The sequence below is a fragment of the Eumetopias jubatus genome, unplaced genomic scaffold (assembly GCF_037043125.1).
Source record: "Eumetopias jubatus isolate StellerSeaLion01/CBP00866 unplaced genomic scaffold, mEumJub1_p1.0 scaffold_8, whole genome shotgun sequence".
Lineage (NCBI taxonomy): Eukaryota > Metazoa > Chordata > Mammalia > Carnivora > Otariidae > Eumetopias > Eumetopias jubatus.
In genome coordinates, this window is record NW_028274814.1 from 135,917,553 (window position 1) to 136,057,461 (window position 139,909).

General features: G+C 52.3%; 4 protein-coding genes, 2 long non-coding RNA genes and 1 other non-coding gene across 11 annotated transcripts; 4 read left to right on the plus strand and 3 right to left on the minus strand.

The window, feature by feature from the left end:
* The first annotated feature begins 21,226 nt into the window (after positions 1-21,226).
* Positions 21,227-39,944, plus strand: SERHL2 (serine hydrolase like 2). The gene is made up of 11 exons (XM_028115336.2): positions 21,227-22,243; positions 22,351-22,464; positions 22,811-22,852; positions 23,276-23,295; positions 23,764-23,838; positions 24,772-24,881; positions 25,612-25,691; positions 32,343-32,377; positions 37,615-37,697; positions 38,694-38,790; positions 39,570-39,944. The coding sequence occupies exons 1-11, from the start codon at positions 22,075-22,077 to the stop codon at positions 39,687-39,689; spliced, it is 945 nt and encodes a 314-aa protein (XP_027971137.1). The 5' UTR covers positions 21,227-22,074; the 3' UTR covers positions 39,690-39,944.
* Positions 38,665-54,293, minus strand: RRP7A (ribosomal RNA processing 7 homolog A). Of its 4 annotated transcripts, none has more exons than XM_028115331.2 (9): positions 53,822-54,293; positions 47,313-47,518; positions 45,747-45,889; positions 43,504-43,587; positions 42,769-42,886; positions 42,271-42,368; positions 41,709-41,907; positions 41,335-41,472; positions 38,665-40,385 (listed from the first exon to the last, which is right to left on the minus strand). In XM_028115331.2, exons 2-9 carry the CDS (start codon positions 47,452-47,454, stop codon positions 40,300-40,302), a joined length of 1,008 nt encoding a protein of 335 aa, XP_027971132.1. In that variant the 5' UTR covers positions 47,455-47,518; positions 53,822-54,293; the 3' UTR covers positions 38,665-40,299. The 4 variants fall into 4 exon arrangements, with proteins under 4 accessions (XP_027971132.1, XP_027971131.1, XP_027971135.1 ...); XM_028115330.2 differs by having other exon boundaries at positions 43,504-43,629; XM_028115334.2 differs by lacking the exon at positions 41,335-41,472 and having other exon boundaries at positions 43,504-43,629.
* A 3-nt stretch (positions 54,294-54,296) lies between these two features.
* On the minus strand, positions 54,297-75,397 carry POLDIP3 (DNA polymerase delta interacting protein 3). The gene is made up of 9 exons (XM_028115329.2): positions 75,247-75,397; positions 66,720-67,110; positions 65,920-66,006; positions 64,489-64,584; positions 62,488-62,667; positions 61,849-61,926; positions 59,672-59,801; positions 57,308-57,374; positions 54,297-56,314 (listed from the first exon to the last, which is right to left on the minus strand). Exons 1-9 carry the CDS (start codon positions 75,303-75,305, stop codon positions 56,137-56,139), a joined length of 1,266 nt encoding a protein of 421 aa, XP_027971130.2. The 5' UTR covers positions 75,306-75,397; the 3' UTR covers positions 54,297-56,136.
* A 298-nt stretch (positions 75,398-75,695) lies between these two features.
* Positions 75,696-75,845, plus strand: LOC114218571 (U12 minor spliceosomal RNA). Its single transcript, XR_003611221.1, has one exon. It is a non-coding gene; the product is annotated as a U12 minor spliceosomal RNA (small nuclear RNA).
* A 258-nt stretch (positions 75,846-76,103) lies between these two features.
* LOC114218328 (uncharacterized) lies at positions 76,104-79,169 on the plus strand. The gene is made up of 4 exons (XR_003611176.2): positions 76,104-76,438; positions 76,758-77,294; positions 77,882-78,035; positions 78,735-79,169. It is a non-coding gene; the product is annotated as an uncharacterized LOC114218328 (long non-coding RNA).
* A 269-nt stretch (positions 79,170-79,438) lies between these two features.
* Positions 79,439-108,666, minus strand: CYB5R3 (cytochrome b5 reductase 3). Of its 2 annotated transcripts, none has more exons than XM_028115338.2 (9): positions 108,558-108,666; positions 99,130-99,261; positions 96,194-96,266; positions 95,729-95,835; positions 93,046-93,175; positions 92,499-92,582; positions 92,177-92,262; positions 86,369-86,468; positions 79,439-80,659 (listed from the first exon to the last, which is right to left on the minus strand). In XM_028115338.2, exons 1-9 carry the CDS (start codon positions 108,576-108,578, stop codon positions 80,487-80,489), a joined length of 906 nt encoding a protein of 301 aa, XP_027971139.1. In that variant the 5' UTR covers positions 108,579-108,666; the 3' UTR covers positions 79,439-80,486. The 2 variants fall into 2 exon arrangements, with proteins under 2 accessions (XP_027971139.1, XP_027971140.1); XM_028115339.2 differs by lacking the exon at positions 108,558-108,666 and adding an exon at positions 106,196-106,285.
* LOC114218327 (uncharacterized) lies at positions 106,585-110,872 on the plus strand. The gene is made up of 2 exons (XR_003611175.2): positions 106,585-107,086; positions 110,078-110,872. It is a non-coding gene; the product is annotated as an uncharacterized LOC114218327 (long non-coding RNA).
* The last annotated feature ends 29,037 nt before the right edge of the window (positions 110,873-139,909 follow it).

Here is a 139,909-nt window from a genome sequence, read left to right on the forward strand (position 1 = left end):
ACAACCCACCGGAGATCCTGACCTGAGCCGAAACCGATAGATGGACCCTTCACCGACTAAGGCGCCCAGGTGCTCCCGGGTTGTGTCGTTTTTGGCTGATGCCCAGAAGAGGAGAACCCAGTTTCAGGTAACAAGGGTAAGAGTAACTTGTCACAACCACACAGGTTATCAGTGGCAGGACCTGGATTTAAGCCCAAGCAGCAGAGCACAGAAGCTGAGGTAAAAACTGACTCACCACACATACAAGGTTAGTCCTAGGGCAGGCATAACAGTTCAGGAGCCTTAGAAAGAACTCAAACTCAAATTGATTATTCTACCGTTTCTTTACATGCTGCATTAATCGTTTTTTGAAAAATCAATTTCCATTTAATATTTGTTTTCTTGAAAACAGCTTGGGTTTATAAAAGCTTCAACACACCATCCCCAAACGTCCATCAACAGGGGGCCACCGGCCATGAAAAGGACCGAGACGGCCCTGCTGTTTGCCAGAGAATGTGACAAAGAATCTGTCCTTGACCAAACCCTGATGCTGGACCGTGGCCTGCAATACTGCAATTTTCAGTGTAGTCCCTTTCACCCAACCTACAAGAGACTTGAACAAACACAGGCATGGTTTCCAGCTGCCCACAGCTGTCCCTAGGAATGAGGACCTCAGCCCCCTTAAAATGCCTTGCCTGACAAAGCTCAGGCCACCCATTCCAGCCAACACCTAAAGGTAGGCCTCTGAACCAGAGCAGTTACTTGAGAAAGTTTACGATTTATTTTTTTAACTTTTTTTTTTAAAGATTGATTGATTGATTGATTGATTTGACAGAAAGAGACACAGCGAGAGAGGGAACACAAGCAGGGGGAGTGGGAGAGGGAGAAGCGGGCCTCCCGCGGAGCAGGGAACCCGATGTGGGGCTCGATCCCAGGACCCTGGGATCCTCACCTGAGCCGAAGGCAGACGCCCAAAGACTGAGCCACCCAGGCGCCCCGAAAGTTTACGATTTAAGTCCTTCCTCTGTCCCTCTCAGCCGGACATGTATCCCCCACACCCAGGAGCGTCATTCTCAAAGGCCATCCCTTTGAAGTGTAATCATCCAGGAGGGACAGGCCCCCAGTCTCCCCATCTCTGTGGGAGGACAGGAGCCTAACCTGGATAATCACTAGTCAGCTGGCCCGATGGCATCGACACTGACCAGCCCTCGTACTCACCGTGTAGTTTTTCATGGTGTCTCTCCCTCTCCCTACTCCCTCATTCTCCATTTTTTTTTTATTTTTATTTCTTTATTTTGATAGAGAGAGCACAACGAGGCAGTGAGGCAGGCAGAGGGAGAGGAGAGGCCGGCTCCCTGCTGAACACAGAGACAGATGCGGGGCTCGATCCCAGGACCCCGGGATCATGACCTGAGCCAAAGGCAGACGCCCAACCGGCTGAGCCACCCATGTGCCCCAAGAGTCCTGAAATGTGTTAATTAACAGAAGTAAAGCAGCCATAAACCCAACTCACTCCAGCCTCCAAAATAACCTAACCTTTATTTCATAGAACCTGGGCCATACCAAGACTAAACACCAAACTCTTCCCAGCGGGGGGCCTGCATCAGGGATATGTAGCAAATCTCTTCCCAGCTGCACAGGTGTACCATACCACCTTTATAAAGCGGTTACACGCACTTCTTTCAGAACAGTCTTAACCTGAATGCCAAGCAAGCTAGTGTCTCCTAGTTCATGTTTCATCATTTATTTACCAGCCCTCCATAATTCAAGGATAGCTCTTTTTTTTAATTAAATCTTTTTTAAAGATTTTATTATTTACTTATTTGACAGAGAGAGTCACAGCGAGAGAGGGAACACAAGCAGGGGGAGTGGGAGAGGGAGAAGCAGGCTTCCCGCAGAGCAGGGAGCCCGATGCGGGGCTCGATCCCAGGACCCCGGGATCATGACCTGAGCCAAAGGCAGACGCTTAACGACTGAGCCACCCAGGCGCCCCTCAAAAATATTTCTTAATAAGTTATCTCTCTCATGGGTATTTTTATTTCAACTGTTTATTTCAGAGGTCAAGCTAATAACACTGATAATAACAGTAACAGCTGCCACGTAGTGAGCACATCCGATAGCAAAACTGTGCTAAATATTGCATATATATTAGAAAATTATTGCATATTAAAATAAATCAATACAAATTAAATAAGTATTTTATTTAATCCCACAATAGGTTTTAGGTAGTTTATTATTTTTTTTTAAAGATTTATTTATTTTGAGAGTGAGAATGAGAGAGAGAGAGAGTACATGAGAGGGGGGAGGGTCAGAGGGAGAAGCAGGCTCCCCGCCGAGCAGGGAGCCCGATGCGGGACTCGATCCCGGGACTCCAGGATCATGACCTGAGCTGAAGGCAGTCACCCAACCAACTGAGCCACCCAGGCGCCCCTAGGTAGTTTATTATTATTATCTTTTTAAAGTTGGCTCCACGGGCGCCTGGGTGGCTCAGTTGGTTAAGCAACGGCCTTCGGCTCAGGTCATGATCCTGGAGTCCCGGGATCGAGTCCCGCATCGGGCTCCCTGCTCCGCGGGAAGCCTGCTTCTCCCTCTCCCACTCCCCCTGCTTGTGTTCCCTCGCTCACTGTGTCTCTCTCTGTCAAATAAATAAATAAAATCTTAAAAAAAAATAAAAATAAAATACATCACACCAAGAAGCTCAAAAAGCAGTTAAAAATGCGTTTTGAACATTGTCAGTTTTCATCTACATAGTGAAACAGACGTGTTTTGACTATGTATATATAAGTCGTGCTGCCAATAGGCTTAAGTGGCATTAAGAAGTTTTCCATCTGTAATCTTTCTCGTTGAATAATTTTTTTAAAGATTTTACTTAATTTATTTAAAGAAGGTAGATGCTTACCTGACTGAGCCACCCAAGCGCCTCATTGGATAATTAAAAACCTATTTGTATCTATCATTTATTCAGTGCTGGACACTGAGCCAGCCACCCTAATGGCATCATCGCATTGATTTTAACAATTCAATGCGTACAAAGTTCTAAGAACCGTGCTGGACATAGCAAGTGCTCAGTAAATGTTGGCTATTACGATCTCAACCCTCCCATACCTACTAATTCCTAATGAGGGAAGGATTATTATGCCCCACCACAAAGGAGGGCATAGTGCTCTATCCACAGTGACCCAGCTGGTCAATGGCAGAGCCCAGCAGAGGTCAGGTTTATCTCTTCTTACACTTGGTGGCTCATCAAAAAATATATGCATTAAATTTAAGTCCACTTCAGGGGCGCCTGGGTGGCTCAGTTGGTTAAGCATCTGCCTTCCACTCAGGTCATGATCCCAGTGTCCTGGGATTGAGTCCCACATCAAGGCTCCTTGCTCAGCAGGAAGCCGGCTTCTCCCTCTCCCTGCCGCTCCCCTTGCTTGTGTGTGCTCTCTCTCTCTCTGGCAAATAAATATATAATAAAAAAAAATCTTTAAAAAATTAAATAACTTTAAGTCCAGTTCAGACACATGACATAATGTAGATTCCATGTGGTCTGGAGAACTCATTCCCTCTGGGAATTGGAGGTGATGGGGGGAGAGGGGACACCGGGGGCAGACTGCCAGAAAACCCACGAAAACTGGCCCTACCTTGCACACAGCCGCCAAGAGGGCTCATGCCGCCAGGTTTGCTCAGAGCCAGGCTGCACCAGGCACAGTACTGAGGCTGGAGAATCAGTCAGCCCTTGTTGACTGCCCTGGAGAGCTAACATAACAGACATGTGACAACACGGACAAAGACAAAGTAACTGCAAACCGGGATTAGTGAAGCAAACTGACAGGGTGCTGAGCCAGGGACTAGGGTTACAACTTCAGAAGTGCAGGAAGCAGTTTCTTCCAGTTTTCCTATTTTCCTAGTAAATGTTATATAATCAAATCCTATAGACAAGAGACGCTATATACTCTCCTTCTATCTGGCACTTTCCATAATGATAAACCGGATGGATGAGGCCAAGGAAATAGGAATCTATTTCTATCTAGCCCTTATAGATCAACCAGTAAGTATGCTCTAAATGATACAGGTTAAGGTGGGTCTTACCACTAAATGGGTCCCCTTCTGCCTTCCATTACTTTGATGAAGTTTATCAACTATTTATCCCACTTGGACATAGTTCTAGAATAACTAGATCCCAAGACCCGCAGGGGCTGCAGTAAGGTGGGGGGCTGGCAGGAGGTGCTGCAGGTCTGCCTAGGGCGGGGGTCAAGCTCGAGCTCTGCGCGGTGCCGCGCGCTTGGGGGGGTCAAGCCGCGCCCCATCCAGCGGCCCCTTGCACCCGCGTCCTTCCCCCTTTGGTTCGCGTTCACCCTAAACCCCGCAACGCCCGCCTCCGTCCTTATACCTACGAACCGCCTGCCGGGCCCGAGCCGCTTAACTGGGCTGAATTCGGGGTCTGCAGCGGCGGGTCTTCCTCTGCCTACCTCCCAGCCATCAAGGGCAACAAGCCGCCAGCAGATGCCGCCCCTCGGCCCTTATTTCACGAAGTTCTCTTTCGCCAAAAAAAGAGTCGCGCACACACACACAGACAAGTTACACAAGCCTGGACCGGGATGGAAGACTGGGGGAGGGGGCGCGCAGTGAACACACCCACACACACCCACACCCACCCACCCCTACCTCTCCTCCGCGGCCGTCCCCCACCCCCACCGGCTCCTCGGGCCCTCGCCACACCTCTTCCCCCACCGCCCCGCAACGACCCCCGCGGCGAGCGTCTGCCCGCGCGCTCTCGTCCCGCCCCACCGCCCCCACCGCCCCCGCCCCGGGGTGCGTGCCCGCCCGCGCGCGCTCTCCCGCCACACCGCCCCGACCTACCCCCGGGGCGCGTGCCCGCCCGCGCGCTCTCGCCACGCTTCCCCGCGCGCCCATCCGTGGTCAACCTCCTGCACCCCGCCTTCACCGCGCCACCCGCGCACTTGAAAGCAAATCAGCGCCACAAAACCATCCAAAGGGGCCGGACGCGGGTGGTGGTGGTGGGTAGCGGGGAAAATCAAATCGAATTGAATTGAATTGAATCAGACTTCTGCCCGTGGGAAGCGTTTCCCCACCCGGCCACCCCGGGGCTGCGGGATGGGTTAAAATACTCACCTCTGCTTCCTCAGTTGCAACCCGAGGGCCTTGATGGACATTTTTTTCTGGGGCCCATCTGAGGGTTTTTTTCTGAGGGTCTCTGAGCGTCTATGCCGCCTTGAGCCTGGAGACTTCTGCAGACTACGTGGGGACTGAGCGGCCGTTTCAGCAGAGGACATCCGGAGCCGGGGAACAGGAGGGGAAGTGGGAGGGCCGTGGTTAAAACGCAGCCGGTGGTAGTTAATGCTCGCGTGTGGCGCTGACCGGTTGGACAGGTTTCAGGGCGTTGTGGCCGGAGGCCCACGAGAAAACCAAGCCTGCACTCGGGAGTTGAATGAATGGGCTTGTTGAATGAATGAAGCAGGGTGGGGGCACCTCACGTGGCAGGGCCAAACTTTACCTCCCTCACCAGGTTCCCTGCCACCCTCACCTGCTATGGGAGGCGCGTGTGATCACCACCCTGACCTCAGCCAAACTGTTTCACTTAGTAAATGTTAAGCTTAGTGAGGCCCATCGCTAGGGCCGTCCAGGGAGCTGAGATGCGCGCCCTGGGTATAATTGCTGCCATCCTTATAGTGATGTGGGAAACAAAGGCAGAAGAAAAATTAAATTTCTTTACTCCCTACAGCCCACTGACAAATCCTTGAACGGGCAGAGTGACATTTCTCTAGGAACTCAGCTGCCTCGATGTTAGTATTTGGCTAACTAGGGGCTCCTGGGTGGCTCAGTCAGTTGAACATCTGCCTTCAAATCAGATCATGATCCCAGGGTCCTGGGATGGAGCCCCACATCGGGCTATCTCTGCTCAGTGGAGAGCCTGCTTCTCTCTTTCCCTCTGCTGCTGCCCCTGCTTGTGTGCGCGCGCTCTCTCTGTCAAATAAATAAAAAATCTTAAAAAAAAAAATTTTGGCTAACTAGCTATCAGGGAAATACAAATCAAAACCACAATGAGATACCACCCTACACCAGTTGGAATGGCCAAAATAAACAAGGCAGGAAACAGCAAGTGTTGGTGAGGTTGTGGAGAAAGGGGAACCCTCCTACACCGTTGGTGGGAATGCAAGTTGGTGCAGCCACTCTGGAAAAACAGTATGGTGGTTCCTCAAGACATTAAAAATAGAGCTACTCTATGACCCAGTGATTGCACTACTAGGTATTTACCCCCAAAATATAGATGTAGTGAAAAGAAGGGGCACAGGCACCCCAACATTCATAGCAGCAATGTCCACAATAGCCAAACTGTGGAAGTAATCGAGATGCCCTACAACAGACCAATGGATAAAGATGTGGTACATATAATACCATGGAACATTCCTCAGGCATCAGAAAGGATGAATACCCACCATTTGCATCGACATGGATGGAACTGGAGGGGATTATGCTAAGCGAAGTAAGTTAATCAGAGAAAGACAATTATCATACGGTTTCACTCATATGTGGACCATAAGGAACAGCTCGGAGGACCACAGGGGAAGGGAGGGAAAACTGAATGGGAAGAAATCAGAGAGGGAGACAAACCATGAGAGACTCTGGAGTCCGGAAAACAAACTGAGGGTTACAGAAGGGAGGGGGTTGGGGGGATGGGGTAACCGGGTGATGGGTATTAAGGAGGGCACGTGTTGGGATGAGCACTGGCTGTTACACGCAACTAATGAATCACTGAACACTACAACAAAAACTTATGATGTACTATATGCTGGCTAACTGAACATAAAAAACAAAACAAAACAGAAAAAACTTGGCTAAGGGCAAAAGGCAATCTTAACCCAGCCCCCAGGATCCTGTGAGTCTACTTTAACATATAAAAATTCCTTTGGAGGTGCGCCTGGGAGGCTCAGTCGGTTAAGCATCTGCCTTTAGCTCAGATCCTGGGGTTGGAGCCCCCTACATCAGGCACCCTGCTCAGCGGGGAGCCTGCTTCTCCCTCTGCCTCTGCCCTCCCCCTTCTCGTGCTCTCTAGCGCTCTCTCTGTCAAATAAACAAATAAAATATTTAAAAAATAATAAAAATATAATAATTCCTTTGGAAACTTTATCTCTAAACCCCCCAAGATAGGGGTGCCTGGGTGGGGCTCAGTCGTTAAGCATCTGCCTTGGGCTCAGGTTATGACCCCAGGGTCCTGGGATCGAGCCCCGCATCAGGCTCTCTGATCAGCGGGAAGCCTGCTTCTCCCTCTCCCACTGCCCCTGCTTGTGTTCCCTCTCTCGCTGTCTCCCTCTCTCTCTGTCAAATAAATAAATAAAATCTTAAAAAACAAAACAAAACCCAAGATATATGTTGGCAATCATCCCCCAAGCACATGGTCCACTGATAAACATCCGAAGGATCTCCTGACTAAGGCCTTTTTATACAATAATAAATGAACTTTTCCTAACAATAGCTAGCCCCCTCAAGGTCCTGGAAACCTTGCTTCCAAAATTCCTTAGAGACTTAACGCTCTCCCTAACCCCCTCTCAACTTGCAAGTATATAGTGGGCCACCCCTCGCAACCCCGGGGCAGCAGCTCTTTCTGCCCACAGGTCCTGTCCCCGGGCTTTAATAAAACCACCTTTTTGCACCAAAGACCTCTCAAGACTTCTTTCTTGATCATTTGCTCCAAACCCCACCCCTTCAAACCACATCCACAGCGACCATGGGTTGTCATGCCACCAGCCCCTTTCCACTGTATGCCTCTTGTCTTTGGTTGGGCTCCCTGCTAAACGGAATCTGCGGGTCTGAGATGTGCATCCAGCAAGCCCAGGGGGCAGTGATCCCAGGAGGCAGGGCAGGGGCGAGTCAGAGAAGCTGGACTGGGCAGAAGTGGAGCTACTGTGCAGTTGGGGGCCTTAACCCAATTCCGTAGGGAGCTCAGGAGCTGAGATGGTCCTTTAGTGTTGGTCCTGAATGGAGATAAGGGTGCCGGCCCTTTGTAACCCTGCATGGACCAGTCACTGGCCATGAACTGACCTGGGGAGGGCATACTCCAGGGCATGGTGGCTCCCTTCGGTGAAGGGCAAGTCCCAGGGAAGAACTCAGCTAACTGAGCCATCACAGCCAACATGGGACCCTGGCAGCTGGAAGATGGTGCCTCTGCCATAGGGGATTCTGGATGGCACACCATAGCACCCACTACACTCGAGAGCAGCCTGATGCACTCTCTTCTGCTCGCTAAACACCTTTTTTCCCCCTGCTACTTAGGCTTCAGGGGCGGATGATGGTCATACCACAGCTCCTAGTTTTTTTTAAAAAATAATGTTCCATTCTAAAGACGAGCCCAGAGTTAAGGTTGAAATGTCAAATGCAATTCCAAATTTCTGGATAGAGACCTCGGCCCCACTTGGGTCAGGTTGCCCACCCCGGTAATTGATTCTAGCCTAAGGACAGAGTCCAAAATATAAATATGGCTGCCCAGGGCCTACCCCTGTTACTGCATGGTTGGCAGAGGGGACAGATCCCCCCCAAAGGAGAATTACTGTGTTAGGCCCCTATGCCTAAAAGTGGCAGCTCCTGGGGCGCCTGGGTGGCTCAGTTGGTTGGGCGACTGCCTTCGGCTCGGGTCGTGGTCCTGGAGTCCCGGGATCGAGTCCCTCATCGGGCTCCCTGCTCAGCGGGAAGTCTGCTTCTCCCTCTGACCCTCTTCCTTCTCGTGCTCTCTATCTCTCATTCTCTCTCTCTCAAATAAATAAATAAAATCTTTAAAAAAATAAAATAAAAAAATAAAAGTGGCAGCTCCTGCGATGAGTAGGAGCTTCTACGCTGATGTAATAACATAGGCCGGGGCTTGGCAGGGCCAACGTGTGACGTTCTCGGAGAATTTGCACATTTATTTATTCAAGAAATATTTACTGAGCACCTGCTAAATACAACTGTGAAGAAAACACAGCCCCTGCCCTGGTGGGGCTGACATTCTAAGGGAAGAAGACAGATACTGAAGAAGCATGCAGGTTTAGGGCGCCTGGGTGGCTCAGTTGGTTAAGCAACTGCCTTCGGCTCAGGTCATGATCCTGGAGTCCCAGGATCGAGTCCCACATCGGGCTCCCTGCTCGGCGAGGAGCCTGCTTCTCCCTCTGGCCCTCACCCCTCTCACGTACTCTCTCTCTCATTCTCACTCTCTCAAATAAATAAATAAATCTTAAAAAAAAAAAAAAGAAGCATGCAGGTTTATGAGGCAGTAAGTCCCACAGAGACTCGGAAGCCAGGAAGAGATCACTGGTCATGGCAGGTGAGGGCTGGGGGTGCTCTTCAAACAGGGGTCAGGGAAGCTGTCACTTTTGAGCAAAGACCTGAGGCAAGGGAAGAGAATCGGCCTGGTGTGCCTGAGGTAGAGCGAGCAGAGAGGCTCGTCAGACTGGAGGTGGGGCTGGAGGGGAGGAATGATACCACCAAGGGGCAGGGCCAGATCCCACATGACCTTGAGAGCTCTGGGGAGGACTTGGGCTTTCTGTGGGATTAGAGGGTAGGCTGTGAAGTGGGAAACGAAGGCAAAAGAAAAAAATTAAATTTCCTTACTGCCTGCAGCCCCCTGGCAAGTCCTTGAAACAGGCAGAGTGACCTTCCTCTGGGAGCTCAGCTACCTCGATGTTAATACTTTGCTAAGGGCAAAAGGCAACGTGACCTTAACTCCACCTCCCAACCTCTGGGATCCTGTAAGTCTACTTTAACATGTAAAATTTCCTTTGGAAACTTCTTTCATCTCTAGCCCTACCCCCCTCCCAAGATATCTGTTGGCAATCATCCCCCAAGCCTATGACCCACCGATATACAACTGAAGGGTCTCCTGACTAGGGTTTTACTAGACAGTAGTAAATGACCTTTTCCTAACAACAGTTAGCCCGTCAAGGTCCTGGAAACCTTGCTTCCAAATTCCTTAGAGACTTAGGCCACTCCTCACGACCCCCATGCAGCCCTTTCTGCCCACAGGTCCTGTCTGCGCGCTTTAATAAAACCACCTCTTTGCACCGAAGACGGCTCAAGAATTCTTTCTTGGCCGTCGGCTCTAAACCCCAACATCTTTCCTACGTCAGGCCATACCAGGAGTTGTTGCACAAGAGCCTGGAGAAATATGCTGGACCCTGGTGAAGGAGCAGAAGGCAAGCTGAGGACAGAGCAGAAGGTGACACCCACAAACCCTCCGCCCCCACTCCCAGGTGGGATCTGTGTGACATTCCTCAGGCACTCCAGGCTGCCCTAAAACTAAGGGAAGGAAAAAAACCCCAAACACCAAATGGTTCACTAACAGAGATCACAATCCAACAAGACTTGAGTCTCCCTCTGTGTACAAATTTCTTAGTGAATGACAAGAAAAAAAAACGTTCTTATCAATAACCTAACTTCCAGAAGGAAACTCCCAACTACCTTAATGTCCCTTTTCCCATACCTCCCCCAACTCCCAAGTACAAAAGCAGCCACTGCTCAAAACACCAGGGCAGCAGCTCTTTCTGCCCACGGGTCCCACCCCTGAGCTTTAATAAAATCGCCTTTTTAGGGGCGCCTGGGTGGCTAAGTCGTTAAGTGTCTGCCTTCCGCTCAGGTCATGATCCCAGGGTCCTGGGATCGAGCCCCGCATCGGGCTCCCTGCTCCGCGGGGAAGCCTGCTTCTCCCTCTCCCACTCCCCCTGCTTGTGTTCCCTCTCTCGCCGTGTCTCTCTCTGTCAAATAAAAAAAAAAAAAATCTTAAAAAAAAAATCCATACATATATTCACCAAAAGACATGACGAGAATGCTCTTAGCAGTAAAATATGGAAGCTCCAGACTGGAAACCACTTATGTTCATCAACAGTAGAATGAATAAGTACATTCTACAACATTTGTATTGTGACATATCACACAACAATGAGCAAGAGAGATCACCGAACCTCACCAACATAATGAAGAACAAAAGAAGTCAGACACAACAGAGTCCTTGCTCTATGGCTCCATTTATAACCCAATCTCTGCTGTTAGATTCAGGTTAGCGGTAACTCTGAAGGGGAGGGAGATGGCTAAAACCACCAGAGGCTTCATGGGGTGCTGGGACTTTTCCAGTTCCTGATCCATGTATTGTGTAAGGATGTGTTGAGTTTGTGAATATTCATCAAGCTGTACATTGAGGAGTACTTGCACTTTTCTGTATTATGTTCTACTTCAAAAACAATTCACTTAAAAATACCTTTGCAGGGGCTCCTGGGTGGCACAGTTGGCTGAGCACCTGACTCTTGGTTTCAGCTCAGGTCATGATCTCAGGGTTGTGAGATTAAGCCCTGCATCGACTCCATGTTCAGCCCAGAGTTGACTTTGGACTCTCTCTCCCCCTTTCTGTGCCCCCCCTAAAATAAATAAATCAATCTTAAAAAAAAGAAAAAGGCATCTGACTCTTGATCTCAGTTCACATCTTGATCTCAGGGTCATGAGTTCAAACCCCACGTTGGTCTCCACACTGGGCATGGAGCCTACTGAAAACAAAACAAAACAAAACAAACTCTTGCACCTAGACCTACAATTGACAGTTTGTTATTTTTTTTTTAAAGATTTAATTTATTTATTTGACAGAGAGAGCAAGTGAGCACAAGCAGGTGGAGCGGCAGAAGGAGAGGGAGAAGCAAGCTCCCCGCTGAGCAGGAAGCCCAATGTAGGGCTCAATCCCAGGACCCTCTGTCAGTTTGTTATTTTGCAAGTGAGGCTATTGCACTAGAAAGGTAAGGTAGCCTTTCTTGAAATGCAACTGATTTACCTTTTGAAAATCTTTCTGCATCATCTTTATTGACTGTAAACTGGTGAACTGGTGTTGGAGCTTACTGGTGTACGAAATAGGTTGGCATGGGGAGAAATAAGTCCAGACAAGAAGAATGACAGTCTGGGTAATGTGGTGGTGACAGTAGGAGGGCGAGGCAGGGCTAGGGAGATGTCTCAACTTGGAATCAATGAGACTTGTTGGCAATTTAGGGTTGAGGGTGATTGAATTTCTTTTTGCTTAGGAACCTGGATGATGGTGATGCTGTTACTTGAGACAGAAAATAAAGGAGGAACCCATTGAGGGAGGTATTAAATTTCATCATGGGCATGTTACGTTTTAAATACCTGCTAAATGATACAGGGAAATTTATCTGGGAGGCAGTTGGAAACATGGGTTTGGAGTGGTCAAAGACCAAAACTTAAGGGCTAAAACTAAAAAAGTCTTAGAAAAAATATTGGGGAAAAAAATCTTTATGACATTGGATTTGACGATTGCATGGACATGACGCCAAATGCACAGGCAACAAGAGAAAAAATAAAATCGAACTTCCTTACAATTGAGAACTTTTGGGCATCAAACGATATTTATCAAGAAAGAGAGCTGGGCGCCTGGGTGGCTCAGTCATTGGGCGGCTGCCTTCGGCTCAGGTCATGATCCCAGGGTCCTGGGATCGAGTCCCACATCGGGCTCCCTGCTCCGCGGGAAGCCTGCTTCTCCCTCTCCCACTCCCCCTGCTTGTGTTCCCGCTCTCACTGTCTCTGTCTCTGTCAAATAAAAAAAAAAAAAAAATCTTTAAAAAAAATAAAAAATAAAATAAAATAAATAAAAAAAAAAGAAAGAGAGCTTGTTAAAGACAACCTATTGACTATCTACTGCATTAACCTGGGGTTAGCATCCAGAACATATAAAGAACTCCTAAAACTCAACAACAAAACACTAAACAACCCAATTCAAATACGGACAAAGGACTCGGACATTTCTCCAAAGAATATATACAAATGGCCAATAAGTCCATGAAAAGGTGCTCAAAGACATCAGTCATTAGGGAAATACAAATCAAAACCACAGTGAGATTCCATTTCTCATGTACTAGGATAGCTATAACCAAAAATACAGAAAATAACAAGTATTGTCAAGGGTGTAGAGAAATTGGAACTCTTGTGCCTTGCTGGTGAAATGTAAAATGGTGTAGCCTCCGTGGGAAAGAGTTTGGCCCTTTCTCAAAATGTTAAACATGTAACTACCTTGTGACCCAGCAATTCCACTCCTAGGTGTATATCCAAAAGAACTGAAAGTGAGAACTTGGGGCGCCTGGGTGGCTCAGTCGTTAAGCGTCTGCGTCGGCTCAGGTCATGGTCCCAGGGTCCTAGGATCGAGCCCCGCGTCGGGCTCCCTGCTCGGCGGAAAGCCTGCTTCTCCCTCTCCCACTCCCCCTGCTGGTGTTCCCTCTCTCGCTGTGTCTCTCTCTGTCAAATAAATAAAATCTTTTTTTTTTCACATCCATGAAAATACTTTTATTAGTGGGGAGCCCGTTTCCCATATTTGTATAAATATAATGCTGCTTGTATAGTTTCTCATTTCTTTTTTTTTTTTTAGGATCTATTTCAGTTTTTTTCTTTAAATTTTTTTATTGTTAGGTTAGTCACCATACATTACATCATTAGTTTTTTTTTTTTTAAAGTTTTATTTATTTATTTGAGAGAGAGAATGAGAGACAGAGAGTACAAGAGGGAAGAGGGTCAGAGGGAGAAGCAGACTCCCTGCTGAGCAGGGAGCCCGATGTGGGACTCGATCCCAGGACTCCAGGATCATGACCTGAGCCGAAGGCAGTCGCCTAACCTAACTGAGCCACCCAGGCGCCCTACATCATTAGTTTTTGATGTAGTGTTCCATGATTCATTGTTTGTGCATAACACCCAGTGCTCCAAGCAGAACGTGCCCTCCTTAATACCCATCACCAGGCTAACCCATCCCCTCTGGAACCCTCAGTTTGTTTTTCAGAGTCCATCTTCTCTCATGGTTCGTCTAAATAAATAAAATCTTAAAAAAGAGAGAACTTGAACAGATGAACCTGTACACCAATGTTCACAGCAGCATTATTCACAATAGCCACAGGGTGAAAACAACCCAAGTGTCCATCAACAAATGAATGGATCAACAAAATGTGTATACGTATACATATATGCAATGGAATATCATTCAGACATAAAAAGGAAGGACATTTTCATATACGCTACAACATGAATGGACCTTGAAAACATGCTTAGTGAGGGCGCCAGGGCTCAGTTGGTTAAGCGACTGCCTTCGGCTCAGGTCATGATCCTGGAGTCCCGGGATCGAGTCCCACATCGGGCTCCCTGCTCAGCGGGGAGTCTGCTTCTCCCTCTGACCCTCCCCCCTCTCATGTGCTCTCTCTCTCTCTCTCTCAAATAAATAAATAAAATCTTAAAAAAAAAAAGAAAAGAAAACATGCTTAGTGAAGTAAGCCAGCCACAGAAGGTCAACCATTATATGGTTCCACTTATAAGAGGTCCCTAGAATAGACAAATTCATAGAGACAGAAAGTAGATTTGAGGTTACCAGGGTCTGAGGGGGAAAATGATTGGGGAGTTATTCATTAATGGGTAGAGTTTTTGTTGGGGATGACGAAAAAGTTTTGTATGTAGATAGTGATGATGGTCATACAGCATTCTGAATGTGTTTAATGCTACTCAGTTGTACATTTACAAATGGTTAAAATGACAAATGTGCTATGTATATTTTAACACACACACACACACAAAGCAGGCAAAAAAAGAGGCTGGAACTCGGAGAGAGATCAATGCTGGAGATGGTAATGTGAAGTTGAGCACTGCTCCCCTGGAGCTAGAGTCTAAATTCACCCAGGCAGACCACGCAGCAAGAAAGCAAGACCAAAGATGGAAACTCCGGCAAATATTTACTTGTAAGGACTGCAGAGGAGCAGGAAGAAGGAAGAGGAGAGGAGCTAGCAACAGATTTAAAAGGAACAGTTGGGGAGGCAAGGGTAGGAAGAAGGGGACCACTGAGGTGGGTCAAGAGGTGACAATGATGCCCAGTGCCACTATGACTTCAAGTTCGTTAAGGAAGAGGCCATTGAACGAAGCCTTGCATGAGGTCCTTGGTCACTTTAATGTGAGTCATTTTATTTTATTTTTTTAAGATTTTCCTTATTCATTTGAGAGAGAGAGAGGGAGTGGGAGCACAAGGTGGGGAGGGGCAGAGGGAGAAGCAGGCTTCCCGCGGAGCAGGGAGCCCGATGCGGGGCTCGATCCCAGGACCCTGGGGGGATCATGATCCGAGCTGAAGGCAGACGCTTCACCGACTGAGCCACCCAGGTGCCCCCAGCGTGAGTCATTTCAGTGGTAGAGGTGGAAGCAACTCAATGGCCTGAGCAATGAATGGATGATGAGAAAGCGGAAAAATCAATCAAGTTTGCATAACCGTAAAAAATATATGCAGATCAAAGAGAAGAGAAAGAACAAATAATGGCTTGAAAGGAAGGGGGGCCAAAGGAGTTCGGTTTGTTTGTTGACAATCTAGGTACTCTGAAGATGGAAAGAAGGAAGAAATGATGGCCAGGGTTTCAGAAGAGGCAAGAAATCAAGGCATGTCAAGAACTGATGGGGCAGGTCAGCCCCGCAGAGATAAAGAATGCCCCTTTTTGTAAGGGCGGACATGGATGCCGTTACAGGGAAAGGGGTCAGGCTTTCAGAGCCAAAACTAAGATTCGTGGTCTAAAAAATGCAAGTACACTCTCAGGAACAAAGCCAACAATGGTCCCCAGTGCTTCTCAAACTTCAACATGCATGCAAATCACTTCAACATCTTGTTGTTAAAAGGCAGATTCTGATTGAGTGAGTCTGAGATTCTGCATTTCCAGCAAGCTTCCCGGTGAGAGAGATACTGCTGATCTGTGTGCCACGGATTGGAGTCCAGTCTGGTAGCCTCTAGCCACATGTGGCTATCAAGCTTTCAAATGTGGCAAGTCTGAATTGAGTTGTCTTAAGTGCAGTATGTATAAAAAAAACTCACCAGGGAACACCTACGTGGCTCACTTGGTTAACCGTCTCTGCCTTTGGCTCCAGAGTCCTGGGATCAAATCCCAAACTGTGCTCCCTGCTCAGTGGGAAGTCGGCTTCTCCCTCTCCCTCTGTTCCTCCCCCGCCAGCCCGCTCATGCTCTTGCTCACTCACTCTGTCTCTCTCAAGTGAATAAATTAAAAATCTCTTTTACAAGCAGGGGGCGCAGCAGAGGGAGAGGGAGAGGGAGAAGCAGGCTCCCCACTGAGCAGGGAGCCCGATGCGGGGCTCGATCCCAGGACCCTGGGATCATGACCTGAGCCAAAGGCAGATGCTTAACGACTAAGCCACCCAGGCGCCCCTAAATTAAAAATCTTAAAAAAAAAATAGCAAGTCCCCATATACCCATGTTATGGGTTGAAATGTATCCCCCCAAAAAAAGATATGGTGGAGTCCTAGCCCTAAGTACCTGTGGACATGACCTTATTTGGAAAGAGGGTCTTTGTAAAGGTAATGAAATTAAAATGAGGTCATTAATCCAATACGACAGGTGTCCTTATAAAAGGGGGAATTTGGACAGACACACACACCAAGAACAAACAATGTGAACACCCAGGAAACACCATGTGAGGGGCGCCTGGGTGGCTCAGTCGTTAAGCGTCTGCCTTGGGCTCAGGTCATGGTCCCAGGGTCCTGGGATCGAGTCCCACATCGGGCTCTCTGCTCCGCGGGAAGCCTGCTTCTCCCTCTCCCACTCCCCCTGCTTGTGTTCCCTCTCTCGCTGTGTCTGTCTCTGTCAAATAAAGAAATAAAATCTTAAAAAAAATAAAAATAGAAAAGGAAACACCATGTGAAGGTGAAGGCAGAGATTGGAGTGATCCATCTACAACTCAATGAATGCCAAAGATCACCAGCAAGGCATCAGAAGCTGGGCTAGAGGCATGGACAGATTCTCCCCCACAGACTTCAGAAAGAACCAACCCTGCCCACATCCTGATCTTGGACCTCCAGCATCTAGAACTGACCGGCAAGAAATTTCTGTTGTTTTGGTCCCCATTCGTGGTACTTTGTTCCAGACAAACTAATACAACCCATCGCCAAATTTCATCTCCACCCATACCCACTTCTCAGATGATTTTAAAAGCAAAATAAGGAGGAGGAGACATTCCAAATAGGAGGCCACCCAGGCCAGGGCATCTGCTGGGATGAGGGTGAGTGCCACAGTGGGTCCCAGGATCCCCTGGGAGGATCATGCAGAAGAACTGGAAGTGTTCAGTTGTCTTACTGATGGGGAGTCAGGTTTGGACAAGACTTTCCTTCATGGAGTGTGGTCCTCTCCACATCAGGGGCCAGGCTGAGCCTTGTAACTTCCCCTGAGCCTTCACACTCACTCCAGACAGTGGCCAGATCCATGATTAGACACAATTACAGCATGAGCACACAAATTAAACAAAGGTGCCTCCCTCTTACTCCTCCATTCCAATCTTGAAATACGCCCTAATCAGTTTAAATTGGGATCAAATCAACAGAGTTTGAGTTTGAGAGGGATGTGGCCTCACTTCAATTTTCTCCTGACCCTTATCTTTCCTCTCCTACTTTTTAAAAAATATTATTTATTTATTTGACTCAGAGTGAGCTCGCGAGAGAGCACAAGCAGGGCGAGCGGCAGAGGGAGAGAGAAAAACAGGCTCCCCACTGAGCCTAAGAGCACCAAACATTGTCTTTTTATTCTATGTCGTATACAGAAGAGTATAGAAAATATCTAAGATGTTTTATTTTATTTTTTAAAGATTTTTTATTTATTTATTTGAGAGAGAGCACGAGAGCAGGGTGAGTGGCACAGGGAGAAGCACACTCCCCGCGAGCAGGGAGCCCGATGCGGGGCTCCATCCCAGGACCCTGGGATCATGACCTGAGCCGAAGGCAGACGCTTAACTGACCCTAAGCCACCCAGGCGCCCCTAAATAAATAAAATCTTTAAAAAAAAAAAAAGATTCTCTCTTCCTCTCCCTCTGCCCCTCACCCCCCCAACACACACACATCGTGTGCTCTCTCTAAAAAAAAGAAAAGAAAAAGAGATTGTGGCAACTATAGCAGCCGGGAATCAAGGAGAATTCCAAAAGAGAGATCCAGACAGGAGGAGCCCCCAAATCTGTGTAAATATTTTGTCCAAATCTCTGACCACTGAACTACATAGGCATGGGGCAGACGCCAAGCAGCCCAGCGAAGGCTCAAAGAAGCCGAAATGAAATTTGAGCTGCTTTTCACTGCAAAGAAGACAAACTTTGCAAGAGTTCAGCCAAGTTAACTGTCTGCCAAAACAGACAAATCAATACTCTCTGGAACATAAACAGAATCCAAACTCCATATAATGGATCATTTACAATAACCAGAACACAGTCCAAATTACTCCGCATACAAAGGAAACAAGAAAAGAGGACTGAGAGGGAAAAAAAAATCAATGGAAATGGACCCCCCCAAAGAACCCAAATGTTGTAATGAGTGAAGATATCTAAAGTAGCTTTAGTGACCACACCTCCAGCAGCTCCAAGGTCTCCCCGTGTCGCCTGTTTTGGACCTCCGTCCCCATCTCAGCTCAAAACGGACCCCAACTGCTCGTGTTCCAACCCGTGGCTCTTGCATCTGCACCAGCTCCTGCAAAGACCAAGAGATGCAGCCCAGGGCACCTCTGGCCGTCACCCCCCGGGGGGAGCAGGAGGAGGTCTGCTTCTTGCTGGAGAACCGGCAGGCACTCTGCATTTGCTCCTCCCCCGGACTCCCTGCGGACCTTCCTGGCAACCAGGGGCTATGACGCATCGAAGCCCGGCAGGTGGTTGCACATTCTGTTTTTTTGTTTTTGGGTTTTTTTTTTTAAGATTTTATTTATTTATTTGAGAGAGAGAGAGAGAGAGAAGCGAGAGGGAGAGAGAAGGAGAAGCAGACTCCTGCTGAGCAGGGAGCGTGAAGCGGGACTCCATCCCAGGACCCTGGGATCATGACCTGATCCAAAGGCAGACACTTGACTGACGGAGTCACCCAGGGGCCCCGGTGGTTGCACCACTTTGAATATCACTCCAGAAGGGTGCGCTTAGGAGAAGAGTTGGCTCCACTGGGTCAAGATCTGTTGGTTGGGGTGAACTCTATTTTGTGACTTTTAAGGTCTAAGTGAAATTAAATGAAAACCCACTGAAAGGAGAAGCTGTGGATATTCGCAGGAAGGGCTTGGCTATTTGCTTTTTGTTGTTGTTGGTTTGACTTTCGTTTGTTTAAAAGAAATAGTCATCTCCCTCTCCGTTATCAGTCACCTTCAGGCTCTAAGGGAACAGATCAGGCCCTGTCCTGGGGGCACGAAGGAGAGGGGAGGAGGGAACACGGTGACCTGGCAAAGAGCAGTTAGGCCACCGTGGCCCAGCTCACCAGCCCCTCCGTCATCGCAGGCTGGGCCATCCCTGGTCACTGCTTCAGTTAGCTCTGGCTGCACCCTGTCCCCTAACTCACCTGCAGCATTCCCCAGATCTGTGCCCCAACCAAAAGACGGTCTGCTCAGTCTTGAAGTCTCAGGAGTGCACTCCCACTCACTTGCCCACTGTGCAGGGTGTTTGCTCAGAGCCCCGTCCAGTCTGGGGGTGCGAGGGGGACTGTCCTGTGGCAGGGCCAAGGCAGGTCACACTTTGTCAGGGCCTCTGTGACCAGGTGTGCCTGTGTGTGGAGTAGTGACCTCTCTGTGTGATTGCCGCGGGGAAGATCAGAGCTGCAACGGGGCTGTAGGGGGAGTGGGTGGCAGTAGGAGGGGAGGTGGGGCAGGGCAAGGGATTTCTCTTGTCTTCCCGGGGTGAGGAATGTCCAGCCCAGGGGGTCCCTGGAACGGCAGGGAAAGGCCTCAGTGGAATGAGAAAGGAGGTGGGGGTGACCTAGGTGAGCCTGAGGGACGGGGAGGAGGGTGTAGACGCCGGCCGACTGGGCGGAGGGAAGCTGAGGTCTGATACGCTAGAGGCCCCCACCTAGAGGTCTGACTGGAGCTTGGTGCCAGGTCTAAATGCTGCATCGTCCATGAAGAAGAGGTGGACGTGGGTCCCCAAAGCAGAGGAGGAAAGAGCTCCTTGGAAGGGGTCATGTCCCATTGCTTCTGTCACCCCACAGTCTGTCACCCCCTGTCTAACTTGTCAAGGAAGCCAAAGCGTTTCTGGAACTAAAGGACACCACTGTGCATGTACGATCATAGAAATGGTCTCCTCACCCCTAGCTCAAAGCCCCCCCCAGACCCCCACAACTCAGATAAGGCCCCCATTCCTTATTCCCACACTCAGCCCCCCTGCTCCCCCTTCCCCACAGTTTCCAGCCACCAACAATGTTCCCTGCGTTGTGGCACACCCCTGCCTGCCCCCCCTTCAGGGCCTGGGTCTCCTGTCACCCCCGAGGGAGAATTCACGGGGCAGCTCTCTCTCCAGCCCCCCACCTGCTGGATTCTGCTTCACCATTTAGGGGCTTTGCTGGACTGTGACCTCTGAGGGGTCACTCCCATAATTAGCAAATGGTGGTGAATAAACAGGAAGCACTTTGCCTTCTTTGTCCTAGACTTGCCACTTACTCGGAGGATGCAGTTTAGTGCCTTTATTATAGGATTTAGTACCCCAAACATTCCCTTTGTGCCTCGGGGTTCTTGATCCTTTCCAGGCTCAATGTTATTGTCCATAATCCTTCCTCACCTGGGGGTTCCCCATGTCCCCAATTTACACATTCATTCACTTGTGCAACAAGTATTAAGGCTGGTTCGTGGCAGGCACTACTGATGATCCAGGACACAGCCAGAACATGGTGGACACAGCCAGGCCTTCCAGGCAAACATTTAACCACTAAAGAGTCACCCCACCTTTAGTCCAATGGTGCGAGCCAGGGAGGACCCAAGTGGTGGCGCGCTGGCTGTGGGGGCTCCCTGGGCCTTGGCCAGCTCCTGGTCCAACATGGGAACGAGGCCTGCCATGGGGACTGCCCAGGGCCTGGGCCCCGTCCCCCACGTGTCAAGCAGAGACTTCACTCCGCTGGATACCATCCCAGGTGTGGTCCAAAATTTTGGAGGTGGTTTGGCCACGGCCCAGTGCTCCCCAGCCGCCGGGTGGGTGTCTCTGGGAGCTCAGGGCCCCTCCCGGACAGAGCTGAGAGCCAGGCCACACGCCCTTGGTCAGTCAAGAAGTCTCAGGCGGGCCGGAGTGGGGACAGGCGGACGGGCGGGGCCGGGCCGGGCCGGGCCGGGGCGGGGCCTGGGCAGAGGGGCGGGGCCGGGCCGGAGTGGCCGGCCGGCGGGGGCGGGACCTGAGGCTCCGGCGTTTATTTTACGGCCGCGACCTTCCGGCGGTGATGACCGCCGGGCGACGGCAGGACGGCCGCAATGGGTGAAGACGCTGCGCCGCAGAACCCTTAGACCGCAGTGGGATGGGGGACGCCACGCGCGCCCTTCCGGCTGCCCACCCCCCCTCCTTGCCCCAGACCCGGAGCGGAAGTGGGGGCGGGTCACGGCGACCCGCGGAAGGGTGGGGGCCCCAGCAGAGGGCTGCACGTGGCTTCTCAGGGTTCGGGGAGTTCCGAGTTAGAGGAGCAGGCGCGGGGGTCTGGGGGCGCACAGGTCTCCGGCCGGGCCGGGTGGGCCAGAAGGGCGAACAGGTAGTGCTGAACCAGGGAGAAGGCAGCACCGGCCAGAGTAGGCCAGAGGCAGACAGCGTGGTGCGGGGCGGTCAGGACCGGGGTCCTGGGGTTGTGCCGCCTGCGTCAAATCCTCGCCCCACTTCATTCTCCCTGGGGACCTTTGGGCACAGACTGCGCCTCCCCATGCCTCGGTTTACTGGTCTGCGAAGGGAGAGTGATAATGAGAGAGAGCCAGGCCCCAGAGAGGGACCACCCCTTCTGCCCCTCGGGGAGTTTAGAATATGTCGGTTATTGCTATTACTGTTTTCTCCCCATTTACAGAAAAGGAAACTGGGGCTCAGGAGGTTTCAGTAAGTGTACCAAGGTCACACAGTTGGCATGTGGCGGAGGCCAGGTCTAGCCAGTTCCACAAAGTTCTGCCATGAAACCCTCCCAGGTTTTCTTCACTCAGCGGACCCAGTCTATCTTTCCTTCCTCCGGGTAACCCCAAACCCACCTCAGGCTCTCTCCCTGTAATCACCTGGGGGCAGTGCGGGAATCGGAGCCCCCTGGGCTTCGCTATTGCCCTGAACACATTGGGGCACAGATGAGGGGCTCAGAAAGTGCCTGCTTCATGATTGAATGGGTGGCTGTCTTCCAGGTCTGCTCTCAGAGCTGAAGCTGGCTGTGCCCTGGGGCCACATCGCTGCCAAAGCCTGGGGCTCCCAGCAGGCCCACCCGGTTCTTTGCCTGCATGGCTGGCTGGACAATGCCAACTCCTTTGACAGACTCATCCCTCTTCTTCCGAAAGGTGGGGCTGAAGGGAAGCCAAGGGGCAACGTGACATAGACTGCAGGAGAATGAGGGGCGGGGGAGACAGCTGTCCTAGACGCCTTCTCCCCCTGTCTCTTGTCTCAGACTTTCATTATGTTGCCGTGGATTTCGGGGGACATGGGCTCTCGTCCCATTACAGCCCCGGTGTCCCGTATTACCAGGAAAACTTTGTGAGTGACATCCGGAGAGTTGTAGCAGGTAAGAGGCAGCGTGTGTGTGTGTGTGTGTGTGTGTGTGTGTGTGGAGGGGTGCAGTGGGACATCCCCTCTCGTCATTGGAGTGGGGTGTGGTAGCCAGGAAACAATACTGGCCTGGGAATGACCTGGGTCACCCAGGAATTCATGGGCGACTTTGGGAAAGGTGGCAAGAAGAGCTCATCCTTCTGGGGGTTCCACCCCTTGTAAGGAAGCTGGAACCCCTCTAAGCTAGTCTCCTGAGTGGGGGCACCCCCGAGGCTGGGGAAGGATGTCCTGAGCACAGGGACTGCAGGACAGAGGGTGAGGGGGGCCTGGGCCCATCCAGACCTGGCTCCGTGTGTTTTCAGCCTTGAAGTGGAAGCGTTTCTCCATCATGGGCCATAGTTTCGGTGAGTACAGTTTACACTCTGGCAGGCAGGGGGCTGACTGGGCTGAGGGGCTGTGAGGGAGGGAGAGGAAGTGGTACCCAGGTACCCTGCACTTCTGGGCAATGCAAAGAGAGATGAGGGGGTCTGTGGGCACTGGGCCCTTTGGCTTGAGGCACCTCCCCCAAGGGACATGGGGCCCCAGAAGTGGCTGTCTTCCAATCTGACAAGAGAAATGTGACCTTTCGAGTGGCTAGGTCTGATGAAGTGGTCATATGGCCCCCAGGGAGGGAACCCCAAGTTTGACAGGGCATAAGGAGCCCTGCCTCCTGGTGGGAGAGAGCCAGGCAGGCCCCTTAGCCTGGGGTGGGGCAGCCCCTGGGAGGAAGTTTTAGTAGGATTTTGAGAGCTGGGGAATACCAGCCCACGACTCTTTCCGTCCCGCAGGTGGTATGGTGGGCGGAATGGTGAGTGGATGCTTTGCAGTGATCACCTCTGGCTGTGTTGGGCGTTCCTGTAGCTGGGGCAGGAAGTGGTGAGGGGGCAGGGGGAGAAGAAGTTTCCAGGAAAGGGAGTGCCTCCTCATATCACAAATTTGAACCCAGTATTTAATGGCCTAGTTTCAGTCTGCTTTATAGATGGCAGTAATAATCATTACTGCGGGGAGGTTGGTGAAACTGGAGATTCCTGATGGAGTTCAGAGTTCCACATTCCCCATCCCCAGAGAACCCTGGAATCCAGCCAGCCACCAGGGTGTAAACCTTAGTCTGGGTGTGGACCTCCAGGGGCTGTGGCGGGGGAGAGGAGGCTGCCCTGGAGGGAACGAAGATCCTTGTTCTGGCCCCTTGGAAACACCAGTGTCCCCAGGGAAAAGCTTGAGTCCCTTTTTCTTCTTCCTGTCCTACTCATGCTTCCCTTTTTGGGTCACATCGTAGTTTTCCAGTATCTACCCCGAGATGGTGGATAAACTTATCTTGCTGGACACATTGCCATTTGCCCTGGATGCTAAAGTAAGATTGAGGGCTTTCATGCATGCTATCATGGGGGAGACCCAGGCCCTGGGTAGTGTCCTGAGCCCTGCCTCTTTTGGCAGGGAGGTGGGAGGAGGTGGCAGAGGGTAGACAAGGGGGGATCAGGGGACCCCCAGAGAGGACAGGGTTATGCAACCTGTACCCCTAGGAGTGGGCAGAGAAAACAGGTGCAGAAGCCTTTGTCATCCTTGGAAACCCTGTATGTGGTCTGGGATCTACAGAATGCCAAGTCTTTTGCGAAGCGGTAGGGGGTGGGAGAGGGTAGGAACGGCGGATTGAGGAAGCTCTGGGGGCACACAGCGTGATGAGCCCCCCCCCAGTCATGTTCAGTTTTTGCACACGTTGCACAACAGCGCACAGCGGCTCTGAGTGCGGACCAATGGGGACATGCCGATCCCTTCCGCCACCACCACTGGTGACGACAAACAGTGCTATCCCTGCCTCTGAGTCCTGGCTTCTGCCACGGATCTGCGGGGTGACCCTGGGCAAGACACTTGGCCTATCTGGGCCCCACCTGTAAAATGAGGAGGTTGGCCTAGGTGACCTTGGAGTTGCCTGCCCGCTGTCACATTCTGTCACTCTGTCCCCAGGAGCTCAGCCTCTCAGTTGTGACACAGCTGAGTTTCTTATCTGTGAAATGGCCACAAATGCCAAAAGGGCACGAACGATGCTGTCCTTTTCTCACCACATGCCCAATCCAGACCACAGGCGGGGCGGGCTGGGCTCTCACTGAGGCAAACAACGTGTGCTCTGATCACAGAGCTAACCAGCAGGGGCTGATCCTGTGCCACCCTTCACTGGGTCAGAGTGAATCCCAGCTGAGGGGCTGCTGAGGCCCGGGTTGGGGGGAGCTGAGCCCCTCTGTCTGCAGCCCGGAGTCCCGCCCACCCAGCAGAACCCACACATCCCCAGGGAGTGGAGGAAGTGCTGACCTACAAGCGGGGAGCCATAGAGCACATGCTGCAGACAGAGGCCTCCCAGAAACCCCGGCAGGTGGTCAGCCCAGAGGAGATGCTGCAGAGGTGAGTGCAGTCGGGTGAGATGGGGCTGGTGGGGAGGCCCGGAGGAGGGACGGGACATCTCCGGGGCGCAGAGGAAGCGTCGGTCTCCTACGCACAAGTCACACGGAGCCTGTTTCTCTCTGTGCTCACCCTACGTATCAGGCTTCCTGGCTCTGCAGACACCCCAGCTGGGACTTACCTGCCTCGGGTCCTCCCTGCTCTATAGCCATGCCCTTCATTCCCCAAGAGCGCTTTCCACCCGCTCTCTACCCCTCCCTATAATAGTGCACACACGCACATGCGTGCGCACGCACACACAGTCTTTCCTTCCACACCTCTCTGTGGCTCCTTCCACCTAGACCTCTCTGCAGGCACCTTGCCAACTTGCCCACCCCTCCTTCTGGCCTCAGCTGACTCACTCCCCCTGGGAGCCTGCCCTGCCCCCCCTCCGTGAGCAGTTCCTCCTAGCCCTATAGGAAATCGACGGTCTGTGAGTGGTGACCGTAGGCTGGTTGCCATTGTATCTCCAGCACCTGGAAGTGCCCCTGGTGGTCAGGGACCTAGACGTATTTGTTATCTAAGGGAGTGAAAATATGCACACACACACGCGCACACACACGCACACACACACTGCTGATGTGACCATCCCATTAACACATGCTTGTGTCCTTTGTTGGGGGGGGGGCCCTCCGTTTCTTTCCATGTGGCCTCCCCTGCCCCAAGACATCCAGCGTCCCTCTGTCCTCCCCAGGTTCCTGAAGAACAACAGTCATGTGAGTGAGGAGTGCGCGCGACTCCTCCTTCAGAGGGGAACCACCGAGGTGGCCACAGGTAGGGACTCGCCGTCTCAGGCTGTTGCTGATCGGCGCTGTTCTTGTTGAGGAGTGGTAACCGCTAAGTCTCACAGCTGCTTGCTCTGGACCAGGCAGGGCACCGAGTGCTCAGCAAACAGTGTCTCATGTCATCCCGCCCCCCCCCCCCCCCCGGCCCCCGGCTGCCCTATACTGACCCCGTGCAGAGCAGGAGAAACTGAGGCTCCGAGAGGCCAAGTGACGCGTGCCAGGTCAGACAGCTGCTGCGCATCCCAGACAGGCCTGTGGGGAGCAGTCAGGTGTCTTGGGGCTGAATGTTGGGGAAGGTCACAGCCGTGCTCTGCTGACCCTGTGTGGTGGGCGCTGGTGTCCCCAGCTAGGGTTTGAGGACGTGCTGCGGGGCAGGGTGATTTGAAAGGGGTTTTTCAAAATGGAGAAGTAGAGGGGCACCCCAGTGGCTCAGTCGGTTGGGTGGCTGCCTTTGGCTCAGGTCATGATCCCGGGGTCCTGGGATCGAGCCCCGCATCGGGCTTCCCCCACGCAGCAGGGAGTCTGCTCCTCCCTCTCCCTCTGCTGCTCCCCCTCCTTCTGCTCTCTCTCTCTGTCAAATAAATAAAATCTTAAAAAAAAAAAAACCCAAAATGGAGAAGTAGAGTAGGTGGCCCCTTGGTTTCAGGGCAGCCTCGGGCCTGTGTTTTCTGCACTTTGTTTCCCGATATACCCATTCAGGGAAACTTTACCAAGGTCCCGCTCAGTGCCAGCCCCTCTCCTGGCGGGCCCGTACCTCGGGCTGGCACCGCTCCAGATGGTGCCCTTCACAAGTGCCCTCCCTGGAACTGACTGCCCCCCAGTTCAGGCATGTCCATTCTAGGAGGAGAAACAAATGATAGACCTGTGACCAGACAAACAAGAGACATGTTATTCTAAGTGCAATAAAAGAAATGTACAGGGTATTCTGGAAGAAACCCCAGAGAGGGGCTCCTGGAGGCGGCTCCCAGGAGGTGGAGTAGAAGCCCAAGGGAGACAAGCGTGGTAAGATGGACCAGGCACTACATTGGGCCCAAAGCCCTGGGCTCATTCCTGACCGTGCTAGCTCAGGGATCTTAAGTCCTTCCTCCCCATTTAGACACCTCCCCCCTATTTCTCTCAGGTCATAAATAACATCTTAGGATCTCTGTGCTCACGGTCTGAGAGGATCAAGCAAGGAGGTGAATGCGACTTCAGTTTATGAAGTACCAGAGGAGGCAGGGGTCAGAACCCCACGGGCTTGCCAGATTTGAGCAAGTGGTGGAATTAATTGGGCTGCTGGGAGGCAGGCAGCAGGGAGCTGTGGGGCCCGCGGTACCGGGCATAGGACGGCCCAGCCAGTGGTTATCGCTGGGAACTCTGGGCCTCGTATGGCCCGAATTTCCAATTGCTCCCAAGAAGCCAAAGATCTACTGTGTGGTATTGTTTTTTCCAGAAGTTGCCAACACACCCCGAGGTCAGATGGAAATATGCTTAAGGGACGTTTTGGCCTCAGGCCTCAAGTCAGTCTGTGACTTGTTGTGAGGGACTGTCTGTTATCATCTCTGAACCTTGGCAAATCCACCACGGAGAGGGGAGGTCGAGGCAGAGGGCCATGGGCCTGGGCTTCCCAATGTGCCCACACAGATGGCCCGCCCAGAGGGGTCCCGGCGCAGAAGTAGGCTAATCTGGAATAAGACATGTTCCCAGCCAGGCGGGGGAAGCCGATTAGGCCAGGCCTGGGTCACATGAAGGGGTGAGCATAGACACTGAACCAGTTGTCAGGGAGGGGTGAGGAGAGAAGGGAGGGGAGTGGACAGGCAGCTGGGTCACTATGTCAGGCCCTGCCCCCGTGCAGCAGTCGTGGCGCTTTGGGGCTGGAGCTTAACCTAGAACAAGGCCAAGCAGGTTCCCAGCCCCCACCGGGTGGTGTGACACTGGGAGAGTCGGTGTTCCAGGCTGCTCGTGGGTGCTTGTCCCCAGGCCCCAGAGCCCCTGACAGTCCCCATTCCACTCTGGAGCAGCAGAGAGCAGGGACGGCGCCATCAGGCCAACCCGATCCTATAACCGAACCCAAGTTCATCTGCCCGACGCACAGCAGAACCACTCACTCAGACATCGAGTGTGCAACAGGTGGTGAAGGCGAAGGTCGTGAAGGTGGCTGGCCCCCGAGTGAGGCCTGGCAGAGTGCAGTCCTGGAACCATCTGGAAGGGGGACGGGCTGGAGTCAGGAGTTGGGTTTGGAGGTGAGATGGGAACGAAAGCGGGGCCCCTGGGCATGGAAAACACCTTGGTGTCTATAAGGGGGAAGGTGTTGCTCTGCTCTCCGGCCGAGCGTACACTGAGTGGCGGCCGTTTCCCACAGTGGCCGGTCCTCCCCCAGCAGCTGGGCATCCCCCGCAGTTCGCCTGACTCTGTTCTGACACCATCTACCCACAGGCTTAGGGCCCAGTCCCACAAAGCTGTCCCCACTTCAGATGCCCCACCGAAGATGAAATTGTCACCTGTGTTTTCAACCCAGTGGCTATAAATCCGGGGTTCCTTCAGACCACTCCTCAGGCTCAATAACTTGCTAGAATGCCTTCTAGAACTCAGGAAAAGAGTTTCCTTCCTAGATTACCAGTTTGTTAGAAAGGATACAACTGAGGGACAGCCAGATGGAAGAGATGCATAAGGCAACGTATGGGAGGGAGGGGTGCGGAGCTCCCGTGCCCTCCCTGGGTGCCCCACCCTCCCAGCACCGCTCTGTTCATCAGTGGGGAAGCTCCCCAAACCTAGTTCAGGGATTTTTCAGGGTGGCTTCACCATGTGGACACGATCGATCATAACTCAATCTCCAGTCCCTCTCCCCTTCCCAGAGGATGAGGAGATAAAGCTGAAAGTTCCAGGCTTCTAGCCACAGCTCGGTTTTTTGGGGACCCCCCCATCCTGCAGTTGTCTGGTGGCCCACCAAGAGTCACCTCATTGGGACAAAAGATGCTCCTATCACCTAAGAAATTCCAAGGGATTGAGGAGCTCTGTGTCAGGACCTGGGCTCAAAGACCAACTATTGGAACAAAAGATGCTCCCAGCACCTTTATTACTTAGGAGATTACACAGGCTTTAGGAGCTCTGGCCAGTCTGAAATAAAATACGTATTTCTTACATCACAGTATCAGTCTCTAATTGTCAGCTGTGGCAGGAGATGGGGGTTGTCTAGGGTTCTGATACCATCTCCTGCATTCAAAGGTATTTTCTTAAGAATCATAAGTTTCATGCAACTTTTCAGGGATTCTGAAAGTCTTGGAGAAGGTGGCGCTCACAAGTTGCAGGCCAGGCCAGCCCGAGGGGCCCCAGCCGAGCTGGTGCAGATGCCACTCCTGGCAAGCCGAGCCCAGTCTCTCCTCCTTCCAGGGCTGACCCTGGCCTCATCCCTCTCAATTCCTTCCGGGTGAAACAGGTTGTTGATGGAATTGAGAGAAGTCAGTGCACAGCCCCTTGGAGAAACTACTGGCCCTTGGTGTGGGATCTGCATCTAAACCCCTTCCAGAAATGCGAAGGCCACTTGCTCTTGGAATCTGATCACGGGACTCCTCGAAGGGATATCTGTGCTGGCCTGCGGGTCTGAGAAGCACATTTCCGGCCCTCACAAAGCTCACCGTCTCGGGGAGGCTGACAGAAAAGCAGCCAGGCTGTGGGCCTGCCGGGCCGGCCAGGATGTGACCGGTGGAAGCGAGCCTTGGAAGAGAGGAGGATGTGCCCAAAGGGGAGAGAAGCCAGAGCCCAGGGCGGAGAGAATAGCTCAGTAGGGATCCCCAGGTACCTGGGGGTCACCCTACCCCCACGATAACCCCCTTTTAAAGTTTTTCCACATCATCTGAGTAGCTGGAGCCCAGGGCTGGAGGAAGGAGGAGGGCAGAGAACCCAGGGTGGGGGCCTGTGCAGGGAGGTCATGGCCAGAGCGAAGGTGACCCAGAGGCCTCAACCGTAGTTTCCTTAGGCCGAGATGATCTACTAGTGCAGCGACCAGAAAATCTTCCTATTACATGGTGGTCCTAAGAATTTAGAATCACAAATGCCTGACTGAGAACCTCTACCAACAATTAATCATCTATATTTATCATCTAAAAGTTCCATAATCTCTAATTAGAAGGGAAAACAATAATTCTGGCAAACAACTTTTTTTTTTTTTTAAAGATTTTATTTATTTATTTGACAGAGAGAGACAGTGAGGGAGCACAAGCAGGGGAAGGGTCAGAGGGAGAAGCAGGCTTCCCGCCGAGCGGGGAGCTCGATGCGGGGCTCCATCCCAGGACCCTGGGACCGTGACCTGAGCCGAAGGCAGACGCCTAACGACTGAGCCACCCAGGCATCCCTTAATACTACTTTTCTTAACAGGTGCCACCTGACATGGTTTAAGACCCACAGTCCTGTAAAAAGCTGTGTGAGTTCACTGGGTCTTACCTCTTTGCCATCCTGTTGCTCAGCTCATGCCCAGGGTAACCCCCTTCTAAAGCATGGGTTCACATCCTTCCAGTGTTTTCTTAGGTGAATATGAACGCATGGAATGTATGCTCTTCTTTCCCTGTCCTACAAACCCTGGAGCGCCCCTTCCGCAGCCTCCCGGCTCCCCGCTGCTCCCATTTACCGTAGGTCCTGGAAAATTGCGCGGCATCTTTTGTACAGATGCAGAATGTTCCCTGCGTAACCGCGGAAGCTAATCTAACCTGTTCCCTACAGGGAGACACTGGGTGTTTCCAGTCTCTGCTGTTACATGCGAGGCTACACCCACAGCCGTGCATCCCGAGGGGCAGGGAGCCCGATGTGGGGCTCGATCCCAGGACCCTGGGATCATGACCTGAGCCGAAGGTAGCCGCTTAACCGACTGAGCCACCCAGGCGCCCCTCAGTGTGGTTTTCATTTGCATTTTCTTTTTATGGTAATGATGAATATCTCTCATATTTAGTCTTATGGAAACTGTACCTCTGCTTACCCTCCAGTGCATCGTTCTGGTGGTCTTTCATCAATTTCTCGGAGCTCTTCATATGTTGGGGAGATTGAGTTGCAAAGACGTCTTCCCAGATTGTCTTTTTTTACTTTGCTTAGACGGTTTTTTTTTCTTGCAATGCAGACTTTTCTTCATGTAATTAACAGAGGTCTCTTTTCCAGCCTCTGCGTTTTGAGTCGTAGCTAAAAGCTTACGTTTGATTCGAATACTGTTTGGGGTTGAGAATTTTCACTTAAGTATTTGCTACTTCGGATATTTAGCTTGTGTGCAGGTGGAGGTTTGGATCTGATTTGATCTTTTTCCAGACGGCTCCTCCATTGCTTGACACCATTTTGTAAAAGCGTCTTTGCCCTCAGTGACCTAAGAGGCGGCCACACCATGCCCTGACTGCCCGTCAGCATCGGGGTCTGTCTTTGGACCTTCGATCTTTCCGTCGGTCTGGCCGTCTGTCCCTGACCAGCACGACACGGCTCGGCTTACTGTGTTTTCATATCTGTAGGACAGTCTCCTTTTATGGCCCTTTTTCAGAGCTTTCCTGCTATTCTTGCTCAAAATTTTGTTGGCATATCACATATGTACATTTAACTAGTACTAGTAAATACTAGCGATACCAGACCTACTCCTGTACCCCTCCCCACACCAGCTAGGACACTAGAACAGCACCCATTCCTTTGAACCCTGTGTGTCCCCCTTTCTGCCACCCGGAGGCAAACATCTACTTATCCATTCAAGCAATGTTTTGAGCAACTACTGTGCGGCAGCCCCATTTTCGGTCCTGGGGAGCCCAGGTAGGGTTGAGACACCAAGCTGTTGTCCTCCGGGAAACTGCATTCTAGTGGAGGAGAGGTGCATGCGGGTGGAATGCTTTTAGGAAGTGCTGAGTGATAAGGAGAGCCCTCCAGGAGGGGTGGGGTGGGAGAGGTCCCGGTGAGATGGCTGTGACTCTACTTACTTATTTGGTTGTGACTTGAAATGGGAGGCCTGAGAGCCTGGCCGGTAAGGCCATGTGGAGCAGAGACTTGTGGGAAGGAGGAGGCTGCCCTGCTTCTCTTTGGTGTCACATTTGTGGGATTTACCCAGTGGCTTCAATCCACGGTTTCCTAAGTAGAGAGGGTCCCCTAACAACCCCCCCACCCCAGCAGCTCACTTCTCAGGTGGCCTCCCGGATCTGTGTTTCTGTTTCTAAAGGGGACATTGCCCAAGCATGGAATTGCTGGGAATCTGTCCTCGCCAGGTGAGGTCCAGCTTGTCCACCATCAGGACTGTGGCAGAGAACCATGGTTCAGCCCACGGGTGGGACCACGGGCCTCCCGGCCCCACCAGCCGCCTTCTCTCTTCGACACATGATGGCATGGATTCTTCTTAGCTGTTGGGTGCTTCCTGGGGTCTGAGATCACATGACCATCCTAAGGTTCTCAGAGATGATGGCCACTGTGCCAGATAGGGTAACCATCCACCACTGTCCTTCTGCGCTGTTCTGTGGGGTGGCCGAGGAGAGGCGTCCGCGTGGGCCGTGCCGGTCCGTGGCCCAGTGGCAGCGGCCAAGCTCTGAGGACACCAGTCCAGGCTGAAGAAGGGCACCCTGGCCGGAAGGGCCCTGGGTCCCCAGGGAAGCCCTGTGGGGTCCCTCACCCTGACAGGCAGCACTGAGACCCCGTCTTTGTGCTTCCATTCCAGGTCTAATAATGAATAGAGACCGGAGGTTGGCTTTGGTGAGTGTTGCTCTCTTTTTCTTTTGTTATTATGGTACATTATACATAGCAGAATTGCTGGATTGCACAACAGTCCTGTGTTGAACCTTTTGAGAAACTGCCAGGCTGTTGGCACGGCGGCAGCATCGTCACTCCCAGCAACGCACGAGGGTTCCCATTTCTGCACCTCTTCACCCACATTTGTGCTTTTCTATTAAATTTTAGCCATCCTCGGGCGCCTGGGTGGCTCAGATGGTTAAGCATCTGCCTTCGGCTCAGGTCATGATCCCGGGGTCCTGGGGTCAAGTCCCGCATCAGGCTCCCTGCTCCTTGGGAGCCTGCTTCTCCCTCTGCCTCTCTCTCTCTCTGTCTCTCATGAATAAATAAATAAAAAGTTAAAAAAAAAAATTTTAGCCATCCTCGTGGGCGTGGGGTGGTGTACGGCCTCTTTTGAATCATGGGTCTCCTTAGGGCAAGGGCTGAGGGCAAGAGAGAGGACCCCCCCGCCGTGCAGATTCCTGAGGTCCAGATGTCTCCCCAGCAGGCCTGGCGGGAGTGGGGGCTGCGCTGGGGTCTGCCCTGCACCTGGGGCGGAACGCCAGCAGGGGGTGCTCACAGCGCAGCGGCCGCCCCTCCTTCTTCCACGTACCGCACACGTGGGTAATCCTCACTGCAGGCCTGGAGGAGGGAACTGTTGTCACCCACATTTCACAGGCAGGGAAACTAAGTCAGCTGTACGACTTGCCCACAGTCAAGCAGCACCATCGGTGGGGGCTTCCCACCCATGAACAACTGAAAAAACAAACCATTACTGACACACAGGTGCCCACAGAGCAGAAGGGGGACACCAGGGCCCACTGTCGAGGGCAGACTTGCAGCCCCATCTGTGTGTTTTCACAACTATGTAAGAAGACACCGACTCATTTTAGGGCTCTTGGGTTTTGTCGTTTGTTTAGGTTTTCACAGAAATGGCTGCAAATGCTTAACTTAATGGATTAACTGCGTGGGGGTGCTGCGTGGGAGTGCAGGGAAGGCCTGCTGGTGGCGGGGGGGTGGGTGTGGTCAGAGGAGTCGGTTAGTGAACAGCTAGGAGGTACCAGCCCCTATGCCCATCTCTGTGGGGTTGCCATGACGACTAGCAAGGTCCCTCTGTCATGTGCCCTAGCACAGTGCTATCACATTAGGGGCTCTCAGATGGTGCACTTAATGAGATTGTTCAAGAGGGTAAAATGCTTTGCACATGTGAGATGCTGTCATTAGAGGTGGGAAGCTCTGGCCTCAGGGAGACCCTTGAGAGCTGTTGCCCAGCCCCAGGTGGGGACATGAGGCCTGGACCAGGGCATCAGCCAAAGGGACGGGAATGTTTGAGTTTTGATTTTGATCCAGCTGGGATCTGTTCTCAAGTACGGTGTGAGGTAGGGATCCGTTTTTACTTTCTTCCCAGATGAATAGCCAGTTTGGTCCACTGCCAGTTATTGGGGGGAGGGGATCCTCCTAACCACCAAGGCTCACTCACTGGGGTCTTTCTTCTGTGTGCTGGTCCTCATGCTGGTAGCTTACCAGCCAGATCCCAACCAGTGGAGGCCCTTGTTGGAAAGCTTCCCTCCAGAGAGAGTGATCCTGGCTGGACCCCTGGCCTGAGCCAGGTCACCCTCCAGGCAGCAGTGCAGGGCCCCAACCCTCCACTGCCCCCGCGTGCAGGTAGGGTTGGTTACTTTTGGGGGCATTTGGAAACACCCCTTCCCTTTCCGAGGTCCATACCCTGTGCAGCACACAGCTGTTCTGCAGCAGGCTGCCCAGATTTGGAGCTTATGTTTGGGACATAAACTGAATTACAAAAGATACGAATTCTAAAGTGGGTCTGTCTCTGCACTCTCCCTTTGTTGCAGTGATCTTGTCACCATCTGGGCCCTACCACTCTGTTTCAATCCCTACTGCCTTCTGATTAGTTCTGATGGTTAGTAGAATCTGCATTCTCTCCTCGTTCTTCTTTTACACGTGTTCCTTGGCGTTTCTTGCATATTTCCACTTCCAAGTGAGGTTTGGAATGATCAACTTATGTTAAAAATTACAATGGGATGGGGTGCCTGGCTGGCTTAGTTGGTAGAGCATAGAACTCCTGATCTTGGGGTCGTTGAGTTCAAACCCCACATGGGGCATAGAGCTTACTTAAAAAAAGAATTATATTGAGATGACATTGAATTTATAGAATACTTTGGGAATTTAGTGACTGTTAACATTATGAATGGGTACCACCTGATAGAGGCGTGCCAGGCAATGGGTTATCCATATGGAAAAGTATGATCCTAGACCCTTGCCTCACACGATACACAAAAATTAATTCAAGATGGGTCATAGATCAAAATATGAAAGGTAAAACAGGAAAGATTCTAAATAGCTTTATGACCTTGAAGTAGACAACATATTTTAAATAGAACACACATGTGAATCAATGAAATTGATAAATAGGGCTTTATTTAAAATTTAGAATTTCTGTTCATCAAAAGACAAATTAAGAGAGTGAAGAGTGAAGCCACTGACTAAAAGAACATATTTAAATGCATAGGCGTGCTAAAGGACTCATATCCAGGATATATAAAGAGCTCCTACAAATCAATAAGATAAAGTCTAACAACCTCATTTTTAAAAGCAGGCAAAAGATTTTAACAGGCCCTTCATGAAAGAGGCTATCCAAGTGACCAATCAACACATGAAAGGTGCTCATGATCATCAGTAATTAGGGCAGTCAATGAGATATACCTCTACACCTCCACCAGAGGTGGAGAAATTGCTGTCAAAATGGAAAGGCCTGACAACACCAAGTCTTAATGGGGACAAAGACCAGAACTCTTCTACACTGCAGGAGGAAGTATAAATTGATACAACCATTTTGGGAAATTGCTTGGCAGGAACTGCTAAAGCAAAACATAGTCAAATCCTGTGAGCCCGTAATTCCACTCCTAGGTGTATACCTAGCAAAAATGTGTGCCATGTGCACAGAAGATGTGTGCAAGGACGTTCCTAGCAGCTTGGTTCATAATAGTCCCAAACTGGAACTCACTCACATGTTTTTCAACAATAGAATGCACACATTGTTCTATATTCATACACTGGAGCACCACACAGGAATGAAAAAACAAACACAACTTGCAGACCAAAAGAAACCAGAAACAGAGAGCACTCCGTATGATTCCATTTACCTGAAGTTCAAAAAGAGGCAAATTGATCCACGGGGCTAGCGGTCTGAATAGTGGTGTCCTCGGAGAATGCCCCAGGAGGGAGCCTGCAGGTGCTGGTGGTGGTCGAGGCTTCGAGCTGGGTTGCACGGAGCATTTATATGTGAAAGGCCATTGTCAGCTGACACATAGATCTGGGGACTTTGCCGTAAGTCACACTGGAATACAAAAGAAAAATATAGATCAGGGAATGAAAGTGGACTAGGAAAAGAAGGTTAGAGGAGAGGGGGACAGAAGCAAAGGAAAAAGAAGAGGGGCGCCTGGGTGGCTCAGTCGTTAAGCATCTGCCTTCAGCTCAGGTCATGAGCCCGGGGTCCTGGGATCGAGTCTTGCATTGGGCTCCTTGCTCGGGGAGGCTGCTTCTCCCTCTGCCTGCCACTCTCTCTCTTTCTCTGACAAATAAATAAATAAAATCTTAAAAAAGAAGAAGAAGGAGACAGGACACACCCAGCAGCCTTTGCTCTTAAAGGCGGTCTTGGAGAAATGTCCTCGAATTGTGTGGCCTTAGAGGAAACAGCTGCAAAACCCCAGACTTATGTTTTCACATCCAGAGACATGAGCGGAGGTAACATCCTTCAGTCTCTGCCTTGGGGACTGACATATAATTGAGGTGAGGGCCTGACCGGGCCCCCAAGCCGGAGAGCCCCAGTCCTGGCCCGAGCAGCTCAGGCTGGGGGGCGGGGGCAGACGCCTGAGCCGAGTCCTGGTGCCATCTCCTGCTCACCGTTGTGTGACTTGAGCCTCTGTGATCCTCAGTAAAGCCCTGTGCAATGTGCCGATTAACACTGGTCGGGGAACCCCTCCGCGGGCACGAACCACCTCCCTGCTTTTGCTGAAGCCGGGCGTGCTGCCAGCAGGAGCTAACGTGCAGCCTGTGTGGGTCCTCAGTAGATCTTCGTTCATTGGACCTTGTGGATGATCTGGAAACGTCTGTTTCTGGAGAAGCACCCAAGGTCATTTTCGCTCAAGGAGCAGGAGATGGCCCGGAGGAGGTCAGGGCAGACCAAGGGCAAGATGCTCTCGTGGCCGTGACCCTGTGACCGAATGTGTATATGTATGTGTGTGTGTGTGTACACGTGTTTTCGTAAGAACTGTATATTTATCGCAATGGTGGAGGAGTGTTGGGCATGACTTAACAGTCCTCATGGGAGCTTTGTTGGAATTAATCCACTCTGCACACATTTATCGAGCTCCTCCTCTGTCACACCTGGAGTTCTGGGGCTCGAGCAGCACCGTCCGGTAGAAAGCGAGCCTCATGCAATCCCACATCTTGTAGTAGCCATGTTAGGAGTGTAAAAAGAAATGGAGGAAATCACATTTAATATTTTTATCTCAATGTATCCAAGATGTAACCAGTATAAAAATGTGAGGTATCTGGTATTATTTATACTAAGTCTTTGAAATCCACTGTGCAGTTTATGCCTACAGCGCATCTCGGACTGGCCCCGTTTCAAGCACTCAGTAGCCACATGGGCTGATGGCTACGGTGTGGGATGGCGCAGACTTGGACCCCTTACGGGGTCATGAGACAGGGTGGCCCGGGCTCTGATGGAGGCCAGTGGGGCTGTGGGGACATCAAGGCGTCCTCATTCTGCACAGTGGCTTAAGCAGGTTACTTTCTCACGGAAATGGTCTGTTTGGCGGAGTCGGGAACCCAGGCTGGCTGGGCAGCGCTGCAGGGCGCCCTGCGGATGGGGGAAGGGAGTTTGGGACGAGGGGCCACGCCTAGTCCTAGAATCTAGGTCCAGAAGCCGCCCAGGTCACTTCCCTGCATTTAGCCGCACAACCACACCAGTATGTAAAGGGATCTGGGAAATGTCTGGCTGGGCAGCCATGAGCCCAGAAAGAGGGAGAACAGATTTAGGGGGGAAAAAAAAGTCTCTGGCCCGCGGGGGTTGGAGGCCTCTGCGGAGGTGATGTGGTTGGGTCCTGGACTTGGTCCCGGGGTGGATGGCCACGGTGGTCCCAAGAGAGAGGCCTGCTGCCCTGTGGACAGAATGCACTGTGGTCTTGTCTCTGCAGCCGGAGTACAGCATGGATTTCATCAGCAGGGAGCTGTTCGTGCACTCCGCCAAGAAGCTGCAGGCCCACGTCCTGCTCCTCAAGTAAGTGTGCGCCTCGCGCCCCAGAAGAGACTCGACTGCCGGGGACCCCCAGGTCTCCCTCGTGTGAGGAAGGCAGGGCCGACCTTGTAGTTGGTGCGCGCGCGCACACACACACACACACACACACCATGGCTATACTCGAAATGGCAGGTAACAGGCATTGGCGAGGATGTGGAGGAACCAGAACGCTCGCTCGCGCGCACACACACACACACACACGCACACGCACACACACACACACGCTCCCGCCCGCCGTGCGACTCTTTGGAACAGTCTGGCAGTTTCTGAAGCCCTTAACCCACCACAGGACCCAGCAGGCGCACTCCCAGGTATCTAGAGGCCCGACCCAGGTCCACAGCAGCCTGGACAGGCCGGTCCAGAGCAGCGTTAGTCACAAGAGCCCGGAGGCGGAGACCGCCCGGACGTCTGTCAGCAGAGACAGGCGGAACGCAGTGCGTCCCTATGGCGGGCTGTTTCAGCCAGAAAAGGAACGAACTGGTACACGTTACATGGATGAACCTTGAGAAGGTGACGGAGTGAAAGAAGCCGGTCACACAAGTCCACAGGTTCTGTGGTTCGACTCACATGCAAGTGCAGAGAGCAGTCTCTAGAGTTAACCAGCGCCTGCGTAAGCCGGAGAGCTGCAGAACTACAGGTTCGGGTTTGGGGTTTTTTGAGACGATAACATCCTCAAATTGACTGTAGCCACGTGTACAGAACTCTAAGTATGCACGTGAAATGGGTGAAATTATCTCAGGAAAGATGTGGAGAGAGAAAGCATGGAGTCGAGCCTGTCCCTTCCCAGCTGTGCCATGAGAGGCGGTGGTGGCGGGCAGGTCCGACCCCGCCGAGGTAAACCTGCAGCACCTTGGCCACAGTGAACCCCGAACTGTGGGAAAATCGGAGGCAAGCCCAGGCCTGGCTCCTCTCAGCCTGGAAACCGGGGCAGGGGGGAGGCACCGCAAGGTGAACCCTGATTTTTCTTTTATTTTCCAGAGCAATCCAAGGATATTATAACGTGAGAAGAGAGAATGACAGCGACAGGAATGTCATGCTTTTTGCGATAGACATGCTGAAATCAGTCCTAAAGGAGGTAGGTGCACGAGGCTCAGCCAGGGGGAGGTCCAGGAGGGTCCTCACCCACTCCTTGCACTAGGACCTCTGGTCCAGCCCCACGTCTGATGGGGGACTGGCAGGAGCTACAGGCCTCACTCCCCATGGGGGTCAGCCCCTGGAGCTCACATTTAACTCAGCACAGGAAACACATTTTATTGGCAGAGTGCCCCACTGTTACTGTCCACATACATCCCACAGCCCAGGTCCAACTTGGCCAGAGGCCATCCCATCATTTCTAGAGTGAGCAGATGATCATCAGTGGGGCCTGGGCTTTGTCCCTGGGAGCACCTGGCACTTTGACCTTCATCTGCTGTAAACACCTGACCCTGGGCCTCTGCAGACCTCAGCATCACCACCAAAGGCAAGCTGTGTGTGACCAGCCTGCAGTGCCTTCCTGTCTCCCAGGGAGGATCAAGTTTGAAAGGCTGCTCATTCTTTCAAGCTGACCTTACAGAATTATCAGAACCAGCAGCACCCTTGACTACTGGCACCTCCCATGCCTAGCTCTACAACCTCACAACTCAGAATTGCCCAGAAATCCAGGGTTTGGACATTTCTCCCCCTGAATCAGGCCCTTCTCGCGGACTCTGAGCCAGGCTCTGACTTAGTCAGTGTGTGACCGGGGAGCTGTGGGTCAGTCTGCCCAGTGGTTCACTGTGGGGCACCCTTTGGAACCACTGGGAGGCAGCAAGCCCTGGGAGGGCCCCAGCACACCAGAAGGGCTACGCCTCATCAAGCATGCCCTCCCCTCTCCAGCGGTTCCAGTACATTCAAGTCCCGGACAACCATTATGTCCACCTGAACCAACCCCAGAACGTGGCCGGTATCATCAGCACCTTTCTGCTGAGCAAGGAGACAGCACCACACGAGCCGTAGCCTGGGCCTTCGGAGACCTGGTGCCCACCACCCAGCGCCCAGATCCCTAGTGGCAGGCCCCCCAGCCAGACTGGGTGTGGTCTGAAGCCCAGCAGGTGCTGAGGCAGAACATTTCTGACTTCAAGACCCTGTTTGGATTTGGGGGCATTGTCTGTTTCATGGCTGATAATCTGCAGAGAGCGGGTAGCGGAAGAAGGGAGGAGTAGACAGGTGACTGCCCAGTGGATGAAAAATAAAGCGGTTCTTGTATTCTCACTGCTTCTGAGGGGCTCTTCCACTGAGGGGAAGGGAGACACACCCAGCTGGAAAGGGAAGGCCAGGGGCAGGCTGGGAACAGAGAGACCAGGAGAAGGAAACAACCGTGGCCTGGGCTGGTGGCTCCCGGCAGCGCACGCCCTCACGCTGGGCAGGCCTCGCCAGCACGATGCCCAACGTGCGCACCAGAACCACGGGAGGGCCCTGTCTTTCCACCTCCACCCGTGTGGGCTCGGATCTGGCAGCCCCTGGGCCTGGGCAGTCTGGGCGAGTTTTCCAGGTCTTCAGGTCCTCCCTGGCAGTGCACCGCCACCGTTCACTGCCCTTTTCCATGGGGCTCCAGGACCAGCTCAGCTCAGTAGGGTCGGAACTTGCGCTGTGCCCGCATCAGTTCAATCCGCTGCTTGTCTTCCTCAAACTTCTTGCGCAGCTGGGCTAGATCTGGGGGGCGACGAGAAAGAGGAAATGGCCACGTTAGTCAGTGTACCCTGTGGGGACTGTGGCCCCCCCGCCCCGCTGGCCTCCGCTGATATGGTCCGGATGCTGTGCGGAGACAGATGAGCCTGCAGGCCCAGAGGGTGGGCGCTCAAGCCAGGGCGGCACGCCTGAACTTTGAGAGAAAACTCAGAAGAGCGAGCACAGAGAAAGCAAGACACCTGTTCCCTTACCACCCCCACCCCACATACCCAAGGTGAAGGCAGGCGGCTCTGGGGGTATGGGGAGCCCCCCCAGGGGCACCTCTCCCGGCCCCTCCCCACTGCAGCAGCCGGACTGGGGAGAACGTCAGGAAGGAGAGGGACTCCGCCCTCGGTGCCACAGAATTTGAACGGCGGCTCTGGTCACCAGGTGACCAGGTCAGAGGAATACAGAGGGGTGGGAGCCCGGCGGGAGAGCTGATGCAGCCTGCTGCGGTGATTCTAGGGAGAAGAGCAGGAGCGAAGGTGCCCGAGTGGGGAGCAGCAGCGAGACAGGAAGGTGACGTGCATGGGTGGCAGGTCACCACCCACTGCAGAGCCTGTCCCCCTGCCGAGGACAATGCCAGCACTCTCTACCCCCAGGCCCACAGGGAAGCCACTCAACAAACAGGGAATATGGGCTGTGGCACAAGCTCAGCATCATCACAACTAAGAGTGGGCGTGCTCGCCCCGACACTGACCATGTGAGGGCGCCTGCCCCACTTGGAACTCCCTCTCTCTCTCTCTCTCTCTCTCTCTCTCTCTCACACACACACACACACACACACACACACACACGGTGCTCGCCCAACGCTGTCCACGTGAGGGCGCCTGCCCCACTCCCCCCCCCCACACTCCCTCTCCCCACAGTCACTCCCCCCAATACACAAACGCGCACCCAGCAGCGGCCCTCTCGCTGTCCCCACCGTGAGCACCTGAGATCCACCCTCTGCAATCTGGCCCCCGTGGGAGGCTGACAGGTTCCAGCACCAACTGCTCAGGGTCTGGAGGCGGTCCTACATCCCAGTTGTGTCTGAAGCCTCTGCACAACCCAGGGGCCCCCACTGCTGCCACTGGGGAGCAACAGGGGGACCACCACAAGGGATGCTGCAGGCTGGGACCTTAAGTCCAGAGCCTGTTGGGAAGTCTGTGCCCGGGGCCACCCCCTTCCACACCCAGGTCCCAGTGCCGCCCGTGGGAGCCCTCTGCTCTGGCCGGGGCTGGCAGCAGTAGCCACGGGCCTCGTCCCCAGGGCCTGGGCCCCAAGGGAAGTGGGGCTGAAGCACAGGGGTTTGGGGCGCTCCCTTACGCTCCATCTTGGTCTCTCGGTGCTGCCAGGCGTAAAAGTTGAGCAGCTCCTTGCGGGCGCGCTTCCGTCTCTCCCTCTCCAGCACCCGCAGGCTAGCCGCCTCTGTCCGCGGCAGCACGGGCCGCCGGCCCCGGCGGGTCACCTTCACCCAGCCCTCCTCGTCTGGAACCCCGTCCTCCTCCTTGGCCTTAGCCTCCTCCTGCAAGGAAGAGGCGCTGTGACGGGCAGACCCTGGGACCCCCTGCAGCCTCAGGCGCCCCTCCCCTGCCCTCCCTTCGAGGCTCTCCCTGCAGCACCCAGAACCTCCCTGGGCACCCACCGCCACCTGCTGCACCCTCTCCCTCCCAGCAGCTCAGTATGGGCGGCAGGGGGCACAGAGGTGCCAACACTGCCTCCTCAGCCCTCAGACTGTTTCCTACAGACCAGAGACCAGACGTCACCCAGCTAGGTGACACAGGACTCAGCGGGGAAAAAGGGAGCCTGAACTCTCACAGTGACCCGCACAGGGTGCCACCGCCCACCCTCCTCCGGAGCGACACCACCTTCCCTGTGGAAGCCCCACCTCAGCTACCCTCTTGTCATACGCCTCCATGAACGTGTCCACCTCGACCCTCAAGGCCTCAGGGTCTGGCACTGAGTCTGTGTAGTTGCTGATCCACTCTGAGGGAGAAAGGAGGGCGGAAAACGGGGCTTCCTCGGGCCTGATACCCGGGGCCCCACCTGCCCAGCCAATCAGGATCATCTTCTTCTTCTTATTTTTAAGATTATTTATTTGAGAGAGGGAACACCAGCAGGGGGAGTGGGAGAGGGAGAAGCAGGCTCCCCGCGGAGCAGGGAGCCCGATGTGGGACTCGATCCCAGGACGCTGGGATCATGACCTGAGCCGAAGGCAGACGCTTAACTGACAGCCACCCAGGCGCCCCCAGTCAGGATCTTCTCATACAGGCCACGAGGATGGAGACCTGTGGCCCAAGGAACGTTCTAGTGGCAGCAAGCTGGGCCCTCCTCTCCACCCACCCTGGGCCCAGGAAGGAGGGTGTGACACTGCCGTGGTACTGACTGTGAATGCCGCTCTTCACAGGGTGACTCTCTGTTGAAACCAGCAAAGGGCCCTTCAGGACTAAGGCAGCAGACACCCCACCTGGCTTCTGGAACACCACGTAGGCTACCTGGAAGCCCTGGAGGAGGGAAGGAGAGATGTCAGAACGCCAGCCCCCCTCCCATCCTCCCGGCCACCCGGCTCCTGGCACCAGGGCTCCCAGCTGCCCTCAGCCAGACTCGTCGCTGGGCCAGGTGACATGTGCTGGGCTGTTCTGAACCGTGAAGATAACCAGGAAGTTCTCTGTAATCCTGGGGTTACACACAGCCATGCTGCTAGTTTTCCAACTTCTGCCAGAGGCGACCCAGGTGAGGTGAGACACTCGGGACCTCCCTTCCAGGTACAGGAGGGACGCAGTGACAAGCGAGCTCGCCACACACTGGGAGTGGACAGAGCGCACACTAGCTCAGACTGCGCTACGCCAGGAGGAGGTGTGGGCTCGGGATGGGGAGACGAGACCAGGCCACGGGGCCTCAGGAAGAAGGGACTTCGGTTGGGGAGCAGGAGGGGAGCTCAGGGAGGCCCTTCAGGGCGGCGAGCAAGATGGTCTCTGAGCTCTCAGCAGGACGATGGAAGAGCTGGACAAGAAGCTAAAGGATGTGGCAAATCCAGGGAAAGGAGCAGAGGTGCTGGGGATACCGCCCTGGCCACACCCCGCACCCCCAGGTGAGCAGACCACAGCGCTTGGACACTTACCGGAATGGGCGTGGGGTAAAAAAACTCTGATTTTGGCTCCTTTGGGCTGTCAGCAAGTTCTGGCTTCTCCTGTAACTGCACAGACTGGACGGGGCCGCAGGGGGAGAAGAGGCGGGGCAGGCACTCCTGCCGTGGACCCGGCGGGGGAAGCACAGCATGAGGGGCTGCAGGGGCCTCAGGGAGCCTCCCTCCGCCCAGGGTGGCACGGCCAGGGGACCAGGGCCCGCAAAGGTCTCGGAGCCCATGTCCGCCCAACTGGGGGGCACGTACACAGGCCCTGAGCCAGCCACACCCTCCTCCGCACAGTCCTCGTCCTGCCCCCCCACAGCCCGAGCCGACAACCCTGTGAATTTTCATGTTCAAAACTGAGTAAAAAAAAACCACACCGCCACTGGCCATGGGACCCCGGAGGGAGCAGACGCAGCGTGAGACAGAATTCAGGTATAAACTTTTTGGCTTTATGACAGGACCCTGCAGGGACCATGTGCCCGGGATGTTTGGTTTGTCCCTGAAAGGGATTTCTCACTTTGAAAGGCCAGCCGTCTTTCCCTGCCCCTTTCTCTGGGTGAATGATCCCCAAAGGAGGATTAAGTTCTATTTCGAGAACAGGTAGGAACATTTCTGGGGTTATTCGGAGGTATTCTGATTTTATGAGACAACCAACTAAGATTTCCTCCCTGAGCAGCCATTGAAAACTGGAGTTAACTCTGTGTTGTTGGGACTCGGGCTGGCGGTGAGCCTCTTGAGGGGATTTCTTGGGCGCAGGTCATGTTCTGTTTCTGGGTGCTGAGTACGTGGGTGTGTTGTTTGTGAAATGCAGCAAGTTGTAGCCCAGGGCCCGGGCCCTTCTCTGTACACATGCTACACTTCAGGAAACGTAAGACATGACGCAGCCTCTCCTCTGCTTCTTTCTCTGACTGTACAAGAATCTTTTAGAAATTAGTATTTCTCTCGAGGATTCTCTCTCTCCCTCTGCCTCGCCCCCCTCGCTTGCTCTCCCTACAATACATAAATCTTTAGAAGTTAGTATTTCTTTTTTGAAAAACAATCTAAAATGCAGCAACACCCTTAGTTTCTCTTCTGTGATGTTATGTAATGCAAAACTTAACCATTTTTGTGAAAATAAATTAATGTCTGGATAGATTTAGAGAATAATCTTATCTTCTATTTTTTCCTATGGAGATGTATCACTGTTATAATCAGCGAAAAACAACATGTAATCCAAAGAATCCTGGGAAATAATAAAAAAGCTTTGAGCTTCTTAGAACTATACTTTTAATTTTTTTATTTTTTAAAGATTTTATTTATTTATTTGACAGAGAGAGGGCCTGTATGACAAGCAGGCAGAGCAACAGGCAGAGGGAGAGGGAGAAGCAGGCTCCCTACTGAGCAGGGAGCCCGACGCGGGGCCCAATCCCAGGGCCCTGGGATCATGACCTGAGCCGAAGGCAGACACTTAACCGACTGAGGTACCCAGGGGCCCCAGACTTTACTTTTTAAAACACAGCTTTAAAAAGACATTTCCAGGTGCCTGGTGGCTTAATTGGTTAAGTGTCTGATGCTTGGTTTCGGCTCAGGTCGTGATCTCAGAGTCTGGGATCAAACCCTGCACCCAGCTCTACACTGGGCATGGAGGCTGCTTGAGATTCTCCCTCTCCCTCTGCCCCCCACCTTGCACGTGCTCATGCTCTTTCTCTCTAAAATAAATCTTTAAAAAGACATTTCTGGGGACCCTGGCTGGTTCAGTCGATAAAGCATGTGAGTGACTCTTGATCTTGGGGTCCTGAGTTGGAGCCCCATGTTGGGTGTAGAGATTACTTAAAAAAAAAAAAAAAAATTTTTTTTTAAAGCCATTTCCTGGGGCGCTGGGTGGCTCAGTCGTTCAGCGTCTGCCTTCGGCTCGGGTCATGATCCCAGGGTCCTGGGATGGAGCCCCGCATCGGGCTCCCTGCTCCGCGGGAAGCCTGCTTCTCCCTCTCCCACTCCCCCTGCTTGTGTTCCCTCTCTCGCTGTGTCTCTCTCTGTCAAATAAATAAAATCTTTAAAAAAATAAGTAAATAAATAAATAAAAAGCCATTTCCTTTCACAAGAGACGGAAGCAGCAGCCCTCTAGCTGCCCTCCTTTGGGGCTTCAGTTAGATGCTTCCATCTCCCAGTAAGGACCTAGTGGAGGCTAGTGGGAACCCAACCCTGCCTGGAGCTCCTGGCCAGCCCTAGAGGTTCCCTCCCAGACACCAGCTCACCTCTGTGCAGTATGGGGGCACATTGAGGACAAAGAGGGTCCGCTTCTGAGGCCAGGAAGACTTGGTGCCTTCTCGAACTCTGTGCTCTCTCACATAGAGGTAGTGAAAAGCCTGCTGCTTTTCTGAGAACTTGATCGGAATGGCTGGACAGGAAAGGGGGGCAAGGAAGGATGGCAGGAAAATCAAGCTCAGGCTGTTCCTTTCTAGTCCCATCTGTCTGTCCACTCCATCACTGAGCCCTTCCCCGAGGCAAGGCCTGTGCAGGGTACTGCGCAGGCTGTGAGAGTGAATGAACAGAGAACCTGCCCAGGAGGGGCACCCAAGCAGGTGGGGGAGAGAAAGGGCAATTATTACAGGTGGGGAGCAAAATGAGAGGGGAGTCCAAACCCTGATGCTCCTGGGGTCAACACCAAAATCCTGACGTCAGCTGGAGGCCTTGCCAGACCCTGACCACCTTTCACATCTTTTTGCCAAGTCCTCCCCCCACCACTGTGCGGGGCCTGCCACTCTGCCTTCTCTCTATCCCTCCAGTAAGCCCAGGCCTCACCCAAGCTCACACGTTTCTTTACCTGAAACATCAACCTTCTTCCCTCCACCCATTCTTCAGGTTTAACTTCACTTCCTCAGAGAGCCTCACGTGCCAAGTTAGATCCACCTGCTCTGTGCCTTGACAGCGTCTCTCCCGGTCTCTAAGTCTCTATCTGTGTGATCATTTGGATAATGGCTGACATTCCCATAATGCTAGGGGCTGTTTTCTGTTTTTGTCACGGCCTTCTTCAGAGCACACTGGGGATACAGCTGCAGCACCTGTGCTCGGGAAGCTCACAGGAGAGTAGGAGAAGGCAATGAACAAAGAAGCACGTAACATGATCCTATCAAATATGAAAGAAAGGGGAAAACAGTGCAGACTGGTTGCGTGGCAGAGACCTTTAGGTAGGCATCGGAACGGCCTCTTCGAGGAACTAACATTAAAGTCACAAGGCACAGCTGTGTGAAAAGGGCACCTCAAGTGCAAAAACCCTGAGGGTGTAAAGAGATTGTTGCTCCACAGGAACAGAAAGAGCTCTAGGTCGGCTGAGCCAGAACACGTAGGGCCACACAAGCCAGTTAAGTTTGGATTTTGTTTTAGGTGCTAACTTGTAAAACCACTGGAGGGAGTTCAGTGGGTATGGGGTACACAGGCAGGCCTGTGAGGCAAAATCGGATCGAAATCTGGCTTTAGAAAGCACATTCCGGCACCTGGGCGAACAGAAAGAAGGCAAGGGCAAGAGTAAAATCAGGAGAACCAGTTAGGAGGGCACAGCCGGGGCCAGCCTAGGAGTGGCAGAGGTGATAAGAAGCGGGTGGGCTCACTCGTCCGGGGGAGGAGTGTGGACAGAGATGGGTTTACCCAAGGGAAGCGGTGGCCAAAATGGGCTCGTCCCGGGAGAGTGCCGCCAGACGCAAGCAGAGCGCAGCGTCCGGGACCTCGGGGCTACCGGGCCTCACACCCAACCGCGCGGGGGTCCCGGAGCCACCGCCGACGCCCGAGCCACCTCCCGGGGAAGCCTGGCCGCCGCGACTCACCTGAGTAACCCGGGGGGCTCGGAATCCCCTGCTCGGAGTCCCGCTCCCCACGCTTCCTCCCGCGCGCCACCATCTTGCCAACCGGAAACTGCGGAGGCCGCTGGGAGTCGCAGTTCCGCGCCGGGAGCGTGCGCGTTTCCATGACCACGGCGGCGCGTGCGGCGCGCCTTCGGGCCCTGGTACCTTCAAGGCGCAACCTTTGTTTGCTGGGAATAAAGTGAGCACACAAATGTGTGAGTAAATGTTGGTGTGGAGGGAACTCAACCTTCCATTCTTCCATTCCACAAATAGCAGTGAAGACCTCATTGAGGTTGACCGTTTTAACCAGCTTTTTTTTTTTTTTTTTTTAAGATTTTATTTATTTGACAGAGAGAGACACCCCGAGAGAGGGAACACGAGCAGGGGGAGCGGGAGAGGGAGAAGCAGGCTTCCCGCGGAGCAGGGAGCCCGATGCGGGGCTCGATCCCAGGACCTTGGGATCATGACCTGAGCCGAAGGCAGACGCTTAACCGAGTGAGCCACCCAGGCGCCCCCTTAACCACTTTAAAGTGTACAGTTCAGGGGCATTAAGTATATTCTCATTATTGTGCAATCGCCCTCCGGAATGTTTCATCCTCCCAAATTGAAACTCTGTACCTGTTTCCCCCTTCCCCCAGCCCCTGGTAACCACCATTTTACTTTGTTTCTATGAATTTAACTACTCTAGATACCTCATATAAATGGAATCATACAATATGTGTCCTTTTGTGTCTGGCTTATTCCATTTAGCATGTTTTCATGGTTAATCCACGTAGTAGCAGGTCTCAGAATTTCCTTCCTTTTCAAGGCTGAATAATATTTCATTGTAGGTATAGATCACATTTTGCTTATCCATATATGCCTGTGGACATTTGGGTTGTTTCTACTTTTGGCTATTGTGAATAATGTTGCTATGAATATTCCGTGCAACTTTTGTGCAGACATGTTTTAATCTCTCTTGGATACATATCTAGGAGAATTTCTTGATCATTACAGTAACTGTGTTTCCCTTTTTGAGGACCTGCCAGACTGTTTTCCAAAGTGGCTGCATCATTTTAAAGTCCCACCAGCAAAGTATGAGGTTTTCAAATTCTCCACATCCTCACCATTATTTATGTCTGTATTTTGGGTATAGCCATTCTAATGATTATATAGTGGTATCTCATTAGGTTTTGATTTGCATTTCCCTGATCATGAGTGATGTTGAGCATCTTTTCATGTGTTCATTGGCCATTTGTGTGGGTTTTTTGTTGAGACATGTCTACTCGGAGTCTGCTCAATTTTTACTGGGATATTTGTACTTTTTTTTTAAGATTTTATTTATCTGAGACAGAGAGAATGAGAGAGAGAGAGAGAGAGAGCACATGAGAGGGGGGAGGGTCAGAGGGAGAAGCAGACCCCCTGCCGAGCAGGGAGCCCGACGCGGGACTGGATCCAGGGACTCCAGGATCATGACCTGAGCCGAAGGCAGTCGCTTAACCAACTGAGCCACCCAGGCGCCCTGGGTTATTTGTACTTTTATTGTTGCGTTGTAAGAGTTCTTCATCTTTCCTGGGTGCAATTCCCTCGTCAAATACGTGACTTGCAAATATTCTCTCCTGTGGGTTGTCCTTTCACTTTCTTAAAGGTACGAAAGTTTTTAAATTTTTGATGAAGTTAAATTTATTTTTTGAGGGTATCCAGTTGTCTGCACCATTTGTTAAAGACTATTCTTTCCCCCGCTGAATTAATTGTCTTGGCACCTTTGCTGAAAATTAATGGACCAGATACATGAGGCTTTAATTTTGGACTCTCCATTCTATTCCATTGGTCTGTATGTCTATCCTTATGCTAGTACCACACTGTCTTGATTACTGTAGCATTTTACTTAAGTTTTGAAATCTGGAAGTGAGTTCAACTCTCTTCTTTTTCAAGATGTTTTTGGCTACTCAGGATCCCTTTAAATTCTTTCAACAATGTTTTGTAGTTTTCAGGATGTAAGTTTTATACTTAAGTACACCTATTTAAGTATTAAGTTTATCCTATTTTATTGTTTGATTCTATGCTGAGTGGCATTGTTTTCTAATATGATTTTTAGGTTACTCATTGTAAGTATATCGATTGACCTTGCATTCTGCAACCTTGCTGTTTATTAATTCTAGTAGTCTTTCAGTGGATTCCTTAACATTTTCTGTATAAAGACCATGTCATCTACAAATAGAGATAATTTTACTTTTTTCTTTCCAATCTGCATGCTTTTCTCTGCAACTCCCTGACTTCTCCCCTACCCCAATCCCCCTGGCTAGAGCCTCCAATTCAATATTAAACAGAAGTGGTAAAGCCAGACATCCTTGTCTTGTCTCCAATCTTAGAGGGAAAGCTTTCAATATTTAACCCAGGGATTACTGATTTCACTGTGACCAAAGAACACACTGTATGAACTTAATTCTTCTACACTTGTTGAGATTTGTTTTATGGGCCAGGACATGGTCTATCTTGGTATATGTCCCATGGTATTTGAAAAGAATGTCTTCTATTGTTGGGTGGAATATTCTTTGTTGATTGGATCCTGTTGGTTGGTGGTGATAAGTTCTTCTACATCCCTGTCTAGTTCTACCTATTGTTGCAAGGGGTGTTGAAGTCTTTAAGTGTAAGTGTGGATTTGCTATTCCAATTCTATCAGGTTTTGCATCACATGATTTGCAGCTCTGTTACTGGGTAAATACGTATTTAGGATTATACTTCTTGGTAGATCAACCCTTTTTTTCATTATATAATGTTCCTCTATCTCTGGTAACTTTCTTTGCTCTGAAGTCTAATAGATCTGTTACTAACACAGCTACTTTTTGGGGACTGTTGGCATGATATATATTTTTCAATCCTTTTGCTTTCAACCTGATATTGTCATATTCGACGTGTCTCTTGCAGATAGCATATAAATTAGGGCATGTTCTTTCACTCACTTTGGCAATCTCTTTCAATGGAGATATATACCATTTACATTTGATATAGTGATCTTAGTGACATAATCTCACATTTTATTAATTTTCTTTTTTTCTTGCCTTCCCATGGTTAACCTGAACTTTTTTTTAGAAATTCATTTTTATCTATCTGTAGTGTTTCTGGTTGTATTATCTTTTTTAGTGATTGCCCTAAGGATCTCATCATATATACTTAAGTTACTACCACATATTATTGTTGACATTTTACCAGTTTGGGCGAAATGTAGAAAACTTCCCTCTATTTCCCTTTGCCCTCCCCTATTTATAAAGTAATTGCTTTAAATATTTCCTCTGTGTACATCGAGAACCACATCAATGTTATAATTTTGGTTTCAACCATTAACAATTTAGAAAACTCAAGAGAAGGAAAGTATTTTATTTACCTATAGTTTTACTATTTCTGCTGTTCTCCCTTCCTTTCCGATACACGAAGTTTCCTTCTTTTATAAGTTGAGAGCTTTTGTAGCCATTATTTTAGTGTAGGTCTGCAGGCAACAAATTCCTAGTTTTCCTTTATCTTAGAATGTCTGAAATACCCCTGAACCCTGAAAGGTATTTTTTGCTGGTTGTAGAATCCTCAGTTGACTCAACTTTCTTTGTTAAAAGTGTGCCACTTTCTTCTGGCCTCATGGTTTCTGTTGAGGGACCTGTCACATTGTTTTTCCCTTATAGGTGTCATTTTTCTTTTGCTTTTAAAATTTTTGTCTAGTTTTCAGAAGTTTGGCTGTGAAGTGTCTTGGTGTTAATTTCTTTGGATTTGTTTGGGATTCTTAGAGCTTCTTGAATCTACAGGTTTAGATCTTTCACCATTTCTGGTGAGTATATGGCTATTACTTCAACTACTTCAGCCCCAATTTTTCTTCCCTCCTTCTGGTACTCTGATTTTTTTTTTTTTTTAAGATTTTATTTATTTGAGAGAGACACAGCAAGAGAGGGAACACAAGCAGGGGGAGTGGGAGAGGGAGAAGCAGGCTTCCCGCCGAGCAGGGAGCCCGATGCGGGGCTCAGTCCCAGGACCCCGGGATCATGACCTGAGCTGAAGGCAGACGCTTAACGACTGAGCCACTCAGGCGCCCCGTTGATTTTTTTAGATTTTTTGTCGTAGGTCCGTGAAGTCTTTTTTTTTTTTTAAGTATTTCCTTTCTGTTCAGATTTGTTAATTTCTATTGTTTTACCTTCAAGGATTCTTTCTCTACTGCTTTTTTGGTAATTGTATTTTTCAGCTCTAAATGATCCTTTATATTTTATTTGCTGAGACTTTGTATTTTTTTTCACTTGTTTCAAGTGTGTTCATTGTTGACACTTTTATGGTGACTGCTTTTAAATCCTTGCCAGACAATTCTAACATCTCTCATCTCAGTGTTGTCTCCCCACCCCCTTTTCTATTTTCCCGGCCTTTTCAGTCTATTTTTGACTGAAACATGGACATTTTGGGTTGTTATAAAGTCTGCATTTGGGGCGCCTGGGTGGCTCAGTCGTTAGGCGTCTGCCTTCAGCTCAGGTCATGATCCCAGGGCCCTGGGATCGTGCCCCGCGCCGGGCTCCCTGCTCTGCAGGAAACCTGCCTCTCCCTCTACCCCTCCCTCTGCTTGTGTTCCGTCAGGTGAATAAATAAAATCTTTAAAAAAAAAAAAGACTGCATCTTATTTAGATTTTCTGTTACAGCACATCTCCTCTGATGGGGCTGGAAAGGCACCACTTAATTACTGCCAGGTGTGGAGTTCAGGGTCCTTGCTTGATGTCTGCTGACACCCAGGGTGGGAGCGCCTCCTAGTTACTGCCTTGTGGGGGTGAGTTCCATCATCCCATTACACTTCTACTTAGAACACCCTGGTTGGAAGGGGCTAAGGTGCCTCATTTCTCCTCCTATGGCCTCCACTGACACCAATTTAAAGTTCCAGCTCCCTGCTTGGCCTTCTCGGATACCACCCCAACAAGAATTTTGGGGTGCCTCCAATACAGCCTAGTGAGGATGGAAACCTAATCTCCCAACTTGGCTTATGTTGGTGAAGTCAGGGTGGTTTCCTCTGTGGTTTGGCTGTAGTCTTGCTAAGCTCTTCTTTTTCTGGCCCTCATTTGGGGTTTTGTCTGCCTTTTCAGCACCCAGTTTGAGATGTGAAGCAAAAAGAAAACTCAGGGAGCTCAGTGCCAGTAATTCCTTGGGTCCCAGGGTCCCAAGGTCCCCAGCCAGTCTGCCTTCTCTCCACCTTCCAGGCTTATGTTTGTTTTATATAAAATCTCCAGAGTTCTATTTAGTGGAAAGGATAGGGATTAAGTACTTCCATTCTACCTTCCCAGAAGAGCTGTTCCACTATTATACCTTAATAAACCAATATGAAAATATAAAAATGGTACAGCCGCTGTGGAAACTGGAATAGCAATTCCTCAAATTACTAATAGAATTACCATAGGATATAGCAATTCCACTTCTGGGTATGGACCCTCCGAAATTGAAAGCAGGGTCTTTTTTCTTTTTGAGAGAGAGAGGGGTAGAGGTGGGGGCGGGGCGGGGGGAGAATCTTAACCAGGCTCCATCCATGCCCTGCGTGGAGCTTGACTTGGAGCTTGATCTCAAAACCCTGAGAGCATGACCTCAGCTGAAATCAGGAGTCGGACGCTTGGGGCGCCTGGGTGGCTCAGTCATTGGGCGTCTGCCTTCAGCTCAGGTCATGGTCCCAGGGTCCTGGGATTGAGCCCCACATCAGGCTCCCCACTCCGCGGGAGGCCTGCTTCTCCCTCTCCCACTCCCCCTGCTTGTGTTCCCTCTCTCGCTGTGTCTTTCTCTGTCAAATAAATAAATAAAATCTTAAAAAAAAAAAAGAATCGGACGCTTAACCGACTGAGCCACCCCTGAAAGCAGGGTCTTAAAGAGATCTGTACACCTGTGTTATCAGCATTATTCACAATAGCTAAAACATGGAAACAATCCAGTTGTCCACAGATGAATAAGCAAAATGTGGTATACACACACATACAAAGTAGTATTCAACTTTAAAAAGAAAATTCTGATATATGCTACATGGAAGCCTGAGGACACGATGCTGAATGAAATAAGCCAAAGACAGATAAATACTGTACCAATCTACTTATATGAGTAATCAAAGTCTTAGAAAGTGTAAGGATGGTTGCCAGGGTCTGGAGGAGAGGAAGATGGGGAATTACTGTTGAATGGAAATAGCATTTCAGTTCTACAAGATGAAGGGTTATGGGGATGGATGATGGTGAGTTGCACAATATGACTGTATGTACAAAGATGGTAAATTTTGTGTATTTTACCACACAAAAACCATCAACAAATTAGTTTTTTTCTAATGCATAATTGATCTAAGAGAGAAATTTCATAGGTGAAATCTGACGTCTTCAAACCAAGGCAAAATTCGGGTTCTCCTGTTCCCTATGAACAGACCTAATTCTATGCTGGAGCTGACCATGCTAATACCTAGTGAGGCCCTTTAGGCCCAGGACATACTGAGTTACTGTACCAGGTACTTCACAGACATTGATGCTTACATCCTCCGCTATGGAGACGGGGGTTCAGCAAATCCTGTGAAAAAATGCCCCAAGATCACAGCTGGTGAGTGGGAAAGCAACTCCTGTTTTCTAGTGCCAAGTCCCACAAGGTCACTTGGAATCCTTTAAGAAAGAACAGCTCAAAGGTAGGAATAACAAATATTTATTCAGAAATGGGTAACATAGAGTCTCCTCCATCCCTTAATGTCTCTTCCTCTCCTTTTGAACAAGAGATACACATGAGGAATGCGGAGGGGTGGGGGTTGGAGAGGGATGCAAGGATTGGCCCATCACCTTCTCTTCCATTTCCCATGACGACACCCTGTAGAGCAGGGGAGGCAAACAGGCTCCACCCTGCAATGTACCATATGGCCATCCAGAGGACAGGGTCCAGATGGCCAGGAGGCTGCAGCTGGGCTCACTGAACTCTGTGATCGCCAGAGCAGCCTGGCACGGGACTGGGCGGCGGGGGGGGGGGGGGGGGGGGTAAAGCCATGCAGGCAGGGTATTTACCATCCCTACTTGAAGCAGAGTCCAAGCAGTGATCCAATTGTCCCCAGTACCTGAGAAACCAGGTCCTACTGCCTTGTAGGTGCTCTCACGGATCAGGAAGGGCAAAGTGTAGGAGGAATGTCTTCCAGCTGCTGAGAAGAACTAAGTTTGCACCCGTTCAAAGGGGGGAAAAGGAAACAAGGGAACAGAAGCAGCATTCTTTGAAAAACCAAAAGGTGGAGCACCATCAGGTACCCTCCACTGACTTCCAAGGCCTGAGCAGCCTTAGAGCTGGAGGACTGAACGGTGTTCAAAGCCTGGGTCCTTCCTGCTTACAGACCAAACTCTGGAAACACGAGTTTCCAGATTTTTCTTCACTGGGCTGGTCTCAAGCAGGCCACGAAAGGCTCTTAGTGTCTCGGGTCCCCTCTACTTCCTAGACTCGTGCCTTTCACAGTGCTCACTTGCTACTGATTCTGTAGAGCTCCCCGAGCCCTGCTGCCCAACTCACTCCAGGTCTGCCACCTGGATTCCCTCTGTAGTCCCAACAAAGCAGCAGGAGACTGAGGAGCCTAGTGGAGCCATGCTGTCCTGGTATTCAGTCAGGGGCTGCCCCTGGGGGCTACAGTTCTGCCCCAACTCACTTGGAAGGGCTGCTCTGCTCTCTCCACGCCCTGCCTACCACCCAGCATTCCCTGCGCCCTTCACTGCCAAGGCAGGGAAAGACCCCTCTGGTCATGGAAGGATGGGGCAGTCACAACACTGGGAACGGTGCCCCTCGGTGGCAGATCGATCTGTGCCTCTCTCAGCATCCCTATCGTCCTGTAAGCATCTTGAGGCCAGAAAGGAAGAGCCAGGAGCAAGCCAGTATCTTCCATTCAAATAATCCCCAGACCCCCAGTGTCACAGAACAAGAGGGAGGCCTTTAAAAAAAAAAAAAAAAAAAAATCCAACTAGCAGAGAGCTGGCATTTGCACCCAAACCAGGTGTGACGAGTGCCGTGCAGGCGAGACATGGGAGGGCTGACGACGCACACCCCTCCTGGCAACGAGACCCAGAAGGCTGAGAGCTGGCGCGGGGCATACAGCAGGATGCAAGGACAGGGAAACGTGAACTCAAGAACGGACTGTGAGCCGCCAGAAGACAGTGCAGCAAGGACTGGGGATGCTCTTCCCAGCAGAGCGGCAGCCTCACCTGCCCTTGCCATGTGGCCCTCTCCAGACCACACTGCCGAGAGCCGATCATGGCGCGAGGACAAGAGGGCTGTGGCCTGATCCCCGCCCAGGCCACCTGCAATGACCAGGCAGGTGAGTGGCGCAGCTCTCGAGCTGACCTGGCTTCCCCTAGGACGGCAGGGGCTCCCACTGCCCACTTCGTTTGAAAGTTTAAAAAAGAGAAAGGGGAGGCAACTCCTCGCCTCTTGGAGAAAAACGTGTCCTTCTTCACAGAGGCCCCTGCCCTGCATTCCACGGGGCCACAAGAAAGCCATCCAGAGAACTCAGGGTACCATTTTCAGACAAGAAATCAGTTTGGGGCTGAGATGAAGGGGAGAGACACTGAGCAACACCAGCCTACCTTGGTGATGAGGTGGAGGGAGAAGAAACAGACTACAGGAAATGTTAACGTACAGAAGAGCACAGGGTAGAACACAACACAGAAAGATGGGTCCCGTCCAGTGAGGAAGCGCTCTACCCCCGGCGACCTTCCCAGGCTCAGGGGCCTCCAGTCCAACGGCCCATTGGTCACAAGCTTTGCTTTAGGAAACAGAGCCACCCTCCTCTGCCCCTGCTTCTGGCTGCCTCACCGCCCCCCACCCCTCCAGCTCAAAGTTTGATTTTGAATTCTGTGGGCTGTGTAGTCACAGAGGCCCCCGAAGACTTGAAGAGCGCTTTCAGGATGGTGTCAGGGTCCACTTCGGCAGGAGGGTTGGATGAGGCGGTAGAATTCACCCTGCGAGGCAGCTCAGTCTCCTTCTTCACTGAGGGGCTGTCACTCAGCCGTCTGCGGAGAGCAGAGAAGAGTCAAAATCCTTGTCAGTTTTCCCTCAGATGGGAAGGGAACCCACCATTTACTAAGTCTGTTATGAGCGCTAGGTGCTGAACATAATGCTTTTTGTACCTCCTGATCTCACGACATTTTGTCGCAAATCCATCATTTTTTAATTTGCGGATGACAAAACCGAAATGCAGCCTGTTGTGATCTGGGGTTTTAACTTTAGGAAATGCTGCATGCCCTTCAGAGACGATCACATACACATCAGCTTATTATGTATTTAGAGAAGGCTTGAAGTCAAGAAATCGGCTTCACTCTGTTTAGCCCAAACTTATTAGGCCGTAAAACCCACATTTTCCAGAATACAACTTATTCCCGGAGTGCAGCTTAAAACACTCGTCCAAATCACACAACTCATTATCTGAGGTTCAAATTCTGGTCTTTCTAAATTTCAAAGTCGGCCTGCCCCACCCCCTGGCAAATCTAGTATCTTCCCCCGAGGTTTTGTCTCCTCGTCTATAAAAGGACGTCCTGCCAATCTACATTTCATGCATCTCAGGCTCCAAAAAAAGCCTCAGTCTGGGCCAGGCATGTTATGTGCAGGTGCGTGTCATAAAACAAGGGCCAGCAGCGGGGCCTGTCTCCACCAGAGTCTGGGACGAGGAGGTGGCATTTTCCATTCACTCGGATGGGGCCCACAGTGGAACAAAGACACACTGGTCTGCTCTCCACTCTCTTCTCGGGCATTTCTGAATTATAAAGCTGAGAACGAGGTCTAAACACTAGCCCCCTCAATCCCCTGCGGAAATGACAGGTCACTCTACACAATTCAGCACCCCGGTGGCCCACCCGGGACGGCACGCCCGGCGTCAGCACGGAGGAAGTGCCAGAGAGGAAAGTGCTGACGCAGGCACGTTATGCGGCAGAATGAAGAGAATCCCACAGAGAAAACAAGGAGAAAAGCTCCACCCAGCCCCCAGCACCGCAGCCTCTGGAACTTACAGCAGGATGGGCTGGTCTGAGGTGATAACGTTCCCGTTCATGTGAAGGTTGCACTTCATGGGCTGCCCTGAAAAAAGACAAGAAAAAAAAAGGTTCTGCGATGAAACTTTGGCTCAGGACAAAACGACAAGGGCTCCACCTCTATCACGAGGGCTCGAAGCCCCCCACCGCCGGCGGCTCCGGCTCTCGACGGCTGACGGGACTGCCAGGCCCTGGGAATCCCAGGGTAGGAGGTCCACGAAACCTCAGCAAGGATGGCACCAAAGTGGAAACAGACCACACTTCTCACTTCGAGCAGGAGAGGAGAGCGGAAGGAAGGGAGAACCTGAACTCAGTGTGACTCTGTCTAAACTCGTTTGTGAGGTAGCAAAGGAAGATGTTTATGCAACAAAATTAAGTGAAAGAAGAATTCAAAAGTGAACACACAGGCTTCCACTTGGTCTATGAAGGATTAACTGCTCCGGGTATTGACTGCGACGCTACTCTACACACTATGAGAGAAGTATAGCAATCACAGCACGAGAGAGGGGGGAAGAGGGAATAGAGCCATACAGGGGTAACATTTCTAATACCTCACTGGAATTAATTTAATACTCATCTGAAATAGATTCTGGTACTGTAAACCCTTGAGCAGCCATTAAAGTAGCGACTCAAAAAATAGTGAAAAATGGGGCGCCTGGGTGGCTCAGTCGGTTAAGCAACTGCCTTCGGCTCAGGTCATGATCCCAGGGTCCCGGGATCGAGTCCCGCATTGGGCTCCCTGCTCAGCAGGGAGCCTGCTTCTCCCTCTAGTCCTCCTCCCTCTTGTGCTCTCTCTCTCACACATTCTTTCTCTCAAATAAATAAAATCTTTAAAAAAATTTATATATATGGTGAAAAAAATCTTTAAAGGACCTAAAATGTCACATTAGAAAATATTCATGCAAGTGAGTGTGGGGGGGGGAGGGAGAAAGAATCATAAGCAGACTCCACACAGAGCGTGGAACTCAATGAGCTTGATCCCACGACCCGAGATCATGACCTGAGCCGAAACCAAGAGTCGGATGCTAAAGTGACTGAGCCACCCAGGCGCCCCAAGACAAAGGAGGTCATTTTCCAATGATCAAAGGGTCACTTCACCAGGAGAGAGCAATTATAAACATATATACAACTAACATCTACAAACATATATACAGCATCAGACCCTCAAATACACAAAGCGAGACTCACACAATTGAGAGAAGTAAACCATCACAGTTGATGATTTCAATACTTTGCTTTCAGTAACGGACAGAACCAGGCAAAAGATCGACAAGGAAACAGAAGATTCAAATAACATTATGAGCTAACCAGACCTAACAGACATCTACTAGTAACAAAATACATATTCTCCTTAAACACTCATGGAACAGAAGGAAACTTGGCAAAGTCACAAATAAATGGAAATTAAAAACAATCCTAAATAACCAATGGGTCAAAGAAGAAATCACAAGGGAATTCAGAAAATACTTTTAAAATGAATGAAAATAACAACAGAACATACCAAAACTTATGGGATGCAGCTAAAGTACTGCTTCGAGAAAAATACATAGCTATAAATGCACAGCTCAAAAAGAAGAGAAAAAGTTGGCAAATCAGTTATCTGGTAAGAGACGCGTTAACATATAAAGATTTCTTTTAAACTCAATTAAGAAGTGGGCAAACAGCCTGAACAGACATTTCTCCACGATATACCAATGGTTCATGAATACATGTAAGAAAAGATACTCAGCATCATTCACCAACAGGGAAACACAAACCGAAACCCCACTGACCGTTACACCAGTGTCGGCATCTCTATAGGAGGTCCCTGGTCCACAGGGTACTCAGTAAACACGGAAAGAACTAATCAGCGGACAAAGGGGCCTGGCAGACAGTTTCTCTGCACAGGCCATCCTGAGATAAATAATGTGGCCGTGAGCTCAGTAAAATCAGGAGCCTGCGCCCGAGGAGCAGCGCTCACCCAGGTGCGAACCGTTAGACAAGGCTTCAGGCCTTTGAGGAATCTGTGTCCCAGCAGTAATCAGACCAACATCTGGAAGGAGGCGGCAAGTACTTTTGGTTTCCCCGGCGAGAACTCTTAAGAGAACCATCCATGGAGAAACGGTGTTTCTCTGCTCACTGGACCGACGTCCCACGGCTGGGTGAAAACGCAGGGCCCTGCACAACAGGCGGCTCAGGGGACCACGCACGCCCGTCTATTCTTGGCGCACGGGAACCTTCCCCCCAGAGGGGCTGGGTGCGCCAGGAGTCTTCCCACCCGTCTCAGAGGGAGGCTCGCTCTGAAGGCCTGCTGCCCGAGAGCGAGCAGCGGGAGGTGAGGTGGCTGCTTTCTCCCTGACTTACCGTCCAAACACCTGTTGTTATACTTCTTATATGCAGTAATGGCATCGTCCTTCTTCACAAAGACCACCTCTGCTACCCCAGGATGGACCAGCCGAGCCCTTTTAAGGGCTCCACACACACAGAAAAGCTCCTGCAAACAACAGGAGGAGTGAGGGTTGAAGAATTTGGGGCCGTTATCCTGCCTGCCTGCCATTCACACCCCCCAGAGGGCTCCGGGTAGACTGGCAGCTGCACTCCAGTTGAATATGCCCAGCGCCCAGGATTTGGGGAGGCGCCGTTTTAGGTGGTGTCCCTGGGACATCCACAGGCCTCTCGAAGTGGGACCAGATGAGGGGACGAGCCAAGCCGGCAGCAAGCAATGGGTCTGGGCTTATAAGCCCTGGAGTCTGTGCGTCCTTCAGCAAGCCACCCCCAAAGACTTCCTGCTTCTGCACCCACTTTCTCCACAAGGATAACAGTTACAGAATTTCTCTGAGGGCCCGGTCATGAAAGGGAACGTGTAGGCTCATCAAAGGCAGTGGTAAATATGTCACTAGGGAATCTGGCAAGTTATTTAACTTCTCTGACAATGAGTCTTCTCTTCTGAAAAAAAGAAAAGGAATGGTCTCGCCTTCCTCCTAGGGTCGCTGAAAGCTCAACTGAGGGCATTTTTTAGGGCAATGCTCTGTAGGCGTGTGTTACCGCCATTATCATGTCCCCTGGCGCCCCCACCTCCTTTTACAGGGCAGGAGGGGAGGCCAGAGAAGGAAGACAATGTGGAGATGGACCACGGAGGCCAGCCAGCACCCATGCCTTATCTTCACCTGCGACTCCCTTCACAAGGCTCTCATGAGGACAGAAGAGGTTTCTGCAGAGGTCACCGAAATGTTTTTCATTATAAAGTGGAAACCGTTAAATACCAAAACCAAGATATGGAACTGAATAATACTAAGTGTGATCCCAATTGTACTGCTGTCGTTCTCTCGATATAACCCGTGTGGGGAAAGGGAGGGTGGCTACCGCTGGCATTCAAGCGCATGGTGATCACCACGGGTGGGCCATTCCCACTACTCTGTATTTTCAAAGATCCTGCCTACAAAGTACCTGCCACTTACTAAGTGCCCAATACACTGTAGCTATTACTACTTTATAATCAGGAAAAAAAATGTTTTAATTCTCTATTAACTTGTCAAGTATCAGACAAAGTAGGCTACAATGCCCATTGTGACTCAGCTGCAAAGAGAGGCTGGAGTCCAGGTGCATTCCTTCTATGATCTGACAGTTCAGAGTTTAAAGGGCACCTGGGTTTTCAAATTAATGGTGGTTTTTTCGGTGCCTAAATGAAAATAAGGTGGAAGAGAAGTCCTGGCTGCATCTGGCTCTGCCCTTACCAGGTTTAGGTTTTGCCCATGACTAAGGGCGGGCCAGGCCAGGGCAATCCAGGGGGGCCAACCACCAGATAACACTGATCTGTCTCACTCCGTTTACTCTGGAATCATCATGAAAACCCCTAGGGGAGGCAGAAGTTCCAAAGACTCACAGGAAAATGGGAACCACTGGGCTGGGAACCAAGGGACTGGAGGATCCCATTCAAGACCCACCCAGCACCACGCCCTGGCCCTGGGTGAGTCGCTGTGAAGAAGAGTTAGCACAGCCAGCCCGACTGCTCTCTGTCGAAAAGACCTGCTTCCAAGGCCGGATCTTGGCTGGTGTCGGGCAGCTCGGAAATTGGGGAGGGCTCCCACCGCCCTAGGACGTAAGAGGGGCTCACTGAGCCTCATCTATGCAAATAACGTGGTTTATGCTGAACACCTGCTTTCCCCCTAGGAGTCTGGGACGCTCGTATGCAGGGGCAGGGGGAGCCTACACGACTAGTTCCTAGTAAAGACCCTGGGCACTGAGTCTGTACCGAGTTCCCTGCTTTCACGTGTCATAGCTCGTTGCTGGGGGAATAAAGTGCATTCTGTGTGACTCCACTCGGGGAGGAATCCAGAAATCTGCACCTGTATTCCCCCGGCATCTGCCCCACGAGCCCTCCTCTTTGCAGATTTTGCTCTATATCCTGTAAGAAATCTCAGCCCCAACAGGACTCTCTGCAGAGTCCCATGAGCCTCAGGGAATTAGCATACCTGGGGATGGTCTTGGGGCCCCTTGACACAGACCTGAGAGCTAGAATCCTGGCAGGACACAGTACTCACCACAATGTCTTCCTCAGTGACTCGAGGGTGCAGATTGTTCACGGTCATCTTGGTGCCTTCCAAAGGGCTGAGGACAGGCTGCCAGACAAGACAGTTCCCAGAATCAGACAACAGCTGTGCGCTCAGCAGCAGCACGCGAGTGACCAGGAAGGCCCAGAGGAAAGCCCCCTAGGGAGCCTGTCAGAGTCACGCCCCACCACAACGCTCAGGGCCCGAAACGCTCTCGCCACCTCCGAGATATGCCCGACACTCGCAGGCCTCTGAGCCTCCGCATGGAATGCCAATCATGTGTCAAGACCCACCCAGCTCAGGTGACACTTTCTCCTTAAAGCCTTCCTGACTTGCCCAGTAAATCAAATGCTCTTTCCTCACGGCTCCCAGCAGCTCTCCTCGGGGCAGACCTCTGTTCTATCACCAGAGTTGCTCGGTCTGCAGCTCCGTTTCTTCTACTCGCCCGCAAGCTTGTGGAGGGCAGGGGTTGCTGAGGCTTGGTTTACTCATTTGTAAAATGGAGGTGACAACGCCCACCTCACGGAGGTGCTGCGAGGACTCAACAGGGTACACACAACACACAGCCCACCCACCACAGGCTGACTCTCAATGGGTGCAGTTGCTTCCCCTCCTTCACCTTCACCTCACCTCAGCAGGTGGGAGCTCTTTCGGGGGCTCCTCCTTGTTCACTAGTGTCCGAGACATGCTGGTCAAGGCTTTTGTTCGAACAGAGGAGGGGAGGGCAGGAGCTGTGTATGCATCATTCTGAACCACTTTGGTGAGAGGGAGGGCCTTAGACACAGAGAACTTGGAACTGCTCAGTCCGGCCTAAACAAAGAGGCAGACAGGAATCTGAGAAGCTAGAGAAGAAGGCAAGAGAGAAGCCCTATGGGGCCGACAACGCCCACCCCCAAGGCCTCCCAGCTCCCCAGCTCCATTAGAGACCGGAGCCAAAAAGGCTGCCTGTGACTTCCCCCAAGGAAGAGGCTGGAGGAGAGAAACGCAGTCTGCCCACGTGCTCACAGAAGCCACGCTCCAGTGCAGGAAACCCCTGGGGAGAAACTTCCACGCAGGCCTGACGTGGAGCCACAGGCCTACCCAGACCACTGAAATTTTTTTGAAAACCCTATGATTTGGGGCTAAGCAGAAGGCCAAAAGCTTAAAGTTCATTCCCAGATATGTCTCTATCACAACGGGCTGATCATCAGCTCTGAGCTGGCCTGGCAGAGGAACCCACTCTTCAGAAGGTCTAGACTCCCAGCTTCTTGGTTCCTGTTTCTGCCACACGGAGGCATCATGCGTAGCCCTGGCCTGGCCGGCTCCCAGACCGTGAGGGACATGTTGGCAGAGTCGCCGTGCAAGCCAGCAGAAACTGTTCCCTCCCTCCCCTGCCCCCGCAACCGGGGATGGAGTCCTTTGGAAATATAAACAAGGAAACTCCTTGGTATGAATGTATCTGAAGAAAAACATGTATGAGGCAGAAACAGCAGGTGACCTCGCTGATTGAAGACAGTGCCTGCAAGGTACTGACTCAGGAAGAAGGGAGGGCTGAAGCCGCCAGAGGGGCAGAGTATGGGGCAGGGTTGGTTCACCAGCTCCTCCGAAGCAAACGAAATGTCTTCCAGGGCCCCACATTTCTTAAACTGCTTTTTGATTATTGACGGCCAGTACAGTATGATACGTGTGGCCTGGGAGGCAGACTGTGTAAACATGACTCTTAGATCCGCTACTTATAAGCTGGGTGATACTGAACATGTTTTAACCTCTCTGGGCCGATCCCTCACCTGTAAAATAGGACTAATAACAGCACCCACCTTACTGGGTAGGAGAGTAGGGGAGTCTTAAATTAGTTAACACAAATTCTGCATTCTTTCAAGTAGGGTGAGCCAGGAACTGAGCCAGCTGACTGCTCCCCTGGTAGTGGACCTTAGCAGTTCAACCAGTGCAAAGGCCCAGCCCCTTCTAAACCATTCAGCTTTAAGAACTTCAGCGGTAACCAGGAAACAGGGCCATACACTCAGTGCGGTGACAAAAACAGAGTCTTTGGGCCTCTGAGGGCCAAACAAAGGCACTTGGCTCGGTGCCCCCGGCTGCCCTCCCTGTCATGGGCTATACCCACTGCTGCTGGCCACCCTGATGGTCCCAGATACCGCTCTTGTTCCTTCTCTGCGTGGAATCTGCCCAGCAGCCTAGTCTAGCAAGCTTGCCCGGCATGCAGGCTGCACCTGGTGGGGCGCACACGAAAGGTGCAGCTTATTCCTGCTAACACACCAACTGAGGGGATCCGGTGTCAAGAACGGGCCGGAGCTGGTGAACATGGAGGGAAGGGGACATGCAGAACGTCCTGCCACAAAGGAAAGAAAACGCGATTCCCTCCCCTGGGACCTCACATTTCCCCTGCAGGGTCTCAAACAGCAAGCGGAAGCTGCAGCCCAGCACCTCACTAGCTGTGGGGCCTCGAGCACAGAACTGGACCCCCTGGTCTCAGCATGTATAAGCCAGGGATTGCATCTGCATTAGCAGTTCTGAAATTCTTATGACCCACACGAAGAAAGATTTCTGAATTGAAAGGCCGTACTCTCCACCACCTCGCCCATCCACCGGACCAGATGCACACAGTGAGTGCAAGGAAAACATAAAATGTCTTACCACGTGGTGGAGAAAGCCACCCGAGGCTGCAAATTTCATCTGTTTACTAGGAATGGGAGCTACAGAGTCATCATCATCTTCCAAATCATATAAATTCTGAAAAGAAAGAAAAAAAAGCTAACATGGCCTGCAGGCCCTCAAAGGACATTTGGAGCAAGAACAGCAAGACACATGGAGCCAGTAGCCGGAAGGAGAAGTGGGTGGCGGGAAGGGGAGGGCCGGGGGAGACCAGCCCGGGAGTCAAATCCTCACAGGCCAGCTCTCCACCCACAAGGGCCCAACAAAAGTGCTGCAACCTCCACGTACACGAGAACTACCTTTCCACAAGCAGGCAACACCTAGAAACACCTTAAAACATGTATTTATAATCAGTTTAGAAATTTCACTGTTGGCAGTCCGGCCTACAGAAATAAATCCAAACCCCAGAAAGAGCTTTAGCCACAAAGATGTTCACAGAAGGATTTCTAACAGTGAAAATTAGAGGAAAATGGCTTAAATAAACTGGAACATCAACTCAATGGATTATGCAGTTAGTAAACATGTTTAGAGTAAATGTGAATCACAGGAGTGCTTGAGTTATAAAGTGAAAACAGAAGGACACAAAATTGGATAATATAATAATACACGCACAACTACAGCTAGGCATTAACTCAATAATAGTGACACTTAAAAACACAAAAAACCAGAAGGAGCCAGGGCAGAATTTCAACAGCAGCTGGCTTTGGAGAGCAGAAGCACAAGGACTTTTTTCCTTCTTATTCTTTCTGTATCTTGCAACTGTTCTACATTAAGCACATACTACTTAAATAACAAAAAAAGAGAAGACTTTCAATTTGCCTCTCTGCCCCTTACATACCCACCCCCCACTGTAAGTTTTTTTTTATTTTTATTTTTTAAACTCATAAACTGCAGGGGCTCCGCTCCTGGGTGGCTCAGTTTGTTGAGCGTCCGACTCTTGGTTTCGGCTCAGGTCATGATCTCAAGGTTGTGGGTTCTGGCAGGGACTCTGCTTGGGTTCTCGCTCTCCCCCTGCCCCTCCCCCCGTTCGCACGCACTCTCCAAAATAAATCTTTGAAAAAATAAAAATAAAAGTAAATAGGGGCGCCTGGGTGGTGCAGTCGGTTAAGCGTCTGCCTTGGGCTCAGGTCATGATCCCAGGGTCCTGGGATCGAGTCCCACATAGGGCTCCCTGCTCGGCGGGAAGCCTGCTTCTCCCTCTGCCACTCCCCCTGCTTGTGCTCTCTCTCTGACAAATAAGTAAATAAAGATAAATAAAAATTTAAAAATAATCATAAACTGCAAAAACCCAAATGTAATCCCTCCAATTCCTCAAATTGGGAGCCCTGGGCCAGGCCTCGTTAATCCACCCAGTGGAGCTGCTCAAAGCACACGCACGCTCACGCCCACACGCTCACAGTCTCACTCTCTCACCTGCTTGGCCGGGTGGTTATTGACAACGTTGATCCTCATTCCAGCAGGATGGGTGTGCAGCGGTGCCATGACCTTCTGCTGGGGAACCTAGAAACACACAGAGATCATGATTCATCCCCAGGGGTCCACACGTGTTCTCCACGAGAATCACTGAACCTGAAATATGGTGGCCCTCAGCTGTGGCCTGTGGTAACCTCCAGAGTGCCTCGTGCCCAAAGCAGGAGTGACAGGAAGCCTCGGCGTCCTGCTCAGTGAACCTGGCTCAGTAAGTGTTCGCCGCCACCGCTGTTCCTGTTCCCGAAGTCGCCGTGACCACTGAGTGCTGTGTGCATTTCCTTCGGCGGCTGTGCAAGCGGCCAGTGCCCTGGATGGGGGGCCGGGTCTGACCAGGCCCCTGTCCTGGACCTCCCACGGACAACTGTGTTAACTCTGGGCACAGTAATTCACGGCCTGAGACCCAGAGTCTTTTATAAAACTGGGGTAGTGGTCCCAGAGTTGCTGTAAGAGATGAATTAGGTGCTATGGGTGAAGTGCCCGCCACACAGCACACGCCCCACGAGTACCTTGTCTTCTCCCCTCTTCCCCGCATCACGAGCTCACCGGAGAAAGTCACTTACTTTTTCTGGAGCCCCCTTTCTTCTCCATAAAACTAGATTAAAACCTTGCCTCCCTCATACAGTTACTGTACAAACACTTGGGAGAAGTGTCATTTTGCCCCAACACTCCAGGCCCCCGCTCCCTGCCTGAATCCACAGTTGTTCCTGGCTCCCCAGGAATATATGGCAAGAGTCACACCTAACCTGGATGGTTTTGGTGAGCTTCAGGGCAGGGGTCACTGTCCCGACGGGTGGGCTCAGGAAGGTGGCTGGGGAATTCCGCTTCAAGCTGATCTTCTCGCGGGCATCGGCCACCTGGCGGGGCTTCGGGGGCGCCGTGCTCTGCTGCTTGCGCGAGTTCAGCATCTCTCTGGCATCCTGCACTTTCCCTTTGATCCGGAACCGAGCATCTTTTTGCAAAAGCTTTTCCCGGGCATCCTTGACTCCCAGCTTGAGCCGGGCGTCCGAGAGGCCAATCTTCTGCCGGGCATCAAATCTCTGCTGGAAGGTGGCAGTGCGGGCTGGCTGGCTGAGGAGGCTCTGCTGGATCCCAACACGAGATCGAACACCTCCGACTCCTGGTCTGGCATTGAGACTGCAAGTAAAAATGGCAATATTAAGCGGATCTGGGTTATCAATAGTAGCCCACGGAAGTAGAGTCGTTGTAATACTGGGAACAGGGGGGAGTTCCTGGAGAAACCAGAAATCTGCTCGCTGAGGAAACAATTAAACCTATATTGAAACTTTTCTTCCCAGTTTATGGCTTTTAACTTTGCCTTGCAAAGAAAATGAGGAAGAAGGGCCTGGTGGTTTCAGTCACTTAGGTAAGACTGTTTTGCTCCCTAGACCAGGTATTCTGAGACACCATTAGGGACAATAACCTACAAATGATGCTAGTCAAAAAAAAAAAAAAGCATATCCCCCCCAAATATCCTAACCCCACACACCTGAAGAGCAACTTCAGTTTCCAAAGCTCTTCCACAGCCGTGCTCTCAGTCACCCCCCCAGCACTCTGTGAGGTGGGCCAAACAGGCCTAGAGAAGAAATGATTAACGAAAGGTACCCGGCATGCCCCTGGCAGCCCAGGCCTCCGGTGCCGGCCAATGCCCCTCTGGGCTGGGAGCGGAAGCTAGCCCGCTAACAGACTGAACACACAAGGACTTGGTAGGAAAGAAAAACAGTCACTGTCTGAGTTGTTTCCAAACACCAAACGTGTGGGTATTTCCCTCACATCAACTGTTCTTGAACTCTCTGGACACCGGCTGGGTGTCCTACAATTCAATTCTGACACTATTACCCAGAGTCAGCACAAGAGACTGCCCTCACTTCAGATGCCAGTCCCAAGTCCTGGGCTTCCCACACTTCTGACAGACTAGCTAAAATTGAGGAGACCCACACCCCCTCCTCAAGTTTGAGAATTTGCTAGAATGGCTCAGAGAACACAGCAAAAACAGTTTACTTACTAGTATCAGTTTATTATAAAAGACACAATTCAGAAACAGTCAAATGGAAGAGAGGCATAAGGTATAGGGGAAGGGGTGTGGAGTTTCCATATCCTCTCTGGGGGCACCACCCTCCCAGCACATAGCTGTGTTCACCAACCCAGAAGCTCCCCCAAATTCCATTGTAGAGGGGGTTTTATGGAGGTCCCATTATGTAAGCAAGGTTGACTGAATCACTGGGCGCTGATGACTGACTCAATCTCCAGCCCCTCTCCCCTCCCTGGGGGGTAGGGAGTAGGGTAGGGCGTGGGGCAGAGCTCCAAGTTCCAACTAATCATGCCAAGGTCTTTCTGGCAACCACCCCCATCCTGAAGCTATCCAGGGGCCCATCAGGCATCACCTCATTAGAACATAAGATGCTCCTACTACCCTTGTAACTCAGGAAACTCCCACGAGTTTTAGGAACAGAGTTTTATCCCAGGAACCAGCAATAAAACCAAGTATGTATTTATCATACTCACCACCAACAAGAACGTCAAATTCAGAAACTGTTAAGATTGGAAATGAACTAAACTCCATTAAACAGGCCCCATTTGCTTGTGGGGTTCCTCTGTTGGCCCTTCAGTGGCCTGTGAGCAAAGCGAAGACCATTCCAAGTACAATCCTGGAAGTCCTTCCTGGTGTCTGCAGGCTGCTCCCTCGCTCCACCTGCCCACCACACCACGAGGCCGCTCTACCCCGGCCTCTCGCAGCAGGTACCCTTGCCCGGGGACTTCGGCTCCCAAGGCAACATCTCCTCTTGGGGAAACCCTCCCTCACTGATTCTTCCAGGACAACCCTCCTTTGTGCCTGTAACTACATCTGCTTGTTTTCTCTTCCCCATTGGACTGGGAAGGGGGAGAATGGGCCCAGTGCTTTCTAAGTGGTGTTGAACCCTGACTGAGCATTAGAAACTCCTGTGGAACTGCTTAAAAACACAGCTGTCCAGACCCCACCCCACAGCTACGGAATCTAAAATCTGGGTGAAGGCCTGGGCATCTGCATTTTTTACCCCACAGGCAATCCTGGATGACGGCAGCGTTCAGAATCTCTGACCTGGTGTTAGAAGGCAAAACTCTACGGAACAGTCAAGTTCCTATACGGTTTCCCACATCTGTGTCCAGGCCTCCCCAGAGGCCTCCTGCACACTGGCCAAGTCAGCGAATGCTCCTACTGCCTCACCTTTCCCCAACTGATGGGAGGGAGACTATCCACCAGCTCCTGTGCTAACAGCAGGAGCATAGCCAAGGTACCAGTAAAGGCAAATCTGGACCTTCATCTTGTTATCCTTTGACCAGTGGAAACGCCTGCTGTCTCCAGTATGCTAGAGGACTGCCTAAGGCAGTGATGCACATACCAATTTTCTTTGAAAAATGGCAAGTTACTTTAGAATTCAATTACTTTCCAATGGGTCTACACAAGAACTGGGTGGAAGAGAGAGGGAAAGGGTCATTTACAGAACTGGTCAGTTAAGGTGGGGTGGGGTGGGGTGCCCTACTTGCTGGTCCTATTTTCTCCTGTAAAGGAGTGGGTTAAAAAAAAAAAAGGCAAGGTCAAAAGGAATGGGTGTTTAGGGAGTTCAGTAAGCACAAATTAGGGAGACGGCAACAGATGCGTGTGGCAGACAGCACCCGCCCGCCCCTGGAGCAGCCCACCCTCGGTTTCATGGTCTGCAAGGTCTTGACAACAGTGGGGCTATTCACTGTAGCGGCACCAAAACCCATAGCTTGAGGGGTCCCTGGAAATTATGAAGGGCACACAAACTTCTTAATAAAGCCCAACCCCCAGGGCCAAGTAGCAGGTGAGGTAACCCCACTGGTTTGTTTAAGTGCTTTCAGCTCCCTACATCTGTTGATGATGCCCATCAAAGAAATGCAACAGGCTATCAGTTCGGACCAGGAGCTACTACTGAAGGCCTACTCGTAAACTGGGGAAAAGGGTGTTTTTTTTTTTTAGATTTCACCCATTTATGTGAGAGAGAGAGAGACACAGCGAGAGAGGGAACACAAGCAGGGGGAGTGCGGGAGGGAGAAGCAGGCTTCCCGCCGAGCAGGGAGCAGGGAGCAGGATGCGGAGCCAAAGGCAGCCGCTTAATGACTGAGCCACCCAGGCGCCCCGGGAAAAGGATTTTGATCAACATTTACTGTCCAGATCTGGACGAAACCAGCGTTAGCAGAAAGCACTCCAGACAAAAACTGTTCACTTACCACGCATGGGGCCTCTCTGAAGCCAGAGGCCTTGGCTGGGAAATCAAGTCACCACAAAGAGCATGATGGTAGGGGCACTGCTGTTCCAGGACGGGGAGGACCAAAGCCTCTGGGGACGCTGCATACAACCAGATGCCCGTAGGGCTGAGAGGGCTGGGGAGAGCCGAGTGTGCCCCAGGCCCTGGGCACAACACCCCACAGCCCACAGCTTACAGCCTCCTGGCCCTCGCAGCTCTGGTGGGCCCCTTCTGCCCTCAAGAGCGTTCCCTCACTTCTCCCTTAGCACTTCACAGTCCGAGGCGCCCTCCCTGGGGCAGTTGAACCTTGGACACAAGTGCCGCAGAGGTGCTTACTGTGCTGAATCACAAGGCTCTGTTTCCAAGCCTGTACCTCCTGCAGGACCAGGAGCCTCTCCTGCATCTCCTTGCCTGGGGCAACCCCGCACCAGGCGGATAAAAAAAAGGCTCAAAGAGCTTTCCTTTTATTTATTTATTTATTTTTTATTGTTATGTTAATCACCATATATCAAAGAGCTTTCCGGTCCTGAGCACCCGCCAAGTGCCAGGGACCCTACAGGGCCTCCCTCCCCTGGAACTCCTCCTTTCACCCTCCCAACCTTGAGAATGAGGCTGCCAAGCACATGTGACAGGTGAGGAGGCCCTGCTGAAGGCCACTCCGGGCTTGCCCGTATCTAGTTAGAGCGCATGGGTCAAAAATAATGACCAGAACTTGAAGAGTTAAAGAGGGGGTGTGCTGTCCCCAGGCTGAGGAACAGCTCACACAGCCACACGCTCTAGTGACCAGAGGGTGAGAAGAGGTCCACCTGGGGGCGGGAGGGGACGTGGCAGGGAGGCAGGAGCGCGAGGAAGCTACTTCCCGGGTTACACCAGTTCCTTCAACCCCTTTCATGAGCAGCTCTAGCGGCCTCAGTGCTCAGGCTTTTCATCATCACGGCTCCTCCTCCCGCATGAAGAGACGGCTGTTCATCCCAGCAGGCAGCAGCGCCGGGAACAAGGCAGGCATTAGTCATCAGGAATTTTTCAAATAAACACTCCTGCTAGGAGTGGGTCTCCAAAACACAGAGCTCGTGGTGTTACCCTCCTGTTCCAAGAACTGCCGAGGGCTCCCTAACAAAGCCCAAGCCCTCGGCGGAGCCTCTGGTCTGGCCCCAGCTTCTGCCCGCAGCCTCACCTCCCACTGCACACTCTCTGATGTTCCCAAAACACATTCTCCACGTTGGGCCTCAGTCAATGTTGGGGAGGGGGCGGGGGAGGCGTGGAACAAGGCTCTGCACTGCCCCACCCGGCCACACAGACACAATGCACCCCCGCCCTGCTTCCAGGGCCCCACTAGGTGCTCCACGGGGTCCTGGGAAGAGCACTGTGGGTCAGAGGGCCAGGGTCCCCACTGGAACTTCGCGCTCTCTGCCAGACCCCGACCACAGCTGGCTCTGGACAGATGTCTAGTCTGAAGGATTCAGGCCTTTGAGGGGGGCCCCGGATTACTATTATAAAGTGGATTTTAATCCATGGGGTCTTTGGGTTAGAGTTAAGTGTACTGAGGTCACCTTTACAAGAAGAAAACACAGATTAGTTCTGTTACAGAGAGTCAACCCTCGATTAGGTGCTTCACAGACACATCCCCTTACCCTCCAAGAGAGTCTTGTGCAGATGTTTTGTTTTAAATCCCATTTCTTCCCCTCCAAGTTACATAACAACTAATTTTCCTCCTCTGTGTTTTAGGTCTACATTTCCTTTATCTTACTTCAACAAGGAAACAAGCAAGGAGTACCCGGACCAGAGCCCTGGCCTGAACTGAAAAGTTGACCAACCCCCTTCCCCACGGCTCCAAGGACTCCCCAGACAGGGCAGCTGGGCCAGAGCTGCTCAACCCCACCACACTCATGGTCCGACCATCCCACGAAGGCTGCCTGCCACCTTAGATGAGCCTTCTCTAACTAGGAGGTGGCAGTGGACAGACAGCGATCTTCTGAGAGCTCAACAAATCAAACCACAGTGGGTGACTTTGCAAACCTGACCAGCAGTACTCACAGCTTCAGGAAAAAAACGACAAGAAGAACAGGCCCGCACTGCAGGTGGTGCCCTGTGCTGTCCTGGGGAGACTCATCCATGGGTCCTGGGCATGGAGGACAGTGCCTCACCCTAGCTGAGTGAGGTATCACTCAAAACTCTCCCTTTCTCTATTTTCACATTAATCATGGAAATCTTTTGATGATTAATTGGGGCCCAGGTAATAATAATGATAACGACCCCTTTCTTGACTTACATGGTGTGATGAACACAAAACCCAACGGCTGCTCTAAAGAACAAGCACATTCCATGACCTGTGGGCAAACAGGTTATTTACACTTACTTCCACAGTTTCTTCTGCTATTTTCACTAAAACGAATAAAGTTTTTGGAGATCATCACTGGTTCTACTTAAATGACCAAGCACAAAGTTCCTCCTGGGACCTCCACGCAATGCCATTCCCTGGTTCCCAGGAAGGGTAGAGTTCTTCCAGGAAGCACGTAAGACAGAATATGCTTACTGTAGGAAATTAGCTTAGACCTTTCAGTTCTTGACAGGGATGCCCTGGACGTAGTCTTCATTGTCTTTGCAAGCAAAAATAAAAATGAAGTTTCCACCAGGTTTAACCCAAACACAGCATGCAGACCAAACTAGTATGTAGAGTCTGATGCATGTTCCCCCAATCCAACCTTCATGTTAACGGCTAGGCAATATTCTCTCACATATTCTCACACAAAATTGGAATGTTACTTCTTTATTTAAAAGCCTTCAATAATGATGATGAGAGCTAACATCTACTGGACACTTAGAACCATCAGATACTTTTAAAAGTACTTTAGATATATGAATTCACTTAGTCCTAACAATCACCTGACAAAATAAACATTATCTACATTTTATAAACGAGAGAGGTATGGAATGGTTAAGTAACTTGCATAAGATCATGTGGAGGGGCGCCTGGGTGGCTCAGTCGGTTAAGTGTCTGCCTTCAGCTCAGGTCATGATCTCAGGGTCCTGGGATCGAGCCCCAAGTCAGGCTCTCCCTGTTTAGTGGAGAATCTGCCTCTCCCTCTGACCCACCCCCCTCTCATGCTCTCTCTCTCAAATAAATAAAATCTTAAAAAAAAAAAAATCACATGGAAAATGAGAGAAGGGAATCGAAACTTCACAGTTTGACTCTAGGGCTCCAATCCTTACCTATTGCTCCCCATCGGGGAGGGGTTTAGGCTTCTACTCCTTTAAAAGAAAGATCCACGAAAACTGCCCTCATTTGCTGAACCATTACTACTGGTAAAAACTTTACACATTTTTATATTCTCATCCTTGATCTCCTCACAACCACCTGCCAGGAACCATTACTACAAATGAGGAAACGGCCCAGCTCAAAAGTCATCTTGCCAGGGAGGCACAGAACCCAACAGGCCCAGCAGGGCACCACGTCTGCCTGGTTGCACAGCTCCCGTTCATCCCATGGATCCCACCCGATGCCCAACACCAGACCGCACACCTGGGCGCCAAGAAAGTACAGACCCAACAGACAGTAACAGACCACCTGCAGTCAGGAACCGAGGGGAGTGACTGCAGAAAGAGCATGTCCTGGGAAACTGGTTCATTCAGCCACTGTCCAGCAAACCTATGAAACCCAGACAGACTTCGAAGTGGCCAGAGGACTCAGCACCAACTCCACACCAGTTATTAGAGGGAAGACCTAGGAGAGACCTACTCACACAGCAGAACTACTCACAGAGCACAGACTGAGTAAACTAATGCTTCCTGTGTGCCTGTTACGAACGACCCCAGGTGAAGGGCTGGCTGGTGAATTACGTGGTGGCGGCAGGTGCAGTGGGTATCCGTGTAGGGGGCTGGGGGTGGGGGAATACATTTCAGTTAGCAACAGAAAGGATCTATTTTCTAGCCACCCGCACACAGGAGGTATTAGTAAACACCTGCTAAGTGAATGACGTCTGAGAAACAGTATCTAACATCTTTACAGCCTGTTTACAAAGACACTTGAACTAATGCAACGTGTGCTGGAGAACTACTGGCCGGCGTCCCACTTCTTCATACAGGTGAACCGGCCCTCACAAAGGCTGGAAATGACTAACAATATTTAAGGGTCCAGAGGAAATTTGGGGCACAGCGCCGCAAATCATCTTCTCACTCAGATCCAGAACAGTCTTCTCCGACAACTCGGAGCTACAACCATCACGAAGCTCTAACCTCCAGTCCCACCATTTTTTTTTTTTTTTTTTTTTTGCCCAAGCCTGAGGCCAACTAGAAGGTACTCAGCCCCGACTCTCAGCTCTTCGTGGCCTCGAGCAAGTCACCCACTCTACATCTCCCGGCCTCAAGCTGTCTGTCTGCAAAATGGGGAAAATATCACTACCTGGCCGATACGGTGGCGAAAAGAGCAACTGGGACAGTAGTTACATGAAAGCGCTTACAGAACTTGAAACGCCGCGCAACGGAGGCAAGTGTTTCATAGAGGCGGCAGAGCGGGGAAGCGCACCTGGGATTTGGGAGTTAAGGTCTGGGTCTCAGCTTCGGCGGTAACAAGCAGAGTCTGAGCAAGTCACTTCCCCGCTAAACTTCACTCGTCCTAACTCTAAGGCCGCGCGGAGATGGTGGAGCAGCGGGACCCGAGGGCCAGTCTTCCCAGGGGAGGGGGCTGCGCCGGGGCAGACCTTCCGGACCCCTCCCCCCACGGGACGCCCACCCCCACCCCCACCCCCACCCCCAGGGCCGCTCCCACGAAGGGGGCGCCCCAGCCTCGCCGCCGCCGCCGCCGCCAGCGGCCCCGCCGGCCTCCGCGGAGCGACGGCGCTTCCAACCAGTGCGGACGGCCGAGCGGCTGGGCCCGCGGCGGCGGCGGGGCCGGGCCAATGAGGAGCGCGGCTACGGCAGGGGGCGGGCGCAGACGGCGCTCCGCGTCGCTCCCGGGCCGCTCCCTCCCCTGCCCCGAGCCCCGCTAGGCTACCGGCCCTGAGCACCGGAGGGAGAAAAGGCCGCTCACCGCCCCTTCGTCGCAGCCCCGCGCTTCCGGATGAGCTCGTCCAGGGAGATGTCCGCCATCTTGCACTGCCGAGCGAGCCGCGAGCAGCTTAGGCTCCCTCGGCCCTCGAGCCCGCCCCTTCGGCCGCTACGGAGCAACTAGCTGCTTCCGGCGTGCGGCCCACGAACTCTCGCGACAGCTCAAACCGGGCAAAAACCGGAAGGGGCGGGGAGGTCCCGTGAGCCTTTGCGACGCCAGCTGCTTATCTGCATACGGCGGTCGGCGCAACTATCGTTGGGGGGTTCTCTCTAGACACCAAATAAAATGGAAAGCGACATAAACAACAAACTAAATGAATAAGACAAACTACAAAGGAACTGGGTTCTTAGTTCAACGGTCCACTCTGATACTCACCGTAGGGATAATGAGAATGGGATTCATTACCCAGCAAGTAACACATAAAAGTCTTCATGCCTTAAACTTATGAGTAAGGAAAATAACGATTCGGGGTGACGCCCGAATCCTCACTGCTAATGTGAGACGAATTTTTGAGCGGGTAAAGGTTGCCCCTAAGGTGACCCGCCTACTTTGCGGGATGCCTGGGAGTTGCGATCTGCCCGTCCTTCCCCCCTTTAACACTAGAAAATTAGACGGAAGAGCTGAAGTTGGTGAGCAAGTTTAGAGAGTTTTTTTTTTCCTATTTTCAAAGAACTGTTATTTTTGTGGTTTTTCAGGGGAGAGGTGGCATCAGACCTGCACCGCTTTCGCTACACCCTCGGTTGTTTGCTATTTATGACCAGCGAAAGTCCCTTTTCCCGTATGGTTCGTGAATCTTAGGTGGGCCATCTTACCCAGTTGTATGAAACCTCGCTCTGTAATTACAGTGTAAGGCCAGCCGCTCGTTTGTGGGTGAGAATTACCGAAAGATACCTGTGACTGCAGGGTGCATGCAAAATAGGCGCTCATTTTGCGGCTCAGCCGGCGAGAGCTGCGCGAACGCCTGCGTCACGTCCCACGACCCGCCCTTCTCGGCGGCCTGACTCTCAGGAGCAAATTGCCTCACCTCGTTGCGCTTCGGTCGTCCCGATCTATAGAATGGGGCAAATGACAGGTCGTTGCGAGGGTTTAATAGGCTGATTGTAAAAATCTTCCATACGTAGAATTGCCTTCTCTATGATGCGGCTCCAGGACCCAGCACTAACCTTGGCACGAGGTAGATGTTCAGTACATGTTTGTTGCCTCAATCGATTACGCAACGTCTTTAGAACAGCAAAGAGCGTTACTGCACTCTGTGAGTTATTAATTCCTCAGTGCAGTGATGCCAGTGGAGTTCATGTACTGTTGACAGAACACATAATTAAAACTCTGGCATCAGGAGCTCTGTGGGCAAGAGCTGGTAAAGCCAGCGGGTCCGGGGTTGGGACAGACAGACAGGGAGGGAGGCCAGGTCCCAAATGCGCAGCCGCGATACTCTTCTCAGCTGTAAAACGGGACGCTAACCCCTCCCTCCGTCCTTCCTTTCTTCCTTCCAGGAAGTGCGGGGAGGAACGCGCGGACCAGGTACGAGGAGGGGAGGGCCCAGGGCCGGCCTCAGCACCCTCCCCTGCCGGACTGCGGAGGGCAGGTGCAGAGGAACAAGGGAGGGGCCGGAGGACCGCAGGATTTAAGGCGCTGTCATGCCTTAAGTGAAATGTAATAAAGTGACTTAAAGGTTATTTTTTAAAGCCAGTTCAATAAGGTCATTAACGGAGATCAACTGTCGGCGGAGTGGCCCTCCCCTGGAGGCATTTCGGAGGGTGTAGACTGTTGCAGGGTGGTGTCTGGTTATCTGAAGGACAGGGATCCGGAATCCCGTCCTGTGGAGGTTGGGGACTGGGGTGTGGCAATCCGGAGACGTGGGCCTTCCCGACGCCTGCGCCTGTGGCATTCCGACATTCCAGGAGGGAAGAGGCCTATTACAATTCTGCCAGGCAGGGCTTCACTGCATTTCTTGTATGGACACGTCGGACTTTGTGCCCAGTGTGAACAAACATGGAATTGCCAGGAACGCAGCTGCGCCATAGCTGAAGGTATCCGGTCCTGCTTTGTTTGTAAATAGACCAAGGATTGTGCCCTGCTTGGGAAAACCGCGTCCCTCTCAGCAGACCCTGGGAGTCCGGCTGCATTTGGCGCTGTGACCATGGCCCCAGGCGACCCGAGTTTTTAAAAATTCTATGTGTAGGGCGCCTGGGTGGCTCAGTCGTTAAGCGTCTGCCTTCGGCTCAGGTCACGATCCCAGGGTCCTGGGATCGAGTCCCACATCGGGCTCCCTCCTTGGCGGGAAGCCTGCTTCTCCCTCTCCCACTCCCGCAGCTTGTGTTCCTGCTCTCGCTATCTCTGTCTCTGTCAAATAAATAAATAAAATCTTTAAAAAAAAATTCTATGTGTAGGCTGGTGATATTACCTGTAAATCCACTTCAGGAGACTAAAGGGGCGGTTATAAATGTTATTTTAAAAGGGTGTCAGGTCTGAGAGGGTGGAAAGTCGTGAAACTAGGAGAGAGGGTAGGGACCAGGTCCAATCCAAGCCCTTCTCAGCTCCTGGGAACAGCCCCTTGTGAGCTCAGGCAGGTGTGCATTCAAAGCCTGACACTCAGGTCTGTTTTCTCATCCTCCAGAAGGGGACCCGGATGAGGAGACCTCATGTGAGCCCAGTGCTCTGCAGAATCCCGTGCACACTGCAGGTGTGCCAAGCCCTTTCCTGCCCACTGCCTTACCTCAGGACCCACCTCCAACCCTGCTCTAGAACGTGGGCCTGGGCCAGAATAGAAGGTAAGAGGAGAAGAGAGGAGAAAGGGGCTCCCTGGCCTGAGGCTCGGCTTCTGGCATTCCTTCCCGCGCCCTTCCCCATCCTGTCTTCTTCCCCCCTCCACTCCAGTACACTGGCCTCCAGGATGTTCCTGGAGACATCCCGCGGGTCTCTGCCCCAGGGCCTTTGCGCTTGCTAGTCACGCCCTCTAGAGCACATCTAGCGTGCTTCCATTCCAGCCTCATTTCCACGGTCCCCTCAGCCACCTGCTTCCTTCCATCTGTTTCTGGAACTTAATTCCACAGGCTTGTTCCAAATGCAAGGCGTCTGCACTTGCTGAGTTCACACCACCTTGGACACCTACCTCAGCAGGGCCAGCTTTGTTGGCTCTTCAGAGAGAGCAGTCCTCACTCCCACGTTGCCTTGTGTCCTGATTTCTGTCTTGGCATTTGCCATCTCACTCACGACACCACCTGGCTTACATCTTTCTCACCGGCACCCCGGAAGTAGGGGAGGGCGTGTTGGGGCAGCTGCAGCCAAGTCCCTGGCACTTGGAACGGTGCAGGAAGAAACGAGGGAGCTAGCGATCCCTCTTGCAGCCTTCCACGGGAAGACTGATGCCTGCCTCACTTCAGGACCCACCTCCAACCCGAAGGCCTTCACGGCTGAGCCTCAGTCCCTCCAGCAGAAACTGAGGCTAATGATGTCTCCTTGCTTCTCAGGGCTGGCCAGAGGGGAAAGCGAAAAGGAAAACAATGGCACATAGAGAGCTGCACAACAGGACGGGAGAGAGCTTTTCACACCGCCCGGATGGCGTCAGTGAGGCTGGGCATGAGGGGGCTGGACACGAGAGGAGGGTCTCTAGGCTGGACTCCCAGCGTCCACACGCCCTGGCCCGGCTGTCTCCAGGAATCTAGCCCCCCAAAAAAATCATCTGAGGGGCACCTGGCTGGCTCAGTCGGTAGAGCACGCGACTCTCAGTGTCAAGTTGTGAGTTCAAGCCCAACACTGGGTGTGGAGCCAACTTAAAAAAAAAAAAAAGCTGAAAGGAGGATGAAGCAGGCCACCATTATCTACAAAGTCCACAAATGGGAAACAGCCCAACTGTCCAAGGATAGGGGATTTGCTACATAATAAATCATGATCCGTGTGGGCTTATGGAGAACGTGTGACCCCAGGGGAAAGCCCATCTGATGAAGGGAAAAGCAGCAGCCCCCTGGCGGGCCTTGTGGTTTCATCAGAGCGATCGGCGTTTCCTCGGGATGTCCAGTATTTTTTTTCTGTGCATGGTTTTCTGTACAGTCCAAACTTTACATGACGAACCCCAACACACATTAGAAATAAGTGCTGGGCCCCTTCCTGTCTCCTCTCCCACTGCCCCCCAACGATGACACAAGTCGCAGAGCCTCAGGGAACTGCAGAAGGGTTAGTATTAGCAAAGTTTTATTTCAATGTTTTTTCTGCTCATAAATGATTCTGAAAAAGCCCATATGCAAGAGGCGAACCCACCCTTGTCTAAAGGCAACATCAAGATCACGGAGAATGCTGCTCAGACGAAACCTCCCCTCTGCTGGGGTGCAGGCAGCATGAGGGGTGGGTCTGGGACAGAGGAATAAATACACATCGTCTCAGCTTGGCCATCAGCGCTGGTGGCCCGGGGTCCAGAGGCGGTCCACCAGACTGCCAGCCTGACAGACTGCCGGCCTGACAGACTGCCGGCCTGAATGCTCAGGTGTGTTGGGGAAGATGCTGAGGCTTCCGGAGGGCCCGCGTGCCCACCAGAGGAGCCCTCAGACAGGCCCCCCCCTCCTCCTCCAGCCCGGAGCGGGGAGAGCCCAGCTCCCTGCTGGCTGGGCTTGCCTGGGTCCTGGGGTGGGGGGCAAACTCTCACCCCCACGGCACCTGCCAAGAGGACTTTTTGGTGTTACTGTCATGTAGTGTCAGGTGCTGAGGCCTGGCTGTGGCCCTGAGCAGGTAGTGAGGGGTGGCAGGCGAGGGTCCCGAGGCAGTGGCTGGGGCGGTGGGGGGGGGGGGTGTCCCCTGGCATTTGCAGCTCTGGGCTGCCTGTACATTTGTGTTTATTTCTAGACGTGGTCTGCCCTGGGAGGGGTGGGTGGAGCATGGCGCTTGCAGCCTTGGCCTAGTAGTGTGTGGGTGGGTGAGTGGGGTGGTGAGAGGGGAGGGCCAGGGCCAGGGCCAAGCATCACTGGTAAGAACCAATGAGGGCCAAACAGGAACCCACCCGGAAGGTGGCTGGCGGCAGCCCACCTGTAACAGAACCCTGCTCCCAAAGGGGTCCCTCGGGGGCCAGCCCAGCGGGATACCCAGCCAAGCACAGGCAGGCCAGGCTAAACCCAGGGCCATAGTGGGAGATGTGGGGTAAGGAAGTGATGTTAAAGAACAGTGGCGGGAGGTGTGGACAGGGCACGGTGAGTATGCGGGGCGGGCGCGTGCGAGCAGCCAGTGCCTGGCCCTCAGAAGGCGAAGCAGCGCTCCTTGGGGTGGCCCACACGGTCCAGGTTAGGCAGGCAGGCGTACTGGATCATGGGCGGGGGTCCACACATCAGTATCAGCGGCTCCTCCTCTGGAGGCGGGAGGTGGTCCCGGATCATCTCTTCGTTTACGAAGCCCTGGCTGTAGTCCCAGGCTGCGGGCGGAAGATCAGGTGAGTCCAAGTGTGGCCGCATGACTGCCCAACGACTGCCCACCTGCCCAAAACCCCTCCCCTTGACCGTTATACTCCTGTACCGTGAGTTTCTCCCTTCTTTCAACAAACACTGGAGAATGAAGAGGCTGATCCAAAGCAAACACTTGCTCTGGTCCCCTGCCCCAGCCTGGCTCGCCCAGAACAAAACAGCCAGTAAGCAATTAACAAAATGGCAATAGTGCATATGTATCAATATTTACTTTAAATGTAAATGGGCTAAATTCTCCAATCAAAAGTGACTGAGTGGATAAAAAACAAGACACGAAAACAGACATATAAATCCATGGAACAGAACAGAAAGCCCAGAAATAAACACATGATTATATGGTCAATTAATCTTCAATAAAGGAGGCAAGAATATCCAATGGGGAAAAGGCAGTCTCTTCAACAAACGGTGCTGGGGAAACCAGACAGCTACATGCAAAAGGATGAAACTAGATCATTTTTGTACACCATACACACAAAAAAACCCTCAAAATGGGTTAAGGACCTAAATGTGAGACCTGAAACTATAAAAACACTAGAAGAGAGCACAGGCAGTAATGTCTCTAATATCAGCCATAGCAACATTTTTCTAGACCGGTCCCCAGAGGCAAGAGAAATCAAAGCAAAAATAAACTATTGGGACTCCATCAAAATAAAAAGCTTCTGCACAGTAGAGGAAACAACCCACAAAACTAAAAGACAACCTATGGAATGGGAGCAGATATTTACAAATGATATATCAGATAAAGGATTAGTATCCAAAATATATAAAGAACTGATACAACTCAACATCCAAAAAACAAATAGTCCCGTTAAAAAATGGGCAGGAGACATGAACAGACCATTTCTCTAGAGACATCCAGATGACCAACAGACACATGAAAAGATGCTCTACATCACTCATCATCAGGAAATACAAAGCAAAACTACAATGAGATATCACCTCACACCTGTCACAGTGGCTAAAATAAAAAACACAAACAAAAATAAAAAAAAAAATACAAACACACACACAAAAAACCACAAGAGGTGTTGGCAAGGGTGTGGAGAAAAAGGAACCCTTGTGCATTGTTGGTAGGAAGGCAAACTGGTGCAGCCACTCTGGAAAACAGTATGGAGGTGCCTCAAAAAATTAAAAATAGAATTACACTACGATCCAGTAATCATGCAACTGGGTATCTACCCAGAGAATACGAAAACACTAATTCAAAGGGATACACGCACCCTATGTTTATAGCCACGTTATTTACAATAGCCAAATTATGGAAGCAGCCCAAGTGTCCATCAATTGATGAACGGATAAAGAAGATGTGGTGTGTGTGTATATAATGGAATATTAGCCATAAAATGAATGAAATCTTGCCAATTGCAACAACATGGATGGATCTAGAGAATATAATGCTAAGTGAAGCCAGTCAGTCAGAGAAAGACAAATACCAGATGATGTCACTCACACACGGGACTGAAGAAACAAAACAAACAAAGGGGAAAAAAAAAACCAGACAAACCAGAAAACAGACTCTTTAACTGTGGAGAACAGAGAGATAGTTATCACGGGGGAGGGGGATGGGGGATGGGTGAAGCAGGTGAGGGGCTGAAGAGGACACCTGTCATGATGAGCACTAAGTGACGCAGAGAATTGTTGAATCACGTCATTGGACACCTGAAATGTCTAACACTGCACGTTAACTACACTGGAATTAGAAGGAAACAAACAAGACCTATCTACATGTTGCCTACAAGACACTCACTTCAGATGTTTGTAAGGACACATGCAGACTGAGAGTGAAGGGACGGAAAAAGATATTCTTTCCAAATGGAAATGAAAAGGAAACGAGAGTAAGTAAGAGACAAAGATGGGCATTACATACAGGTAAAGAGGCCAATCTCACAAGGATATAACATTGGTCAATACTTACGCACCCAACATAGAAGTACCTGATTATATAAAGCCAATACTAACAGATCTAAAGGGAGAAATAGCAACACAATAATAGTAAGGGATGTTTTAAAAAGATTATTTATTTGAGAGAGAGAGAAAGGGAGCAGGAGGGAGAGAGAATCTGAAGCAGACTCTGCCCTGAGCACAGAGGCCGAAACGGGGCTCGATCCCATGACCTCGAGATCATGACCTGAGTTGAAACCAAGAGTTGGACGCTTAACTGACTGAGCCACCCAGGTGCCCCAACAGTGAGAGATTTTAATACCCTGCTTTTATCAATGGATAGGTCACCCAGACAGAAAAGCAATAAGGGAACATTGGCCTTAAGGAACACGTTAGAGCAGATGGACCTAACAAACATTTACAGAACGTTCCATCCAAAAGCACACACACATTCTGCTGAAGTGCACACCTCGCAGCTGTCAGAATGCCATCATCAGAAGACAGGAAACAAGTGCTGGCGAGGATGTGGAGAAAAAGGAACCCTCGTGCACTGTGGGTGGGAATGCAAGCTGGTGCAGCCACTCTGGAAAACCGTATGGAGGTGGTGCCTCAAAAAATTAAAGATAGAATTACACTGTGATCCAGCAATCCCACTTTTGGGTATTTACCTGAAGAAAATGAAAACATTAACTCAAAAACATTTCTGCACCCCATGTTCACTCACTGCTGCATTGTTTACAACAGCCAAGATAGGGAAGCAGCCGAAATGTCCATTAATGGATACGTGGGTAAAGACAGTGTGTTATAAATACTGTCAGGGAGCAAGATTTCCTGTCCCTTCAAGGTCCTTCTAGGTGGGCTAAGAATCAAATTGACATGAGAGAGATTAACAGGAGGAAATCAAATTTAATAGCGTACATACAGGGAATCCACACAGACACGGACATTCCAAAGACAGTCAGGCAAAATGGGGTATATATGTCATTCTGAACGAAGGAGAAGGGGGCAGGGGTCTGGGATTTCGGAGGAAAGGAATGCATTTCACAGGGTGATAAGAAGAGCAGATGTTTGGTAAGTAGATGTTTGCCCTACCCTACAGACGGATCACTCAGGTAAAATTTACCTCTGTTAATAGCCCTTATTCTGGGAAAGACCGCCAATTTAGATTCTTCTGTATAGTTAAGGAAGGGATCAAAGTTTCTCTTGAGCTCAGCAGGGTCTCAAGTGCCTCTAGCTCAAGATAATCCACATGCAAAGTGGCACATTCAGCGCGGTGGGGGGGGGGGAGCGGCGGTCCTGAACCCCTTCAATACAATGGAATATTATTCAGCCATAGAAAAGAATGAAATCTTGCCATTTGTGGCAACATGGACGGACCTTGGGGGCATTATACTAAGTGAAATGAGTCAGACAGAAAGTCTAAATACCGTATGAGCTCACTTATATGTGGAATCTTTAAAAAAACAAAACAACAAAACAACAAAACCAAAAAACCCAAGCTCATAGATACAGAGAACAGACTGCTGGTTGCCAGAGGTGGGGGGGCGGGGGGCGGGACGGAGAAACAGGTGGAGGTTTAAGTCTATTTTTAAGAAATTGCACGGGACTAAGCTATATTTGCTAGTGTGTAAAATGTGCGGGTATAGAAGATAGCTCAATTTTACCAGGATTTTTTTTAGATAGTGTATTTTTCTTTATACATGTACCGAAGGTGGCTTTGTGGGGAAACGCAGGTCAGCTGTCTTTGCCACGTGAGCTCACCCCACTCCCCGTTCCTTCACTGCCACACTAGCCCAGCCCACCTGCTACCATGACCTTTTCTCAGCACGTAGGATTGAAGTTTATACTTAATGTTGTAGCACTACCGCGACTCCTCTTGAACTGTGGCTCAGGGTAATAATAAACCTAAGTGTGAGATGCGAGACCACCCGCCCAAAGTCCTCCTTGGTGGGTAACTGGTTGCTGCTCAAACGGGTCCCCAAGAGGCAGCACTCCAGTGGCGGCACTGCCATGTGTCACCACCAGGGGTCAGCGCTGGCCCCTCCCCCGCGGGCCACAGGGACCAGGATGCCCTACCATGCGCCCCCGCAGGGAGGAAACACCAGTTTCCCACCTTTGATTGAGACAGGGATACAAAAGAAACATTCCTTTCTTTACTGTTGGAAAAGGAGCAACTCCCCTTCTCGTTGGCCCTGCCAGACCTCCCTGCCTGACCCTACAGCTGGCCTGTGAACAGCGGGGAGGTGTGTGTGGGGGGGGTGACCAGCACGGGTCCACTCATATGTGCATTTTTGGCCATGAGTACAGTACTGTCAATATATTTTCCTTATGATTTTCTTGTTAACATTTTCTTCTCTCTAGCCCAGTTTATTGTAAGAATACCACATGTGTGACATACAAAACAGGTGTTGTTAATGGATGGTTTGTGCTCTTGGTAAGGCTTCTGGTCAACAGTAGGCTATGAGTGGTTACGTTTTTGCGGAGTCAAAGTTCTATGCGGATTTTCAACTGCACACGGGGGTCAGTGTCCCGAATCCTGGCGTTGCCCAAGGTCAACTGTGCTTTGTTTCTCCCTGGTCTCACTAACCACTTGCTACTTGACTCTGTAACTTGCTAGTAAGCTTGTTTCCTGTTCACCCGCCCCCACTAGAACATCAGCTCACGGGGCCAAGCCAGCTTCAGGAACAGAGTGGACAAGGCGCCTGGTTCAGGCCGGCTGGCCAGCGACAGATCTCGGGGTACTGCTGTCAGGTCCACAATCCAACCAGGCCCACGCATAGCTCTTGGCCAGGAGGCCCAGAACCCAGCTTGATCACCCCAGAAGGACGGCTCCTCTCTCGGGGATGGGTCCAGATGACCCACTCATGAGACGGATGCCCATCCCTAGACCCCATCTGCTCAGTTCTAGGGGAAGCAGAGGTGGGGTGTCCCCACACCATGGTTGAGCCCTGGGGAACTGTGGGCCCCAGGAGGAGGGGGGAGGCAAAGCAAGGGCAGGGTGGCCGATCACACACTGGGGCCCATAAGGGTGCTTCGAAAATGTCCAGTTTCCAACATTTAGAAGTTTCCCGTGGTGATGCAGGTCCCTGCTTCTCTTGAAAAGTAGAAGGGCCTGACCGACAGGGCTGCAGCCACACAAAAGGACCGCACCACTCGGCCAAACATCATCAGTGTCACAGACCAAGAAGCCTGAGCTACTGCTTTTCTCACAGCAAAGAAGAAATTGAGGTATTTCTTGTACCCACATCTCTACCTACAGCAGGAGAATGAAGCAGAACTTAACTCCCAGAGGGCACCCTTGTTTCAGGCTTGGGAGGCAGCCCTCACTCGCTGCTCCTGCGGGACCTTGGCATGGGTAGAAGGAGGGTCGCTGTAGGTCAGCCCGGCCCCCAAGACCCAGGGAGAAAACAGTGTAACAGGCCTTACGGGGTACAAACCGCACAGCGGGCGCAGCTGCCCCCACCCCCCCCCGCAGTGACCCTGCTGACCTGCCCCAGAGTGAGCCCCCCACCAAGGGCAGAAGGCCAGCTTGCTTTGTCCAGCAAGGGCAGAAGGCCTTGGGCTCTGGAGGAGGATGCGAGCTCAAGTCTCGGCTCTGGTGTTTTCTAGCTGGGGGTCGTGGGACACTTACTTCCCCTCTCTGACCCCTCCTTCATCTGTGAGATGGGGTCACACCACCTCCCTCTCCCCGAACCACCCTGAGCACCATCGGAGACCAAGCGAGTCGAAGGCCCAGCACCCTCACCCAGCCCAGCCCACCCAGCGCTTCTGTCTCTCACCTTCAGGGGCCTTGTCCACGGTGTACCAGAGCTTGAAGCGAGCAGAATGTTCGTTCCTCAGTTCCTCCAGCTCGGGCCGCAGCAGGATGTCCTTCTCAGTCTGGGGAGGCGGGGGGGGGGGGGGGGACAGGGCCCAGAGGTCAGGAGGGACTGCCCTTGGAGACACTCGTCACCCAAATGGCTCATCATCCCGCCCACCGTGGGCCACACACTTGGCAAAGCTTGCAGGACAGCAGCCTGGCGGAGCTGACCCAGACTCCTGGAAACGTGCGCCCCGTTCTGCCCATCTCGCCCGAGGAGCGGCTCGAAGCTGCAGATGATGTTCATTACAAATGGCGTTTGCAGATGGTTTCTACCACTGTGGGGACACGTGCCCCCATATAACGGGTGGAGGAAGCAAACAGCTGAACACAGGTGCAGTCAACTACAGAACAAGGAAAGACCGAAGCAAATAGGCCAAAACCTGCGCAGTGCCTGTCCCACTTAAAATAGCAGTTGATTCTGGTGACAGGTCCCCCATCCCTCAGATAAGCCTCCTTACATTCTGGTATCTTGGGTTGCACATCCTTAAATCGGGAAATGCAGGCAACTAGTCCCCAAATCACACCTGCTCCTTCCACAGTCTCACCTACGCTGTGGCCTACAGCTCCCCACTCTCTGCTCCCACCAGCTTCATCCAGTTGGCTCCATGTGGCCAGTCCTTCAGCCTGGTGTCACCTCCTCCAGGAAGCCTTCCTAGACTCCCCAGGGGCATCAGCGACCTGCTCCTCACATGGCCCCTCTGACCACAGGCCTCTCTGCCTCATGAGTCTCCAGGTCACTCCCAGATAGAAGGGGCTCCTTGGGCCAGTGGCGGCGTGATGGACTTCATGGGACTGTTATAAACTGGGGGCCAAAGGGCTCTGTCAACCAGAAGGGATCGCCTACTCACAAAACACTACTGAGCCCCTGAGCTGGGGCAGCATGGCCCTCCCCAGGGAGGCAGACCTGGGGGAGGTGGGATGCATTTTCTCTGCTCCCACGGGACCTCGACACGCTCAGCGAAAGGGGCTACTGGCGGGCGAGTCACAGCAGGGACTGAGCAGGAAGGGACGGATGATTTGAAGCCACAACAATTAATATTTCCTGAGTATCCACTGCGTGGAGGGGGGTCTTGCTGACGGGAGGGACTGACCCAGCTCAAGGTGTACTTGTTCTCACAAGGACCCTAAAGGTCTGGTTTCTCAGCGTTCCCCTCCAGGAACTGGGCTGCAGGCAGGAGGCATGAGTCTCTGCAGGTCCCAGGGAGAAGGATGTTGATTGTTTCTTCCATTTCTCTTCTTTTCTTTTTTAAAGTAGGCTCCGTGCCCAGCAGGAAGCCCAATGCAGGGCTTGAACTCGCAACCCCGAGATCAAGACCAGAGCTGAAATCAAGAGTTGGACACTTCATCGACTGAGCTGCCCAGACGCCCCTCGTTTCTCCCATTTCTCAGGGGGGCAGTGGGCCCCTCCTGCCCTGATCGAGTGAGGACAGGGCCAGGGCTCAGGCTGGACAAGCTCTGCGTAAAAAATGCCAAAATATGGAGGTAAAGAAAAATCCCCTGATAGTCTTCAGAGATAACAAGCATTAGGATTTTTTGTGTATCTTTTAGACTTTGCTTTCTAATAAGTACATATACTTTCTTTTTAACAAAAATGGGATCAGAGGACACATGCCACCTTGTCACCTGCTCTTCCAAGGTAAGAACATGTCACAGACCCTCCACGTGCCATCAGCCTCCGAGCGCCTGCGCTTCCCTTACCAGCTGCCCAGCTTTGCCCTGGACAGAGGGACCATCTGTTCTCCACCGAAGGGCATTTAAATAGTTTTGAACACCCTCCTTCATAAACAGTGTCTCTCTGCCCATCCTCACTGCCCTACCAATTCCTCAGATAAATCTCAGAAAGTGGAGTTCGGGGCAGAAAACTCCACATGGGTAAGGCATTCGATACACACAGGTTTCAGTCATTCACACACCAGAATGGCACCCAACACCATCCCTCTTCCTACGCCTTTGCCGGCCCTGGGTAATAACCATTTAGTCTTGGCCAATCAGATGGATGGAAAGTAAATCTCATGTTTTATTTACTTATGTATTTACTTTAAAGTTCATTCATTCATTCATTTTTTTTTTTTTTAAGTAATCTCTATGCCCAATGTGGAGCTCGAACCCATGACCCCGAGATCAAGAGTTGCGTGCTCTTCCGAATGAGCCAGCCAGGTGCCTGTATTTTTTATTACTTAAAAAAAAAAAGGTAAGTTTGTCACTGGCTCTAGTTGTATCTTATTAGTCTGAAAAGACTCTTTCTATATTGGTGATGAGGTATGGATTTTTCCCGGAGTTATTTATCAATCTTATTTGTAAGGTTTTCTCGTTTGTAAGCCAATGGGCTCTCCTTTCGTGTCTTGCTTACATTGCCCATCCTCCTTCATTCATTCAGTACTCCTAAAAATGCGCACCTAGCCCCTCTAAAGCTTCACTTTCCTACATGTACATTTTTTTTTAAAGATTTTTATTTTATTTGACAGAGAGAGACACAGTGAGAGAGGGAACCCAAGCAGGGGGAGTGGGAGAGGGAGAAGCAGGCTTCCCACCAAGCAGGGAGCCCGATGCGGGGCTCGATCCCAGGACCCTGGGATCATGACCTGAGCCGAAGGCACACGCTTAATGACTGAGCCACCCAGGTGCCCCTCTGTGTGTGTGTGTGTGTGTGTGGTGTGTGTGTGTGTGTGTGTGTGTGGTGTGTGTGGTGTGTGTGGTGTGTGTGTGTGGTGTGTGTGGTGTGTGTGGTGTGTGTGGGGTGTGTGTGGTGTGTGTGTGTGTGGTGTGTGTGTGTGTGGTGTGTGTGGTGTGTGTGTGGTGTGTGTGTGTGTGGTGTGTGTGGTGTGTGTGGTGTGGTGTGTGTGTGTGTGTGGTGTGTGTGTGTGTGGTGTGTGTGGTGTGTGTGGTGTGTGTGGTGTGTATGGTGTGTGGTGTGTGTGTGGTGTGTGGTGTGTGTGTGTGGTGTGTGTGTGGTGTGTGTGGTGGGTGTGTGTGTGTGGTGTGTGGTGTGTGTGTGTGGTGTGTGTGTGTGTGTGTGGTGTGTGTGGTGTGTGTGGTGTGTGTGTGTGGTGTGTGTGGTGTGTGTGGTGTGTGTGGTGTGTGTGTGGTGTGTGTGTGTGTGGTGTGTGTGTGTGTGGTGTGTGTGGTGTGTGTGTGGTGTGTGTGTGTGTGTGGTGTGGTGTGTGTGTGTGTGTGGTGTGTGTGTGTGTGTGTGGTGTGTGTGGTGTGTGTGGTGTGTGTGGTGTGTATGGTGTGTGGTGTGTGTGTGGTGTGTGGTGTGTGTGTGGTGTGTGTGTGGTGTGTGTGGTGGGTGTGTGTGTGTGGTGTGTGGTGTGTGTGTGTGGTGTGTGTGTGGTGTGTGTGGTGGGTGTGTGTGTGTGGTGTGTGTGGTGTGTATGGTGTGTGGTGTGTGTGTGGTGTGTGGTGTGTGTGTGTGGTGTGTGTGTGGTGTGTGTGGTGGGTGTGTGTGTGGTGTGTGTGTGGTGTGGTGTGTGTGTGTGGTGTGTGTGTGGTGTGTGTGTGTGTGGTGTGTGTGTGTGGTGTGTGTGTGTGGTGTGTGTGTGGTGTGTGTGTGTGTGGTGTGTGTGGTGGGTGTGTGTGTGGTGGGTGTGTGTGTGTGGTGTGGTGTGTGTGGTGTGTGTGTGGGGGGTGTGTGTGTGTGGTGTGTGTGTGGTGTGTGTGGTGTGTGTGTGTGTGGTGTGTGTGTGTGGTGTGGTGTGTGTGTGTGTGGTGTGTGTGTGGGGTGTGTGTGTGGGGTGTGTGTGTGTGTGTGTGTGTGTGTGTGTGTGTGTGTACACATACATGTATATTTTTAACCTAAACCTCATTTTACCGGAGGGTTAAAGTAGGGACCTGCCCTGCATTTTCCAAATTCATAGCAACTAACCCGACACTCCTTTCATCCCTCTCCTCGGGTTGAAATGCCACCTGCAAAGCCTTGTATATACTTGGGCCTGTTTCTAGGCCAGTGCTGCTCAGCGGAACTTTCTGCAATGATGGGGATGGGAATGTTCTAGATCTGTTATCCCAGACAGTAACCACGAGCCACAGGTGGCTACAGAACCCATGAAACGTGGCTAGTAAAACCAGGAAAGTGAGTTGTAAATTTTCGTTAATCCTCATTAACTTAAATGTAAATAGCCACATGTTCTAGCATGTTCCAGCATAGTGTAGACTTTCCATTATGTTACCAGAAATGCTTTAAGTCCAGTAAGCCCAGCTGCCACGTGTGGCTCAGGAGCCACGGTTCCCAACACTGATGCTTTAGTGGCACCATCCAGCAGGCTAGATTCATCCTTCTTATTCTTTCTTCTCAAAACTTTCTTGGTTGTGCACGGACACTTGGTCCTCACATAATACTAACACCTTCTCTGCTTTTTTTCCCACTCTCCTGCCATCACGGGGACACACTGCAACTTCCAAAGGCTATGTGACTTGCCACACTGCCCCAACCGAATGCAAAAAAAAAAAAAAAAAAAGAAAGAAAGAAAAAGGTATGGAATCCAGCTGCTTCTAGTAAGCCAGACATTAGAAAGATCTGTAAACATGTGAAACGGGACGATATTTTCTAAAATAGTTATTTTTCATAAAATACGCTCTGGCTCAAGTTCCGGTCCCACTACTTCCTGTGAGCCCGGCCGGTCAAGCACCTCTCTGGGTATCTGAGCTCAGAGCTATAAAGTAAGCAATTCCACCACCCTGGCTAGTGAGCTAACAGGCCTGAGGATGCCCTGTACCGGCGACACAAGAGTGACAGCCTCCAGAGACCAGCCCAGCAGCACCAAGTGGAACCGCCATCCCCCCACCCCACCCCACCCCACCCCACCCCACCCGCTTGGAATTACTGGCTCTTCCCACCCACCCCGGGGCCTCATCAAAGCCACCTCAGTTGGCTTCAGGGCAGTATCCTGCAGTTGTGGGAGTCCAAGGACCTTACAGATGAACGGGACAGAGCCTGGGCCAGAGGGGCCCTGGGACAAGCTGACCTGAACCGTATCTGAGAGGCGCAGCAGGCCTGAGCGCGGCCCCCACGCTGTTGGGGGAGGGGTGTCTCACCATGGCCTTCCCCCAAAGGGGTGTCACTTTGCAAAATCCACATACTCACTTCATAAAACACTAAACCTAGAAAGACCCTTGGGGTGACCTTGTTTCATCAGCTAATTCCACAGTGAGGGAGCGGAGCCCAGAGAGGGAAAGTGGTCTTTCCAAGGTCACACAACAAGCCAGGGCAGACAGGCGGTAGGGCAGGCATGGGCAGGAGGACATGCACTCGGGAGTCAGAGAGACCAGGTCCAGACCCGGCCCCAAGACCCCCAAGCTCAGGGCCTGCCTGCAGCTGTGCTCGCGGCCCCTCTGTTAAGGACTGGCCCCTCTGGCTCCAGGCCAGCCCCAGCCCCAGCCCAGGCCAGCATTCTTCCACTTCACCGCTGGGTTCCTACCTCTGTTTGTGGGCCAAGTGCTGAAGTTCAGAGGAAGCAGCCAGGGAGCAAATCCCAGGGTGGGGGGTGCTCCATGGGTCTCACCCCCTCGGCCCCCGAAGCAGCCCCACTTGGGGCAGACATTGGGCTCCAGACTGAAAAGCCTTTACCCCCACCAGCTGCAGGAAGGCTGCCCGTGCCCAGGACGCTCAGAGCACCCTCACATTTCAGCCACGGAGCCGCACAGACCCCCTGAGCGGTGCCTCGCAGGGCCCTGCACCCCCTCTCTGCAGGAGCCCGGTTTGCACGTCTTGGGATCACCCACTGACCTGGTTGGCAAACAGGAGGTGGCACACGGTAGGGTCATGTGGGTCTTTCATGATGGCGCGGATCACCTGCAGCATTGGGGTGATGCCTGCAAAACAGCAGCCCCCCACACGCTGAGTGAGCACCTGCTATATACGTGCACACAGGCCCAGGCCCAGGCAGGCAGGGAGTGGCGTGTCAGCACAAGCGGGCCTGGGCTCCTGACCTCGGGAAGCTCACAACTGCTTCTAATCTGTGCCCCGTCCCATGGTCTGACCCTGACCTTGACCCCCACCCATGACATTTGCCTGCCGAGGCTCAGCAAGGGGCTCAGGGTCCACGTACCAGTCCCTCCTGCAATCATGCCGACAGACTTCACCGTCTTGATGACGGGGTTGGACTTCTTGTCTGGACGGATGGCAAACTTTCCTGCGGAGAGGAGCAGGGAGGAGATGGGGAGACCCCAGCTCTCAAACATGCCAAGCTTGGGGCCAGACGGGCTGGAGCACCTGCCCCCACTTCGGGGGTCTGAGGTGCGGCAGCCACCATTGGGGGTAAGGAGAGGATGGGAGGGTGACAAAGCCAGCAGAGAGGAGCAGGAAGATGGGCCCTTCGTTCCCACCACAGATGGTGCAGGGGGCAGCGGCGAGGCTGGGGAGCCAGCGATGCTCTGGCTCGATGCTTTCACTTATTTGGTTTCAGTCAAACAAAGCCGGTCTGTGGGCAGCTAGTCTGCAACCCCTGTGCTGGCCAACTTCCCTCCTATACAGCCGGGGAAACGGAGGCCCCAGAGAGGAGACCGGCTGCCCAACAAGGGTCACCCACCCAGACGGCAGCAGACCCAGCATTCACTGTGCCCACCGGGGCCTCCGGGCACTCCAACCCAAGTCACCTTTGCCCTGGTAGACCAGCAGCCCGTTCGGGCCCCGGAACTCAATGGTGTCTCCAATCTTCATGCTTTCCAGGTACTGGGACATCTTCCCTCCAGCAGGGAACTTGGGATGGGTGTCTTTGAAGTAAACCTGCAAGACACCCAGTCCTCAGGCCCCGTTCCCAGGGTCAGCAGGCTGAGCTCTGGGCCCCAGAGGGAAGGGAGCGCCTCTTTCAGGTTTCTCTGCGGCCTGTGTGTGGCTCTCTCACGTAAGGCCCTGTCCACCCATCTAAACTCACCCATCTGCATGCCAGCCCCCCAGGAGTCTGCTTTTCCCTAACATCCCCTCTGAACACAAAGCGTCAGCCTGGTGAACAAGGCTCCCAACTCGCGGGCTTAATGTATTAACGTTCGGCCAAGAGCGGTCTCTGTGCCCCCTCCCGGTGGGAGATTCCCACGCTGTCAGCACAGAAAAGGCTCTGGGAAGTGGGCTCAGCTCCCTCCTGTGCATGTTTGGTTTTTTCCATTCTGTGCTGTCATAAAAACAGCGTTTCTGGAACAACTTCCCTCCCTGTGCCCTGTGGGACTTCCCCTTTGAAAGAAAGGAAGTGCTACAAGACGGAGACAGGGAGCCTGAGGGCGTGCAGCTCAACCTGCCCCGGGCTGAGGGTGCTGGGCTCCAGGGGCCAGCAGCAGTGATGGGCAGGGAGGGGCGGCTGGGGAGGGAGAGGCAGACAGGCAGCCCAAAAGGCCTGGGCCGCAGGGAGAACACAGCACGGGGGGTGGGGTGGAGGGGGGTGGGGGGGCAGCGTGGGGTAAGCGCAGGGACAGGGAGAGGCGGGCAGAGCCATGTGCAGGCCAGGACTCTGACCTTTGTCCGGGGCCAATGCGGAGCAGGGAGCGAGGTCTCTGAGCCAGAAGGGGCCTGGTCTTCCTGAGTTTCCCATCCTCTACTTGGATCCCAGCCCACCCCCAACACCTTCTCCACATCCGGCTGGAGGGATTCCAACAAGAACAGATGTTCCGACCCTCGACACCTTCCCTTTCCTCCTGGACAAAGCCCCAAACCTTACTGCCTCCCTATCCCCCCTAGTCCTCCGAAGCCCCTGCCCTTTGGCTGCATCAGTCTTTTTTTTTAAGATTTTATTTATTTATTTGACAGAGAGAGACACAGCGAGAGAGGGAACACAAGCAGGGGGAGCGGGAGAGGGAGAAGCAGGCTTCCCGCCGAGCAGGGAGCCCGATGCGGGGCTCGATCCCAGGACCCCGGGACCATGACCTGAGCCGAAGGCAGACGCCCAACGACTGAGCCACCCAGGCGCCCCTGGCTGCATCAGTCTTTAAGCCTCCTTTTGACTTCAGGGCCTTCGCACCAGGAAGGTCCTTCTCCTTCCTCTCTGTCTGGTCAACACCTCCTCGGCCTCCACGTCTCGGCCCTCTGTTACCTGCTCAGGGGAGCAGCTCCCATCACCCCACCCGCCCCACTCTGTGCCATTCCTGGTGCTCAGTTTCATGTGCTTCTCCCCTGGGGCAAGGGTATCCACTCTCCAGGCAAAGACAGGCTCCCGAGCCTGGGCCTGGGCACCCAGCACAATCTAAATGACACTAAGCTAAGGAGGGACCCAGGCCCAGCTCCTTTTCCGCCCTCACAGACCTGGCGCCACTCCAGGACCCTGTGAGACCCAAGGCCTCAGCTGCAGCCCACAGGGGCCTCTGCCTCTGTCCTTCCGCCCACAAGGGGCCCAGTGAGGGAGCCCACACAGTGGAGTTAGGACAGTAAGCCTGGCCCCCAGGAGTGCTGAGCCAGGGTGGCCATGGGGGTTTGGGCCTTTCCTGGGAGGGTCTCCAACACCCCACCTCCACTGGCCTGGGCTGGTTCCCATTTGTTGGACGTGTAATCTGAGAACATGGATCGTTCTGTGAAGTTTGTGTTTCTAATTTTCACAAAAGTATACTGTGCTATGGTTGTCATTTCTCTTTCCACTTGATGTGATGACTTTTTTTTTTTTTAGAGAGAGAGCACGTGCGAGAGAGAGCACAGTGTGCAAGTAGGGGGGAGGGGCAGAGGGAGAGAGAATTTCAAGCAGACTCCATGGGGGCTCAATCGCACAACCCTGAGATCATGACCTGAGCCAAAATCAAGAGTCGGACACTTAACCAACTGAGCCACCTGGGTGCCCCTCAACGTGATGATTCTTAAGATCCTTGCTGGCTGTTCTGGGCGTCTCTGATCTAATGGCTGCATCTCTTCCACAGCATGTACCCACCCCTCACCCATGAGGGATCTCAGCTCCCCAGACAATGACCTGAGCTCCTCACACCTCTCTTGAGGGGGCTTTGGACTGTTTCTTAGGGAAACGTGCTCAGGAAAGGACCGGCTGGTCACTGAGACCGTGTGACTGAGTGTGCTGGGGCGGGCCCCCTGGGGCCACAACCGGACACCCGGTGCCCTAGGCTTTGCTCGTCCAAGAGCAGGCAAGTGAGCTCTGCACGAGCTGGTCAACCTTCCCCGTTTCCCTTCTGCAGATGATCTGTCCTTAGATCCTGCCCTCTGCCAAGCCCCCACATTTGGCTTGGCGCTGGGCAACTCCCGTTTGCTATTCATTCAGAAACCAGGCACGAGGGAGCACCAGGCCTTCAGAGACCAGATCACAAGGGATGTGGTCACTCCTGCCCCCACACGGCTGCGGCCCCAAGACCTCACCTTGATGACCAGGTCCACAAAGCCCTTGTCATCATCGCTGGAGACAGGCGTGTAGGGCCGAATGACCAGGTTTCCATCAATCCGAGCTGAGAGGTAGATGTGCTGGCCTGCAGGATGAGGAGGGGTGATTCTGGTCCCGAAGGGGCCACGGACTACCTCTGCAGGCTGTGCTGGGTCGAGTCAGCCATCGCGCCGTGCCCCGCCCTGTCCTCAAAGGCCAGCCTGGCCTGGGCTCCAGGGCCCCCTTCCTGCCCCCACCCCCCGGGATTCCCATCAGGCCCCAGCTTCCTGCTGCCACACCTCTGCTCCTGCCGGGGACACCGCCGGGGACACCGGGGATCTCCCCTCTCATTCGGACACTCATCTTTGGAGGCCCGGTGTGGCTGTCACCTTGAAGCCCTCCCCACTCTCCCTAGTTCAAGTGCAAAGCTCCCACTCTCTGACCTAGCCCCCGGCGTCACTCACCGACAGGGAGGCCCAGGATGTGCTGGGGCGACGGCAGGGCGAAGCGGAACCGCCGGGTGTCGTGGCTGATCAGCTGCAAAGAGACCCGAGCCGTTGGGCGGCGCACCTCCCCCAGCCCTCAGAGCTGCTCCTGCCCCGTGCCACCCACCCAAGGGGATGCTGATGCCACACGCGGACACACACCACGTGTGCCTCTGCTCTCACTGGCCCAGGAAGGGCAGGGACCCGCCCGGGGCCGCCCAGCAAGGTGATCAGGGTAGGGAGCAAACTCAGGATCCCAAAGGGAGGCTGCCAGATGGCCCAGAAAATTCTGGGGGCAAGAGGGAAGATCCAACCCTGCCATCAGCTTGGGCAATGTCCTGGGGTGGCACGAAGACCTCGGGCCCTGGGCTGGCACGAAGACCTCGGGCCCTGGGCTGGCAAACTAGGGGCAGAGCTGAGACAAGGCCTGCGTACCTGGGCCGAGGACACAGAGAGGGGCTCCAGATTACACCAAAAGCCCCCTGAGAAGAGGGACGGCTGTGACTGCTGCAGGGCTGCACAGGGCAGGAAGCGTGCCAGCCCCACTGTTCACGAGGTCACGGCCACGGCTGAGCCCTAAGCCAGGCGTCCACCCTGCACAGGATGGGCAGGTGACGGCCATGTCCCCTCCAGAGCAGGGCAGAGGCTGGTTAAGGGCCGGGCTGGGCCGAAAAAGGAGCCGGAACCCAAGCCCCCGAATCCCCATTAAGCGGTCTTAAACCAAGGCCAGGGGAGACAAGTCTCCCACAGTAAACTGTGGTCAGAGCCGGGAACAAGCCCGGCACCCCAGCCCCCTGAGGCCCCTGTGGGGTCTCTCCTGCACCCGGTGCGGCCAGGACGAGGGGTGCGGAGGGGCCGCACAGAAGGCAGGCCGCTGTCCAGCACTGGTCCGCGCCCACACGAGACCAGGCGACGTGGCAAGGTCACTGACGGACACAGTGTCATCACTTGGAGGGAGGACAGCGGACTCCTCCAAAGGAGCAGAGCATCACTCTGAGTGTCCCTGAAGCATACGAGCAGAGCCAGGAGGCCCGGGTCTCAGAAAGCCAGAGCCCAGCCACCACTCAGGACACAACCAGCAGTCTCTCCACCCCAGCAGCCCAGGCCTGAGGCTGCCTCCCCCGGGGAACCTTGCACTCCACGCAAACTGAGCCCCCAGGCCTCCTGGGAACAGATTCCAGGATTATCCATTGGTCCTAGGGCTCAATCAAGGTCAGAAACCCACACACCAGACAATTTTTGGAAGAAGAAGAGAAACAAGGGAAAGACACTGATAATTCTTGGGCTGGATGACAGTGGCAGGGCACATCAAAATCATGAGGCTAATCTCTGTGCGGGGCTCAGCACGGTGCTGGCGTTCACGAGGCTGCTGGCCGTGATGAGCCGAGCAGTCGACCCCCAGAGCTTCAGGGGGACCTTGAGGGTCAACAGGTACGGGGAGGGCAAGCAGCGGGGGCTTCCCTGTGCCCCTGGGGGAGCTTAGCAAAAGTACCAAAAAGCGGACCCACCTGCCGACCCTGAAAAGCCACCACTAGGCTACAAAGGGGAGGCGGCAGATTTAACTGCTAAGACATTAACCTCCAGCTCAATCAAAAGGGACTGGTGGGTCCACTGTGCAACATCCCTACAGGGAAATACTAGACAGTCATCAAAAATAATGAACCAGCTTCAGGTGAGACGTGATAAGGTGTCCATGTTGTATGGCTGGCTAAAAAAATCAGGTTCTTAAAAAAGTGAGAGTAAGTATATACACGCCCAAAACTCTGCAAATCCACGTATATGAATGTGATGCCCAGGAAAGGCTCACACGGGCCCGTGAACTGGGACCCTCCACACGGAGGCGGAGTGGCAGGGGATGGGACCTTAATACTTCACAAAGAATTTTTATCGTGAGCACGTATAAGCCATACGTTCCTTCTGGAATTAAAATTGTTAAAACATATATAAAACATAACGAAAAGATAAAGCCTGGTAAAAGCCTCTGGGAAGTGTTTTGTTTTGTTTTGTTTTTCCCCCTGTCTTTGGTTTTTGACTTGTCTGTGACCTCCGGGTCCTGTGCCTCAGGGGACCTCAGAGTCGCCTGGAGCTCAGGGTGGAGCCGGGGGCCTGGCAGGTGACTTTCTCTGCTCCATGACTCAGTTCTCCCTGTCACACCCTTCCAAGGCAGCTGCCGGTGGCTGGAAATAGCAGCAGGGAGGGGCTCTGCTGAGGGAGAGGAGGGAGAAAAGCAGCTGTTATAGGGAGGCAAGTCAATGGAGGGAGAGGATGGTTTTCAATCACGATCAGACGTCTGAAAAGGAAAAGGGTCAAACAGGAGGGCAAGAGTGAGCCTTCCAGAGGGGTGGGTGGAGCCCCGTAGCGAGGTAACGGGATCACGGATCTGCACAGAGAAAGAGATACCGGGGTCCAACAAGCACCAGGCCCGGGGTAGATGGCCCTGGGGGCGGGGAGGAGTCATTCACTTTAAGGAAAGGGGCACTGGGCTGGGAAGCTCCTGAGACCAAGGCAGGGGTAGGCCTGAATCCTGGTTCTACCCCTAACTCACGGTGTGACCTCCAATGCCCCCCTGCTCCTCTCTTGCCCTCTGTTTTCCCATCTGTTAAATGGGCGCTTTGACCCCAAAGTCCTGAAGGGTCCCTCTTGTTCTGGCTTTCCGTGGGATATAGAGAGCGTGGGTCGGAGAGCAGGCTCTGTGGTCAGAGACCTGGGTTTGAATCCTGCTGCACGCTTACAATTAACTTTAGAAGGCGCCATCACTTCAATTTCCCATCTATAAGAAGGGCGGACTACAGGACCTACTTTGGAGCGGGGGCCGGTGCCCTGAGCACACAGCAGGTGCTGAGAAACACTGTGATGCTGGCAGGGAGGGCGAGGGGCCTCCATGGGTCCAGACCCCCACGGTGTCGGGCACTCACCTCCTTGTCGATGAGCCGCAGTGGGTACTTGATGTCCGGGCTCTCAAGGGTGATGGCCGGGGTGGAGCGCTGGAACAGCTTCATGAGCAGGTTGTAGAGGAACCAGACTGGGGAGAGGACCACGTGGCCCAACTGAAATGACAGGAACAGACCCACGAGGTCAGTGCGGGCACGGGGAGGGGCCTGCCCCCTGCCCTTCCCGCAGACACACCAGTTGGTCCGTACCTCCAGGCCTCTGCTCATGCTGTCCCCTCTGCGAGGAGCACCCTCTCCCCACCATCCTCACCCAGGGAATCCTAGCACCCATTCTGGTGCCGTCTGGGCAAAGTTATAAAACCCAGGCACATGAAACCTATCACCGCATTCCTAAGTCACTGGCAAAGCTCCATTTCCCAGAGGAACCAGGACAAAGAAAGCTACGTAACAGAGCATGTGTCCCTTTTCACTTTGGCTGCCAGGAAGCTCAGAGTAAAGTTCACAAGTAATTGTGCTTCATCTTGAGCACTGTGCATCTGTTCTCCCTCCCTCCTTCCCTTCCTTTAGTCAACTTCCCTGGTCCTATTTAGTGATGTTGAGCGCTAGCTCTATTTACACAGACACACCCCTGAGCCCCGAGTTCTGCCTTAAGGTGGGAGAGACAGCTGAGGCACTGAACTGGGCGCTGGGGAGCTCTGCTCCTTGTTGGCTGTGGGATCCTGGCTAAGTCCCTTCCCCTCTCTGAAATGAACCGGACCAGATGATCTGCAAGGTCCCCTGAAACACAGAGTCTACTGCTCAGCACCATGGTGAGCCCCACACGGGCGTTCATCTCAGGACAACCCTCAGTGGGTTGTCATCACCACCACTTTACAGATGAGCAAGCAGCTCAGAGAGGTGAAGCAACCTGCCCACAGTCACACAGCAGCGGGTGGGTGGGGGGCTGCAACATGAACCTGAGTGCACTCACTTCCCCAATCCCACTCAAACAGCGGGCCCATGCTCACTCTCCTGCGTGACCTTGAGAGGCTCCTCCTTGCCAGCCCCCTGCCCCCCCATATCATATCTCAACCTCACAAAGACCCTAAGAGCTAGTTTAGATTTTTATTTATTTTTTAAAGTAGACTTCTTTTTAAGGATATGTTTATTTATGAGAGGGGGGTGGAGCACACGAGCACGGGGTGGGGCAGCAGAGGGAGAGGGAGAGTCCAAGCCGACTCTGTGCTGAGCACAGAGCCAGATGCGGGGCTCGATCCCACAACTCCGAGATCACGATCCGAGCCGAAACCAAGAGTCAGATGCTCAACCGACTGCGCCACCCAGGCACCGGTGTTTAGATTTTTTTAAAAAAAGAAAACCCAAATCCCATGGCCAGATAGCTCACTGCTTCAGTTTACTTGGGGAGAACACCCTTGCAGAGGAAGACAACTGGTCACCTGTTCTTTCTAGCTGTTTTTGTCCTGGGGCAAATCACTTAGCCTCTCTGAGCTGTTTCTCCATCTGTGAAATGGGATCATTTCATCTGCCTCTAACCAACCATGAGGAAAACAGTGAGGGCCATTCTCCAGGACAACTGGCCAAGACTCCTCAAAAATGTCAACAGCACAAAAAAACAAAGAAAGGTCGGAGAACTGGTCCCAATTAAAGGACGCTCTGGTGGAGTGAATGGTGGCCCAAAGATATATCCACCCAGATCCTGGGAATGTGACCTGACTTGGATAAAGGGTCTTTGTCAATGCAACCAAGCTAAGGATCTTGAGATGAGATCATCTGGGATTATTCTGGTGGGCCCTAATCCCCATGACAAGTGTCCTTATAAGAGAAAGAAGACTCAGAGGCCACATGAAGACAGAGACAAAGATGAGCGAGGTGGCCACGAGCCAAGGAAGTTAAACATTGTTGACAGCAACCGGAAGCAGGAAGAGACAAGAAGAACCCTTCCCTAGACATTCAGAGAGGGTGGCCCTGCCAACACACTGATTTCAGACTTCTGGCCTCCAGAAGAGTGAGAGAATAACGTCTGCTGTTTTATGCAGTTTGTGGTGACTGTTACAGTCCTAGGAAACCAATACAGAGGCCAAAGAGACAGAGCACCAGAATGCAATACGTGGCTTTGGACTAAATCCTGCATCAGAAATAAAACAGCTATAAAGGGCAATGCTTTTTTTTGTTTGTTTTTTTTAAAGGAGAAACTATTTTTATTTATTATTATTATTTTTAAAGATTTTACTTATTTATTTCAGAGAGAGAGGGAATGAGAGATAGAAAGCACGAGAGGGAAGAGGGTCAGAGGGAGAAGCAGACTCCCTGCTGAGCAGGAAACCCGATGCGGGACTCGATCCCGGGACTCCAGGATCATGACCTGAGCCGAAGGCAGTCGCTTAACCAGCTGAGCCACCCAGGCGCCCAGGGCAATATTTTCTTTTTTTTAAGATTTACTTATTATTTGAGAGAAAGAGACAGAGAGAGCGAGCACAAGCAGGGGAAGGGAAGAGAGGGAGGGAGAGAATCTCAAGCAGACTCGCTGCTGAGCGCAAAGCCGGAAATGGGTTTGGATCTCACAACCAGGACCCGAGCTGAAATCAAGAGTCGGAGGCTCAACCAACTGAGCCACCCAGGCACCCCTATAAAGGGCAATATTGAGACAATGGGTGAGATCTGAATTAAGACCCATGGATTAGATAAGAGCATTTCAGGGGCGCCTGGGTGGCTCAGTTGGTTAAGCGTCGGCCTTTGGCTCAGGTCATGATCCCAGGGTCCTGGGATTGGCCCTGCATCAGGCTCTCTGCCCAGCAGGGAGCCTGCTTCTCCCTCTGCCTGCTGCTCACTCGTGCGCTGTCTCACTCTCTCTCTTCTCTCAAATAAATAAATACAAATCTTAAAAAAAAAAAAAGGATAAGAGCATTGCATCAATGTTACTTTCCTGATTTGATCCCTGTCCTGTAATTAGGCAACAGAAAGGCCTTGTCCTTAGGGGGTAAAGGGGCATCGTACCTGTAACTTAAATAGTTAAAAAAATAAATAAAATATACACACACCCACAATAAAGCAAATATAGTAAATGTTAACACTGGGTCCATCCGGGCAAAAAGTATACAATGGTTCTTTCCACATTACTGCAACTTTACTGTAAGTTTGAAATTATTTCAAAATAAAAAGTGGGGGTGGGGTGGGGAGGAGCCCACACTGGTGGTTTGAACAGTGAGGCTGAGATCCAAAAGTCCACACAGAACACTGCTTCTCCAGAAAGCTGGCTCACATTTTGTTCTCCAAGCATCACTAGCACACCTCCCTGACTTTAATTCTCTCAGCAAATGACCATGTGTTCCCCTTACCATCATTCTACAAGTTCCCCTTTTTTACTTGGTTGTCAGGAAGCTCAGAGCCAAGTTCTTTGCTTGCATGGAGGCCTCTCTGCTTCCTTTGTGGGCTTCTGGAGATAGCATATTCTGCAGAGCATGGACCTGGAAGTGGCTGGGTGAGAGGACCCTCACCTCTCAAGGTCCAACCCACGGCTCCCCGGCTTCCTAGAAGCCTTGCCAGGATTCCCCAGTTTCTATCAAACCAGGGAGGGCGCTCTGGCTGAGTACCTGAGGCCTCTCCGAGCCTCAGTGTTCTCATCTGTAGAAGGTAGGTAAGAGCTACTGCTCTGCCCACCTCCTGGGAGAGCCGGGGTATGAGAGGAGATGGGGGCGCCCAGGTCACAGAGGAATGTGGGTGCACACACAGGAGCTTTTTCCTGCCGTCCTCAATGGGCCTCCACCACCGGGGAGACGGGACACCGCGGTGAAGGAAGGGCAGAAGCACAAGATCCCATGGCAGGCCTGGCCCCTGCTCCCCAAACTGGCCCAGCAGCTTCAAGTTACCTTGTCGCAGCTGTGGTTTCAGGCCCTTTGTTGGGCTCAGAACAATATGCCTTCTCTTCCGGGCAGGGCCTCTAGGCTGGGTACAGCCTAGGCCCCACCCCACAGAGCCCCTGGTCTGTGACTAATGAGTCTGAAGGAAAGGCCCCTGGGAGCCAGCCAGGGCTCCCTTCTCCAACCCCACCCATCACAGCAGGGGCTGGGGCCACGTGGCAGGGGTCTCTGGCCACTGCCCATTTAACCAGCACCCACCGTATCCCAGGCACCACACAGCGTTTCGCCCATGCTGGGTCTCATTAAGGGGCCTGGCTGGCAGCCCTGAACCCAGGGGTCAGAAGGCCCAGGTCTGAAACCCCAGCTCAGGACCTCAGGAGAGAATCTCAGCCTCTCCAGGCCCCACCCTCCTCAACTGCAAGTGGACGGTCCCATCTAGGGCTGGGGAGGTGGGCGTGGGGGGGGGCGGAGATGGAACAGGCCACACACAGCACAGGCCGGCAAACATTTCCAAGCGGGCAATGCTCGGGGAATGGGACGTGAGCAACCTGGGAGAACCCTCCTTTCGACCTCAGGCCAGAGGCTCCATGATTATCACCAGGTTACAGATAAGGAAACAGACGCAGGGAAGGCTAGTATCTTGCCCCAATCGCACCAAAGCCAATCCTCAGAGGACCACACTCACAGGGGACACTACTGTCCCTGTTTCTCAGTTAAGTGACTTGCCTGTGGTCCTGCAGCAAGTCAAGGGGTGGAGCCAGGACTCAACACCAGGCCTGTCTAGCTCTTCCTAGGCCACCTCCCAGGACAGGTGCCCTCTCTGTGACCCCGGCCACAGAGCCCGAGGCCCAAATCCCACCTGCTCCACCACAGTCTGATATCCTGCCTCCCACAATGAGGCCCCAACTGCCAAGCCAACAGGGCACCCACCCCCTCCTCAAACACCCGTGACGGCTCCCCACTGCCTACACCAAGGCCCCTTACTGTAAGGCTACAACTCTGGCCAAAAGCCCTTCTTGCCTCAGGCCTTTGCATACTCTTCTTTCTGCCCCAAATGCCCTTTTTCTTCCCTCATCCAAACAGGAAACTCCTATTCATCCTTCAGAGCCCAGTTCAAATGTCAAATCTTCCTTGACTAGCCCCTCCCTAGTTAATCAGGCCCTCAGCGGACTTCCACAGCCCCTGCTCCCCTCTGCAAAGTCTGTGGGGGTGAGGAGATTCTGCAGGCCCCTCCCAGAGAAGCCATATCCATTGGGAACACTGTTGAGGGAGAAACTGAAGTTACAGGAAATCACCATTGTAGGGAGCCCTGGAGATGAACTGAAATGACAGGAAGAGCCAGCTGGAGTTGTGTTTTGTGCTCCCTGGAGTTTTATCTTCCCCAGTGCACAGCCAAGTTTAATAACATAAGACCCCTTGGCCTGCAGCTCGCTCCCTTGCATTTCCTCTATGACCCACCCACACCAGTGGGAGATAGGCCAACTGCATTCATTTGACAAATGAGGAAACTGAGGCTCAGGGAGGCCCAGGGTGAAGTCTGGGCTTGGGTTCCCAATTTTCTGTCACTTATCTCTCACCTGCCCCAAGTCCACAAACACTGGCAGTGAAAACGATTCCTAAGTCAACAACTCTGAAGGCAAGCCCTGAATAAGGGCTGCAGCCCTAGCACAGACCTTCCGGATGCCAGGTCCCAGCCTCGGGGACCCCGGATGCCAGCCTGGGCTCAAAGAGCTGGGGCCAGTGCCCACATGTGGTCACAGCTGACAGGGAACAGCAGATCCCAGAGCAGAAGCCCCAGAAGGGTGGTGGCATCTGGGTGTCTCATCACCACGGCACCCCCAGCGCTCAGAGCAGAGACACTCAGTAAATATTTGTGGATAAATTTGTGAAGGGACAACAACAAGCCCCACCCCCGCCCCCACTCCAGGTCTTTCTCTGACTCTTTTTATTTTGTCTGGAAGTTTCAGAAACCAGGGCAAGAGGCCAGGTCCCTCCCGGGCAGGCATGGGCCTACCAGCTTACCCTGTTGCTTTTAAAAACCCACAGCCCTCCACAGAGCACAGGCCCAGGCGGCTAGGACCCTAGCTTCGATCCTGTTAGGTACACCCACGTTCCAGACGTATGGTAGGATCAGTGCCATGGCCGGAAGGAGCTGCCCACGTGGGCAGGTGATACAGGTCAGCCGCCTCCCTTCCAGTGCCCACTGCCAGGGACTGGGCTTTGCAGAGCACCGGACAGCCGCCTCGCGCATAATTATTTCCCATAATCCAGAAGCCCGGAGACGGGAGCTATCACCACTCCCATTCCAGGCAAGAAAGCTGAGGCCCCAGTGACAGACCTGGTCCAAGGGACAGGATTTGAACCCCGGCATCTGGCTCGAGTCCACGCACTGAGTCACCGTACAACACTGCCCCTCTGTGCCCGTGGGCACCGTGCGGCCCCTGAGAGAGCAGAGGTGGACTTGGCATGCACAACATCCCTACCCGGGAGGCCGCTGTGGGCAGCTCGTCCTTCAGGCCAGAAACCCCCGGGAGCATACCTACCAGGGCTCACGCTGGATTCGGGGGGACACAAGCCAGGGGACCCTGCCCCTGAGGAGCTCAAGCCAGCAGGGAAGCCAGACACAGTCAGGGGAAAGGGTACAGTGGCTTCATCTCCCAAAAATTGAAGGCTCTGCCAGATTCACAAGGGGCAGGGATGCCCTGTTCCCATAACTTGGGTTCCCGCAACTCTGCACCCGCCCCCCAGCCCTGCCCGCAGTGGGCAGAGTAAACAGGAGGCAGACGGCTGAGGCCAAGGCCCCACCCCAGCTCCTCCTCAGCCGAGCTGCTCATACACAGACACACACATGTACACACACATACGCACATACCCATGTCACCACAGCCATTGGAGCCATTGCAGGGGTGGGTCTAGGAGACAGCTGCCTCCCAGGCCTTGACGGGATGCCCCCCAGGCCATGCTCTGCCCACCAGGGAACCCAGCACCTGCCTTTCCTCACCTCTGCTGACACAGAAGGGGCAGCCAGAGTCCCAGGATGTCTCCAGGGAGCCCCCAGCTCGCCCACCATTGCTGAGGGGCTGGGAAGCCCTGCTACCCTCCACAGGGCACCCTGCCCTGCTGCTCAGCCTGTGGAATTCCCTACACCGACCGTGGCATCCACTCTACCCGGGTTAGGTCTGTGTGGGCAGACTGAGCCCTCCCAGGTGGCAGCTCCGTGTGCTGAGCCTTACCTGCCTGTCGCCCACCAGCTGTCCGGCTGCAATCTGAGTGTCCACCCCCCTCCTGGTCCGCTTCTCAGGAAGTGGAAGGAAGTGGAGGAGGGGGTGGAGGAAGTTCTGCAGAGGGGGGCTCCTGGCTTGGAACTGTGGGGGAGGGGAAGTCGGGAGGAGGGGCAGGTGCACAGCAACGCTGCTCCCAGCAGGGGAGACACAGCCCTGCTTTCCTGGGGCCAGGGATGAGGGCCACAGACGAGGCACATCGGGGCGCGGGGAGGGGGGCGAGGACAGTGGCAAGTCTGGGACTCTACCTGTGATGTCAGCCTGTCAGGGCCCACTGAGCACTCACGGCTGTGCTGGGGGCAGGGAAGCCACAGTCCCGGATGGCGGGCCAATCCCCCAGTGTTCCCCCCAGGTGGCTGACAGACTCAAGCGCCACCCCTTCAGCTGGGGCCCCCTGGAGTATGGGAGGAGGCCTCCTGCAGAGCCTGCACATCCCCGATAAGACGTCTGGGGCCCAGAGCCCGGGCCAGCCTCCCGCAGACCCTGCGGAGACTGTGTGCCAGGAGGCCTAGCTCGGGTCTGCTGTGGGTATTTCGGGCTAAGTGGGGATCCCAGCACGGCACACACAAGGAAGGGGCAATTCCTGCCCAGCCACCGGGGGGGGACGCTGGGCGACTGGCCTACCATCTGGGACTGTGGCCCCCCTGCCCCCAGCACAGCTGCGAGTCCTCAGTGGGCCCCTTGGACCGAGGAGGCCGTGGAGTTGGTGAGTCTCCTGACTTCCAGACAGGGCTCTGCCCCTCACAAGGGGGTTGCCAGAGGGCCTTGGCTCTTCAGCAAAAATGTATGGAGCGGCCACACGCTGGGGACGCACTGACAAATCCTACCAACACCAGCTAGAAGGTGAGAAGCGTTGGAAAACAGAGCGGGGGGGGGGGTCAGGGGGTTGAGTAATGGAGGAGGAGGGTCAGGACGTTACTCTGAAGCTGAGTAATGCCCACAGGTTCGCCCTGGGCAAGGCTGCTCCTTGGTCTGAATGTCCCCCAGAGTCCTGGGCTGGGACACAACTTCATGAGCAAGTACCCAGGCCAAGAAGCCTTTTGCCTCACCGTGAGGAGGAGCCTCACAGAGCCACAGGGAGGAAGCAGGCACCCTCCAAGTCCCAGGCACCTGGGGTGGCGATGGCAGTGGAGGCAAGTGGCTCTGGGCCTAGTCCTCAGTGCCAGGCCTGTGGCCTGCTCCCTGCACCCAGCCAGCACCAGGGACCAGAGTACGTGTAAGGGCATGGGAGGCTGCCCTCTGGCTACAGCCTTCACACGCAGCACAGGGCCCCAGCCCGGCCATTGTGGCTTTTGAGAAATCCAAGAGCAGAGGCAGGTGGGGTGGAGGCCCTGGGCCGACCCAAAAGTGACAGCATGATGGTGGACTTCGGAGCCCACAAGTTCAGGCCCTGCCAGGCACAGGCAGGTGGCCAAGTGTGAGGTGCATTTCTTCATCTCTGAAATGGGGCTCACAAGTCTGTCAGCTTCTAGCATTCACGGGAGAGCCGGAGCCAAGCCTGGCTGCGCCCCAGGGCCCCTCCCAGCAGGAGACAAGACTGCAGCGCGGTCACTGTGGCCCAGAGAAGCCACAAACGCTGCCACCTGACCACAGTACACACATACTCCACTCCCACATTCACGTGCTCTCAGATGCTCTCACACACATTCACTCCCGCCTGCTCACTCGCTCAGTCTCAGCCTCAAACCTCCACACTCACACTGCCCACCACCCCCACTTCGTAGATTCACACTCAGCCACACATCTGCACTCTCAAACTCACGCACATTCACTCACACTTCACACCCAGTCACTTCACATATTCAGCCGTGTATCTGCAATCACAAACTCGTGTGCATTCACACTCACACGCACTCTCGTGCACACTCACACTTCACATTACACCTAGTCGTGTCATTTATTCACGCTCAGACACACACGTGCGCTCTCAAACTCCTGCACATCCACACTCGCTCACCAGCACACTCGGTCACACTCCAACTTTCCCCGCCACACCCTCTCCCACCCTCACTCGCGCGGCTCACGGAGGCACCCGCTCCTCCCTCCACTGGGCGGGACCGGGCGGGATGTGAGGGGCGGGGGGGGGAATGCGGGCGGGCGGGGCGCCCCCGTGCCCGTCAGCCGGGTGCCCGCCCGCCCCCGGGGCCCGCCGCCCGCACGCCCCCCGGGCAGGAGGGCCAGGTCCCGGCGACTGAGGGCCGGGGCGTGAGCCGCGGCTCCCGCGGGCCACGCGCGGAGCCGGGCGGGCCGGGTGGGGTCCCCGCGGCCCCCGTCCCCGCGGCCCCCCGCGCCCCCCGCGCCCCTCCCCGCCTACCGTGCTCAGCTGGGCCCCCATGGTGGCGCCGCACGGTGCTCGCTCCGCCGCAGCCGAGACAGTCCGGCCGCCGCGCCCAGGCCCCGCCCCTGGGCCGCGTCACCCTCGGGGGAGGGGCGGGGCCGAGTGGGCCCAGGCGGCCCCGCCCCGCACGCCGCCGCGGGGAAGGGGCGACGGGAGCCCCCGCGCACGGCACGTGGCCCGCTGCAGCCGCGGGCGGCGGTGGGGTCGCCACGCGAGCGCGCGGCCGGCATGGCCCGCGGGGCCGCCTGGGGTGGGACGTTGGCTGGCTCTGGGTCCCGTTTGTCAGCAGAATGGGGGGAAGATGGCGCCCCCCCTCGATGGGATCCGGAACATAAAATCCGGAAACCACCAGGCCACGCCTGGCCTAAACTCTGACGGAGGCACCTAGCGCGGTGCTGGGCCCCGGGTCCTGACACTGCTTAGCTCCGTTCCCCTCCAGGCCTTTGAACTCGCGGTTCCCTCTCTCCGGGACACTGTCCCCAACTGCCTCAGAGCCAGCCCCGGCCTACTGTTTGGCTGCAGGTCAAACGTTCCCTCCTCAACAAAGCCTGCCCCGCCCCTGTGGTCTTCCTAGCACTTGGCCTGGAGCTGAAGTCGTCCCACTGGGTTCCCTGGGGGCGGGGGGAGTGGTCTGCCCCCAGGCCCACCGCATCGCAGCGGACTGTGGGCTCCCTGAGGGCAAGACTTTTTTTTTTTTTTTAAGAATTATTTATTAGAGAGAGAGGCAGAGGGAGAGAATCCTCAAGCAGATCCCCCACCCACGCTGAGCGCATAGCCTGATGGGGTGCAATCCCAGGACCCTGAGATCATGACCTGAGCCAAAATCCAGAGTCCCATGCTTAACCCACTGAGCCATCCACAGGCCCCCCAACTCTGCTTTGAAGTCCCCTGCATGCCTGGAGGCTAGGGTATAGTGGTTGCTCAATAAATACTTGTTGAAGGAGCGAATTTAACAGTACCGCCTCTGTGTAAGCCCATGCTGGGTCCAGGGAGGCTCTGTGGCCTTCGCCTCAGGAATGGTCTTGGACCCAGATGTGAACTCCTGGTAGTCTGACTGCTCAGGCTGCCAGGCGTCGTGTCCCTGCATTGTGATGCTGACCAGGCAGGGAACTGGGCCTTCCAGGCAGAAGGAGCTGGGCAGAACCTGGAGGTAGAAACAAGGTGGAGAGACACAGCGTTGCAGAAACCAGAGAGGCTGATACAGCTGGAGCTGGCGGCACAATGGGATGATGTGAAGTCAGGATGAGGCAGTATGGGGACCTGGGTAGGGGGGACTGGGATGTGGGGAGCCCTGGAGGATTTAGGCATGTGAGGGAGTAAATGGCTGGTTTGAAAAGGCAACAGGGGACAGCGTAGAGGGAGGAACAGAGGAAGGGATCTACTACCATAGAATATAAGGGTAAATGTGACAGCAGATCAGTTGGGTATGATTTCAGTTTTATCGATCACAATTTTTTTCTTTTTCTTTCTCTCTCTCTCTTTTTTTTTTTTTTTAGTAATCTTTGCCCAACACGGAGCTTAATCAAACTCAGGACCCCGAATTCAAGAGTTGCATATTCCATGGACTGAGCCAGCCAGGTGCCCCTATTGATCACAATTTTGGTATTACAAAGGAAGTCATGAAATCAGAAAGTTCAGGGTGTGCAACCAGTAACTTCCCACGAGTAGGTGCTTCTTTGGACAAGCACCCTTGTCCACAACGCCTTCCACTGAGGCCCAGGAGCAGAAGATCACCCCTGACCTCCTCATTTGCCACAGTCATTTCTGGTTTTCTTCATGTTCTTTAATGATGATGATGATCACAAATGTGGACATGTGATGTTGGCGTTTGTTCTCCTTGTGAAATTTGGAGGTGACTAACTTGGCTTTCTCCTTTTGATCATCCATCCTCACAAGCCTTGAAGAATTCCCATATAGGGCTTTTCCTCGAAACATTCATCCCTTAAATGGCATTAAATATACAAACAAAACTTAAATAACATTTAGACAAAGGCTATAAATGCTAGTCCAGCAAAGAATCCTACAAAATCGAAATTAAGATGAAATCTATTTTTCTGTCTTGTATTATTATTTAAATTATTAGATGCATTTGTAGACTCAAAAAGGAGATGGCTTTCCTCCTAAAGTTATCACGTTATTACTGCCTCTCATAAGATTATGTTAATTATCCACTTTCTCTTTGAACCTCTTCATTTTTTCTGCATATAAAATTAACATTGTTCATAATCAACATAAATTGTTGAAGCATTTTGCTCTCTCTGTAATAAATCCTGTCTGTGTTCACACCTCAACCCACTAACACACCTCAGTATGTAAAGCACAAAAGGAGATTTCACTCCTAGTTACTTCTGGAAGCTTCCCTAGAAAGTGACCCACCTGCCAGGCCTGGCCTCACACGGGTGTTGGTTCCTGCTTGCTTGTGAGACCACATTCCATGGCTACACATGAACTTGGAGAGGCCAAACCTGGCACACAAGTGGACAAAAATTGAAGCTGAAGCCAAAACTGGGGGCAGATTTTGTCTGCTTGAGGCTCGCGCGTGGTCAGGACATTTGCTATGAGCTCTGGATGGTGCCAACTCCAGCATCCCCGGAGACCCCTTGCAGCCACACCATCCAGCTGGCTCGGACCCCAGGCCCAGCAATCCCGTCCTCTGGCTGCCCCCATCCCTGAAAAGGGACTGGTCCAGGTGCGTTTATTTTGCCCAGTTATTGGTCTGGGCCTCAACTCCCAACAGAGTTCCTTCCTGGGGTTTGGATCTGCTTACAATGGCCGAGAGAGACCCTAGGCCTGTTGCTTTCCAGGGGACACCGTTACAATTCCTGTCCCCTTTTCTCTGAGCTTCCCTCTTCTCCTTCCTGTCTGATCCTGCATGCATCTTGGGAGGTGGGATGTCTATTCAGGGGTGGTAGGGAATGCAGGTTTAGGGAGTTGTGGCTCTGTTTCTTTGGAGAGAGAGGGATAGATTCCTACCCAGACTCCAAGGGAGTAGCTTACGCCTGCAGGTCTATAGGGTGGCCATAGTGTTGGGGAGTATGTGGGGCTCTGGGAAAAGAGCTGGGATGACATTGATTAGGTGGCCCTCTCCTGCTCTTCAGACTCAAACCAAGAGGGTAGGTTTCACTGCCATTCATTGTGTGACAGGCTCAGGCCTTCCCCTTTCAGGGTACCCCTCTGAGAAAGGATGGCTGTGGGTGTTGGGGAGGGCACAGTGTCTTCAAGACCACTTCTACTTCTGATATTTTATTTCTGGGTGTCCTCAGACTTGGAAAAATACCCAATGTTCAGAGAAATTGCAAGAAGAGTACCACGAGGGACACCTGGGGGGCTCAGTCAGTTAAGCGTCCGACTCTTCATTTTGGCTCAGGTCATGATCTCGGGGTCATGGGATGGAGCCCTCCGTCAGGCTCTATGCTCTGTAGGGAGTCTGCTTGAGGTTCTCTCTTTCCCTCTCCCTCTGCCCCTACCCCTGCTCATGCTCTCTAAACAAACAAACACACACACACACACACACACAAATAAAATCTTTACAAAAAAAGAATAGTACGATGAAAGATCAGACTCACCAACCGTTATCATTTGACCTCTCTCTCCCCCTTCCTTCCTGTTTTCTCTTGCTGCACCTTGGAGAGTTAGTTGCAGATATGTGACCCTTCACCTCTAAACACTTCACGTTTCTCCTAAGAACAAGGCCATTCTTTTATATACCACAGTTAAATGATCAAATTCAGGAACTTTCACATCGACAGGACACCGTGACCTAGTCTCCAGTCCACATTCCACTTGCCCCAGCTGCCCCTATAATGTCCTTTCCAGCTATTATTTTTTCTGGCTCAGGCTCTAATCCCAGGTTAAGTGTGGCATTCACTTGGCAGATCTCTTTAGTCTCCTTTGGATCAGAGAGCAGGTGATGGACTGTTTGCCTGGTGTTGGCTGCCACGTCCACCTACAGTAAGGTACCTTGATACTATCTGAAGGTCCTCATCCCCCACATTGGTTTTCACATTTGCGGTTGCTCCTTGCCTGAATCAATTATCATTATGGTGGTTTAACTGGTTTACTAGTTGCTTTGGGGAAAGAAGAAAAAAAAAAAAAGACCCTTGTCCTAATCATTCCTCAAGGTCCTTCAGGAAGCCAAAGAACTGAAACTCCCCACAGGCCTCTTTGCCTTCTGGGCATGAGCTGTCAGCTGAGAATCCCCTACTCTACTCAGGTGTTTGATCCTGGGGAGAGGCTGAGAGACCGGGTGGAGAAACCATTAGTTTCATTTCATAGAAGAGGAAACTGAGGCCCAGAATGAGGAGAGAAGCGGGCAGCCGTGGAACAGCTCCTCCCAAGGAGTCTCTGGGTTCCAACACCTTCCATGGACCAGGGTAGGGGTTTGGAAAGGAGGCTTTCAGGCAGACTGCAGGGCAGAGTTTCAGGGTCCAGGTTGGGGCTCTCTGACCCCCTGACAGTCCCCCTGGTCCCTGTGACCTGTGTACGGCCTAGGTTGCCAGATTTAGCAAATAAATATACAGGATGCCCGATTAAATGTGAATTTCCGCTAAACAATGAATACTTCTTTAGTAGAAGTCTGTCCCAAATAAAGCACTTAAAACACACTTATACTAAAAATTACACTAAAACCTCATGATGTCTGGGATGTTTGAACTGACACAGCGGTTGCCAATTAAGATATAGGACACCCAGGTCATTTTCAAGTTCAGGGAAACAATAATTTTTAAACTCAGATGTAGGGAATGAAAACACGTGCGGCAGGTGTTGTCAGATGCAAGAAGTGAGGCAGGTGAAGTTGGGGCCTTGAATGCCGGGAGCATTGCCCTTCTGAGAGTAGACGACAGCCCTGGGAGGAAGGGACTGAAGCTCGGAGAGCCATGGCCAGACAGTTCTAGAAATCTCCCTCTGGGGGCACCTGGCTGGCTTAGTTGGGAGAGCATACAATTCTTGACCTCAGGGTCGTGAGTTCAAGCCCTATGTTGGGCTTAGAGCTTACTTAAAGATAAAAAAAGAAAGAAAAGAAAGAAGGAAGGAAGAAAGAAAAAGAAGCAAGCAAGCAAGCAAGCAAGCAAGCTCCCTCTGGCTATGGGGCGGCGGGGAGTGTGGGCAGAGGTGAAGAAGGCTAAAGGTCAAGGAGCAATCGGGGCACAGCTGCAGGGCCCAGTGACATGTCAGGAGGTTCAGGCCAATGGTCAGGGGATGAAAAGAACATTCAGGAGGCAGGACCTACGGGGCCTGAGGCCCACCAGCTCAAGAAGGTGGGCAGGAGGCTTCTGGCCTGGCATGGGAGTTTGGGGGGCTGTGGGAGGGGGCAGGGAAGGCCTGATAGGCAATGGGGTCCATCATCTGTAGTTCAGAAGGGGCCGGGCCCCAGAAGGAGAGTGTGGCCCTGGGGCAGGGAAGGAGGGACACGGGGCTAGGGTGGGGTGGGGGCTGTGCAGCCCTGTCCTGGGAGGCATCTTCGCCCACATTACTTCCTCCAGCTCGTTCCTGCCCTATGAGGAACTAGCTGGACTGCAGGGTCCTGGAAAAGGGCAGGGGTGGAGCCCAAACCTGCCAGACCACCTGTCTACCCCCACCCCTCGCTGAGTGTCTGGAGAGGCCCTGAAATGATTTGTTGGGAGCTGATGTATTAATCTCCTTAGGCATTTGCAATTTGAAGAGAGAACCTGTGGGGGCTTTGGAGCAGTGGCAGTAGCAACTGGGACTGGGGTGGCTTCCCACCCAGAGACTGAAGTGTTAACTGGTAGAATCTAGGCACCTGCTCGGGTGCTTCGATGGGGAGGGGGCACCTGGACAGGCGGTCAGCTCCAGGGTCACCAGGCCTGTTCTGGAAGCCAAGCAGTCTGCTCTGGCACAATCTTCATGTGGGCAACAGGGAGGATGATGATACAGGAACTGGTGTGGTGCACCCTCTATGTGGTAAGCGCGTGAGGAGTATGTGAGGACAGCCCCAGCCTGGGGGGCCCAAAACCCACGCAGCCAGTGGAATGCGGTGGTCCGAGGAGCCAGCTGAGCTTGACAGCAAGTCATCCCTTACCCAGGGCACCACATCCCCACCTTATAGAGGAGAGACATGGCTCAGAGAGGGAAGAACCTTGTCGGAAATCACATGTCACGCAGCTAAAGGGGGTTTGGGCTGGAGCTTGAACCCAGGTCTATTTGCTTCTGAAACTCAGCTCTCCCCATGCCCGCCTGGCCCTGGAATTAGGCATCTATTTTTTCCTCTTCCTTGGTGGCCTGGGCTGCCTTATGGTGAATGGCAGGGACTGAGTCCGGGGTGGGGGACTCTGTGTCACTCCCCCTAAAATACTGCTTTCTCTAGACCAGAGATTCTCAAATCTTGGCTCTTGCCATGTGACCTGGGCAAATCACTCCCCTCTCTGGGCCTATTTCCTTGCCTATAAAATACAGGATCCTCTAGAACCTAGGTAGAATCTTGACGGAACAAAGTTTGCAAACTGCTGGCCGAGGATGGCATCCAGCCCACGGAAGAATCTGTTCTGGGTTTGGGCTTCATTTGAGTGAATTGCCAACTTAGGATTTCTGGCTTCTTGTGACAAATCCAAGGCTCTCATTGGACCAGCTCCTCGTCTGGGGGCCCTTCAGTTCCTGGATTTGCAACCTCTGGTGAAGCTGATCCTAAAATTCTCCCGAAGTGCCCACACAGGTTATAATTCTCACGCACTTTGCTCCCTGGGAAGCAGGAGACAAGGGGTCTAGGCTTGGCTCTGCCCCAAGCTTGGCTCTGTCTGAGCTTAGGCCAACCACCATTCCTCTCTGGGCCACGTCTGTACACAGGGATGATCAACACATCTCTCAGAAGGCTATGTTGGGGATTAAACGGAGATGGCAGTATAAACCTGCGTTACAAAGCTGGATCTGTGGACAGGTGGAAATTAGACCTAGGAGCATGATTACCTGTGTGTCTATGGTATGCCAAGAGCCAGGCTGGGGACTAAGAGATGAATGTGGTTCAGTCTCCAGAGACACACAGAAGCAACGAGCTGAAAACAGTGGGGAGGAACCCCAGGTCAAGGCCTTTCACTTGTGGGTGAAATCAAGGAAGACCCACGAAGGAGGTGACATCTGGGCTGCCACCACCGGATTCACTTATTCATTCCTCCTAGCTTTATCAAGCACCTACTGTGTTCCAGGCAACATTCTAGGCGCTGGGGGTCCAGCAGTGTGCAAGACAAAAATGCCTTTGAAGAGCTGACATTCTAGTGGGGGAAAACAGAATAAACCAGAAACAATGAAAAAAAAAATAGACCTATTATGTCAGGTGGAAAAGGAAAGGCAGAGCAGGGCCAGGAAACAGGCAGCAGTGGGTGTAGCTGTCTTATGTAGGGGTCAAGGAGGTCTTCCTGAGGTGATGACATTGAAGCAGAGACCCGAAGGAAGTCAGCAAGCAAGCCCTGTGGATAACTGGGGAAAGAGTATTCCAGGCAGTGAGAACAGCCAGTCCAAAGGCCCTGGGGCAGGAGTAGGTGTGGCTTCTTTAAGAAGCAGCAACAGTGGTGGTTTATTCCATTTCTGTGATGCTAGCTAGCTTCGATCACTTGGCTCAGCCATGTCTGCCAGGCTTTTCCCTGTAAAGTTTCTTTCTGTCTTTGTATTGAATAAGTCTTCTATAGCTGGAGCGCCTGGGTGGCTCAGTGGGTTAAGCGTCACCTTCAGGATCAAGACGCGCACCGGACTCCCTGCTCAGTGGAGAGTTTCCTTCTCCCTCTCCCTCTGCTGCTCCCCCTGCTTGTGCTCACTCGCTCTGCCTCTCTCTTTCACGTAAATAAATAAAAAATCTTAAAAATAAGTCATCTATGGGATGATCCTTTGAGACTCATTACCCGATTTGACTTAATCCTCATAGCAGCCCTATGGCAGTTTTAAAACATGTCTGTAAATTCTTTGACATCCTACTCATTGAGAAGGGGGTCTGGGTCCCCTCCCCTTGAATCTGGGTCCTGGGATTTCTTGACCAAAAGAATATGGCAGAAGTGACACTCTACCATTGGCAGAGGGATGGGGGGGGGCAGGGAAGGCCGTAAGAAATTGGTGGCGTCCAGTTCCTGTCTCTTGAGATGCTTTCCCTTGAAATCCAGCCACCATGCTGTGAGGAAACCCTAGCAACCCATAGAGAAGCCCCTGTGGAGAGGAAGCGAGGCCTCCAACCCTCTGCTCAGCTGACCTCCCAGCCATGGCCAACGTCCCAGCCACGTGAGTACGCCATCTTAGAAGCAGGTCCTCTAGCCCCCCAGCCGATTGGAACTGAGCCGCCCCCCTGCAAGCTCCGTTCTGATTTCACATACGTGAGCAAGTGAGAAATCTGTTGTTGTTTTATACCACTACGTTTTAGAGGGGTTGGTTACACAGTAAGAGTTCACTGGGTCTCAGAAGGTGTAGGACCCAGAGCGTTCCCGATTGAAAACCTGGTGTTATTGGGGGTCTTCCTGGGTGCCGGGTGCTATTATAACTCAGCCCCCACGTTAAGCCAGTTGGGGAAACTGAGGTCCTGCGCTATTCAGCAACACACCAAAGGTAACACAGCTAGAAAGTGCGGGCTGGCTTCAGAGTCCTTGTTCTTAGCGCACGTGATGTGCCACCACCTGAGCGGAATCCCGATTCAAACCAGCTAAGCAGGAAGGAATTTACTAAAGGCCCCTGGAGCAGCTCACCAAATCAAAGGAGGGGCGGCCTGCGGAAAGGCTGGGGAGGACCAAGGCCAGGGCTTCCCTCCTGCACATCTTTGCCTCTCTCCCTTCTGGGGAGCCTCACCTCTCCAGTCCTGATGGGCCTCTTCCCACACTCACGTGCCTCCAGCACCCGCGCAGGGCTGGTTTGAAGAAAGAAATCCTAGGGAAGGACCCTGATTGGGTCCGTTTTTTCGTATGTCCATCTTTGGGAAACGGCACTCTCTGATTGGCTCAATTTGGGTCAGGTGCCTCCGCTTAGCCAATCATTCCAATGAGGGAGGCGGAGTCAAGTGGGGGTGGGAGGGGCTCGGTACCTCCCCCTGGAATCACTGGGCTGTTAGAGGTACGCACAGGAGGGTCCCCAGGAGAAGGGGTCAGTCAGCATGCCTGTGACCACAGGGCAGTTGAAGCGAGCTGGCTGCCACCCGGCAGGGGTCACCGCTGGGTCCTAGAGCTGGAAAAGGCTCCATTCCTGACTTGCTGTGTGTGACCTGGGCAAGGAGAGGATGGGAAGGGGCTCCGAGGACCTCAGGAGGGTGTGGGATTTGATGTACAAGAAGGAGAAGGGAGCCGCTGGGCGCCAGGCACCAGGCGCTTTGCCTTTGTGGGGAGATAGGATCAGAGATCTTGATCTGGGCTCCGCTTTCTCTGTTTTCCCCTGTATTTTCCTCCTTCCTTTTCCGTGTGCTCGCTGCCCCTGGGGAAGGGCTAGGCAGAGCAGAAGCCCGCCGCCTGTCTAGAGCAGGAAGAGGACTTCCAGCACGGGCAAGAGCTCCTTGAGAATGCACAGAGGAATCAAGGCTCCCAGAGAGGCGGACCCACGGCTGTGTCAAGTGGCAGGGGGCTAAAGGAGGTGTGGAGATCCTGGAGCCAAGGGGCCTTCCCCACCCCCCCGCACCCCTACTGGCCCAGGGGATGCCTTGTGTGAGTTAGAGAGAGGCGCCCCCTCCGGGAGATGCCCCTGCTCTGCCCCGCGCTGGGATCCAGGGCTTGGTGGGCGCCCAGGCTGGGGGTCAAACTGGGTTTCCACTCCGCCTTTTGCTTGGTTCTTGCACGACAGGCTGAGATGTTTCTAACTGCATCTGTTTCCTCTGTGGGTCACACTGCCAGAGACCAGACCCAGGTAGTCTCCCCTGGGCCCTGTAGGGATAGGAGGCAGCAGGGAGCTGCTCAATTTCGGCCAGCCTGCGCTGATTCGTGAAGACAGGTGCCCCGGTGAAAACCTGTGGCCCTGCCCCACCCAGGCCCCCACCCGAAACTCCCGAGACTCTAGAGCTGAGCTTGTGTTTCCCGCCAGCTTTGTGTTAGACGCTAAAACTGCTAGAAAACAGAAATCAGTGTTTCTTGTACAACTGTGCATGGTGTGAGCTTCATATCCAGTGCACACCTGTGACCTCACTTTATTCTCATATCAACCGATGAGACAGGAAAGCCCATCTTAGTCTCACAGATGGGGACCCTGAGACAGACTCAGAGAGGTCCTGGAACTGCCTGGAGTCACACAGCCCCACGGCACCCACTCACTAATGCGATCGCTCAGTCTCTACTTCCGTCCTCTCCCTCTTTCACTCGTTTGGACAATTTTATTGAGTGTCAGTTATGCCCCTCACCCCCTGTGAGATCCGAGGGTACACTGCGGGGAGCAGGCCAGACAGGGAACAGCCCAGGACACCCCCCCCCACCCCGGGGAGCTGAAAAGCTTCCTGTTGACTAGCCATGTGATCTGTTACTTGGCCTCTCTGAGGCTCAGTTTCCTCATCTGTAAAATGGAGACAATATGGGGTGCACCTAAGGGAGTTCTTGGAAAGATCCGATCAATCAGCTATACTCTGGGAGGAAGCTTCTGGGCACCGCCACACTTGAGTGGGAGTTCTGCTGACCTCCTTGAATGTGGGGCATCTACATAAGTTATTTGGAATTCTCCTGCCTGGGAGATTTGTCCCCCTCCCCTGTTCATTTATGTAGTCAATCATTTATTTATTTCAATATGGACTCGTGGCTATATTTTTAAAGAGATTTTCCTACTTTGGGTTATCATCCAATTCTCTCCTTTCTTTTACTCAGATTGTCTTTGGCCATCAGTAACTTTTTGTTGGCCCATGTCCCTTTAGCACACAGCATATGTATGTTTATTTTTTTTAAAGATTTTATTTATTTATTTGCTAGAGAGAGTAAGAGTACAAGCAGGGGGAGTGGCAGGCAGAGGGAGAGGAAGAAGCAGGCTCCCCACTGAGCAAGGAGCCCGATGTGGGACTTGATCCCAAGACCCTGGAATCATGACCCGAGCCGAAGGCAGCTGCTTAACTGACTGAGCCACCCAGGCATCTCAACATATGTATGTTTAAGCATGTCCCTGGTTCCTGGCATGACGAAGTGCTCCAGGTTTATCTTGTATAGATGCCGCCCTAGTCCCAGAATCAACCATTTCTCCAAGGAGCTGGAGAATGGCATTAGAAACCAAGGTCTGGCTAAATAACATTCCAGTGTATGGATATATACTTTATTTATCCATTCTTCTGTTTATGGATATTTAGGTTGTTTGCACTTTGGGTCTTAAATTATGAGTAATGCTGTGGGGCACCTGGGTGCCTCAGTCAGTTGGGCGTCTGCCTTCAGCTCAGGTCACGATCTCAGGGTCCTGGGATTGAGCCCCGCATCAGGCTCCCTGCTCAATGGGGAGTCTGCTTGTCCCTCTCCCTCTGCCCCTCCACCTCGCTTGTGATCTCTCTCTCTCTCAAATAAATAAATAACATTTTCGGGGCGCCTGGGTGGCTCAGTCATTAAGCGTCTGCCTTCGGCTCAGGTCATGGTCCCAGGGCCCTGGGATCGAGCCCCGCATCGGGCTCCCTGCTCGATGGGAAGCCTGCTTCTCCCTCTCCCACTCCCGCTGCTTGGGTTCCCTCTCTCGCTGTGTCTCTATCAAATAAATAAATTAAAAATCTTAAAAAAAATAAATAAATAACATCTTTAAAAGAAAGTAATGCTGCTATGCACATCTGTGTGCAAATTTTTGTGTGGATATATGTTTTCATTTCTCTTGGGGATATACCTAGAGGAGGAATTGCTGGGCCATGGTGTGATTCTATGTTTACCTTATTGAGGAACCACCAAACTGTTTTTCAAAGTGGCTACCCCATTTCCCATTCTGACCAGCAATGTTGGAGGGCTCCAATTTCCCCACATCCTTGCCAGCACTTGTCATTGTGTTTTTGATTGCAGCCATCCAGTGGCTGTGAGGTGGTATCTCAGTGTGGGTTTGATGTGCATTTGCCTCGCGATTAACGATGTTGAGCATCTTTTCATGTGCTTGTTGGCCATTAGTGTATCTTCTTCGAAGAAATGTCTATTCAGACCCTATGCCCACTATGAATTGGGTTGTTGGTCCTGATCCCTGCTTTTGGGCACTCCCTTCAATGTGGGACCTGAGGAGTGCGCCTCTCTCACTTCACCCAAGCCCCAGCCTTGACTGAGAGAAAAGAATGGGGCTCCATGAAGCTTAGTAATGGGGCACCTCATCCATCCCCAAGCGTGTTCAGTGACAGGGTGCAGGATGAAAATGGGGCAAAAGGAAAAGGGGCCCTAAGTCTGGGTGGGTGGGTGTCCTGGTGTGTGAGGAGGGGAAGGGGCCAGAGGGTGTGTTGTCACCCCCACTGGACACCAGGAGTGGGGACCGCCAGGGGCACCTGTTTATGCACAGGCCCTGGGGGATGCAGGGAAGGTGCCATCCCACTCGGGCTACAAAGATGCTCCCAGAGTCCCTACAGCTGACGCAAAACAGAGGTAGAACCTGCTCCCTGCTGTGGCACCCCGTCTCTCCATGCCCACAGGGCACCTAGAGTGCCACCTTGGCCTCTCTCAAGGCCACCCCACCCAAGCGAGATCCAGGGTGTTTGTCCCTAAACCAGATTGTGCCTGTTTTATCCTTGAGATTGTACACCCTAACGTAATTGTTATGTAAGCTGTTGGAAACTTAAGGGCAAAACATAAAAAGCACGGTGGTTTCCGTGAAAATAAACTTGAACCCCACAGGAAAGTGTGATACAAGCCAGTTGCTTAAACCATTTCTGCAAAGGAGGTGAGGGAGCTGGCTGCTAAATACAGGGAGGAAATAATCAAAATCCGGAAGGGCTCTGTGTGCACATGGCTTGCGGGACCTCTGGGGGATCTCGCTCAGCTTTGGGGGCCACGCCCAGAAGTCACAGGTGCTGCCTGATGGGGGTGGGTCAGGCACGAAGCATGGTTCCAGAAGGGTCTGGGTCCTCACCAACAGCTCCCTAAGGGATGTCTGCTTACACACGCTCAAGCAAACTGTTGAAGGCACGCATGTGCCCCTTGTTACCCAAGGCTCTCTAATTAGTGAACTTCCTCAGTAACTGACCATCCGTGGTCTGTCCATGGACCTAATTGTGGAGGTCACGAGAGCTCGACTATGTGACAGCATTCTGTGCTCCAGGTACGGCGTGGGGAGACGGAGACCCTGCGTGAAGGAGAGGAGGGAAGCATAGGGAGGGCCTGGGACCCACACAGCAACCCTGTGTGGGATATGGGCAAGGTTAGCAGCTCAGGTTCCTGGAGGCCATAACTGAGGCTCACAGGAAGGCAGGAGTCGCCCCAGAGCTGGTTGCAGACTTGCCGTGTGGGCCCTTTTCCATGTTTCTGGCTGTGGTGCCAACAAAGATCATCATGGGACAAGAAATGAGTCCAGAGAGAGTCCCGGGGGGTGGATTCCCAAGAAGTCCGTCTCTAAGATGCAGGAGGATTCAGATTCTTTTTTTTTTTTTTTTAAGATTTTATTTATTCGACAGAGACAGAGACACAGCGAGAGAGGGAACACAAGCAGGGGGAGTGGGAGAGGGAGAAGCAGGCTTCCCGCCGAGCAGGGAGCCCGATGCGGGGCTCGATTCCAGACCCTGGGATCATGACCTGAGCCGAAGGCAGACACTTAATGACTGAGCCACCAGGCACCCCAGGATTCAGATTCTTGACACAACTGGGCAAGGAAAGAATACAGGTTCCAGGCTCAGATGGAGTTGGGTTCAAGGCCCAGACCCTCTACCCACCCATTGGCTCTGTGGCCTTGGGCACATCCCTTGGCTGGAGTCTGGTTCCCACCTGCAGTGCAGAGACGATGATGCACCACACACCCATCTGTGGGGCCACACTCCCTCCTTGGTGAGGGAGTGCCTCTCAGGGTTAAGGAGCACATGGGTCAGTGGTGAATGCTTTGGAGAGAAAGCTGCCTGTCAGACCCCTGACACTCAAGGGCTTTGCCATCCTGGCTCCCAAGGCCCATGCTGCCAGCCAAGGTATGAGTTCCTGGCCCCAGGTGAAGGAGCCCAGGCTCCGGAATGCAAGGTGTGGGCATGGAGGGGGGGGGATGGGATGGCAGAGTCCCATCCAGTCAAGGCCTTTCTCTGTCGTGATCACTTCCCCTCTCTGGACCTCTGTCTGCTCAGCTGTGCAAAGGGGACAATACCCCAGCTAATGGCACTGACTGGGTAGGTAGGAGTGTCAGAGGAGTGCATTCTCCATTCCCCAAACTCCATGCATTCCAGGGCATTCTGAGAGCTCTGTTCCATCTGAGCCCCATCTTCTGTTACATCCTTGAATTGGTTCACTGTTTTCTTTTAAAAAAAACTTTTGTGTCATCCCAAGTAGAGAACAAATATCATTTACCAGAAATAGAAAGTAACCATAAAGATAAGCACAATGGAAATAATGTGATTACATTCTAGCTGGGTAATGTTGTCCCGAGGCCTGGGGTGGGGCTGGGGTTCCTGTTCTTCCCTGGATGAAAAGGGTGTTCACCAAGTAAAGGGCATCCATGTAATCCGAGGCTTGAAAAGGCAGAACTTTCTCTCCATGGGAGTCCCTATTAGTTACTGTTCACATAGCACCCAATGACCCCAGGATTCCCCAGCTCCAGTGGGACGCCCGCACACCTAGGGGGGTGGCAAAGGACCTGCTTGGTGAACCCACACACCCCGCAGTGCTTCCCCTGGGCAAGCCAGCCCACACCTGCGTCATCTGCGTGAATCAGGACCTGGCTTCTCTGGGTTCTTGGTCAGCTTTTTGGTGTTGGGTTAGTGGGAAGTCAAGTCCCACAGTCCACTTCCAGTCCCCCTGGTAATGGCAGGGGCAGAGGACCCAACCACAGATCCCGTGGGGTCCCCTCCCGCAGAGGCCCCGTCCTGTCTGGACCCCACGGCGACCCACGAGAGGACCTTGTGCTATTCGTGCACTTAGCACGCTGTATGGAGGCCTCCATGGGCTGCCCTCGAGGAGCTGAAGGTCTGGGAGTCTCAATTCAGAAACAAGGGGTTACAGAGTTGGAGATGGGGTAGCGCCATGGAGGAGGGGAGGCAGAGCATCTCCCGTGAGCCTCCGAGTGGCCCGGTGAGCCCACAGCCACCTCGCCCTGTCTGGGCCCTGGTTTTATTTATTTTATTTTTTTTTTATTTTTATTTTTTAAAGATTTATTTATTTATTTATTTGAAAGAGAGAGAGAATGAGAGAGAGAGAGAGAGAGAGAGAGAGAGAGAGAGAGCACATGAGACGGGGGAGGGTCAGAGGGAGAAGCAGACTCCCTGCCGAGCAGGGAGCCCGATGTGGGACTCGATCCCGGGACTCCAGGATCATGACCTGAGCTGAAGGCAGTCGCTTAACCAACTGAGCCACCCAGGCGCCCAGGGCCCTGGTTTTAGAGCAAAGAAGGAAAAGGAGGAGTTCTGGAAATGCAAGAGGTGCAGGAACATGGCCAAGGGCCCAGCTGGCCGGGGGAGAGGCCAGTGAGGTGGGGGAGCCAGACTGCCCAGGTCCTGATCTAGGCCAGAAATGCCACCTTGATCAGCCCAGGTGTGCCCTCCCATACTTGGGATGGGGGAGGGTGAGCCAAAGATGACACCTGGAGGTCTGTCCAGGCTGCTGGGTGGGTGAGGAGGGGCCGCAGGTGAGAAGGCAGCCGGAGGGACTCGTGGGGCCCCCAGGGGAGATGTCCTAGGCAGCTGGGGAAGAGAGCTCTGCGAAGCTCAGGTCCCAGCTTTGCTATCCCGCGCCGCCCGGTGGACAATTTGAGAGTGGCCGACAACACGGAACAAGGAGAAAGGAGACTGGTGTTGCTCTTCCTTCCCAGATGGGGACAAGTCACCACGTGAAGCAGCGTCCTCAAGCAAACCCATTTGAAGCTGGCCCCCCCTTGCTCACTTGCTCCGGGACCTCAGGCAGGCCCCTGAATTCTCAGTTTTATCATATGTAAAATGGAGTTCAGTCCCAGGAGGCCCTGGGCTATTTGCGGCTTCCTCCCCATCCCGCATACCGCTTGTTTGCACCGACCTACTGGTGACAGGGTCACCTCGCAGGTCTCAGAAAATCTGCAAGAGGCTGAAATACTGACATCGCAGTCTGCTTGACCTCTCCGCCACCACCCCCCAAGCAACCCTAGGTAAGTTATTTTCCCTCCCTCAGCCTCAATTTCCTCATCTGTAAAATGGGATAAATGGCCTGTAAAGCACTCAACCCTGAGAAGACCCTGTCTTCTTCCAGGTAGGATGACTCTGAGGACTTAATTACAGTAAGTTCATTTTTTTTAAAAGATTATTTATTTGAGAGAGAGAGCAGAGCTAACGAGAGAGAACACGAGTTGGAGGGAGGGGTAAAGAGAGAGGGAGAAGAAGGCTCCCCGCCGAGCAGGGAGCCCAATGTGGGACTCCATCCCAGGACCCTGGGATCATGACCTGAGCCACCCAGGCGTCCCGTTGTGCCTGCTTTAAATTCACCTCCGTGAAGCCATGCCTCTGCCCGGTGGCAGCCACATGCTCCTTCCTCTTTAATCCAGCCTGGTGGAAAACCGTTTTTCTTCTACCTTCTGTGACCCTGGGGCTGCTCTATACCCCCTGCTCAGCCTAGGCCTGTCTCCTGAGGCTTGAACCTGTGTTCACGGGTGAGACATTGGTGGCTGCTGACCCAGGCCTGCATCTCTCCTGCAGTGGGGACCACAGAGGTGACATGGACTGTGGGTAAGGCCTGGCAGGGGACCAGGGGTGCAGGTTGATGTCCCAGGAGCTGCAAGGTCACAAGCATTCAGAACAGGCAGCACTGGGGGGCAGGGATAAGGAGAATGGGCTCAAAGAAAGACACCAGCTCTGCCACCGGCCCATTGTGTGACCCTAGGCAAGTGACTTGACCTCTCTGAGCCTTGTTTGCTGAATTGTAGAGAATCCTATCTTTCACCAAATGAATTGACTGCAGGAGAAACATCAAACGAGCATCTCAATAGATGCTAAGGAGGTATTTCACAAAATCCAACATCCATTCCTAGTCTCAGAAAAATACTTTATTAAAATAGGAATGGATTTTATGCTTCAACATGATAAAATATGTATAAATATATGACACCAAAAGCCAGCATTCTATTCTCTAGTGAAACATGAGATGCATTCCCATTAACTTCTGGAACAAGGCAAGGACTTCCTGTCACCACACTTTACAATGCTGCTCTGGGGGAACTAAGCCATGCAATTAGGACACATAAATAAAAGGGGTAACTGTTGGAAATGCAGAGGCCAAATTCCACTATTTTTAGATTATTACTTGGAAAAGCTAAGAGAGTCAATTGAAAAAAATACTATTTAAAAACCAAGTGCAACTAGTCTGTGTGATACTATAATGGTGGATATACATGTTTATGCATTTGTCCAAACCCATAGAATGTGCGACACCAAGAGGGAACCCTATGGACTCTGGGTGACAATGATGTGTCAATGCAGGCTCATCAGTTGTAACGAATGTCCCACTCTGGTGGGGAATGTTGATAAGGGAAGTCTGTGTATGTGTGGGTGCCAGGGATGTATGGGAAATCGCTGTATCTTCTGCTTAATTTTGTTGTGAACCTAAAACTACTCCAAAAAATAAAGGCTATTTAAAAAAATCAAATGCCTGTAGGTAGCCTATCTATAGATATATAGTAATTGGTTAGGATATGTATCTGAAGAAAAGACTTGATTCACAATAGTATTTAAGAAAAAACAGTAAAATGGGCGCCTGTGTGGTTCCGTTGGTTGAGCGACTGCCTTGGGCTCAGGTCATGATCCTGGAGTCCTGGGATCGAGTCCCGCATCGGGCTCCCTGCACAGCGGGGAGTCTGCTTCTCCCTCTGACCCTCCCCCCTCTCATGTGCTCTCTCATTCTCTCTCTCAAATAAATAAATAAAATCTTTGAAAAAAAAAGAAAAACAGTAAAATACCAGGAAATAAATTTAGCAAGGATTGTGTTAAGTTCTATGTGACGAAAAGGGGCATAAAGGGAAGATCTGAATCAAAGGACAAGCTTTATTCTTGGAGAGAAACCCAACATCTTTTTTTTTCTTTTTTAAGTTTCACCCACTTATTTTGGAGAGAGTGCACAAGCAGGAGGAGCGGAGGGAGAGAGAGGAAGAGGGAGAGAGAATCTCAAGCAGACTCCATGCTGAGTGTGGAGCCCAATGCAGGGCTCGATCCCACGACCCTGAGACCATGACCTGAGCCAGTCCCAAGTCAGAGGCTTAACCGACTGTGCCACCCAGGTGCCCCGAGAAACCCAACATCATTAAAATGTCTATTTTTTTTCTAAATTACTTATGCATTTAATGAAATCCTAACGGGATATTTTTTAAAAAATTAATTAAATGATTCATCTAGAAGAGTAAATGTGCAAAAATTGCTAGGAAAAATTCTGTAAAGGAGGTGTAATGAGGAAGGACTAACTCCGTTAGCTATTAAAAGATGTAATGCTTGTTATTATAATTATCTAAGTTAATTGAGCACTTAATATGTTCCAGGCTCTGTTCCAAGGGCTTTGTAAAGACTAAACCATTTGATCTTCATTCCAGCACTTGAGGTAGTAGGTGGGTTTTAGGGGCTCAATACATGTACCCTTTTCCCCCTGCTCAAGTTCAAATCCACTGAGAGAAAGACAGGGACATATCCTTCTTACTGACAGAAGCTGGATTAGGGGGGGAGGCATAGGTGGTGGCAACAATGAGCTTGTTCTTATTTTTATTTTATTTTTTTAAGTAAGTTCTATGCCCAGTGTGGGGCTTGAACTCACAACCCCCAGATCAAGAGTCCCATGCTCCACCGACCGAGCCAGCCAGGTGCCCCAACAATGAGCTTCTTAAAGCAGAACTCCGTCAAGAGATTGAAAACATAAGTGAGAGACTGGGAAAAAATATTTACAAAACACTTATCTGATAAAGAACTTGTATCCAAAATATACAAAGAACTCTTATAACTCAATAGTAAGAAAGCAAATGAACAACCCAATTTATTATTTTGTGTGTGTGTGTGTAGGACAGTGTCCTTTTTTTAATGACCTTGTTTATTTATTTGACAGAGAGAGTAAGCACAAGAAGGGGGAGCAGCAGAGGGAGAAGGAGAAGCAGGGAGCCCAATGCGGGGCTCGATCCCAGAACTCTGGGATCGTGACCTGAGAAGGCAGATGCTAAACCGACGCCCCAAACAACCCAATTTAAAAATGGGCAAAAGATCTAAACAGACACCTCACCGAAGAAGATATACAGATTGGCAAATAAGCATCAGAAAAGATGACCAAGATCATCTGTATTAGTCAATTGCAAATTAAAACGAGATACCACTCACAACTATTAAAATCAAAATGGCCAAAATCCAAAAAGCTAAAATAAACAAGATCAAATGCTGGTGAGCACTTGCCGCAAGAGGAACCTCTCTCTCACTCATTGCTGGTGGAAATGCACAATAGTATAGCCACTTTGGGAGACAGGTTGGTAGTTTCTTACAAAGCAAAACATAGCCTCATCACATGATCCAGCAATCACACGCCTTGGTATTCAACCAACTGATCTGAAAACTTATTGTCCACACAAAACCCTGCACATCAATGTTTGTAGCAGATTTAGTCATAATTGCTCCAAACTGAAAGCAACTGGGATGTCCTTCAGTAGATGAAGAGACAATGCAATGCATAGCCATACAATGGAATATTATTCAGTGCTAAAAAAAAAAAAATCTAGCAGTTAAGCCATGAAAAGGCATGGACTAACTTTAAATGCATATTGCTTAGTCAGAGAGGCCGGTCTGAGAAGGCTACATACGTATGATTCCAACTACAGGACATTCTGGCAAAGGCAAAACTATAGAGACACTACAAAGCCCAGTGGTTGCCTGGGGTCTGGGGGAGTGAGAAGAAGGATGAACAGGTGGAGTATGGGGGGTCTTTAGGGCAGTGAGACTGGTATCCACCATGTCATACAGGACAGTATGTATCCACACTGTAATTGTGGATACACAACATTAGGCATTTTTTTCCAAACCCACAGATAACTGTGCACCATAGACAGTAGACCCTAATGTAAACTTTAATTAATAGCAGTGTATCGGTATTAGTTCATCAGTTGTTAACAAATGCATCACCCCAGTGTAAAACGTTAATAATAGGGGAGCAGCGGGCAAGGAAGGGGGGTATATGGGAACTCTGTACTATCTACTCAATTGTCTGTAAATCTAAGACTGCTCCAAAAAAATAGTCTATTAATTAAAAGAAAAGAAGGGACACCTGGGTGGCTCAGTCGGTTAAGGGTCTGCCTTCGGCTCAGGTCATGATCTCAGGGTCCTGGGATGGAGTCCCGCATCAGGCTCCTTGCTCAGCGGTGAACCGGCTTCTCCCTCTCCTTCTGCCCCTCCCCCTGCTTGTGCTCTCTCTCTCTCTCTCTCTCTCTCTCTCAAATAAATAAATGAAATATTTACAAAAAAGAAAAAGAAGGGGCGCCTGGGTGGCTCAGTTGGTTGAGCGACTGCCTTCAGCTCAGGTCATGATCCTGGAGTCCTGGGATCGAGTCCCGCATCGGGCTCCCTGCTCGGCAGGGAGTCTGCTTCTCCCTCTGACCTTCCTCCCTCTCATGTGCTCTCTCTCTCTCTCTCTCATTCTCGCTCTCTCAAATAAATAAATAAAATCTTAAAAAAAAAAAAAAAGAAAAGGAGAACCAACCCAGAAAGGGACAGACTTTCTCCATCCAGCACAAGCAGCTGGAGATCCCGCCGCTGACCCCCCACATAGGAGTGGGAGGAGTTCTCTGGGGACCCCGTGGGTGGGGAGCCGTGGGTACTGGAGGTGTGTCCAGTTCCTCATCCTAACTCACCAATCACGTGGGCCTCTCTCCTTCTCTGGGGCCAGCGATCTAAGGGTTGGGGAAAATCCCTTCCAGGTGAGGGGGTTCAGAACATGCTATCCCAAACTTTGCCGCTTGGGCGTATTGGTTATTTTGAGTCGAAGGTATTTGAGACGCCGCAGACGCAGCAAAGGCTCTCAGCCCTCCCCGTTTCTACCTAAAAGCCGGTCATCACATTTCCCAAGAGAAAGGTGCCCTCCCGGGACCGAGAAGAGGACATTCTTATCACCAGAGCCCAGGGGTCGATGCCAAATCGGATGTGTGCCAACAAACCTGCTAAAACAAGCCCTCTCTTCCCAGAGTTTCCCCGTATACTCCCCAGTCACTGTTCCACATCTTCCTGCCCCAGCCAAGCCCCATCGTCCGGTCATGTCCCTACAAGGTACCTCATTTTTAAGGCAAAAAGGTATATAAGCTTTTGGGCCCCATGGCTTCTCTGGGTCCTCATTTTTCTTCTGAAGATTCCTATGTACACATAGAAACATGCCATAAATCTGTATGCTTCTCCCCTGTTAACCTGTCCCAGGCCAGCCGCAGACCCAGGAGAGTCCCCAAGGTAGGTAGCAAGTTTCCCCCAGGCAGGGAAACAGAAAGGGAGCAGGGGAGGGACTCCCAGTCCCACAGAAAGTTCTATTATTTTCCCTATATGGGGAAAAGTGGTTCTGTCCAATGCAGAACAGCCATCAGTGGAACATTTGAGAGTCTGCACAAAGGTGGCCTTTCAAATTAGGAAGGGAGAGATGAATTACTCAGTAAGTGGGGTTGGGAGAGCCTGCTGAGAACCACCCCAGCCTGTCAACTGGCCCTAGAATTCCTGCATCACAGCCACTCATGCTGGCTTCCGGTGTGGCCACACCAGCCCTTTATCAACCCTACTCTTCCAGCAGGACGCGCTTACCACATCTTTCCTACCCTAGGGCTTGGCGCGCCAGGGGGCTATGTGTCAGTTGGCAGTTGAGGGCCCTGGCCCAGAAGGTGGGCACCGCCTTCTTGGATGATGGGGGCGGGCACCAGCAATCCTGGTGATAAACCCGGTGGAGTGAGCAAAGGGTGAACCACACAGAAGGGCAGTGCGTCTGCGTGTGCGCACATGCACGTGTAGGTGTGATGTGCGCACATGTGAGTGCGCGTTTGCAGGCGTGTGGTGGGCCGAGTGCGTGCCCGCGGTGTGCGCGAGCCATCCAGCGTGGGCGCGGGGGTATCCGGGACGGAAAGGTCGGCTCCGTGGTGATTCCGCTCTGCCGGATGTGGACTCCCTCGGACCGCTCCCTCCCTTTGCCCCTGGGTGTTCCTGGAGGAGGCGCGCACCCTTCAGACTCCCCACCGGTCCTCCCAGCCCGCGAGGAAGCTTGGGGGAGGTGGGGGGAGGGCAGGGCAGGGGACACCGGGCCTAGGGATCTGGGGAGGCCGCCCCGCCTGAGGTCAGCTTGGGGGGCGCGCAGAGCCGTGGTACGCACCTGCGGGCAGGCCCGGGCCACCAGGGGGCGCCTCGAGCCAGGAAAAGGCTCCTGCGCGAGTTTGTGGGACCCCCCAAACAACCACGTCGGCGGGGACGTGTGTGTGTGCGTGTGCGTGTCTGTGTGTGAGCGCGCGCGCGCATCTCCATTGTATAGGCGTGCATCTGCGCTGTGTGTGTGTGTCCACTGCTCCAGGTTTACGGGCCTGCGGGCTCTTCCACCCCAAATAACCACCCCGGGGGGGGGGGTGGACGGGAGGCGTGTGTGTCTGCGTGTATGTGCCTGCATCTCCAGTGTATGTGTGTGAATCTCCGCTGTGTGCGTGTGCGTGTCTCCACCGCCCCAGGAGGTGTTCCCGGTCATTCGGCGTCCGTCCCCCGCTACAGACCCCTCGGCGGAGAGGAGAGGCCGCGGCCCCCCGAGAGCGGTGCAGGACCCTCGCGCCATGGGGAGCCGGGGAAGTCGGAGGACTGAGCAGAAACTCTGCCCCGGGGAGGGGTGGACGGCCCGGGGAGGCTGCCCGAGAAGGCAGGGAGGATGAGCAGGGGTTCAGTGGGTGGAGAGTGTTCCGGGCCCCGAGGGCGCGGTTCCAACAAAGGTCGGGAGGTGGAGAGCTGGCGGGGCTGGGGAGACCGGCCGGGGCCCTGTTGAGGGGCCGGGGTTGCCCTGCGGAGATCTGCGCCCCACCCCTGCGCTCTGGACCAGGGCGTCCTCAGATTCCCCGGGAGGCTGCGGGGCGCCCTCGGAAGCCTCGGGGCCGCCGGGGCCGCCGTCTGGGTCCCCCGCGCAGCCTGGAGGCGGCAGCACCCGATCTCCAGCGCTCGCGATAAAATTCCCTTCCCTCCCCGCCCAGCTCCTTCCCCGGCCATCCCCGCATCCCGCTTACTCCCCGCCTCACTCAGCACTTCCAGCCCTGTCCGTCGTTCTCCAGCGCCCCAAGGGCTTCCGGCCTGGGTGGGATGAAGCGCTAGAACAAAGCCCCACAGGCATACGGGGGGGGGGGGGGCCGGGCACGCAGGGTCCATCCCCTAGGAGTCCCCACCTGATGGGTTCAAGGAGGCCATGTGGTCAGTGCTGAGGACATAGCCTGGCACAAAGAAGGTGCTTAATAAACGTTCATGCTTTGTAATAGCTGTCTCCCCGCAAACCTCCCATAGGTGCCCATTAACTTCTCCAAATTCCACATTCTGGAACTTTCTTCTGTCCCTTTCTTTCCACCTACCTCCTTCCAAAACAGACTGCTTCCTCCAGCCCACACCCCATCTCCTTCCATCCAGTGGGGCACTGGTGCTGAGCCCACTGGGAAAGCGGAGAGGGGTGTTCTTGAGCCAACATCTCCCAGGGGGACTTCCTGCACAGCCTGAGCAGGGCGGATTCAGCTGGAGACTACTGCAGGACCAAAGCCATCTCAGGCCGCCTGTCCTCCTGGGTAGTGGTGCCTCCGAGCTTCAATTTTCTCATCTGTAAAATGGAACTAATTATAGCCTTTCCTGTCTGCCTTAGTTTTGCAATTAAATCCATCCAACCGTTCACCAAACAATAAGGGAAGGAGGGTGCCCGTTATGATATGTGGCATTATGCCCACACCTTAACACATCCATTCCTCCTGACCAGTCCGGACGTAGACAGGCTGTATTACCATCATTCCGCAGATGAGGAAAACAGGCCACTGGCTCGCTTCCTGGCAGCTGGGCGTGAGCTAAACCGGGCATTCTGGCCTGGCAGGCACCTCTCTGGACACGGCCCACCGCAGCAGGGGCTGCTGTATGGTAACCCATGATAAATAGTGGCTGAGTGAATGACACTGCAAAAGTGCCCTTCAGAGAGAGGGTCCGGCACGCCTAAATCAGACTGGGGTCTGGGGTCCACACCCCAGCCTGCTCATTGACACAGACGAACATTGCAGGTTTTTGCACTGTAACAAGCAAAGGATGGGATTTGCCATGCAGTTTCATCCCCATCTGAGATCTGTGATTTGTTGGGTCCCCTGGGTTGTCACAGGGCAGGGTCTTTGGGAGAAAGCTCGGGACCCCTTGGTGTGGTTGAAGGAGCATGAGTTTTATCCTCAGAGAGATAGGAGTTCAAATCTTGACCGTGTGACCACCTCTCTAAGCCCTCAGCAGTCTCATCTCTAAAATGCGAATCTTTCTTACAACATAGTAAGGTGGTTCTGTGAATTAAACAAGAAAACTAGGTGAGAGATCCTGCAGAGTGAGCAGGAACCACGGCACAGACCAATTTCTCGGGGGAACCATGCTGTGGCTGTTGAGGCAGGACCAGGAAAAAATTAACTTCGCCTGGAAAATAACTTCTTAGTAGCTTTCCGTCATCCCAGCTTCCTGGGGAACCCACCCTGCTTGTCGCTGGGGTCACTTGCTCTGCTTAATTAAGCTCTTCGTGGAAACAGATTGTTTGCAGGTTAAGAACTTGTCGAATATGACGCAGGATGGTGGCAGGACAGAGGCACTGAACTGCATTTGTTCAAAGATTAATGCAGATAAGCACCGTGCCAAGCTCTGTCCTGGGCACAAAGACAGCCAAGGTTTGGTTTTGTTTTGTTTTAACTTTCATTCTGAGATTAATTTTATTACAAAAGAAATCAACTCTGTTGTTAAAAAATGAAATTACTTAATAGCTTAAATGTTTGAAACTAACAAGTCCTGCCTCTCGTATATTTCCTTTTCATTCTGCTCAAAACCTAAACAGTTGCTTTTTTAGGTCCTCAGTCCTCTTGTATTTTATGACAGGCAGCTAAAAGAAGACCTCTGGCATTTCCAGCATTCTGCCTGGACAGCACTTTAACCAGATCCACACCTTCCTTAGACACATTTTCTATATTCTACATCACCACAGGCAACATCTGGGCTAAGTGTTATGGCATGAAAGACTAAAGTTAAAACCAATATCGTACACCGAGTTAACTTCTGGTGAAATCAGAAGACCCTCAAATGGCCTAATGGCAAGTCCCCCTAACCCCAACTCTGCTCCTGTGGATGGATAAGGCCCCTAGCTAAGGGCGCTGGGTGCCTCAGTCAGTTAAGCGTCTGCTTTCGGCTCAGGTCATGATCCCAGAGTCCTGGGATCGAGCCCCGCATTGGGCTCCCTTCTCAGCGGGAAGCCTGCTTCTCCCTCTCCCTCTTCTGCTCCCCCTGCTTGTGAGCTCTCTCTCTGTCAAATAAATAAAATATTAAAAAAAAAAATGAAAAAGTCTCCTAGCTAAACAACCCTCCTTATCACACATGGACCAGGTACAAATTCCTGCTTATTCCTGCATAGCTCGGGGTTGGGTTTCCTGGCAGCCCGGCAAATTATACAGACAAGTCCATCCTCCCATGGGAACCAAGGGCCCTTCACCCTCTTGATACTACAGAGCCTGCCTCTCGCCACCCCTGGTTGTTCATGAGTGCAGCCCTGAGTGGCCGTGCATGGACAGCAATGACTCATAAACTACTGTCCATCTCACCTGTCCGGTGTCAGGGGGCATGTTTTCAGCCATTCCCAGAATCCCCCCCCACCCCCGCCTCACCAACGAGACAAACAGGAGGGGATTAAAACAAGCATCTGCTTTTAGCTAACTTGGGTTACATAACCGGGGTCCTATTTTCTTCAGCAATCTCCTCACTGTTCTTTGAGCTGTGACAGTTTCTTTATTTTTTTTTTTTGAGAGAGAGAGAGCACGAGCAGGGCAGAGGGAGAGGGACAAGCAGACTCTCTGCTGAGCAGGGACCCTGATGCCAGTCTCGATTCCTGGACCCTGGGATCATGACCCAGGCCGAAGGCAGATGCCCAACCGACTGAGCCACCCGGGTGCCCCTATCAGATTGTCTTCTGCTCATTCATTGCTGCCTAACAAACCGTCCTCAAATCTAGTAGCTTGGGAACAAAGATCATTTATCTGTTAACGGCTTGCAATTTCGTGGTGTCAGCAGGATCATGTCTTAGCTCCGCTTGGCATCAATGGGGAGAGCTGACTGTCTGGAAGATCCACGTCCCTGGTGGCCCACTCACACAGCTGGGAGCCTCATTCCTACTGCATGTGGGTCTGTCCCGGCCGCTGCCCGGGCTTCCTGGAGCTTTTCCTATGTGCCCAGTACTGTGGCAGGTGCCCCCACGTGCAACGTCACAACAATCCTATGAGGCAGAAACAATATTATCCCATTTTACAGATGAGGAAATTGAGTCACAAGCAGGTGAGTAATTTGCCCAAAGCCATATGTCTTATAGAAAGAGGGTGCAGAGTCACACCTGAGCAGTTAAACCAGAGTCAAACTCCAGAGCCCATCCTTAGAACCAGCAGCAAAGTCCAAAAACCATTATATTTTTAATCTTGGGACATGGTTTTGGCATTAACAATAAAGTGGAACTGTGCCCAAGATGCTAGCAAGTTCCAAGTAAAACAAACTTCGACATTCTTTGTGCTTTAGCATGGTGCATTCTGGAAAACTGTGCCATAGAATGGTCTGTATTTTCCCAAGGAGTCCTCTGTGGCAGAAATGGCCAGTTTCTTCTAAATAACTACTTTTTCTGTCTTATATAGCAATAGACTTTTTAGCTGGGCACCTGGCACCCCACCTAACAACTGTTTTCTCCAGCTCCCCTTGCAACTAAGGGGAGTGAGGTCTAGCCAGTGGGATAAGAGCAGAAGTGATGGCAATGATCTCTGGGTTGAGTCTGCTGGCTGAGTGTGGGTGCAATGGCAGGAGCTGGAGCAGTTACTTTGGACCATGAGATGAAAGCTGAGTGTGGGGGGACAAGGACAGAGCGGGTAGCAGGAGCCTAGGTGTTTGGATGACTTTGAGGGGCAGTTAATCCTTGAGCCCTGACTGCCCACCTTTGGCTTCTTACCTGAGAGAGAAATAAAATTCTACCGTCTTTAAGCCATCGCTAATTTCAGTGTTTGTTTCTGCATTTGGAATTGTATCATAACTTACAGGCTGTCTTCAAATGGAAAGGTAAGTATTTATGCAGGGTTGTAGCAGCTGGGCCTGTGGGTCTATGGTCCCTCAGGGTCCTGAAATTCTGTGGCTTTGTGATGGGAAAGGGTTGCATGGGTTGAGGATTTCCAGTAGTTTCTAGGCTCTGGACTGGACGCTGATCTTTTCCTTCTTTTCATCATGTGAACAATTTTCCCTCAATCTTATTTTGGCCTTCTGCAATTTGAATGCGGGGTTGGACTACATTTAAAGCCCAGTGGAAAGTAAGAAGTGGTTTGAAATGAATTTTCCTTTCAGTCTCTTTGGGAAGTTGGGACAGTTTATGATCATTTTGCAATGGCCAGAAATCATTTTGTGAAATGCTGTGTGTGTGTCTTTTTGCTCTTTGCTCTACAAAAACATCATGGAGTCATTTGGGGTTTTGTGTGTAATGCATGTGTGTTTCCTTTTACTCTGATAAAAAAAAAAAAAAAAGCTTTGTTTCCGCATCATGGTTAGAATGTGGAGTTTCCTGGTGAAGAAATATTCAGTTTGATTTAGCCTCTCTGGGCATGTGGGGACTTCCCTGGGACAGGGAACAGGATGGGGAGGCTCAGAAGTTGGGGGAGACAAAAACAGAATTGAGAGGGGGGAGGGGTTGTCAGGCGGGAGGGTCTGGAGCCCCAGCCATGGCAAGGCTTAGGCAGAACCACAGATGGAGGAGAGGGTGACAGGGCAGCATTGGCGAGGACAGAGGTCTCAGGGCTGGGAGCGGGTAGCTGGTTCCCAGAGCACAGCCGCCATGCCCGGGGCCTCTTTCGGACAGGGCGTTCCCGTCCAAGGGGCTGTGCCTGGCATGTCTCACCAGAGGAGTCAGGAGTCAGACTGGCCAAACATGGAAGAAGTAGAAGAAAATTGATTAAAGGCCAACATCAAAACGACATTGACCACAAATGGCTCATCCTGACTTAGAAGATGCTTCGAGATCTTGCAAAGTGGAGTCAATATAGCCCCTTCTTCAGGGGCGCCTGGGTAGCTCCGTCGGTTGAGCATCTGACTCTTGATCTCAGCTCTGGTCTCGATCTCAGGGTCATGAGTTCAGGCCCCGTGCTGGGGGCCTGGAAAAAAAAAAAAGCCCCTTCTTCAAAGAGTGAGTGTGAGGATAAATGAGTTAACACATGTAAAGGTGGCTGAGAACAAGGGCTTGGAAAATGTGAGTGGCCACTGCCATCATCATCATGATTTCCCCTCTTAAATAGTTATTCACTGGAGTCAGCAGTGGCCTTTCATGACTAAGTCTTTGTCATTAAGAAAGTCTTATGTTGCTATTAAAACAGTGGGTGGCCGGGCGCCTGGGTGGCTCAGTTGGTTGAGCGACTGCCTTCGGCTCAGGTCATGATCCTGGAGTCCCGGGATCGAGTCCCACATCGGGCTCCCTGCTCGGCGGGGAGTCTGCTTCTTCCCTCTGACCCTCTTCCCTCTCATGCTCTCTATCTCTCATTCTCTCTCTCTCTCAAATAAATAAATAAAATCTTTAAAAAAAAAATTAAAAAAAATAAATAAATAAAACAGTGGGTGGCCAAAGGCAAATAAGGAAGGCACTGCAATTTCCTTATGATTTGAGGAATTTTAGGTTTGGGGTTTCTGTCTCTTAAGCACAGTCAGCATTGACACACGTCTGTTGGATGGGGTTCAAGTTCAAGGCTTTGCCATAGGGCTTCCTGATCTTACTGCGTACTTCCCATCTCCTGTTGATTATTACTGCAAAAAATTAACTGCGGTAAAATTTGTGTAAGGCTTATCCCCTCACACTTTGGTAAGTGTCAAGTTCAGTTGTGCCAGGCACACCCACAGAGTTTTGGCTCATTATCATTTTATTTTGCATACTATCTTGCCCTATCCTGGGGCTACAAGTTCATCACTATCGTCAGTCCCTGTTGTCTCCTCGAGGTTCCGAGGTTCCAGTAAGATGCACTCTTCCCAAGTCTCTTAGCTTGGAGGGGGATCCCACCTCTGTTGGGCCTTTAGCTCAAGCAGGGGTCAAAACTGCCCCTGCCTGCCTCAGCCCTGCTCTGCTGCCCTGGAGAGCCTGGCTTCGTGGACTTCATCCACCACTAGGGGGGGCCCTCTGAGGGCGGGATGGGTCTTCGTGAAGCCATTGTCTCTGAGATGCCCTGCCACCCAGAAACAGCTGGTCCAGCAGAATGGGGCAAGCCCCAACAAAGACCCAAGTTCTATCTGCAGGTGGAGGCAACACTTAGAAGGTGGGGATCTGTCTCAGTGGATAGAGCGTATGCGTTGAACCACAGGCAGACATGGGCCATAATCATGACCAGGCATCATGACCACACTCAATAATCGCTCATGGAATTTTTGTTTCCAAACACCAAAACTTGGAGCGGGGAATGTTTCCACGGCGGTGGGGCGGCCGGGGGGGGAGGCAGAACAGTGTTTCCACTGACTTTGGAAGCCCAGACTGCCATGTCGGGCTCCCTATCCTCTGAACAGCAACAACAACAAAAAAAACAAAAACTATGTATTATATATTAAAAAAAAAAAAACATTATTGAGATACCATAATAACATCTGCCCAGTGGTTTTGTTTTAGTATACTCACAGAGCTGAGCCACCATCACCCATTATAGAACATTTTAATCATTCCAGAAAGAAACTGCGGGGCGCCTGGGTGGCTCAGTCGTTAGGCGTCTGCCTCCGGCTCAGGTCATGATCCCAGGGTCCTGGGATCGAGCCCCACACTGGGCTCCCTGCTCGGTGGGGAGCCTGCTTCTCCCTCTCCCACTCCCCCTGCTTGTGTTCCCTCTCTCGCTGTGTCTCTCTCTGTCAGATAAATAAATAAAATCTTAAAAAAAAAAAAACTGCACCTATTAACAGTCATTCCCCCCCACCCACTCCCCCCTAGTCCCTGGCAACCACTCATCTTTTTTCCCTTTCCATGGATTTGCCTATTCTGGACAATTTCATATCAATGGAATCATGCGGTACACGTCTGGCTTCTTTCAGTGAGCGTGTTTGCAGGGCTTCATCCACACTGTAGGATATGCTTGTGCTCCGTTCCGGAAAAATATACTATTGTATGAGTATATCTGGGTGTGAGCTAACGGACATTTGTATGCTAAAACAAAACCACTGGGCAGATGTTATGGTATCTCAATAAAGTTCCCAGCTTTTGGCTGTTACGAACAGACCCGCTATGATCATTCATGTTCACGGTTTTGTGTGGATAGATATTTTCAATTCCCTTGGGTATACACCTGAGAAGGGAACTTCTGGGTCATGTGGTAACTCCATGTTTAACTTTTGGAGGAGCTTTCAAGCTGTTTTCTGAAGCAGCTGCACAATTTTAGATTCCCCCAGCGATGGATGTATGAGGTTTATAATTTCTGACACCTTTACTGACACTTGTCATTGTTTTTTTTTTTTTTTTAAGATTTTGTTTATTTGGCAGAAAGAGACACAGTGAGAGAGGGAACACAAGCAGGGGGAGTGGGAGAGGGAGAAGCAGGCTTCCCGCGGAGCAGGGAGCCCGATGTGGGACTCGATCCCAGGACCCTGGGACCATGACCTGAGCCGAAGGCAGACGCCTAACAACTGAGCCACCCAGGCGCCCCCGTCATTGTCTTTTTGACGATAGCCATCCTAGTGGGTGTGAAGTGGTGTCTCAGTATGGCTTTCACTTTTCCATCATGATTAATGGTGTTGAGCAGCTTTTCACATGCTTATTGGCCATTTGTGTATCTTCTTTGGAGAAGTGACTTTAATGCTTCCTGCCTCCTCCCTGTCCGGCCCCGCGGGAGACTCAGGGGCTCTCCACCCCAGGGAGCTGCTGTGGGAGTAGGGACAGATGGCACTTGCATAGCTCAGCTGGGGTCCCCTGGGGGCTGTCGAGGCTATTCTGCTCAAACCAGCCCACGGCAAGCTAATGGGATCCAGATGCCACAGCTGACTCTGGTACCTGTGGAGTCAGGCCTGAGGCCCCTCAGCGGAACGGCGGGGGGGGGGGGGGGGGGGGAGGCCTGGATGATGTTTGCCAACAGGGGAGGGAGCTTCGTTCTGCCTACATTCC

Coding starts and splice junctions, on each gene's coding strand:
- CYB5R3 (XM_028115338.2), bottom strand. CDS start 108,578: ATGGGGGCCCAGCTGAGCACG. Junction 95,836..96,193: donor CATCCTGGGCCTCCCTGTCG/GTGAGTGACGCC, acceptor CTCATCCTGCAG/GCCAGCACATCTACCTCTCA. Junction 92,263..92,498: donor CATGATTGCAGGAGGGACTG/GTACGTGGACCC, acceptor GCTGTTTTGCAG/GCATCACCCCAATGCTGCAG.
- POLDIP3 (XM_028115329.2), bottom strand. CDS start 75,305: ATGGCGGACATCTCCCTGGACGAGCTCATCCGGAAGCGCGGGGCTGCG. Junction 61,927..62,487: donor AAGAGCTCCCACCTGCTGAG/GTGAGGTGAAGG, acceptor CTTGTCTGGCAG/CCTGTCCTCAGCCCTTTGGA. Junction 59,802..61,848: donor TCACTGAGGAAGACATTGTG/GTGAGTACTGTG, acceptor TGTTGTTTGCAG/GAGCTTTTCTGTGTGTGTGG.
- RRP7A (XM_028115330.2), bottom strand. CDS start 47,454: ATGGAAACGCGCACGCTCCCGGCGCGGAACTGCGACTCCCAGCGGCCT. Junction 43,630..45,746: donor TGCCCCCATACTGCACAGAG/GTGAGCTGGTGT, acceptor GGTCCACGGCAG/GAGTGCCTGCCCCGCCTCTT. Junction 41,473..41,708: donor CCGAGAGACCAAGATGGAGC/GTAAGGGAGCGC, acceptor GTTGCTCCCCAG/TGGCAGCAGTGGGGGCCCCT.
- SERHL2 (XM_028115336.2), top strand. CDS start 22,075: ATGGGTGGCTGTCTTCCAGGTCTGCTCTCAGAGCTGAAGCTGGCTGTG. Junction 23,296..23,763: donor GTGGTATGGTGGGCGGAATG/GTGAGTGGATGC, acceptor GTCACATCGTAG/TTTTCCAGTATCTACCCCGA. Junction 37,698..38,693: donor GCCCACGTCCTGCTCCTCAA/GTAAGTGTGCGC, acceptor TTTATTTTCCAG/AGCAATCCAAGGATATTATA.